Source organism: Heloderma suspectum, chromosome 10 (assembly GCF_057233095.1).
Source record: "Heloderma suspectum isolate Gila_16-S chromosome 10, 16-S_ref, whole genome shotgun sequence".
Classification (NCBI taxonomy): Eukaryota; Metazoa; Chordata; class Lepidosauria; order Squamata; family Helodermatidae; genus Heloderma; species Heloderma suspectum.
The window spans coordinates 2043071-2161050 of record NC_139467.1 but is presented as its reverse complement, the minus strand read 5'-3'; the positions used below and the strand labels follow the sequence as shown (position 1 = coordinate 2161050).

At 48.7% G+C, this 117980-nt stretch overlaps 3 protein-coding genes and 1 pseudogene across 4 annotated transcripts; 2 read left to right on the top strand and 2 right to left on the bottom strand.

Moving 5' to 3' along the window:
* Positions 1–9952: 9952 nt before the first annotated feature.
* On the top strand, positions 9953–29601 carry LOC146337424 (cytochrome P450 2F3-like; annotated as a pseudogene).
* Positions 29602–36305: 6704 nt separating this feature from the next.
* On the bottom strand, positions 36306–44958 carry LOC146337423 (cytochrome P450 2A13-like). The gene is made up of 6 exons (XM_084814441.1): positions 44885–44958; positions 39794–40025; positions 39056–39197; positions 38721–38908; positions 37864–38005; positions 36306–36887 (listed from the first exon to the last, which is right to left on the bottom strand). Exons 1-6 carry the CDS (start codon positions 44956–44958, stop codon positions 36706–36708), a joined length of 960 nt encoding a protein of 319 aa, XP_084670567.1. The 3' UTR covers positions 36306–36705.
* A 3817-nt stretch (positions 44959–48775) lies between these two features.
* On the bottom strand, positions 48776–62974 carry LOC146337422 (cytochrome P450 2G1-like). Its single transcript, XM_084814564.1, has 9 exons — positions 62795–62974; positions 60787–60949; positions 59501–59650; positions 58561–58721; positions 57600–57776; positions 57375–57516; positions 56652–56839; positions 52013–52154; positions 48776–51529 (listed from the first exon to the last, which is right to left on the bottom strand). The coding sequence occupies exons 1-9, from the start codon at positions 62972–62974 to the stop codon at positions 51342–51344; spliced, it is 1491 nt and encodes a 496-aa protein (XP_084670690.1). The 3' UTR covers positions 48776–51341.
* Positions 62975–80373: 17399 nt separating this feature from the next.
* Positions 80374–116453, top strand: LOC146337421 (cytochrome P450 2F3-like). 2 transcript variants are annotated; one of them, XR_014784962.1, is made up of 10 exons: positions 80374–80616; positions 101124–101286; positions 101961–102110; positions 103206–103366; positions 104782–104958; positions 105699–105840; positions 106505–106692; positions 109075–109216; positions 110729–111329; positions 112001–116453. XR_014784962.1 is itself a non-coding variant. In XM_084814559.1 (9 exons), exons 1-9 carry the CDS (start codon positions 80416–80418, stop codon positions 110908–110910), a joined length of 1506 nt encoding a protein of 501 aa, XP_084670685.1. In that variant the 5' UTR covers positions 80374–80415; the 3' UTR covers positions 110911–116453. The 2 variants fall into 2 exon arrangements, 1 of the variants encoding a protein (XP_084670685.1); XM_084814559.1 differs by having other exon boundaries at positions 110729–116453.
* The last annotated feature ends 1527 nt before the right edge of the window (positions 116454–117980 follow it).

Here is a 117980-nt window from a genome sequence, read left to right as displayed (position 1 = left end):
CACCTCGCCTCGCCCGGCCGCGAACTCAAAAGTTTTTGTTGTTTTTTTTAAACGCCCCCGTGATAGGCTACGTGATGATTAACATAGCCTATCACGGCTAGATCTGCAAAGTCAGCTGTGATAGGCTACATTAATCGTCACGTAGCCTATCACGGGTGACTTAAAAAAAAAAAAAGCGTACGCAAATGGCAGCCCCCATAGGGGGCCGCCATTCGCGTTCCTTATTTGGTCGCTGTAGTCTACGTAAATCTTTACATAGACTACAGCGACCAAATAAGGAACGGGAATGGCGGCTCCCTATGGGGGCCGCTATTATCTGTACGCGCTTTTTTTTTTTTTAAGTCACCCGTGATAGGCTATGTGACGATTTACGTAGCCTATCACGGCTGACTTTGCAAATCTAGCCGTGATAGGCTATGTTAATTGACACGTAGCCTATCACGGGGGCGTTTTTTTTTCTTTTATTAGAATGGCGGTGGCGGCAGCCGGTCAAAAGACCGGCTGCCGCTCCCGCCCAGACGAACACCCACCAAACCGCCGGCCGGACCCGCCGCCGGGAGGGACATTCACCAAAGGTAAGTCCCGTCCCGGGGGGGGTGTGGGGGGCGGGGGGGGCGGAGAATTTCTCCCCGAAACTTGTTCGGGGGGCCAAACACGTTGGCGCTCGGCCCCCCGAAGTTTCGGGGAGAAATTCTCCGCCATCCCTAGTATATAGACATCAAAGACCATGTGTTTCATAGTCTGGCTGTCTTCCTACATATGTCTGAAGACTGTTATTGGATGCTATCAGAGCTGTTCTCTCCATTGCGGTGCATGAGCCTTTGTCCATTGTTACCCCCAACTTTACATCTCCCTTCCCTGTAGGATTCAGTTTAAAGCCCTCCTGATGAAGTTCTTCATGCTGTGGCCAAACACATTCTTCCCATCCTTTGTGAGGTACAACCCGTCCCTTGCCAACAGCCCATCTTCCAGGTAGTATAGCCCGTGGTTCCAGAATCCAAATCTCTCTCGTCGGCACCACCTTCGTAGCCAGTCGTTCACGCGGAGTATTTTTCATTCCCTTTCTATCCCTCTTCTGACTACTGGAAGGATGGATGAGAAAACTACCTGGGCCCCAAAGTTCTTGCGTTTCCTTCCCAGAGCTTCAAAGTCTGACGTGATTTCTTCGTAGGTCCGCTTGGCGGTATCATTTGTTCCCACATGGCTCAGAAGAAAGGGATACCTGTCAGTGGGCTTTATGAGTGCAGGCAACCTTTCAGTCACGTCTCTAATCTGTGAAATCTCTAATTTCAAAAGACCTTTATGTGTGTGGATGAGTTTGTGTGTCTGAGTGGATGATGTTTGTGGTTTTCAATTGAAATTACAGTTTTCAATCTGCAATTGAGTTCCAGATGGATTCAGAACCGTTGAAATGTCCTTAACAGCCTCAAATGTTTTCCCCTTTTGCAGACCTATAAGCTATCAGATAAGGGTAAGATTATTCTCTTCTGCATTTCTCCCAACTGACAAGAACATTGTGTTTTTCATATTCACATGTATCTGATATCTTTACTTTGCTCAGATTTCATGTCAGGTCTACGACTGAACGACTGAACAACAACAACAACAACAATTTTTACATTGTTCAATAAAGTTTGCCAAATCTCTTCCAAGTGTTTGTACCCTATGTCAGCATTTTATATGAATCTAAAACAGAACTTAGGATGAAGTGAAAAGCTCCTAAATTACTGGAAGATAGATGCTTGGGCAAGGTAACAAAAAGGGTGAACTGTCCATCTTTCCTCACCTTTTGCTCACAGCACTCCCATGCAACACAACAGCAGAAGCACAGTGGTATTTTAAATATCTCAGATCCGGGTTGTATTCAGTGACACTGGCTTGTGCCCCAAACATCTCCCACTGGCGTCCCTCAAACACAGCTATTATTTGGAGGTTGGAGAACCCCATAAAACAAAGGTAAGGGGATGGACAGAAGTTTGCAAGATGGGGGCTTGGAACTAATGTGGGTGCATCTCTCTCTGTGTATCCAAAACGACAAGTGTCCTGTGGCAGAAACGTGCCTCTTTGGCAAGTTCACTTCAGTGGGGCTTGTGACAATAGAGGAACCAGAAACAATATTTGGTGGGTACAGAGGGAGCAAAGTGCATGGTGGTGGCGTTGGGGAAATTGCTGGCAAATAGAATGGGCTCCACTAAGCGCCATGCAAATGACTGGAGTTTGGTCCTGACAGTAGGGATGTATGGATTGTGTACAATCCTTTCCGTCTGCATTTCATGGATTGTGAGGCACCTTTCATCCTGTTGTCTGCTCGCTGATAGAATCAGATTTTTTTTTATTTTCTGAATTTGCAGAAATTCACACTTGCGCAAATGTGCAAATCCCCCCCCCGCAATCTGCATTTTTGGCTGTCCCCTTGCCCCTGGCTTCTTCTATTACTAAATTTGTGCAGAATTCAGGGAAGTTAGAAAAAAGGTGCGTACGTCCATGGAATCCACTGGTTGAATTAATAAAAAACCAAACTCATTTGATTTTCTTGCGAATTTTGCTGACAGTCTTACCTGACAATGCAGCTATTTTTATGACATGTAATTTCCTGTGGGGGGAAAACAGGCACAAATTGAGAAAAGGGTAGGGCTCTTTGAACAATTTCCTCTGAAAGATGCAAACATGGCAATCACACTCTCTATTGGGGGGGGGGAACCCTCTTATTTTATCTTAACCTCTCTAATCTGTTCTCTTTTGCTCCTGACAGTATTTGTGATAGTCAGGCTAGGATGAATGCTGTTTGGGTGAATGGCCTTTTGGGGCTGATAATGTAAACCCTGATGCTTGAGTCTCCACCAAATGTGTCCTATAGCTGAGTCTCCCTCCTGGCAAAGGGTCAAAAGGCCAGAAACTCATTGGACTAGAAATGAGCACCTAATGAAAGGAGAGACTCAAAAACCAATGTGGAACATGCCATAAGCTCCCTCCACTCACCCATTATAAAGCCAGCTGTGCCCTTGAAGGCCTCCCAGCAGCCCAGGGGGATCTCTGGGAAAGAAGGCAGAAGACGAGCACCTCCATGGATCTGCTCTCCGTGTCTCTGCTGCTGCTCCTCTGCGTTGGCGGCGTCCTCCTTGCCTTGGCATGGAGATGCAAAGAGAGCGGAGGCCTCCTCCTGCCCCCCGGGCCCACCCCCCTGCCCATCCTGGGGAATTTTCTCCAACTGGACCGAAAGGATATTGTCAAGTCCCTAAAGATGGTGAGTCTTGATTCCCCCCTTTGTCTTCGCTGGGGGCCAGAGAGACCGTGCAGGTGGACCAAGAGTCTCCTCTGTGATGACAAGGAGGAAGAAGGCTGAGCCAGCAAGACTCGGAGAGGTTGCTCAGCATAGTCGTCAGGAATCATAGAACAGTAGGGTTGGAAGGGGCCTATAAGACCATCGAGTCCAACCCCCTGCTCAATGCAGGAATCCAAGTCAGAGCATCCCTGCCAGGGAGACTTGTGGGCCAGGTGACTGGGTAAGGGTGCAAGAAGCCATCTCTGTAAGGACAGAAGAAGGTTAGCGGAGGCTGCTGGATCAGGCCAAAGGGGCCCATCTCATCCAGCATCCCCTTTGCCCCCACAGTGGCAAAACCAGATGCCTCCAGGAAGGCCACCAGCAGGGTGTGAAGGTAGCTGTCCTCCTCCAGTGACTCCAGGGGGAGGCAAGACGCCCTCCGGCCATGGAGGTTCCAGTGAGCCACACGGGTAGCTCCCGTCTCCGCCCTGCTCACATAAAAGGGGTGGGTGGGAAGGGTGTAGCATTAGCATCAAAGGGGGCATGTCAGTAGGGGGCTGAATTCCCTCCTATCTCTCCAGCCTTACCTCCTCGTGTGCCATCACTTCAGGCACATTCCCTCCAGCTTGGATGACCTCCTGTTGCGTTCTCCTCACCTGAGCATACCTGCACTCTAAGAGGTAGGGCCCTGGATGCCCAGATGAAGGAAGCAGACATTTGAGTGATAAATCTGGTTGCCCGTGTTTGGCCAGGGACTTTCCCTTTTGAGTCCCCCCGCCCCCGCCCATCAGTGGGTAATACAAATGTTCCACCTGCATGGACTTAAAGTAGTCAGCCTGTTGCAATGGATGCAGGGAGCCCCCAGCTCCACCCCAGGCAGGAGGCCAGAGTTTGTATACATTTTGGGGGGATTTAAAATTCAAACTGGAATATTCAAATTCAAAGCAGAGTTTTTGTATTTCCAAATTTTCAGTCCATGATTTTGATTTTTGGAAAGAAATCTAAAGAGCTGCTGATAAACCAATCAATGTTGACTTGCTATTCTGGACTTTATGTTTCTCCCCCAACACACTCCCAGGCTGTCCTAAATTCAACAGCATTAATAACTGGGAACAATTTTTGATAATATTTTCATGGGGGGGTGTCAAATTTGTGTAAGCAATTTCAGTTGGGAAACTGTTTGCGATTTCTGCTCCAGTCCTTACCTCCCAATGGCTGTTGAGGGAATGCTTCCTATGGGGTAGGGGGCACCTCTAAGGGGATCCGTGGCGTTTTCTGAAAACGTCAGGAGAGCCCTGAGGCGGGAACAGACCAAGGTCCATCTAGTCCAGCATTCTGTTCACACAGGGCCAACCAGCTCTCCATGGGAAACCCCCAGGAGTGCAACAGCCCCCCCCCCACTCGTGTTCCCCAGAAACTGGTGTACATAGACATGCTGCCTCTGATAAGGGAGGCAGCACAGAGCCATCAGGACTAGTAGCGGTGGCGGCACATAGCCAGCCTCACAGGCAGGCAGCAGAGGCGGAGCCAAGGCCATGCGACCCAGCGCTTCCTCAATGCGCCACATGATGGTGCAGCCTGGGAAGGCATGAGAGTCGGAAATGGCATTTTCCCCACCCTCTCACCAGCAAGCCTTTAAATGAATGAATGAAAATGTGCAACTCTCTCATTCCAGCAAGCCTCTAAAGTATTTTTGCCACCTTCTCTCCAACAAGCTTTTAAAAAAGATGTTTGCAACTCTCCATGCCAAGCCTTTTAAACGAATATTTGCCAGTGCCTCTCATCACCACGCCTTAAAAAAAAGTTTGCAACACTCTCTCGTCTCCAAGCCTTATTAATATCTTTGCAACTCTTTCACCAACAAGACTTTTAAAAACTATTTGCAGCACACTCTCTTTCCCACCGCCAAGCATTTTTAGGGCACAATCCTATGCATGTTCAGACGGAAAAAAGGTCATGCAACTCCCAGCATTCCCCCAGACAGCCATGCTGGGAGTTGTGGCATTTCATTTTTGTCTAAGTACACATAGGATTACACCCTTAAAGTGTATCTGCAATTCTCTCTCATCACCAAGCATCTAAGAAAATACGTTTTCAACTCTCTTTCCACTCTCATCCCAACCGTAACCTACAATTTATTTCCACTCACCAATCTTTAAAAATGCACAATCCGCATTTCCTGCAAAAGCCCGATCTTTCAGAACAGCAATAAACAAACTATGTGTGTGATGGGGGGAGGGGGGACACAACAGAGCAAGGCAAAGCGGGCACAATGCCCCACGCGGCAACGCAGCACATGCTCCTCCCTTAGAAATGGATGGAATCACACCTGCAGCCAGGGCGGAGGGACGGCCTCTCACTCATTCAAATCAAAAGTGAGCAGAAGGGTCACCTATCGCAGGACTGGGCTCACTCTGCCACGCCCACAGCCATTGCTGCTGGTTCTGGCCAGCTGCCAACTGGAAAGCGATTTGCTCGTGTGGCCCTCACCACCGCCCCTTCTCCTCCCCATCTCAAGTTGGATTCCATTGGCTACTGCTGGTGGTGAGGGGGCTTTTCCTGTCTTTTTTCTTTTATTCTTGCGGCTCTTTCGACTGGTCGCTGGACTGGCCACCCTTGCAAACACTTCCCCCGCGTCTTTACATGGGGAAAGGGTAGTTCCATGCGGGCGTGCTGTGCACACATGCGTAATACGCTTACTGAAGACACAGGTGCCCACACTAGTCCTTACCACCACAGAGCTGGCAGGAAACAACACCGTGGGATGGGAAGGGACATGCTGCCCACCAGTAAGAGATTGTAAATCTTTTTTCTTTCCACTTAGGAGGCAGGACACCACCACCCCTGCTCACTGCCTAGCACCGCCTCTGACTAGTAGCCTTTGAGGGCCTTCTCCTCCAGGAATTTGTCCAACCCCCTTTTAAAGCCATCCAAATTGGTGGCCATCACTGCATGTTGTGGTAGAAAATCCCATAGGGTGCCTATGCGCTGTGTGAAGAAGTGCTTCCTTCAATCTGTCCTGAATCTCCAATCAGCCTCATGGAATGACCCTTGATTTTAGTATTATAAGACAGGGAGAAAAACGTCTCCCTATCTACTTTCTCCGCACCATGCATAATTTTGTACACCTCTATCATGTCTCCCCTGATTTGCCTTTTTTCTAAGCTAAACGCTAAGAATGTTTAGCCATGTTATTGTTGTTGTTGTTCCGTCGTGTCCGACTCTTCGTGACCCCATGGGCCATAGCACGCCAGGCCTTCCTGTCCTGCGCTTTCTCCCGGAGCATGCTCAAGTCCATATTCATTGCATCGGTGATGCTAGCCATGTTATTACCTTTCCTCAAAGGGGAGTTGCTCCAGCCCAGTACAATATTCCCAGTTTATTTTCAATTCCTTTCCTTATTATGCTAATATGGAAATTGCCTTTTTCACAGCAGTTGAACACTAGGTCTACATTTTCATCCAGCTGTCCAGCACAACCCCCAAATCTCTGTCTTGGTCAACATATATGTGAAGGTGGGCATTTTTGCCCGAATTGAATCGCTTTATACTTGCGTAGGGCTGCGGTGGCTTAGTGGTTAAGACGCTGAACTGCAGACTGGAAGGTTGGCAGGACAGCAGTTCAAGACCCGAGTGCTGTGTGACGGAGTGAGCTCCCGTCTCCAGTCCCAGCTTCTGCCAACCTAGCAGTTCGAAAGCAAGAAATTGCAAGCAGATAAATAGGTACCGCCTCAGCGGGAAAGGTAACAGCATTCCGTGCACCTCGGTGTTCAGTCATGCCGGCCACATGACCACGGAAGCATCTCCAGACAGCACTGGCTCTTCGGCTTAGAAACGGGGATGAGCACCGCACCCCAGAGTCGGACACGACTGGTTGGGGACACCTTTACCTTTTATACTTGCTTACATTCAACAGCATTTCCCATTTTGATGCCCATTCTCCTAATTGGGAGATATCATTCTAGAGCTCTTTGCAATCCCTTTTTCTTTTACCTGAACTAACTTGGTGTCCTCGGCAAACTTGGCCATTTCACTGCTCAAAGCTAATTCCAGATAATTTATGAACAGGTTGAAAAGCACTGGTCCCAGGACAGATCCCTGTGGGACTCCACTGTTTACAGCCCTCTATTGGGATAATTTACCATTTATTCCTACTCTCTGTTCTTTAACCAGTTACTGATCCATAAAAGGACCTCTTCTCTTATTGCATGACTGCTATGTTTGCTTAGGAGACTTTGGTGAAGGACATTGTGAAAAGCCTTTTGGAAGTCCAAGTAAACAATGTCTACTGGCTCACCCCGTCTACATATTTACTGACACTCTCAAAGAACTCTAAAAGTTAGTGAGACAGTACAAAAGGTTAGTGAGGCAGTACTTCCTTGTGGAAGCCACGCTGATTCTTTTTCAGCAAAGCTTGTCCTTCTATATACTTACTAATTTTATTTTTAAAAATGGTTTCAACCAATTTACCTGCAACAGACATTAAGCTAACTGGCCTGTAATTTCCCAGATCCCTCCTGGATCCCTTTTTGAAAATTGGTGTTACATTGGCCATCTTCCAGTCCTCTGGTATAGAGGCTGATCTTAGGGACATATTGCATATTTTGGTTAGAAGATCAGCAATTTCAAATTTGAGTTCTTTGAGGATGGATACGATCTGGGCCCAGTGATTTATTTGCTTTCAGTTTGCCAATAAGGTTGGGAACGTCATCTTTTGTCACCAGAATCTGCCTCAGTTCCTCAGATTCCCTTCCTGAAAACATCAGTTCAAGCACAGTTATCTGTCCTATATCTTCTGCCATGAAGAGAGATGAAAAGAATTCTTTCCGCTTCTTCGCAGTCTCTCCATCTACCTGTACTGTCCATTTAGCTCCATTGTCATCCAGTGGTCCAACTGCCTCCCTAGCTGGTTTCCTGATTCTGATATATATTAAGAATTCTTTATTATTGGGCTTGATGTTGTTAGTGATATACTCCTCAAAATACCTTTTTTCATCCCTTATTGTCTGCTTGCATCTTCTTTGTGCAAGTTTGTGCTCCTTTCTGTTCTCTAAGCAGGGTCAGCCCTGGTTAGTACTTGGATGGGAGACCGCCTGGGAATCAGGCTTCCTGCATTGAGTAGGGGGTTGGACTCGATGGTCTTGTAGGCCCCTTCCAACCCTATGAGTCTATGTCCTCACTTGGGCCAGACCCCCATTTTCTGAAGGAATCTTCTTTTCTCTAATAGCTTCCTTGACACTGCTTGTTAACCATGCTGGTAACCTCCTGGGCTTGGTGCTATCTTTCCTTCTTCTTGTAGGGATTCTCACCAGGCTCCTATCATTGTGATTTTGTAGAATCCAATTTCTCCTTTCAAACCAGGCACTCCAACTCTCCCATCTTGGCTCAGAGACTTTGAGCATTAGCATAGGAACACCTATGCACAGTGTGTCTCCTGCTCCCCCCAGTGTCTCTGGCATGTGCATTTTCTGCTATGGCCCTCAGGTGATAGCATGTTACACCTTGTGCCCCTGGCCTATGCCCTCTCCCTTGTCCCCATGCAGGCAAGCAGAAACATTTTCATCTTCATCCCCTTGGGATGATTTAACCTGAACTGGATGCTTCCCCATTCCTGTCTGCTTTCCACCAGGGCTACATCCACATGGAGACGCCGTATGAGGTGATTCCATTTAAATCTGGATTGCCAACAAATTGAATTTGTTTCTTGTGTAACACGCGCAGCCAGTAAAGTGGGCTGGATCTACACTTACCACCTTTTTTCGCTTCCAATGAGGTTTCACCGCCTGCCTTTCACACTACGCAGTACCCACCTCGAATTGGAACCGGAATTTCCCACTTCCATGCTCCCGCTTTCAATACCCTGATATCCCGGTATTTCCCCTTAACGTGCTCTGATTTTCCGCCTTCGCTACCGTAGCCAGTCGTAGTCCCCTCCCCCACCTGTCCATATACGGCGGTGTTTGTATTTCCCTCCTGTCCAATCACAGCTCTTGACAGCCCCATGTCTTCTTCCGGCTACTGATCGTATAGCTTCCTCAGCAGCCCCCGTTTCCTCAGCAACAAGCAAAGGGCTGGACGTGCACGCACTTGTCTGATCTCGGAAGCTAAGTGGGGTCGGCCCCAGTCAGTAGTTGGATGGGCGACCGCCTGGGAATCAGGCTTCCTGCACTGAGCAGGGGGTTGTTCCATCCTTTCAAATGAGATTAAGTTTTACCCCCTCCTATCGCCCGGTCCGGATGTTTTTTTTAAAAGTCAAGGCATTATCCTCGCAGAATCGGGGCTTCTCCGCAATGTTCTTTTTTCTAATTCAGGCATGATCTTCGACGCTTCAAAGTTGTGAAGCTTCACAGCTTCGAATCTTGGAAGATCATGCCTGAATTAGAAAAAACAACATCGCAGGAAAACAGCAGGAAAACAGCACAGCGCTCGAGTGTGAACTGAGCTTGTGTATTTGATGAAGCACTGCAACGGGGAAAATGGGTGAGTGTGAATAATCACGTTTTAATGCGAGAGCATTTAACCTGACGGAGCACTGAATTCATTGCAATGGCGGGCGCAATGTAGATCAGCCCGTGGTGTATTCATTGGAGAAACTCTGCTTTCTCAGGGCAAACGGCACCAGCAACTGGGTTCGCTCGAGGCTGTGTGGATAGAGCCTCTCCATCAGGGCTGAAGGCCACCGACTGCGTAGATGCAGGGCAATGGACAGCAGAGGCTGGCTGCCCGCCCCGCCCCCCTCCTGCGCTCAGTGAAGTGCCACGGGAGAGAGCGGCTTGGGAGCAGGCATGCTTATCAAGCCCTGCCTTGCCCCCCCGGCTGCTGTTTCTTGGCGGCAGTAAGGGTGATTTGGGGGTGATCCCTTTTAAGAATCATTCGCGTCGTGCACATGTTCGCAACAGAGCCATTTCAAAGCAACAAGGCTGGCTGCCCACCCCTCCCACTCCCGCCATCAATGAATATTCAGATGAACAGACGAAGGGGATCTCCTGACCCCTCTGCTCCTGTACTCAGCAAAGTGCAGCTGAAGGCAAGGAGTTACTTCCATGCAGACGTGTTTAGCCCTCTGCTCTCCCCCCACCCCCATGCAACTTTCCCTTCTACCAATCAGTGCTGCTCCCACACCGAAGGTGATCCAGGTCACTCAGACGCCCAAACTGCGCTGAAGCTGCCACAGCCAGGAAATCCATCAGAAAACCAGTTTCCAAAAATCTGGACCTCAGAGCAAGAAAAAGCAGGCTTGCTATGCATGACACAATCGTCTTAGGGCTGCAGCAGAACCAGACTAAATGCCCCATGTAGGTCACGCCCAGGGTTCAGCTTAGAAGCTGCCCTGCACCTTTCTTATGTTAAGCACCAGCATTCTGGTTGCATTCTGGTCCACGTGGAGCTCGTCCCTCTTCTACAGGCTTGTCCCAAAATGTCCCCAGAGCCTAAAAAAATCATGTTCATCTCATCCATGCATTGTGACTTGTCAGCTTCGCCTGTCATGCTGGCCCTGCGTATGGAACAGATAGCATTACAGAGAATACCTTCGTGGTGATCCTGAATTTCAACCTCCTACCTAACAACCTAAATTTGGCTTCCAGGACCTCATGGCTACACTTCTCCACAGCATTGGTACTAACATGGACCACGACCACTGACTTCACCCCAGCACTGTCTAGACGGCCCGTGATATCCACAACCTTCGCACCAGGCAGGCAATTCACCACGCAGTCCACACGCCCATCACAAACCCGGCTTTCTATATGTCTAATGATCGAATCTCCCACTACCACAAGCCCCCCTGCCCCCAGAGGCACATTCTCAGCACGAGAGGGTTTTTGTTTGTCTCCCAAGGAATGGGTCCCTTCTCAGGGATCATTTCCCTCTTACTCCAGTGATGGCAGGCCTTCTCTGCAGCAGCACCCAGCATCTGGAAAACCCTCCCTTGTATTGTTCACGAGGCAGAAAATGCGGCATCTTTTAAACGCCTCCTGAAAACACACCTCTTCACCAGGTTTTCCCTGGGTGGTAAATTAATTATGTTGCTCCATTTTACTGCTGCTTGATTTTTTTACTGTAGTTGGAACTGTTTTAGCGCTGTTAATCCTGTGTTTCTATATTCTTTTTTTAATATTTTATTTTAATATTGTGAACCGCTGAGCAGTTTTATCATATTCAGTGGTATAGCAATGCCAACGCCTTGTCCACCAACCTTTCTGCCTATCTCAGCTTCTCCAGGTCGGGAGCCTTGGCTTCAAGGGAATGAGCTTGTTCCCTGGGAGACAGGAGCTCAGTCCATCGAGAGCCTGCGACTTCTGCTCAGCGGGCAGAGAGTGGTATGTGTGGCACTCAGGGCAATACCCTGGAGAGCCCCCCCCCCCTTGCTGGCTTGCCACTTTTAGAACTGTTTTGTTTATTGTTATTACTGGGTTTGTTATTATTGTTATTACTGCATTTGTTTATTGTTATTACTGCCTTTGTTATTACTTTTATAACTGTTTTGTTTATTGCTATTACTGGGTTTGTTTGCCTAAAAGGCAAACCTCGTTTTACCTCGATGCTCCGTCACGGGGGCTGAGATGCTTTGTCACCAGGCCTCCTCGCACTCGGTGAGCTCTCATGCTTTTGAATCAGTGGAGGATGAGCAATTGCAGAAGAAGACATCCAGCAGCAAAGAGCCTTCAGCAATGTGGGAGGGTGGAAGGTGGGGGCTCATCATGATGTGATTGTTGCTAGGACTGGGGTGGGTTGGTGGCATCTTGCCAAGCAGGTCTCTGGTTTGCTCAGTTAAATATTGGAGAATTTAGACCGTTTGTTGATGGAGGCTTTTTTTTAAAGGAGCATACTTAGAAAAACGTCTATTTCTGCTTCATTGACTACGCTAAAGCCTTTGATTGTGTGGATCACAACAAACTCTGGCAAATTCTGAAAGAGATGGGAGTCCCAGACCACCTTACCTGTCTCCTGAGAAACCTGTACGAGGGTCAAGAAACAACAGTAAGAACCAGACATGGAACAACTGATTGGTTCAAAATTGGGAAAGGAGTACAACAAGGCTGCATATTGTCGCCCTGCTTATTTAACTTATATGCAGAGTACATCATGAGAAACACCAGGTTGGATGAATCACAGGTCGGAATTAAGATTGCTGGGAGAATTATCAACAACCTCAGATACGCAGACGATACCACCCTAATGGCAGAAAGCGAAGAGGATCTCAAGAGCCTCTTGTTGAGGGTGAAAGAGGAGAGTGCAAAAGCTGGTTTGAAACTCAACATTAAAAAAACTAAGATCATGGCATCTGGCCCCATCACTTCCTGGCATATGGAAGGGGAAGAAATGGAAGCAGTGACAGATTTTACTTCCTTGGGCTCCAAGATCACCGCAGACGGTGACTGTAGCCATGAAATTAAAAGACGCTTGCTCCTTGGGAGGAAAGCTATGGCAAACCTAGACAGCATAGTCAGAAGCAGAGACATCACCTTGCCGACAAAGGTCCGCGTAATCAAAGCTATGGTTTTCCCAGTAGCAACGTATGGCTGTGAGAGCTGGACTATAAGGAAGGGTGAGCGCCGAAGAATTGATGCCTTCAAACTGTGATGCTGGAGAAGACTCTTACGAGTCCCCTGGACTGCAAGGAGGTCAAATCAGTCCATCCTAAAGAAATCAACCCTGAGTGCTCATTGGAAGGACAGATACTGAAGCTGAAGCTCCAATATTTTGGCCACCTAATGCGAAGAGAAAACTCCCTGGAAAAGACCCTGATGCTGGGAAAGAGTGAAGGCAAAAGGAGAAGGGGACGGCAGAGGATGAGATGGCTAGATAGCATCACCGATGCAAAGAATATGAACTTGAGCACACTCCGGGAGAGAGCGCAGGACAGGAAGGCCTGGCGTGCCATGGTCCATTGGGTCACGAAGAGTCGGACATGACTTAACTACTGAACAACAACTTAGTAAAATTGCATTTACATCTAACCAGTGGTTGTAAAGAACCTTATTTAACAAAGTTGTCTTTGTGATTACAATATAAAGGTTAGAAGAAATCTGTCTGGTAAATGGAGGTCTGGAAATGGGATGTGATTGTAGAAGACAATATATAACATAGCACGTGCATTTTCTGACTCCCCCACCCCCAGGATGAATATTGTACAGCAGCGGTAGGCAAACCTTTGGGCAGGGGGCACCTTGAGCCATTTGCCATGGGCAGCACCACACAACAGCTGCCATGGGGGGCATGGCTAGTCAGAAGGGCAAGTAACGTGCCCAAGGCACAGGTGGAGGCTGACATGAGTTTTACTGCATCTAACTGTACCCAGAATGGGATTCTACGCAGCTTCGTTGTTTTTTAAAAACCTCTCCCTCTTTCTCACGGGGCCCTTCAGTCACGTGCCCCATGCTTCCTCTGCCAAGGCTGACCTTTACCAATGGCGATCGCTGGAGGCAGCTTCGCAGGTTCTCTCTCAGCTTCTTGCAGGATTTCGGGATGGGGAAATGATCCATTGAGGAGCAAATCCAGGGGAAGGCCTGGTACTTGGTGCAGGAGCTCCGCAAAACACACGGTAGGCCCTGTCCCAGCTCTTTCTGATCTCAGGTAAAGACACCTGCCTCCGCCATGGACTCCAGCTGGCGAAGTTATGAGCCCTCCAGGTGCATAGTGGTTTCTCTCCCTCTCTATCTGTGGGATGACAGTTCAGCCCCATCGTCATTCTCAGCCATGCCATCTCCAAAGTTATCTGCTCCATTGTCTTTGGGGAACGGTCTGAGTATGGCGATCAGAAATTCCTCACACTGAACAACATGATAGCAAAACGACTCTTTGTTGCCCACTCGCCCCAGTCTATGGTGAGTACAGCAGGAAGATGCCTCCAATTTCTCTTCACTTTGTTGTATTTATTTATCTTAAAATATTTATTAACCACCATTCTAAAAGGGACTCTCTTTAACCATGCTGCAATTGCCAGAGCAATAGACCTGGCTGTGTCTTGCTTAGAACTTACTAGTACAGAAATTTCCAGTGGGATCTTCTAGCCTAGGTCGGAGCTTTCCAAACTTTTTATGTTGGTGACACACTTTTTAGACATGCATCATTTCGTGACATGGTAATTCAGTTTTACTAGCAAACTGGAGGTTAAACTAACCCGTTATAAGAGATACGGACACATACTTAAATTGTAATAACGAAATGTATGGGGATAGAACATATCTCATGAAAACCTTTCATTTATATTTTTAAAAATATATGATTTGTAAGATAATGACATACATTGTTGTCATTTATGAGTAACAGTATGTAAATATGTGCAAGAAAATGTGAAAAATAAACAAAATTAACTAAAGTATTTACAATACATATTAGGACACATAGGCCCAGGTAGGAGCTCAGTTGCAAAAACACATGAAGTAGAGAAGCAAAAGTCCAACAAAAATGGTGTAAATATATATGGCTATATTGCTGTAAATATTTGCAGTGCCTGTGTCCAGAGTCCAGTTCCAGCACTCTCCGGTGGTACACTGCCTGTGGGTGGTTAATCCACAATTACAGCAGTAAAAATAAAAATAAATGGCAGAAATCAAATCATAAGTGCCACGTGGTGGGTGGCTTGCTGCTTGCCACATTGGGCTTGGGAGGGTGGCCTCCCTTCAGCCAGCAGCAGGTGGGTTGACGGGGCAACAGCCTGCAGCTGCGCTCGCCCGGGTGCTTGGGAGCAGGCCGATTCCGAGGCTCCTGGCCTCCACTGAGCTCCGTTCCGACTGGCCAAGGTGGCGGACGTCCCGCTCGGTGCAGTCCCAGTCCCAGGCGGCGTTTCCACCCGCACGCTACTCTGGCCTGGTCACGCAGGAGCGCGGTGCAGAAGTCCGCAAAGGGCGCGCTCGAAATCTCGCAGGGCTGGTGGCCGCTGCCACTTCTCCGCGCCGGCGTCGGCCAAGCTCTGCTCCCAGGGCGGCGCCTCCCCACCCCTCCCCTCTCTTCGCCCCGCGCCTCTCCCTCGCCGCACTGCTCCAACACCGCCAATCACGAGCGCCCTACGTCAAGACGCCACATGATCCTAAAGCAGCTAATGTTAAAGCAGCTAAGCCTTAGCTGCTTTAACATTAGCTGCTTTAGGAAGTTCCGGGGGAGGGGCCAAGGGGAGCAAACGCGAGTAAGGGAGATTCGCAGTGCCCTTCCGCACAATTTTCTGCATTTCGCGCGACACACCTACACACTGCGACTGACACACTAATGTGTTGCGGCACACAGTTTGGAAAGCTCTGCTCTAGGTGGAGGAATTATAAACCCAGCCTCGACACCCCACCTGCCATAGCCTATGATTAGGCCATCATGACTGGATAGACTGGAGTGCTGGGCAGAAAACAACAGAATGGCATTTAATAGGGACAAATGCCAAGTTCTGCACCTAGGAAAAAGAAACCAAATGCACAGTTACAAGATGGGGGATACGTGGCTCAACCACACTACGAGCGAGAAGGATCTTGGAATTGTCGTCGATCACAAGCTGAATATGAGCCAACAATGTGATGTGGCTGCAAAAAAGGCAAATGCTATTTTGGGCTGCATTAATAGAAGCATCGCTTCCAAATCCCGGGAAGTACTAGTTCCCCTCTACTCAGCACTGGTTAGGCCTCATCTGGAGTACTGTGTCCAGTTCTGGGCACCACACTTTAAGAAGGATGCAGACAAGCTGGAGAGGGTTCAAAGGAGGGCAACAAAGATGATCAGGGGACTGGAAACAAAGCCCTATGAAGAGAGACTGAAAGAACTGGGCATGTTTAGCCTTGAGAAGAGAAGACTGAGGGGAGATATGATAGCACTCTTCAAGTACTTGAAAGGTTGTCACAGAGAAGAAGGCCAGGATCTCTTCTTGATCATCCCAGAGTGCAGGACACGGAATAATGGGCTCAAGTTACAGGAAGCCAGATTCCGGCTGAACATCAGGAAAAACTTCCTGAGTGTCAGAGCAATACGGCAATGGAACCAATTACCTGGGGAGGTGGTGGGCTCTCCCACACTGGAGGCCTTTAAGACGAGGCTGGACAGCCATTTGTCAGGGATGCTCTGACTTGGATTCCTGCATTGAGCAGGGGGTTGGACTCGATGGCCTTGTAGGCCCCTTCCAACCCTACTATTCTATGATTCTATGATTCTATGATTCTATGAGCTCTGCTGCAATCTGGCACAATGCCCCCCCCCCTCCGCTGCCTGCACTGTGCTTCATAGGATAGCTTGGGGTGATTGCGAGGAGGGAAAAGGCAACCCCACCTCATGCTGTTTCCTCTGGCTCTCATACCTACATGCAGAAAGTAAGGATTGGGGAGTTTTGACCCAGAGCCTCCAGCTGACCACCCCATGGTAAGTTGTTCTTGTGATCCACCCCAGAGAGCGAGTGACCAGGGGGAGCAAACAGGAGTTGGCCAGGGGAGTTGCAGTGGTTGAGGAGACAAAGGAGACAGAGGCTAAGAGGTAAGTGGGCTGCAGGAAGCCCAGGGCGCTGCCCTTTATCCTCCTGAGTGGCTGTGAGCTCACCAGGTGCTTCTGAGAGCTCCAACTGAACTGGGGGGGGGGGGTGGCCTGAGTACTGCCAGCAGCTGAGTGGGCAGGAAGCTTCAGTCTGTTTCCCGCCTCCCAGCTGAGCAGAGCAAAGCAGAGCAAAGCAGAGCAGAGCAAGCTCCTCCAGCTGGTCCAGGGACTACAGAAGCAAGCAAGCTCCCAGAGAGCGAGTGACCAGAGCGAGCGGACAGGGGGAGCAAACAGGAGTTGGCCAGGGGAGTTCGGCAGGGGAGGTCAAGGGGGAGACCCCTAACATTTTTTTTCTTTTATTTTTTAACTAACTTTTTTTTTCATTTATTTGTCTTGTAACACACACTTCCACACCAGTGGGACTCTGCTTTTAACCTCTACTGAGTAGAGGAGCAGGCACAGGCTAGTCTAGAACAATCCCAAAGCTAGACACAAAAAGGGGAAAGAGGCAATGGAAGGACAGGACTCTCCGGTGTTGGTGACCTGCAAGGTGTGTGCAATGTTTGTTTTCTTGCCTGGGAACAACATGGCCTACACCTGCAACAAGTGCAAGTTGATCACGCTGCTGGAAGAAAAAGTAAGTGGACTGGAGCGGCTACTGTCGACCCTCCGGGGAATAAGAGAACACGAAGCGTTCTTGGACAGAATGGGGGAACTACAGCAGCAAAGAGAAGACCAGAAGCTTGAAGAGCAACAGCAAGATGAGGCAGTGGGAAATGCTGAGGTGAAGAAAAATGGAGTACAGGATACTCCTTGGAAAAGGGTGACAGTTAGGAGAAGAAGAACTAGCTGCCACTCTGCACCAGTGGAAGCAGTGGAGCTGTGGAACCGATTCCAGGTACTTGCAGATGAGACTGGAGGACAGCCTGCAGAGGAAGAATCACAGGGGAACCTACATGAGAGTGAGCAAGAGGCTGAAGTTCAGTCTGTCAAGGGCCCCTTGGAGGCCTCTCTCAGTCTAATCCAGTAGCCAAGTCCAGACACAGACAAAGGGATTCTTTTCAAAGCTTTATTCCTCTTTTACAACTTAACAACTCTACTATTAGCAACCAGATATGAGCAGCAGAGTACCTATGCCCTAAGTTAGAACAGTTGGTCCCCGTTTGAAAGGGAATCACTGGCAGACCCTGAACTTAAGGGCTAGGGAGAGTCCCTCCCCTTTTCCCTTGGATCCTCTGGGCGCAACCGTTGTTTGTGCGCCAACCGGGCACTACGCCTCCATTCCGCGCCCTCCATTTGGCGCCATTCTCTGCGTCGGCGACGCGTGTCCATCAAGTCTGCTTCCTGCGCTCTATCATTCCCAGGACTGCTATCTAAGCTAGGAATGCCGGTGGGAGGAATCTCCGTCAGCTGTTGGCCCTGGGAAAGAGGAGCGCGCTCCTCTCCCAGGAGCGACTGCTCTTCCTCAGAATCAGAACTACTCTGGGATTCTATGGGCTCAGTGTCCACCCGGACACAGTCAAACAGAGGTGATGAAACACAGGCCTACAACAAGAAGAAGAGAAGAGTGATGGGACTACCAAGCTCATCTTCCTGTATTTCTGAGACTTGGTGGGATGACTTCCATGACTGGAATACAGCAATTGAAGGATATAACTTGTTCAAAAAGAACAGGAGGAACAGAAAGGGAGGTGGGGTTGCACTGTATGTGAAAAAGACATATCTCTGCACAGAAATACAGGAGGATGAGCTTGGTAGCCCCATCAAGAGCATCTGGATCAAAATAAATGGAGCAAAGAATAAAAGGAACCTGGTGGTCGGAGTCTACTACCGGCCACCCAACCAAGGAGAAGACGAGGATGAAACTTGTGAAAAGCAAATAGCCAATGTTTTAAGGAAGCATGATGTAGTAGTAATGGGGGACTTCAATTTCCCCGATATCTGTTGGGAGACAAATTCTGCAAAACGTGGCCCCTCCAGGAAATTCCTGACTTGTGTGGTGGGTAACTTCCTCCTACAGAAAGTAGGAGGTCCGTAAGTAGGAGAAGTAGGAGAAAGTAGGAGGTCCGAAATATGGACTGAGGTCCGTAACATTGTTCAGGAGGCAGCAACGAAATCCATCCCAAAGAAAAAGAAATGCAAGAAAGCAAAGTGGCTGTCTGATGAGGCTTTACAAGTAGCTGAGGAAAGAAGGGAAGCAAAAAGCAAGGGAGAAAGGGGAAGATATATCCAACTGAATGCAGAGTTCCAGAGAATAGCAAGGAGAGACAAGAAGGCCTTCTTAAATGAACAATGCAAAGAAATCGAGGAAAACAACAGAATGGGAAAGACTAGAGATCTCTTCAAGAAATTTGGAGATCTCAAGGGAATGTTTTGTGCAAAGACGGGCATGATAAAGGACAAAGAAGGCAGGGACCTAACAGAAGCAGATGAGATTAAGAAGAGGTGGAAAGAATACACAGAAGAACTATACAGGAAAGATCTGAATGTCCCTGATAGCCATTAGAGTGCGGTCACTGAACTTGAGCCGGACATCCTTGAGAGTGAAGTCAAGTGGGCCTTAGGAAGCATTACTAACAACAAAGGTAGTGGAGATGACAGTATTCCAGCTGAGCTATTTAAAATCCTAAAAGATGATGCTGTTAAAGTGCTGCAGTCAATATGCCAACAAGTTTGGAACACTCCACAGTGGCCGCAAGACTGGAAAAGGTCAGTTTACATTCCAATTCCAAAGAAGGGCAACGCCAAAGAGTGTTCTAACTACCGCACAATTGCGCTCATTTCACATGCCAGCAAGGTGATGCTCAAAATCCTACAAGCTAGGCTTCAGCAGTATGCGAACCGAGAACTACCGGAAGTACAAGCTGGGTTCCGAAGAGGCAGAGGAACTAGAGATCAAATCACCAACATTCGCTGGATCATGGAGAAAGCAAGAGAATTCCAGAAAAACGTCTATTTCTGCTTCATTGACTACGCTAAAGCCTTTGATTGTGTGGATCACAACAAACTGTGGCAAATTCTTAAAGTGATGGGAGTACCAGACCACCTTACCTGTCTCCTGAGAAACCTGTACGAGGGTCAAGAAGCAACAGTAAGAACCAGACATGGAACAACCGATTGGTTCAAAATTGGGAAAGGAGTACGACAAGGCTGCATATTGTCACCCTGCTTATTTAATTTATATGCAGAGTACATCATGAGAAACGCCGGGTTGGATGAATCACAGGTCGGAATTAAGATTGCTGGAAGAATTATCAACAACCTCAGATACGCAGACGAAACCACCCTAATGGCAGAAAGCGAAGAGGATCTCAAGAGCCTCTTGTTGAGGGTGAAAGAGGAGAGTGCAAAAGCTGGTTTGAAACTCAACATTCAAAAAATGAAGATCATGGCACCTGGCCCCATCACTTCCTGGCATATAGAAGGGGAAGAAATGGAAGCTGTGACAGATTTTATTTTCTTGGGCTCCAAGATCACCGCAGACGGTGACTGTAGCCATGAAATTAAAAGACGCTTGCTCCTTGGGAGGAAAGCTATGGCAAACCTAGACAGCCCAGAGAGCTTCGGCTATTGGGCGGTATAGAAATGAAATGAATAAATAAATAAATAAATAAATAAATAAACAAGACAGCATTGTAAGAAGCAGAGACATCACCTTGCCGACAAAGGTCCGTCTAATCAAAGCTATGCTTTTCCCAGTAGTAATGTATGGCTGTGAGAGCTGGACTTTAAGGAAGGCTGAACGCCGCAGAATTGATGCTTTTGAACTGTGGTGCTGGAGAAGGCTCTTATGATTCCCCTGGACTGCAAGGAGGTCAAATCAGTCCATCCTAAAGGAAATCAGCCCTGAGTGCTGATTGGAAGGACAGATAGTGAAGCTGAAGCTCAAATATTTTGGCCACCTAATGCGAAGAGAAAACTCTCTGGAAAAGACCCTGATGCTGGGAAAGACTGAAGACAAAAGGAGAAGGGGACGGCAGAGGATGAGATGGCTAGATAGCATCACCGATGCAATGAATATGAACTTGAGCATGCTCCGGGAGAGAGCGCAGGACAGGAAGGCCTGGCGTGCTATAGTCCAGGGGGTCACAAAGAGTCGGACATGACTGAACGACTGAACAACAACAACAGAAAGTAGAGGAAGGAACTACAGGATCGGCTATCCTTGACTTGACCCTAACCAACAGAGATGACTTATTGGATAAAGTAGCAGTTACAGGAACTCTGGGGGAAAGCGAACATGTTGCGCTTGAGTTCTTGGTTCTAAGGGAAGCAAAAGCTGAGTGTAGTCAGACGCGTACCCTGGATTTTAGGAAAGCTGATTTTAATAAACTCAGAACAATGATCAATAAGGTCCCATGGCAAGCGACGCGAACGAGAAAAGGAGTCCAAGATGGGTGGGAGCTTTTAAAAAAGGAAATTCTCAAGGCACAATCACAAACAATTCCAACAAGAAGAAAAGGTGGAAGACAACAGAAGAAGCCAATGTGGCTTCACAAAAAGCTTAGGGATGACCTGAAAACAAAAAAGGACACATATAGGAAGTGGAAAGAATGCCAAGCAACAAAGGAAGAGTACAGGCAGGTAGCACAGAATTGCAGGGATGGCGTCAGGAAGGCTAAAGCTGAGAACAAGCTGAGGTTAGCGAGGGATGCTAAAAGCAACAAAAAGGCTCCGTGCATAGTAAAAGGCAGAGGAAAGAAATGGTGGTTCAGCTATTAAATAAGGATGGCAAAACGATAACAGAGGACAAAGAAAAGGCAGAGGTGCTCATTTCCTACTTTGGCTCAGTCTTCTCCCAAAAGAGGGTCTATGAACCCCCTGGCAAAGGCGAAGTACAGGCTGAAGGGGCAGGATTGCAGCTTGAGATCGATAGGCATATGGTCAAGGAACACCTAATGACTTTGAATGAGTTCAAATCTCCAGGGCCAGATGAACTATTAATAAAGTAATAATTAGTAATAAAGTAATAAAGGAACTGGCAGAAGAACTCTCAGAACCGCTATCTATTCTCTTTGAGAAATCATGGAGGACGGGGGAAGTGCCAGATGACTGGAGGAGGGCTATGTTGTCCCTATCTTCAAAAAGGGTAAAAAGGAGGAACCTGGGAACTACAGACCGGTCAGCCTGCCAGCAATCCCTGGGAAAATGCTGGAGCAGATGATAAAGCAATCCATCTGGACGCACCTTAATGCAGTGATTACTCAAAGCCAACATGGATTTGTCAAAAACAAGTCCTGCCAGACAAATCTGATCTCATTTTTTGATCAAGTCACCTCCCTTGTGGACCGTGGGAATGCTGTAGACATCATATACCTCGACTTCAGCAAAGCTTTCGACAAAGTGCCCCATGATCTCCTGATGAGCAAACTAGCTCAAAGTGGGCGAGATGAAACAACGATCCGGTGGATCCACAGTTGGCTACAGAATCGGACTCAAAGAGTGCTTATCAGTGGGACCTTCTCAAACTGGGGAGAGGTAACGAGTGGGGTACCGCAGGGCTCAGTCCTGGGCCCAGTGCTCTTCAACATTTTTATGAATGACTTGGTGGAGGAGGTGCAGGGAATGCAGATCATATTTGCAGATGACACAAAATTGGGCGGGATAGCTAATACTTTGGAAGACAGAAACAAAATTCAAAGCGATCTGGATAGACTGGAGCGCTGAGCAGAAAACAACAGAATGACATTTCCTAGGGATAAATGCCAAGTTCTGCACCTAGGAAAAAGAAACCAAAGGCACAGTTATATGTGGCTCAACAACACTACAAGCAAGAAAGATCTTGGAATAGTTGTGGATCAGAAGCTGAATATGAGCCAACAATGTGATGTGGCTGCAAAAAAGGCAAATGCTCTTTTGGGCTGCATTCATAGAAGCATCGCTTCGAAATCCCGGGAAGTACTAGTTCCCCTCTTCTCAGCACTGGTTAGGCCTCATCTGGAGTACTGTGTCCAGTTCTGGGCACCACACTTTAAGAAGGATGCAGACAAACTGGAGAGGGTTCAGAGGAGGGCAACAAAGATGATCAGGGGACTGGAAACAAAGCCCTATGAAGAGAGACTGAAAGAACTGGGCATGGTTAGCCTTGAGAAGAGAAGACTGAGGGGAGATAGGATAGCGCTCTTCAAGTACTTGAAAGGTTGTCACAGAGAAGAAGGCCAGGATCTCTTCTTGATCATCCCAGAGTGCAGGACACGGAATCATGGGCTCAAGTGACAGGAAGCCAGATTCCGGCTGAACATCAGGAAAAACGTCCTGACTGTTAGAGCAGTACGACAATGGAACCAATGACCTGGGGAGGCGGTGGGCTCTCCCACACTGGAGGCGTTCAAGACGAGGCTGGACAGCCATCTGTCAGGGATGCTCTGACTTGGATTCCTGCATTGAGCAGGGGGTTGGACTCGATGGCCTTGTAGGCCCCTTCCAACCCTACTATTCTATGATTCTATGATTCTTTGATTCTATGATTCTGTGCAGAGATATGTCTTTTTCACATGCAGTGCAACCCCACCTCCCTTTCTGTTCCTCCTGTTCTTTTTGAACAAGTTATATCCTTCAATTGCGGTATTCCAGTCATGAGAGTCATCCCACCAAGTCTCAGTTATACATATCAAGTCATAATTTCCCTCTTGTTTTAAGAGTTCAAGTTCATTCTGTTTGGCTGAGTGGGGACTGGAACCCTGATCTCCCAAGCCCCAGTCCAACTCTGACTACTAGATCACACTGGCCCTCAATATATATGAAGTAATACAAGAAATTATGAATGGAGCCTCTGAGGGCCAGGGAACACGTGTCAAGTATTATACCTAAGAGGTCACAGGTTATGGCTTCCAGCCATGCCTGAGCTCAGCACCTCCCCTTTTGGGAGTTTGAGTTTACAGGATGTACGTGATAAGGATGGCCAGACATACTCACGTGATCCTGCTCTGCCATGCAAAACCACAGCTCTACAATATCTTCCCGGAGATCATGGAGACAATCCCTGGAGCACACCATGCGGGCAGCGAATGCTCTCAGGTGATTATCAGCTTCATTAGAGAGACGATCAAGATGCAGCGAGCCTCGCTGGATCCCTGCGCCCTGCAGAATTACATTGACCTTTTCTTAATGAAGATGGAGCAGGTAATGAGTGAGCTTTGTGTCCTCACCAACCACTAGAAAAATGTGAAGTCTACCTGTGTCTCTTCCATCTTGACTCTTGACAGGAAAAACATGATCCGGGTCTTGAATTTTGCATGGAGAATTTGGTCATGGCCACATTCAATTTATTCTTTGTTGGGACAGAGACTGTCAGCACCACCCTGAGATACAGATTCTTCATCTTGCTGAAGTGCCCGCAGATACAAGGGGAGGGGAGGAACCCACACAAGAAGCAGCAGCACCTTAAGAAAGTGAGGGGAAACTACTTTGACGTGGGTGTAAGATGTGGGTTAAATTCCTGCCATGTGGTTGCTATTTTGGCGTTGGTGGGTTTCAAATGAATAGTTCAAGAAGTGGAATATTCAAGTTATTCAAAAACTAAACTGCACATCCAAAATGTATCAGCTGGTTTGCTCCATCTCAGTCCACTAAACTCTGGTGAAGGGAGTGTCCAGAAGGAACTGGATGGTCTTATTCTGGTTTTGGGAAGATCCGTAATTACTGTCATCCCTTTCCCAAGAAAAGCTCCGTGAGGAAATCGATCGAGTGATTGGGCAAGATCAAATCCCAGTCCATGAGGACAGGTATAAAACGCCCTATACGGAGGCTGTGCTGCATGAGATCCAGCAATTTAGTGACATTGTACCCATGAACCTTCCACATGCAGTCATGCGAGACACCCGCTTCAGGGGATACGTCATCCCTAAGGTAAGATTCCCAAGACACATCCCAATGAGGATGGAGAGGTCAGGATCTGGTCTTTTCGACCTCAGTTGGTCTAGGCAAGAAACTCGGGTGGGAGTGGGAATTGAGCACATTTTATCCATCTTCAGAAGGTCCACCCAGGAGTTCCATGGAATGCAAGGGATTTCTGAACACTCTTGGGGATTTTCTGGTGGAGGGAGCTGGTGATCCAGCCAAGTCCCTAGTCTCACCATGAATGGTGAGATGTGATGGTCCATCAACTGGATCGCACCTAAGTGCCCCCTCCTGGACTGTAGAGCCTGTTCTGCTCCTTGGTATAGTAGGGAGCTGTGGACAAAGAAACAGGCCAGACATCAATTAGAGCACAAATGGTGTAAGACTCGAGGTGAAGATGACTGAACATGTTCTACAGCACATCATCGTGCCTACCATGTGGTAGCACAGGCAGAAACGAAGGCTTAGTTTGCTGCCTCCATTGCATCCACAGGTAAGCTGTTCAGTGGTACTGTTCCAAGTGGTCTGTGGGATGTTAGCATCTTCTCCAGTGATTATAAATCTGGACCGCTCAGGGACTCACTGTGAACTTTTTGGATCACACTTTGAGGACAAAATCACACATCTCCATGGTGAACTTGGCATTGTCGTTGGTGCAGCTCCAGTCTGACGCTACCAACTGCCTGATTTTGTTGTGTCGCTTTCAGTTCTTGCGGCTTGACAACACGGACAAGATGCTTGCAGCAGTGCAACCAGCCACGTGCCTTCTCGATCCTTGCCCCTCCTTGCTGATCAATGCTAGCCGAGGGAATACGACTGGCTGGATCCAGGGTATGGCAGGTGCTCCTCTATGGGAAGAGATGGCTCCTGCTGTCCTTAAGGAGGCAGTATTGTGACCACTCCTGAAGAAACCCGCCCTGGACCCAATGGCATTTGTCAACTACCACCCAGTTGCCAATATCCCTTTCTTTGGGAAGGTGCTTGAGAGAGTCATGGTGGGGCAATTGCAAGCACTCTGGGAGGATACTGATGATCTAGACACATTTCAATCTGGGTCTCAGCCTGCTCATGGGACTGAATCAGCCTTGTTTGCCCTGTTGAATGACCTTTATTGAGAGAGGGACAGGGGGAGTTTGATTCTGTTACGTCTGCTCCATCTCTCATCAGCTTTTGATACTGTCTAGTATCCCCTTGGATCTACTCTGTAGTTGAGCATTGGAGGCACTGTGTTACAGTACTCTTGGTCCTACCTGTAAGGTCAGTTTCGGAGAGTATCACTGGGTGACTGTTCCTCAGTCCCTTGGCAATTGAGCTACAGGGTTCCACAGGATACCATATTGCCCCTGATGCTATTTAACAACTATATGACTCCATATCATATGGGGATTTGGAGCTAAGTGCCATCAATATAATCAGTAAGACTGGCAAGACGGAGGCCCTGTGGGTGAGTGGTTGCCAAGTTCAGGGTATAGGCTAATTGCGTGTTCTGGATGGGGTAGCACTCTTTCCGAAAGATCAGAGTCATTATCTGGAGATGCTCCTGGATTCATCTTTGTCACTGGAGGCCTAAGTGGCCACCGCAGCTCGGAGTGCCTTCTACTGGCTTGACTGGCAGGCCAGCTACGGCCTCTCCTGGAAAGGGATAGCTGGGCCACAGTGGCACCGGTGGCAGTAACCTCAAGACTGGTTTGCTGCAACGCGCTCTTTGTGGGGCTGCCCTTCCGGCTGGCCCAGCTAGTGCAGAATGCAGCAGCCCGGTGTTGCCAGGAGCTGCCCCTCTTCAGAGTGGAGCTCCTTTGCTGAGGGAGCTGCACCGGCTACCTGTTTCCCACCGGCCAGGTTTAGGGTGGGCCACCAGTACATAAAGCGCTGAACAACCGGTGGGCTGGGAGACCTGGGAGGCCGCGTCCTCCCTCACCAGCCTGCCCAGTCACTGAGGCCGTCACGTGAGCTGCTCCCAGGGGGGACCTGCAGCCCGCATGGAGTCTCCCCGAGTCTGGCCCTTCGGGGTGCTGGCACCCTCTGTCTGGAACGGCCGGCCGGCCGAGGGCAGGCAGGCCAGTTGCTTCACTTTGGCACTGGCGGGAGACATTTTTATTTGAACAGGCCTCCCCTGATGAACCAGACGCAGCTGTATTGAGGCAAACTGATCTCAGAGGTTTTAATTCTGTATTTCAATTATCATTATTATTATACTTCCCACCTTTTATTGTTCACCACTCGGATATGTTATTGCATGGTGAGTGGAGAGGAGTGAACGAGCAATGTATATTATGCTGCCTCCATCGCGTCTGCAGAGTGCTGTCCCAGGAGGCTGTTCCAAGTGGTCCGGAGCCTGGTTGGTCCTGTGGCTCCAGAACCACTGGAGCATTCTAAGGCCTCCTGTGAGGCCTTGGCAAGGCACTTTGCAGATAAAATTGATCAGATTAGGTGTGTTACTCTGCACGCTGTGGATACAGTTAGTGAGCAAGAGGCGGCCTGTGGCAAACTGGTTTTGTGGGATCAGTTCCAGCTTCTTCCTCCGGATGAAGTGGACAAGGTGCTTTCATCTGTAAGGCCGACCACCTGCTTACTTGATCCTTGCCCATCTTGGCTCATTATGGGCTGCAGAGAGAGACTGGGTGAGGGGATCAAGGCGGTGGTGAACGCCTCCCTTGAGGAGGGAGTGATGCCATCAGCACTCAAGGAGGCAGTGATAAGACCGCTCTTAAAGAAGCCCTCCTTGGATCCTCAAGTTCTGAACAACTTTCGCCCAGTCTCAAATCTGCCATTTTTGGGCAAGGTGATTGAGCGGGTGGTGGCGGTGCAGTTGAAGGCACACTTGGAAGAAACTGATTATCTAGACCCATTTCAATCGGGCTTCAGGCCTGGGCATGGGACAGAAACGGCCTTGGTCGCCTTGGAGGATGATATGAGGAGGGCTCTGGATAGGGGTGAATGCTCTTTCCTTGTTCTCCTTGACCTCTCAGCGGCTTTTGATACTGTTGACCACGGTATCCTCCTGGACCCCCTGGAGGGGTTGGGCATTGGAGACACTGTATTGTGGTGGTTCCGGTCCTTCCTCTCCGGCAGGTACCAGAGGGTAGCACTGGGAGAGGAGGTTTCGGACCCGTGGCCACTTACTTGTGGGGTGACACAGGGTTCCATCCTCTCCCCGATGCTATTTAACACCTATGTGAAGCCGCTGGGGGCTATCATCAGGAGGTTTGGGGTGCAGTGTCATCAATATGCGGATGACACGCAGTTCTACCTCTCATTCAAATCTTCACCAAGGTTGGCCGTAGAATCCCTGTCCAAATGTCTGGAGATGGTGAGTGGCTGGATGGGGAGGAATAAGCTGAAGCTGAACCCTGACAAGACCGAGGTACTTTTGGTGGGAGACAAGAGGAGGCTAGGGGATGTTGACCTGGTGTTGAATGGGGTACGGCTACCCTTGAAAGACCAGGTCCGCAGCCTGGGGGTCATTTTGGACTCCCAGCTGTCCATGGAGGCTCAGGTGTCAGCTGTGAGCCGGACAGCGCTGTATCAACTCCATCTGATACGGCGGCTGCGCCCCTTCCTTCCCGACCATCTGCTCCCATCGGTAGTACATGCCCTGGTCTCCTCTCGTTTAGACTACTGTAATGCCCTCTACGTGGGGTTACCCTTGAAGACGGTTCGGAAGCTGCAGCTGGTACAGAACGCGGTGGCTCGCCTGATTAAAGGCAGCCGCCGGCGAGATCACATCACTCCAGTGCTGAAGGAGTTGCACTGGTTACCAGTTGTTTTCCGGGCCAAATTCAAGGTGTTGGTTTTGACCTTTAAAACCCTATATGGTTCCGGCCCAGCCTATCTTAAGGAGCACCTCCAGCAACACCAGACAGGCCGCTTAACAAGATCAGCCTCGGATGGCCTTCTCTCTGTCCCATCAGCCAGGACAGCTAGACTGGTGGGGATGAGGGAGAGGGCCTTTTCTGTGGTGGCCCCCACTCTGTGGAACTCCCTCCCTAGGGAACTCCGTCATGCCCCCTCTTTAATGAGCTTCTGTCGTGCATTAAAAACGTGGTTGTTCAGGCAGGCATTTGGGTTGGGTTAGGGTATTTTAGAAAATGTTTTTATTGTAGAATTTTATTGTTTTAAATTGTTTTATGGTATGTTGTACATCACCCAGAGTGGCTGGGTGACCAGCCAGATGGGCGATTAATAAATTTAATAATAAATAAATAAATAAATGTCTGAGAGTGCGCAGGTTCTCTGAACATCGTCTTGACGTTTCTTTCCCAGGGGACCTACATCTACCCTTTGCTCAGCGCCATGCACTCTCGATGCTCCTGCGCCGATGTTGATCTCTCCGTTCCTGCGTTTGGTCAACAGAAGACCAAACAGAAGAGATTTTACATGTGGATTTTGCTCCCTGCACAGGATTCCTGCCCGCCAGCCAGCTGTGCCCTGTTCCAGGGTACTCCATTGAATTTCCCCTCTCCGCCACCTCCAGTTTTCCAGGAATTCTCCCCTGGACTGTCAGTCACAAGCATGCTCGGTCCTCATTGGGCTGTTTTGGATGTCCTACCCCACACAATTTAGGATTTCTTTCTTCTTCTGCAGACCTTGGAGTTATCCTGAGTCCGCTGATACCTCCGTCTTATGCATGGGTGCTGCCATTTTGGCCAGAAAAGGGCCAGCATCTGGAGAATTGAAGTCAGTATGAGTAGATACGATTTCTTTTAAACATTTGATACCTCCCTTGATCAAAACTGATTCTAGCGTGGTTTACAAAGTTTAACAAATGCAGAAATGGATAAAACCACAGTAAAATGAACTAACAGAGAAAGAATGATAAAAAAAAAACTAAAACAAGATGGAACATAATTTTGTGTTTGGTTCTGTGAAATGTATGAGCAGAGGCGTTTGTTTAAAACACTGCTGGGTGATCAGGAAGGAAAGCCAAGAGGTCCACCTAGTTCACAGGACATGACAACCCACGGTGGGTTGTCACCCTTGTTTGTTTCAGGGTTGCTTGTCCTGATGTTCGGACCCAGTGCAGTTTCCTCAGTGTGGTTCATTAACCACACATAAGCCCTCCTGAGAACGCAGGGCTTGCTGGGTTGTTCAGGGTGGCTTGTTTTGCGGACAGCTTGCTGGGCTGCCCAAACCCGACAAAGCAGCGTGCACCTGGCTTATCTGGAAGGGCTAGAGATGCTTGGCAAGGGCGGCAGAAAACCGGACTACTCCTGGCAGTACCCTCCATCCCTCCTCCTCCAGCGCGACGCTTCATTTGACAGCACTGGCTTTATCCCCTCGCAAGCTGAGTTAGCACCAAGACCATCTGCGTGTATGCGTGATGGTCGTACCCCTGGCCAAGTGCATGCAGCCCCAATTTGGGACCAGGGCAATTCAGGAGCAGGGTTCAAGCTTTCCCTCCTCCTATTTTCATGTCAAAATTCCCCCGCAAGGGGAGTTAAAAGAAGAATAGAACATTTTTGTTTTTTTAAAACCACTGCCTGTCGGGGGGCGGGAATGGCAAGGAGCTGCCAAGGAGGCTTTTTTTTTTTAATGTTAAAGGAAGAAAATTAATAAAACCCTCAGCCACCCTGTCCTAAACATCAATGCAACACCACCGCCACCTCCCGATCTCCACTCCGAAGATCTGGCATACGTATGCCAATGCAGAGGCTTCGCAAGGCGAGAAAGGTGTGAGGCAGAACCTCATCATGGCAGGAGTGTAGAGGAGTTGTGCCACGAAGGGCCCTGAGATATGTGCTGGGAGTGGGCAGGAGGACGAAGAGGAAACAGGCCATGGCATGCTGGCCAGTGCCTGATCTCTAGGCAGCAGAGTGGCTTAGTGAGCAATTAACCAAGCCACCATGGTTTGTTTTCAGTGTGGCTTATTGTGAGGTGTGAACCAGCCCTGGTTAAGAAATTGCTGGAGGGACCTGGGGGGGGGGACTCTTGCTGGGAACAAAAGAAGCCCTGGTTTGCACGATCACAGTGTGGTTAACAAGCCACAGTGGCTTTTCACAGCCACACCTCCAACACAGACTGGTCACCTGCCAGCTAATTTGCATAAGTACCCCTGCCGGGCACAGCTTCTTGAGTTACCTGAACCCAGCAAGGAGGGCTTGTTGCAGTGGTTAAGAAATCACCCAGGACCTGCTGTGGGGTTGTGGGTTGGTATATTAACTGCCCCCACAAGCCACCCTCACCAGGTTCGGACAACACAAGAAGCCATGGTGGCAGTGGGCTTGGATCAGCAACCTGGCACCCATGGGTGCCACAACCCACCACGGCGCATTAGCCATGGTGGGCTGTGGTGATCATGCAAACCGGGGGGGGGGTGTCTTCACAACAACAGAATAAGAAGCGCATTGGGGTAGCAGCTGGATTTTCATGGAATTGGCTTTGGCCCATCAGGAACACATGAAGCATGAAAAGCCGAGTGTACCATACCTTTAAAATCCAGTTTTCGTGGGTCACACAGCACTTGAAGGAACCATACTTCTGGGTTTGGTGTAGAACTGAATGTCACCAACTGGCAGGGCTGCTCAACCAATGAGAGAAACTTGTTTCCTGGCCCATGTCCAGGCTCCCCTCTGCTACTACATTATTTTGAATGGAAAGTAACTAACTCACAATTCTCTAGAAACAACCCAGTTATCCAGTACAGCATCTGAAGGTTCCCCATGACAGCATCCCAAGCCCCCAATTTCGCCCCATTCCAGCAAACTGTCAAGGAGTTATAGCTTCCACCACCACCCTTTCTCCTTCTCTGGGCACTTTCTCCCTGCTTGCAATGACAGCCTCCAGTGATCCTGAGATCTTGCCAGATTGCCACTCCAATAAAGCTTTATGCATCAGAGAAGTGATTTTACACAACATCAGGGAAGTGATTTAACACAACACTGGGGAGGAGAAGTAACACAAACATCAGAGAAGTGCATAATCACTGAGGCTAATTACTCCCACTGGTGAAATAGGTGTGCAGGGCATTTCTGAAGGCTCAAAAGAGCACTCTCGGGCTTTGATGTGCTGGAAAGGCAGGTGAGTTACTTTAGTTACCTAAGTTATGGAGGGCAGGCCCAGCTGAAAGACACACCCCTAGGAATGCCCTGATCATACCTAATTTAAAGTGGAGGGATGGGCCCAGCAGCTGAACTGCAGGGGAGCTGAATTAAAGAAAAACAAGTCTAAAAGTACTCTGCAAAAATGCAGCTTCCCCACAGGTAAACTCTGGGGTGGCTGAAGAGTGGCAACGACATCATGTGTCCCTAATGACTTTAAGCCACAGCAACATCAGAGGAAACCTCCCATGTAGATGGGCTCCTGGTCAAATGGTGTTTTCTAAAAGAGGGTTTGAGAAAGACAAGCACGAATGGCAAGCGATGACAAACTTTTCATTCTAAGGATGAGAGGAACTATAGGCAGGAGTATTTTCTCCTATTCAGTTTTGGGCAGGACATTTTTTTTTACTACAGGCACGGTGGGAGAGAGGGGCACCGGCAAGGAGAAGGATTTTGTCTGGAAGGGAAAAAAGCAAAGCAGGGGCCAGGTGATCTGAATGGGATGTGGTCTGAACTAGCGCACCAGGGGAGGACAACAGTGAGCTAGATGGACCAAAGGCCTGACTCGGTTCAAGTCCCATGTAGATGTCTTTGTACACCATTATCCTGGATGTTATACCTGTTCTCATTTCCCTTCTACACCTACTTATCTATTAGGATAGTTTCACTGGCTGGCAGTGAGGAGAAACTGGGGAGAAACAGCACTTTGGCAAAAAAATCACGAATTTGACCCAGTGATTTGAGAAGAGACAATTTCCTGGAATGGCTCCCCTCCCAGACTTTGTTTCCCCAACTCATTTTGCTGATTTATAAGCACATTCCCTTGGGAGCAAGGTCCATTCACAATCCTTCTCTCTTTTTCTCCCTATTCAGGCATCTAGCTAAAGGCATGAGGGCATGACATGTGCAGGAGGGCAGGACACAGGCACTGCCCCCCCCCCGCAAGGCATCTGTGCCCTCCCACCCTCTTACATGCAGAGGTCTGATAGGGGATTCTACGTGCATTCGGCTGAACGCGCTTAGGGGTTCCTGGTCAGGGGGAGCTTCCACACATGTTCAGCTGAACTCGCTGGAAACATCCCTCCAGACCAGGGGTGGGGAACCTCATTCAGCCCGAGGGCCGAATTCCATTTTGGAGAAGCTCCTGAAGCTGCATTCCAGCCATGGGTGGGGCCAGAGGCAAAAGGGGCAGGGCCAAAAATGCCAGGATGTTGTAGAGGCATTTCAGCCTTTTGGAATGAAGGATGAAGTGCATAAAAGCCAGGAAACCACCAAATGATGCGCAGTTGGGGTGGGGAAGGGGAGCCAGGGGAAGGGGGGCATGGCCATTTGGAGAATCCCAGGGGGCCAGACTTGGCCCGTGGACCTGAGGTCCCCCACCCCTGCTCCAGACCTTTGTGCTGAACGTGCCAAGGTCGGGGTTGGATGGGGCGGAGGTGGCACATGAAGAGGTCTTGTGGGCAAGGCCGGCACATGGAGCCCCTGCCACACTTTGTGCCCTCGCGCACTTGGCTGAATACCTGGCTGCTCTGTAGCATGGATCAGTGAGGATCATGGTTCTGTCTACACCATTCCCCTTTGGACAGTGCTGCTGTGCAGATGTGAGTGATGAAGGAGACCCTGGTGGACAAGGGTGAAGAAGAATTTGGGTGGGCAGGAGAAGGAGGCCAGGTGCGACTGCATTTCCCAGGGCAATGGTCAGCCTTTAATTTAGGAAGGGGGATCTTCTTGACCAGCCTTCCCCAGCCTGGTGCCCTCCAGATGTCTTGGGCTACACTTCCCAGCATCCATCCAGTTGGGCTACAACTCCCAGCTAGCTGAAAGATGCTTTGAGCCATAGTGCAACACATCTGGAGGGCACCAGGTTGGGGAAGTCTGTTCTTGACGGTAGGAAATCGTCAGGTGCATTTGATATGGCACTTTTACCCGTGTGCAAAGTCCTGTGTTTCATGCAGTACAGCACAAACCCCATTCTACAATGGAAGAGAGAGGCTGTGGTGGATCTCACCTGCGTTAATGAACAAGGCTCAAGTCTCATGTTAATCAGGGTCCTGCCATTCTGGGTCCACGGGGCTCTCTTGGTTATGTTTCTGGGAAGACACTCCGCACTCCAAGTGTTGCCGAGTCCATCCTTGAGAACTATCTTGATGGCTTTGCTTCAATCAGCACTCGATGCCCCTCTCCCCTTGAGATTGGTTTTGTCACGCGGTTGTGGTGGATTGTTTTTCTCTTTTGCTCTTGAAAAACAATCCTCTAACCCCATTTAAAAACATATAAAAAGATGCACTCTTATTCAACCTAATTCTTTACAAGGCTTCTCAAATCAATCCATCTTGGACTGAAATCTTGAGGATCGTGGATCAGCAAACGGTCTGTGTGCTACCTGATGCTTCTACCTGTTGAACACGAGAGGTTTGCTGCTATTGAACCATCTGGATTCACAGGGAGGGAAAGGATGCATGATGGCACATGTGTGTGCACAGTCCCGTGGTCAGACACTCCCTCTCCATGCCAGTGGTGCAGAGGATGAAGGTGCATTGCCCTGTACAGACCTTGGCAGGAGACCCCCCACCGCTTCTACGTAGCTATGGGCCTTTTCTCACCAAGTGCTAATATCTCACAACCCAAAATGAGGTCAAACAAAACACTAGAACAAGAGAAAGAACTGATTAACTGTGGAGATTCAAAAGCCGGCTGCCCAGCCGGGGTCTGGTGCAATATTTAGCAAAGTGGAGGGCTTTGAGATGGAAGCTGATTTCCTAAGGTTTAGAGCAGACTTCCCCAACCTGGTGCCCACCAGATGTGTTAGACTACAACCCCACATCATCTCCAGCCCTCATAGCCAATAGCCATGTTGACTGAGGATGATGGGGGTAGTAATCCAACACATCCAGAGGGCACCAGGTTAGGAGCAAGTGGCCTTTAACCTCTCCAGATGAAGGGCTGTGGCTCAGTGGTGGGGCACTCATTTTACTTGCGGAGGGTCCCAGGCTCAAACTCTGGCAGCATCTCCACATAAGACTAGGAAGGAATTGTGCCTGAACCCCTGGAGAGCTGTTGCTGCCGGACAGTGTCGACAATGCTGGGCTAGATGGACCGGAGGTCTGACTCAGCCCAAGGAGGTTTCTGCACCAGCCTAAAATCCTGCATTTAAAACGGGGCTTCCCATTTCCGTTTTAAATGCAGGATCACAACTGATTCCCTTTACACGCGCTTCCTTCTCTGTCGATGGCCGTTCCCATAGCGTTATGTTTCCGTGAAGAGGCATTACGCACGCTCCAGGTTCAGCGATACTTGCTCCTGGGCTCCTCTGCTCTGCCGCCCCCCCCCCCGCCACCATGCACTGCTGCTCTTCCACTCTGCCGCTCTGTTTTGAACAGGCAGGCTGACAATGGCGAGGAGCCAAAATGGCGCAGGTGCGGGAAGGCTGATCACCTGTCAGACCTTCATCACCAGCGCTTCATTCACGCCAGGGGAGAAATACACAGGGAGGACATGGCGCTCCATTTGCGCATATCTGGAAAAATACCCAATTTTTTCCGCTTGAGGAAAACACGGGTTGGGTGGGAGGAAATAGTGGAATGATGACAGGACGACGATGACGTCATGTAATGGACCCGCACAGTTCAGTGAGTGAGCAACCGTGAATGCGCAATAAACGTGAAGTGTAGAGATCCCCTAAGGCTGCCACCTATATTCCTAACCCCAACCACTGCAACATGGGTGCAAGTTAATTTTTTATCTTGCATTTAGTGTTCACCCTTTTTGCCTCTTGTATTCTCCTTCTTCCCACTCTCTGTCTCTTTTCTCTCTCAGTCTGTCTTCCCCTTTTGCTCTCTCCAAAATGTGGCATTGATGCAACTGGTATGACCGACCTTAGATAAACTAAGCCAGCTGTGGCTCATATCCCACCAGCTGAGGGATGGTGGGACGACTCTGAGCAGTGAACTGCCAGAGAATGTAAAGAGGCATCAAGGTGATTCATGCATCTCTTGTACAATGTCTCATTTGGTCCTCAGAGTCTCAACTGGGCAAACAGCAAGATCATCTCCCAAATTACCTGATGAGAAGTCTTTTGTTTCTTTGTAACTTGTGTTGTGAGGTTCAAAAAACGTTGACTCAGATGTCAGGGATGTAGAAGAGAAAGATTCAGCAAAGTTTATGAACAATAAGAATATGCTAACTCCAAAATCCCCACGTTCAACAATAAATGGAAAAATAATTTGAATACAGCCAATCATGTTGCAGTCAGAATACCAAGAGAGGAATTCTTCTTTTGACAGTTGGCCAGACCACAAAAGGGAAAATTCCAACTCTTAGCTATGGACGGCTCACATTTCTATTGAATTAATGAGCTGCAAAAGTTCCACCTAAAAGCTGGTTCTTATAAAATCTATTTGAAAACCACAGAGTCTTACTAGTTGGACCCTGTGAGGCAGGAAACATAGCAATTCAGAGCACAACACATCTCCAGAAAGTACCAAATCTGCATATATTTCATTCCCTGAAATCCCAAACCTTTTCCCATAGTTCATCATAAACATTTGGAAATGTGCTTGAGGGTGCAGGGAGTCAAGCAAAGAAGGAGTTAAAGAGCAAAGGGTGCTGGGGGGAAACTACACAGAGTGCCTAAGGACAGGAGAGCTTGTGCATTCTAGATTTGGGGTGGGACGTGGGCTATGGAGCCCAGAAGCAACAAGGTCAAAGAGTTTGACAGTTAAAGAGTTTCTGTTAAATTTTATATGTACATTTTAATAAAGCAGAATATCTTTGGCTGCAGTCTCTAGTTGGAAATGAAAAGAATCCAAGTGGATTTTTTTAATCACAGGTCCATGAGAAGGATGCTCAGATTCCTGGCTAAGATTCTGCCCTGAAATACAAAGTGAATTTAATAATGTCCAGCATGTGATCATTCTTCTATGGGGTCCAGTCCAAAGGCACCTAAAATGGAAATACACTGTGTTGCTCCCCCAAGGAATTACGTGGGATGGGGGAGGCATTTAGCATTGGGAAAGAAAGCCAGGCCTCCTGCTGCCTTTTCCTTAAAAATCCATTAGACCCTTTTTTGTTCACTGGATGGCCGTTGTTGCTGATGGGTGGCATTCTTTTGGATGATTGCCCTTCAGCGCGGGATGACGTGGATTTCATACGAATGTGGGACAGAGACACAACCGATCAGCTTGGGGGTGATGTCAATTTCTTTGTGTGGGACAGGAGATTCGCAGCAGAAATTCTGAAGGATGCTGGTGAAGAAGAGGAAGAGCTCCATGCGAGCCAGCTGCTCCCCTAAACAAGCTCGTTTCCCTGTGGAAAGGGAAGAAGGGGAGTGAGGCAATCCCCTCTCTCTGTCTTCTGAATAGTGTTATCCCCTTTTAAAGCCATCTAAGTTGGTGGCCTTCACCATATCTCCTGGCCATGAATCCCATTCTTTTAACTATGCACTGTGTGAAGGACTTCCTTTGTCTTTCCTCAGTCACCTTTCCACTTCACTGAATGACCCACTGGGTTCTAGGATTATGAGAGAGGGAGAAAAACTGTTCTGTCTCCACTTTCTCCATTCCAGGCATAGTTCTAGAAACCTCTATCTTCCTTCTGCCCCCCCCCCCATAACTTTTTTTGTAAGCTAAACAGCCCCAAACGTTTCCATAGGGAAGCCTCTTAAGATACCCTGCCATATTGCTTGACGGGGTTGCATCTGGCAGCTATCAGGCCCTGCATGCACGTATAAGGCAGCCTTCTCCAACCTGGTACTCTTTTGGACTTATTTTTATTTATTCATTTACTCATGTATTACATTCCTATACCATCCTATAGCTGAAGCTGTCTGGGAGATTCACAACAATTAAAACCATTGTTGCTTTACTCTGATTGACTTCAACTCTCATGAGCCCCAGCCATCATGGACCTTAGTCAGAAATGCTGGGCATTGTAGCCCAAAATGTCTGGAAGGCCTAGGTTGGGAAGGTTTATATGAGGGCTCGGCTGAGTTTCGTTCTCTCCTGGGTCAACAACTGTCTGCCCTAGGCGTTCTCCCTGGTTCTCCGGAGAACAGGCCCGGCCTTGCAACCTGCACCCTGCTTCTGCTTTTGGATCACCCTCACTGACAGGCTGCCTGCTCAATGAGTTCAGGGCAGAAACAGGCAGACTGAATGGGTACCTCTGCCCTGCTGAATGAAGCATGGCAGAGGCATTGCTCTGGATCCTGCCCTTCCAGGTACAGTGATGTTGGACTGAATAGTTGGGACTACAAGTCAGCTCCTAGGTGGGGGTGGGGACTTACCTACAGAAAACGGCATGAAAGCATCATTCATCTTCAGTTGACCGTGTTCATCCAGAAAGTGTTGAGGGTCAAATACTTCAGGTCTTTCGAAATGCTTGGGGTCTTTTAGTACAGATCCCAGTAGAGGAAAGACCTCAGTCCCCTGAACAAAGATGGGGAAAGGAGGAAGAGAAGGTAAGAAGAGAATTGTTAAAAGAGCAGGCTTGAGAGGAGACTACCGTGCCAAAACCATCTCTGAGCTGTGCAGATATCAATGAATGGAGGAGGCCAATATTTAAAGCAGGGGCCCAGAACCCCTTTCAGCCTAAAGGCTGAACTCCACCTTGGAGGAGCTTTTGGGGGCCACATTACAGTGTTGGGCAGAGCTGGAGGCAAGAGAGGGTGGGGCAAAGGCAGAAGGAGCAGGTCCCCAAACACCAAAAACGCCAGAATCTTTTCGCTTCAAACTCTTCCGGCCAGCAACTAAGCCTCCAGAGAGGCATTTGAGCCTTTCAGAATGGGGAAGATATTTCACAAAAGCCAGGAAACCACTAAACCATTGATAGCTGGGGAAAGTGGGCAGAGCTGGGGGAAAGGGCATGGTCGTCGGGGACCCTGGAGGACTAGATTGGCTCAGGGGCCTGAACTTCTGCATGACTGCTTTAGAGGCAGCACCTCTAACTCCAGAGAGAGAATCCAGAGATGGCTCCACCTGAAGTCCAGCTTTCCTGCCAAGAATCCCCACTACGGCAAGGAGCCACCAGGGAAAAGGCAGGCCCAGGAGGCAGAGGCCCAGGGGGCTCAGAGAGGAGCTGGCCAGCCAGATCTGAAGTGGCCAGTGGGTCACTGAATGAGAAAAAGGGTCATATCAGCCACACCTTGGGGACTGTGTATCCCCGGAACTGGGCATCCCACATCACATGGTGGGCTACGATGACGGGGAGCAGGCACGTATATTGAAGGATCTCGCAGATCACGGCTTCGGTGTAGGGCATCTGACTGCAGTCCTTCATATTTGGGGAGTGACTTCTCCCAATCACAAGGTCAATTTCCTTCTGGACCCTTCCTGTTGAGAAACAGCAGGATATGAAGATGTCATTGGGCATGTTATATATGCACACTTGGAAGGTGCAAACATGGTGTGTCCCCCTCTCTTCTTTTTCCCTGCCAAGGAGCCTTTGCTTTCCACCCTTCTTTCCACCTCCACAGTCACCTGCAACCTCCGGGTATTTCAGCAGAATGGGGAGGCCGTAGCGCAAAGTGCTGGAGATGGTTTCCGTGCCAGTGAAGAAGACACCAACTGTGTTTATGACTAGAGTTTTTAGGAAGAACTGCAAGTCTGGTTTTCCATTTTCCTTCAGAGAAGAAAACATCAAGTGTTTCACAGATTATTTCTATCTGTGAGGCATCTCCTCTTCCCCCACAGCCATTGGCTGAGCTTCTGTGATGTCATGGCCATGAATATTGCCAAGGGGGAAGATGAGTCCTAGAATGTTGGAAATTAGGACAGTTACTCTGGCGGAAGTAGAAGAGAGTGGTTCTTGTGGGTGGGCAGAATACCTCACTCAGTGAACTGGGGAGGCCAGAGTGTGAAGGCCAAGGAGTCAAGCCGTTACAGGGAACATAGGAAGCAGCCTCATACCAGGTCACACCATATGTCCATCTTCTAAACCAGTTTTGTCTCCTCTGACTAGCACAGGACCCAGCTGCCTTTGCCACTTCTGACACCACACTGCAAGTTAGTCCCATTCTCCTGCATTCCCTTCTCCTGAGAATTACATCCTCCACTCATTCAGTCATCCATCTCATTTCTATCCTGCCCAATAGCCAAAGCTCTCTGGGCAGTTCACAAAAATTACAAGCCATACAACATTATAAAAATATAAAAACGTTAACATACAATTAAAAACCAACAACAGTTTAAAACAGCTAAAAAACAGTTGCCTCTAACATACTTCCCATACATTTTCACCAGGAAGCAGTCGATGAAATCCTGAGGCGAGTTGAGGTCCAGGGTCTCCTGGTTGGCTTGTGCCTTCCTCGTGACAAATTCTTCCAGCCCTGAGAGCTTCTTAAGAGCTTTCTGATGGGGGTCAGGCAGGTGCTGCATGATGCCTGAGAACATTTTGTAGATCTGTGTGTTTGGGGGGTGGGGATGAAGTGAGGAACAGAATGATTCTTGCCTATGAAACCATTGTTACTGTTGATACACAAAGTTGCACAGGTGGTTTTCCATGGCTAGAACCCTAGAATCCTAGCATCCTGTAAGTATATAGGCATATGGTTGCTTAATTTGGGATCCATTATTATGCTACTTCCATAATAGATTGTCAAAATAATTCAGAATTGTATAGCGCTGAGTGGAATGATGCAGAGGAATGGAGAAAGGAAGTGAAGGGACATGGATTACTCTCTTTCTCCCTGAAAGAACATGAGGTCTAGAAACATTTTTTAAGGCAATCCTGAGACTCTGAATGGGTTACAGAATTTTCCAAAAAACTGAATGTGGACATTTTAATATAGAGTTATACTAACAACAAAATCCTAGGGATGTACAAATTGTGCTCATACCGTTCCGCTTGACTTTCGCAGTTGGCGTCCTCTGTCCCGTCCCGCTGTCTGCAAACCCCCGAAATACTGTGTGTGTTTTTCCCGCCTCAAAAGTTACATAAATAAAATCACTGCAAACGTCGAAAAATTCTCTGCGCCCAACAGCCGCCCGTCCCGTTCCGCCATTCTGCGAAAGACTATTCATCGCAAATATTTACGTAGTTTCCATCGGCCGGAATTGACCCTATGTAACTTCCGCTGGGTCCGTCTAATCAAAGCTATGGTTTTCCCAGTAGTAATGTATGGCTGTGAGAGCTGGACTATAAGGAAGGCTGAGCGCCGAAGAATTGATGCTTTCGAACTGTGGTGCTGGAGAAGACTCTTACGAGTCCCCTGGACTGCAAGGAGGTCAAATCAGTCCATCCTAAAGGAAATCAACCCTGACTGCTCATTGGAAAGACAGATAATGAAGCTGAAGCTCCAATATTTTGGCCACGTAATGCGAAGAGAAAACTCCCTGGAAAAGACCCTGATGCTGGGAAAGACTGAAGGCAAAAGGAGAAGGGGACGGCAGAGGATGAGATGGCTAGATAGCATCACGGATGCAATGAATATGAACTTGAGCACACTCCGGGAGAGAGCGCAGGACAGGAAGGCCTGGCGTGCTATGGTCCATGGGGTCACGAAGAGTCGGACACGACTGAACGACTGAACAACAACAACAACAACAACAACTTCCGCTGCATTCTCCCTTGTTGGGATTGCTTACGTATTTCCTCCCTAGGGGGGAACCACCCCGTAGCTTCCACCACACTCTCGCCGTTGTTGGGATTGCCCTGGCCAGAACTTTCCCACTATTTCCGTAATTATTTACGTATTTTTTTTGTTGCTGCCCGAAATATTTCCCGCCCTCTGTGCGCTCCCCCACTGTCTTGTTTTCTCGGACAGGGACAGGGACTGTGATTTTATTAATTTCTGTGTATTTGTGCTTGATGATCCTCGCGTTTACTGGTCTTGTTAACCTAACCGCCTCACAATAAAAAAAAAAATGGGGCTGCAGCTCCGCTTCCGCAAAATCTGTCGTCAACTTCCTGCTAACTTCCTGAATGTCGTCTGCATTTGCGCTTGCGTCTGCGTGGTGATTTGTGGGTGGAGTTCTGTTGTGTGGTGGTGGTGGTGTGTTAGTGGTGGTGCTTAGTGGATTTCCTTGTATCAGTGTAGTTTGTGCATTGTGGTGGTTTTGTCTGGTCTGTGTGTGTGTGTGTGTAGTTGTGCATTGTGGTGTTTTTGTCCGGTTTGGTCTGTGTGTGTGTAGTTAAGTGGTGGTTGTGCGTGGCTGTCTTGGTGTGTGTGTGTTTGTGTGTAGTAGTAGTGTGGCTGCTCTAAAATGGCTGCACCAGTGCGTGGCAGGAGGTGGGACCATGAGGAGACCAAGGCCCTCCTCATCAACATTAAGAGCAGCGAGGCGGCGGCAGTGCTGTTTGGCAGCTGCTCCTGCCACAATGAACTTTATTGGGCCCGGATAAAGAGGAGGATGGAGCGAGCGGGCCACCATCGCACAATTGGACAATTGAGGTCCAAATGGAAGGCACTAAAGCTGTCCTTCATCAGAGAGGGGACTGCTGCTGCCAAGAGGAGGGCACCGCTGTCCAACCCCCCTGCCTACTACTGGCGCATCCACAGAGTGTGGGTCAAAGCAGGCCAGCCCCCATTTTCGCAGAGGTATATGCCTGGTAAGTTATAGTTATCCCATCCCATCATCAAGCTTAACTAAATATGAAGACAAGGATGTGTACCGAAAATGAAGCTATCTCTTTGTGGTCTCATGCGGAAACAAACAAATCCTGACATTTAGCCTGCAATCCTATGCTTGTTGAACTTGGACAGAAAAAGGTCCCATCATCTTCCGGCCACTTTGGCTGGTTGAAGGGATGCTGGGAACTGCATTGCTTTTTCCTGTACAACCACATGCATAGGATTATGCGGGCCTGGCTACAACTCATATTACACACTGACACACTGTCCATTTCCAGGGAAATGCTGCTGCTGCCGGTCTCTGCACAGTGCACACAGGGGGACTGGCACCAGCCCAGCAGCAACAGGACCAGCCTCTCGGTGTGTGCACGTCATCCTTCTTCATGTAGTGATTGCTGAATTTTTGCACCCCACCCACCCCACCTTTCTACCAAGACACTGGCACTCAAGTCAACTCATGAGCAAGTGTTCATCTGAGAGCTTGGAGATCTGGGTATAGTCCACTCAGCCATGGAAGCTCGCTGGGTGACTTTGGCCCAGTCAGAAAGCCCCAGCCTACCTCAGTGTTGTTGTTGTGAGCGTTAAATGGAGAGGAAGAGGTTAATGTGAGCTGCCTTGGGTTCCTTGCGCTAGGAAAAAAGGTGGCATTTATGCAATGCATCACTAGAATGAACATCACTAGAATGACTTGAATGGACCTTTGCACTTTGCAAAGTGGCTCTCATTCCCCGTCCTTTGGGTGAGCTTCTCCCCGGGAAAAGGCACAGCACAGGTTGGCAAAACGATAACAGATGACAAAGAAAAGGCAGAGGTGCTCAATTCCTACTTTGGCTCAGTCTTCTCCCAAAAGAGGGTCTATGACCCCCCTGGCAAAGGGGAAGTGCAGGCTGAAGGGGCAGGATTGCAGCTTGAGATCGATAGGCATATGGTCAAGGAACACCTAATGACTTTGAATGAGTTCAAATCTCCAGGGCCAGATGAACGCATCCTAGAGTAATAAACGAACTGGCAGAAGAACTCTCAGAACTGCTGTCATTTCTCCTTGAGAAATCATGGAGGACGGGGGAAGTGCCAGATGACTGGAGGAGGGCTAACGTTGTCCCTATCTTCAAAAAGGGTAAAAAGGAGGAACCTGGGAACTACAGACCAGTCAGTCTGACATCAATCCCTGGGAAAATTCTGGAGCAGATGATAAAGCAATCCATCTGGAAGCACCTTGACAACAATGCCGTGATTACTCGAAGCCAACATGGATTTGTCAAAAACAAGTCCTGCCAGACAAATCTGATCTCATTTTTTGATCAAGTAACCTCCCTTGTAGACGGTGGGAATGCTGTAGACATCGTATACCTCGACTTCAGCAAAGCTTTCGACAAAGTGCCCCATGATATCCTGATGAGCAAACTAGCTCAAAGTGGGCTAGATGAAGCAATGATCAGGTGGATCCACAGTTGGCTGCAGAATCGGACTCCAAGAGTGCTTCTCAATGGGACCTTCTCAAGCTGGGGAGAGGTAAGGAGTGGGGTACCGCAGGGCTCAGTCCTGGGCCCAGTGCTCTTCAACGTTTTTCTTAAGGACTTGGAGGGGGAGGTGCAGGGAATGCTGATCAAATCTGCAGATGACACCAAATTGGGAGGGATAGCGAATACTTTGGAAGACAGAAACAAAATTCAAAGTGATCTGGATAGACTGGAGCGCTGAGCAGAAAACAACAGAATGACATTTAATAGGGATAAATGCCAAGTTCCACACCTAGGATAAAGAAACCAAATGCACAGTTACAAGATGGGCAATACGTGGCTCAACCACAATACAAGCGAGAAGGATCTTGGAATTGTTGTGGATCACAAGCTGAATATGAGCCAACAATGTGATGTGGCTGCAAAAAGGCCAATGCTCTTTTGGGCTGCATTCATAGAAGCATAGCTTCCAAATCCTGGGAAGTACTAGTTCCCCTCTACTCAGCACCGCTTAGGCCTCATCTGGAGTACTGTGTCCAGTTCTGGGCACCACACTTTAAGAAGGATGCAGACAAACTGGAGAGGGTTCAGAGGAGGGCAACAAAGATGATCAGGGACTGGAAACAAAACCCTATGAAGAGAGACTGAAAGAACTGGGCATGTTTAGCCTTGAGAAGAGAAGACTGAGGGGAGATATGATAGCACTCTTCAAGTACTTGAATGGTTGTCACAGAGAAGAAGGCCAGGATCTCTTCTTGATCATCCCAGAGTGCAGGACACGGAATCATGGGCTCAAGTGACAGGAAGCCAGATTCCGGCTGAACATCAGGAAAAACTTCCTGACTGTAAGAGCAATACAACAATGGAACCAATTACCTGGGGAGGTGGTGGGCTCTCCCACACTGGAGGCCTTCAAGATGAGGCTGGACAGCCCTCTGTCAGGGATGCTCTGCCTTGGATTCCTGCATTGAGCAGGGGGTTGGACTCGATGGCCTTGTAGGCCCCTTCCAACCCTACTATTCTATGATTCTATGATTCTCCCCCAACCTGGGGTCCTCCAGTGTTGGACTACAACTCCCCTCATTCCCACCCTGTATTATGAATGATGGGAGCTGCAGTCCAACACATCCAGAGGGCACCAGGTTGGGGGAAGCTGGCACAGTTTTCTAAAAGCATCCAGAACCCACCTCCCCACTTTGATGTAGTGCCATCCATGACAGTAGCACTCAGCAGTACTTCTAAGAAATGCTGCCCCATCCCACAGTGTCCATATTCACTTCCTCTTTGCCAACATCTCTTCCTGCCCACCTTTCACCACAGGCCCTTCACCTAAGCCAGGAATGACCCTCATCTTGTGGCATCAGAGCACGCAAGATCAGTTCCCTGCCTGGATGCCACTTCTGTGTGGATCTTGACACATGAGCATGGAGCACATGCCCATTTTGTTGGGTGACGGTGTTGAGGAAACCCTCTGCCAGTCACAGCTTTCCAAGGCAGTAGAGACAAAAATGCATGCTTCTGACACGTGCTGTGCACAGCGCTTCCCTGATACGGATAAGAGCGTGGCAGTAACAGAGTTGTAGCAAGTTGTCCTTTGGAGGTGTGGGCAGCAGTGCTTATTTAACTTACATGCAGAGTACATCACGAGAAACGCTGGGTTAGATGAATCACAGGTCGGAATTAAGATTGCTGGGAGAATTATCAACAACCTCAGATACGCAGACGATACCACCCTAATGGCAGAAAGCGAAGAGGATCTAAAGAGCCTCTTGTTGAGGGTGAAAGTGGAGAGTGCAAAAGCTGGTTTGAAACTCAACATTCAAAAAACTAAGATCATGGCATCTGGCCCTATCACTTCCTGGCATATGGAAGGGGAAGAAATGGAAGCTGTGACAGATTTTACTTTCATAGAATCATAGAATAGTAGGGTTGGAAGGGGCCTACAAGGCCATCGAGTCCAACCCCCTGCTCAATGCAGGAATCCAAGTCAGAGCATCCCTGACAAATGGCTCTCCAGCCTCGTCTTGAAGGCCTCCAGTGTGGGAGAGCCCACCACCTCCCCAGGTAATCGGTTCCATTGTCGTATTGCTCTTACAGTCAGGAAGTTTTTCCTGATGTTCAGCTGGAATCTGGCTTCCTGTCATTTGAGCCCATGATTCCGTGTCCTGCACTCTGGGATGATCAAGAAGAGATCCTGGCCTTCTTCTCTGTGACAACCTTTCAAATACTTGAAGAGTGCTATCATATCTCCCCTCCTTTCTTGGGCCTCAAGATCACCGCAGACGGTGATCATATCTCCCCTCCTTTCTTGGGCTCCAAGATCACCGCAGACGGTGACTGTAGCCATGAAATTAAAAGACGCTTGCTCCTGGGGAGGAAAGCTATGGCAATCCTAGACAGCATAGTAAGAAGCAGAGACATCACCTTGCCGACAAAGGTCCGTCTAATCAAAGCTATGGTTTTCCCAGTAGTAATGTATGGCTGTGAGAGCTGGACTATAAGGAAGGCTGAGCGCCGAAGAATCGATGCTTTCGAACTGTGGTGCTGGAGAAGACTCTTACGAGTCCCCTGGACTGCAAGGAGGTCAGATCAGTCAGTCCTAAAGGAAATCAACCCTGACTGCTCATTGGAAGGACAGATGCTGAAGCTCCAATATTTTGGCCACCTAATGCGAAGAGAAAACTCCCTGGAAAAGACCCTGATGCTGGGAAAGACTGAAGGCAAAAGGAGAAGGGGACGGCAGAGGATGAGATGGCTAGATAGTACCACCAAAGCAATGAATATGGACTTGAGCACACTCTGGGAGAGAGCGCAGGACAGGAAGGCCTGGCGTGCTATGGTCCATGGGGTCACGAAGGGTCGGACACCACCGAACGACTGAACAACAACAATTTAATTTAAATCATGTCTCTTTCTCTCCAGTCTCTGATCTCCATGCTTGGACTTCTCCTGTACAAAACACAGGCCAAGGGCTGTAGCTCAGTATAAAAAGTTATAACTATGAAGGCACATTGCGACTGGCAATTTTATTTTCAAACCCTTTCCCTATGAACAAAAATAATCACGCACGCACGCGCACCCCCCCCCCAAGGCTCAACCATCTTCCAAACCTATCTTTGCCATCTTCCCTACCTTTGTGGGCTCAATGTGCCTTCCGCTCTCTCTTTCACTGCTGTTTCTTCTCCTTCTTCTCCGTTTCCTCCCTTTTTGAAACTGCCATGGGCACACTCGCCCCAGGCTGCAACTGATTGGTCAGGCTGCCTGGGGGTGGGGAGAGCTGACTCTTCCCTCTAAACCCACCCACCCACTGCATATTTTATTCCAGCCACCCACCAGCTGCCCTGCTGTGCTCAGCTGAAGCTTCCTTGTTCCCACCAGCTACTATTCTTCAGGTACATGGACACCTTCCCATGCAAGAATACCTAAGAGGTGCAGCATGAGGTGACCTCCACCTCTAATGGTGGACTGGGGCGAAGCGTGGTTCGTAAACAGACAAAGTTGACTAATCACAGGCACAATCCACCAGCTAGTTCTCCTGTGTGAGCCCTACTGAGATAACAGAATCATAGAATCATAGAATAGGGGGGTTGGAAGGGGCCTGCAAGACCATTGAGTCCAGCCCCCTGCTCAATGCAGGAATCCAAGTCAGAGCATCCCTGACAGATGGCTGTCCAGCCTCGTCTTGAAGGCCTCCAGTGTGGGAGAGCCCACTACCTCCCTGGGTAATTGGTTCCATTGTCGTATTGCTCTAACAGCCAGGAGATTTTTCCTGATGTTCAGCCGGAATCTGGCTTCCCGTAGCTTGAGCCCATTATTCTGTGTCCTGCACTCTGGGATGATCGAGATGACCAAGAGATGACCAGGAGAGCAAGGGTGGGATGCTGAACAGCGAGGGGCTGGCTGGCTGGCTGAGGGGACAGCTGACCCTTCCTCTTACAACCAACCAGCAGTTAGTTCCTGTCCTGGGTTGAATATGAGGACTGGATGAATATGAGGCTTGGGGGGGTTGTCCCTCACATGGGGGCAGAAATCTGCATCAGTACCAGAGCTTTCTCCATCTGGTTTCATCGCTGGATTAGACTGGGCTCCTTTACGCTGTTGTTTCTATCTCCTTATGTTCCATTCCTTACCTTTTCAAGGGGCGGCTACTTTTCTGTGAAAAGCCATTACATGCACCAGGGGCATCGCAGAATTCCCTCCCTGGTTCCTGCCCCCTTCCCTCCCTTTGCAGGGTACTGCTGGTATGGTTGTGATTGACATGCAGTGCGGGTGCAATGCGGATTGACAGCAACCTCTGCCAGACCACCTGCACCCCGCCCTGCAGGCACTGGCTTCCCAGCGAGCTGCTGGGACACTGGCCACTCTGTGTTGTGGAGCAAGCAGCCAAAGTTGGGGGCACGGGTGCCTGGCATTCAGGCAGGGCATGGTGGCAAGTGTACCGACATGCCCACTGCCCCGAGGTCACTGCTGTTGTCATCATGGCCACACACCCCAAAGACAAAACAACCGCCCACAGCGCCACACACACAACAGTTTCTTCATACTATGGGAGAAATACACAGGGAGCTCAAGGCACTCCTGTTGCACAGGCTGAAAAAATGCTGCATCTTTTCATTTGGGGAAACATGGGATAGGCAGGGGGAAATGGTGGGGAAATTACTGGAGGATTACAACATTGTGTGCTGGACCCACAAACTTCTGTGAGCGGCCAAGCATGAATGTGCGATGAATTGCAGGTGTATGTATGTATGTATTTATTGCATTTATATCCTGCCTTTTTTCCTCTTGCAAGGAACCCAAGGCAGCTTACCTGATCCTCCTCCTCTCCCTTTTATCTTCACAACAACAACCCTGTGAGGTAGGTTGGGCTGAGAGTCTGTGAATGGCCCAAAGTCACCCAGTGAGCTTCCATGGCTGAGTGGGGACTAGAACCCGGATCTCTGGGCTCCCAGTCCAACCCTCTAGGCACTATGCCACACCGGCTCTCAGGTGCAGTGTAGAGATGCCCTGGAACACTGTTGTCCTTTTCATTGCCCACTTCTCCGAACTTTGCAGTGCAGTTCACAGGTGAAAAGCTACATACATTCATGCGTGTACTGGGGAAAGCTGTGCTCTAAACTGCACATATTAGGGGAAATTGCATACAAAATACATGAGCAAGAGGAAGTGGCGTATGAAGGTACATTTGAATTTTCGTGTGTATGCTTTTGGACAGACGACCACCAATGTGGAAATTGGGCAGTACTGAGTCATGACTGAATACATGCACAACTGACACAAGCTGGAAATAGACTGATTAGCCCATCATCCCAGCTGATGCTCCCTTGTTACCAGCTGCCATTCTTGAGTTGATCAGGATCTTCACAATGGGCAAACCCAGCCTGGAAGCAGCTGATGGGGACTTAGGCCCGAGAATGGGGACGTGGCTTAAACTGGAGACTGGCTAGCTGAAGGCTAGTGACATCAGGGCTCTCCATCTAGTGGATCAGAGTCCACAGTTAGATTGTACCACAACAATGTAGGAGCACCAGGATTTGCCTGACCCTGAGTCAGAGACTTGGTCCCTTGGCCCAGTTTTGTCGACACAGACCGGCAGCAGTGGCTCTCCAGGGTTTCAGGCAGGACTCTTTCCCAGCCCTCCCTAGAGATGCTGCTGGGGATCAAACCGGGGACTTTCTGCTTGCAAAGCAGGGGCTCTGTCACTGAGCCACGGCCCTTTCGCAAAAGGTGGCAGTTGAGCACACCAAGGGCAACCATTGGCATTGTCTTCTCTTCTTTTTTATGAAGCAGACTTGTGCAGAGTCAGACCCTTGGTCCATCCAACCCAGTATTGTCTAATTCAGCCTCTCCCAAACTGGGGCCCTCCAGATGTGTTGGACTACAATTCCCATAATCCCCATCCATCAAGCAGGTGTACCAAGAGGCCAAAAATCGGTGCTTCTTCCGGTCCTATTTCTCTCCCTCTGCCAATCTGTGAACTGTCTGCCCATTTCCATGCCCCCTCCCCAGAGCCGACGGGTGCCCCATCCCTGCTGTAGGCTCCCCCAGACACGCTCACGTTCTGCTGAAACCGTCAAGTCATGCAAAAAATGCTGCATCTGACTCTGCATATTTTATTCCAGCCCCTAATTGTGGACCCCCTTGAGGGACTCGGTTTACAGCCCAAGGAGCAGCTGACAAGTGTGGCTACTCGGCACAACAGCACGGCAACAACAGCAGGCTGTGCTGAGCGCTTGTGCTCCCTTAGCCCTGCCTACCCACAAATCCTGGCACGGAAGCCCGGCTCACCCCCCCGACACACATGCCCCAGATGTTGCCCGCCTGCATTTGTCACTGCAGGCCCTGCATGAGAACATAAGACCGTAAGAACAGCTGTGCCAGATCAGAGCCAAGAGGCCCTCGAGCCCAGCATCCTGTTCCCGCAGTGGCCAACCAGATGCCCCACCGGGAAGCCCACAAGCAGGACGGAAGGGCAGCAGCACCCTCCGGCTCATGGTCCCCTGCAACTGGCATCCGGAGGCACACTGCCTCTGAGACTGCTGGAGTCCTGCGCAGCCATCCTGACGGTAGCTGCTGATGGGCTCTCAGGCAGGAGTTCTCTTAAACGGGCTGCTGGGGCTGTGGAGCGGGGACACAGCAGACGCGCGCCCCAGGACTGGAGGGCTTGCCTGCAGCCAGAGTAGCTGGAAGGGGCTTTTTCTCCCCCAAAGGTGGGAAAATGTGGGCACCCCCTTGCCAGAAGCAAGTAGCGCCTGTGAATATGTGGCGTCGCCTAATTTACTGTGTTTCAAAGTGTCGGGAGCACCCTTGCTGCCTTCTGAAATCCTCAAGTAGCCAGAATCAACATGCAGACGATAGGGCTCTTTTTCAAGGCTCTATTTCCATTCAGCTTAATGACGCTTACTGATGCTAATTGCCTGAGCCTAAGAGGGAAACTTAAGAGAGCTGCCTACCAGGGGGTTCTAGCCTTAGGGAATCAGTGGGTCTCCGTTTGGAGGGAAAGGGCGGGAAGCCTCTGAACTTAAGAGCTAGGATGAGAGAGTCCACCCCTTTCCCATGGGGCATCGGGGCACAGCTGTTGTCATCACACCAAGTGGGCTGAGCATCTCCTCTCAGCGCCCCCCATCTCCCGCTTGTCCCTGCGCCAGCGCCTCGCATCCAGAAGCTCCAGTTGTCCCTCCCTCTCCCTGCCGGGGTCACTGTCACTCTCAGGAATGTGAGTAGGGAGGGGCTGTCCCTCCGGCTGCGCCTCTGAACAGCATGCGGGTTCCTCTCCCATGGTTTCTATCTCTTCCTAAGAATCAGAACTGCTTTGGGGCTCTATGGGCTCCAATCCAACCCTGACATCAAGGACCCCGTCCTCCTTCTCGCATAAACCCCCCAACTGATGTACAGTGCAATCTGGTTAGTCAAATCTAACCAGAAGTGAGCCCCACTGAGCTCAGTGGCATTTACTCCCAGGTATGTGTGTATAGGATTGTGGCCTTCATGCACATGATAAACAAAGACTAAGTTTAAAGCCATGTAGGTGTCACCCGCCTTGCCACTCATGAGGGAGGCTAGGAAGTGTAGTCCTGAGCATTCAAGGCTAGACAGCTGAGGACCCTTGACAGAGTGACCTTCCCCCTGGGGTTTGGAGGAGGTGGGGGCAGAAGAAGAAAAGCAAAGGTGGTTAAACCAGTTCATGAGAGAGAATTGGGATTCTTTTGGTGACCAAACATAGACATGGAGAGATCAACATCGGCGTGGGAGCATCGAGAGCTGGTATGGCACAGGCAGCTTGCTGAAGCCTCTCACGGCTGGCACAAGGCTGATCTCACCCGGGGGCAGAGAGGAGGAGAGGGTGAAGTGCTGCAGGATGGTGGTGAAGAAGAGAAACAGCTCCATGCGGGCCATTCCCTCACCCAGGCATGTGCGCCTCCCTGCCAAAACAGAGACAGTGCCTGTAGAGCCCGGGGAAAGCAGAGCAACAGGGGGAACAGTGGATCGACTGACTGATTGAGGGGGGACTGACTGACTTGCGCAGTCCGCAGCCTCGGTAAATCTTCTTGCCATCCAACCTGTTTGTTAAGCTCTGCCCCCTCTAATCTGGGGCTGGGATAAGAGTGCGACATGTAAGTGGGATCCAACTGAGCGGAGGGACAGTTGGAGTCATCAGTCAAGGTTGGATGAAGCATGAGGATTCAGGCTTGCCAAGTGGCCAGGAAAAATGCCCACGTTGACCTGCTCTTGTGCCGGCTAAGGTCCGGTCACTGGTTAATGCCTACAGGTCATGCTGCTGTGAAAGGCACAGGTACAGGGGCAGCTCAGTGAGTTGGCAACAGAGCCCTTCTCCCACCCCACCCATGGCAGCTGTAGTCCCCCACCCTCCCCCACCCTCACCCTCCCCCACCCCCAAGACACACCTGCTGAGAAGGGCATGAAGGCATCCACCTTCTTAAAGCGGCCCTGGCTGTCCAGGAATCTGCCAGGGTCAAACTCCTCCGGGTTGGAGTGCTGCTCCGGGTCGTAGTGCACAGTGCTGAGCAAAGGGTAGACGTAGGTCCCCTGGGAAAGGGCCAGGGACCAGAGGGTGGCAATGGGTGGGAGGGATGGGAGAAAGAAGAAAAAGTGGTAGTTACAGCTGTGCAAAGGGTGGAGAATCCACTGGTGAAGCTTTATCCACCACGGCATCATCATGCCAAGAAAAGCTGCCCCAGCTGGATTTCTGCCTGTTGGGCCACAGGGACCCAGTCCTGGATCCACGTGACAGTATAGTGTCAGGTTCTACTTCGATCCATTTTTTCATTATTTCACATATCTACTTCTACGTCATTTCAGTTTTTGGAGCACGAGGATGTGGACAAGACAACTGCATCTGTTCAGCCCGCCACATGCTCTCTCGACCCGTTGCCCCTTATTGCTTATTCGAGCTAGCCACAGGGGGCTGACCTGGGGGGTGTTTCCATGATAACGGAAAGAGAAGCAAATGGAGGAGTACCAGAATTTTTAAAAAGGAATCAGCTTTGCTGCGCTTCGGTCCATGCAGGGCTCCACGAGCGAGTGCTCCGGACCAGTAAAAATTGCTTCACAGAACATACTTCCTGGTGGGGGTGGGGGTTGGAGTGAACGTCATCTGACCGGTGGGGCTGCTCAACCAATAAGAGAGGCTTCCCCTCTCCCCCCCCCCCGTTTGTCCTTTCCCTTGAAAGTCCAGATGCACCTGCATTTCAGGAGCAAGCCTCATTGAGCGCAGCAGGAGTTACTTCTGAGTAGACAAACATGTGCTTGTGCTAGGAAAGATGGGGGGGGACACAGGGATGGGGAACCAGCCCCCTTCCTAACCCGATGCTGTGCAGGATCTCTATGACAAAGGTGTGAAGTAGTTACTTCCTAAGGCAACAAACCAAACAACAGAGAATCAGAACCTCAAAATCGCGCTTTAGAGCATTTAGGGACTTTGTGCTTCAAACTGTGCCATCTCAATGGAGGGGGATCTCTGTAAGTTCTGATGTGGGCATTCAGGGGACAAGCTCATTGTCCACAATGGGAGTTACTTCTGAGTAGACACTAATTGGTTTGTGCAGGGACGGGAAACACAGGAAACACCCCTTGACTGGGGTCACGGTGAAAGGCACCCCCCTGGGCAGGGCTAGCAGACCAGAGCTAAATGCGGGGGTTGGGGCACACAGCAACTATACCAGGGAGAACCCCACCGAAGGAAAAGATTTCGACTTCAAGCAGTCTCAGTAAATCCAGTTTTTCCGTGATAAGCTCTGGGGCAGCTGCTGGATGGCCATGACGTCAACAATCCCTAATGACCTCCACACACTGCCGGCATGGAGTAAATCACTTGTGGAGGTGCCCCCCCCCCCAGATGGAGTGGTGAGTGCATCACTGCATGATGGGGTGGTCCCTACTGCCTTGAAGGAGGAGTGGTGTGACAACTCCCCCCAAACCCCTCCCTTGATCCAGAGATCTGTGCTAACTAAAGTCCGGTCACAAACACCCTGTTCTTGAGTAAGGTGCTCGAGAGAGTGGTGGCATCTCAGCTGCAGGTGCTCTTAGATGAAACGGATTATCTGGATCCATTCCAGTCTGGATTCAGGCCTGATTTGGGGACAGAATTGGCCTCGGTCGCCCCGATGGATGACCTCCTTTGGGAGAGGGACAGGGGAGTGAGACCCTGTTACTTCTTCCTGATCTCTCAGCGGCTTTTGATACTGTTGACCACGGTATTGTCCTGGGCTGCCTCCATGAGTTGGGAGTTGGAGGCACTGTTTTCCACAGTGGTTCGACTCGTACTTGTGGGGTCAGTTCCAGAGAATAGCACTGGCACCTCAGCCCCCTGGCAGCTGAACTGTGGGGTGCCACAGGGCACCATCCTGTCCCCAATGTTATTCAATACCTATATGAAGCTGTTGGGAGCGGTCATCAGGAGATTTGGGGCGAGGTGTCACCAGTACACTGATGACACCCAGCTCTGTTTCTCTGTGACCTCTGAATCGGGAGAGGCCGTGCGCATTCTGAACCGGTGCCTGGATGCCATTATGGCTTGGATGAGGGCTAATAAACTGAAGCTGAATCCCGGGAAGACAGAGCCCCTATGGGCTGGCAGTCCCCAGGTCCAGGAATTGGTGTGTTTGCCTGTTCTGGATGGGGTTGCGCTCCCTCGGAAGGAGCAGGTCAGTAGTTTGGGGGTGCTCCTGGATCCATCTTTGTCACTGGAGGTCCAGGTGGCCCGGAGCACCCATTACCAACTCTGGCTGGTACGCCAACTTCACCTGTTCCTGGATAGGGACCGCCTAGCGTGGCCACGGTGATCCATGCACTGGTAACCTCATAATTAGACTACTGCAATGCGCTCTATGTGGGGCGACCCACGTGTGTGGTTCAGAAGCTGCAGCTAGTGCAGAATACAGCCGCCAGGGTGCTCACTGGGACACCCAGCTCTGCTCTTCTGTGTTAAAAGAGCTGCACTGGCTGCCTATTAGCTACCGAGCCACGTACACGGTCGTGTTGTTGTCATATGAAGCCCTAAGCAACTTGGGACCAGGATACCTAGCAGACCGCCCTCCCTTGTACATACCCAGGCGACATCTAAGATCGTCAGAGGAGGTCCTGCTGGTCATTCCGAAACGAATGGAATGTCGCCATGAAGAACCCCAACAGCAGACCTTCTCTGTAGCAGCACCCGCCCCCTGGAAAACCCTCCCTCGTGCAGTTCGAGAGGCAGAAAAACTTGGAAACATCTCCTGAATATCCACCTTTTCATTCAGGCTTTCTCTGGGCCATAACTGCTGCTAGGTTTTACTTTGGTTCAACATAGTGCTTTTAAGCTTCTAAAAGTTTTATATTATGTTTTATCATGTTGTATTTTATGGTTTTAATTATGAACTGCTCAGAGAGCCTTGGCTATTGGGCAGTATAAAAATGTAATAAAATAAATAAATAAAACTGGCATAAATATGCCCAAACCAGGCTATCGCTAGTCCACAAGCCTCTCCCCTATCAGCTACTGGTTGAGCTACTGTGCTGTCACCAAATGTTCATGAATCTTCTGAGTGCTGAGGGGGAGGGGGGCAGTGGTGATGGGGAGGGGTCCTATGCTGCTGTGAGGGAAGGGAACGGTCAGAGGAAACTCTCACACAGAGCCTGGGGGGAGAAGGAGTTGTGTGGTGGAGGAGAGTGGGGCTGGGTGGGGGCAGTATTTGCAGGAGCAGAAAGGGCTGAGGGAAAACCTCACCTAGGACCACAGCCAGGAGGGCTTGCTGAGGGCTGTGGAGAGATGAGGAGAACTAAATTTCACTTATGGGTTATAATATGCCCCCTCTTCTGATGTTGCAAGAGACGTTGAGCATGGTTTGCCATGCACAAGAGACATAAAAATAAACCCATGGTGTTGACGATATGGCTCTAATATAACTGGCCAAAAATTTGGGTGCAGGTCTGTAGCACAAACAATGCGCAAACATTTCTGTAGCATTGTTAATGTACAGCTTGCATTAGAAGACTGATTTGGCGTATCTTTGCAAAAAAAAATTTGATGTAAGATACCCATTTTACCCCCTTCATGGATCACTGCCTTGTTGTGGCAAAGGGGCTTGAACTCAGTGAAGCCATAAGCTATGCTGTGCAGGGCCACCCAAGACGGACAGGTCATGGCGGAGAGTTCTGACAAAATGTGGTCCACTGGAGAAGGAAATGGCAACCCACTCCAGTATTCTTGCCAAGAAAACCCCATGGAACGTATCACAAGGCTAAAAGACATGACGCCGGAACATGAGCCCCTCAGGTCGGAAGGTGTCCGATATACTACTGGGGAAGAGCAGAGGGTATTTCCAAGTAGTGCCAGAAAGAGTGAAGCGGCTGGGCCAAAGCCGAAAGGACACTCAGCTGTGGATGTGTCTGGTGGTGAAAGGAAAGTCCGATGCTGTAAAGAACAATATTGTTTAGAAACCTGGAACGTAAGATCAATGAATCAAGGTAAGCTGGAGGTGGTCAAATATGAGATGGCAAGATTGAACATCGACATCAAAGTAAATACTTACATAGCCTATCACGGCTAACGCAGGGACACCATTTGCATCCCTGCGGAGGCCGTGATAGGCAACGTAAATATTTACGTAGCCTATCATGGCAAAAAAAGGGAACGCAAATGGCTGCTGCTGTAGCTGCCACCGTTTGCATTCCCTTTTTTTGCTGTGATAGGCTACATAAATATTTACGTAGCCTATTATGGTGAAAGATGGGCGCAAATGGCGTAGCGGCCGCCATTTGCGCCCCTGTTTTTTTGCCATGATAGGCTACGTAAATATTTACATAGCCTATCACGGCCTAAAAACAGGAATGCATTCACGGCGCCTGTGAATTCACCTGGCCGGCGGCTCCACAGAGTTGCTGTGGAGTGGAGCCGGCCAGATTAGGATTTCGGGGGGAGGTGCAGAGCGCCTCCCCCCCACCGCGAATCACCCCATCGAAAAGGTAAGTGACTTTCGTACATCCCTAAAAAGGACTGGATGCTGATCTCTCCATTCTCAGTGGGATGCACATTGGGAATCTTACCTTAGGGATGACATATCCCCTGAAGCGGGTGTCTCGCGTTACAGCATGTGGAATGTTCATGGGTATAATGTCGCTGAATCGCTGGATCTCATGCAGCACAGCCTCCATATAGGGCATTTTATTCCTGTCCTTACTGGCTGGGATTCGATCTTGCCCAATCACTCGATCGATTTCCTGGTGGAGTTTTTCTTGGGGAAGGGATAACAGTGATTACACATCTTCCCAGAATCAGCATAAGACAGTTCAGTTCCCTCCTGATGCCTTTTCACCAGAGTTTAGTGGACAGCGATGGAGCAATCGAGCTGATGCATTTTGGATTTGCAGTTTAATTTTTGAAAAAAATCTGGAAACATTTCTTCTTTAAACCCACCAAGGGGAAAATAGCAACCACATGACAGTACATGAGGAGCTGAAAGACTCATACCACATGCTTGTCCCGAGGTTATGACATTTCTTCCCCATTTTGCAACTTCAGTGTTGCTTCTACACTCAAAGGGCCACCGGGGGGGGGGGGCACCAGCTATCGTCAAATATCTCAAGAACCTTCTGTATTTGCATACTGGAAGCCCCTTTATGAAAAATACACATGGAAAGTGGGGAAATCCCCGAGATCTCTACTGCTGCTCTCCATCATCAAACAGGTCTGCACCTGTGGGAGCTCAAATGTCCTTCCACTGGAGCTGCTGTGGCATTTCTTGCAGTGGTTTCTCCTTCTCCCCTTACCTTGTATCTGCGGATACTTCAGCAAAATGAGGAATCCATATCTCAGGGTGGTGCTGATTGTCTCTGTCCCAGCAAAGAATAAATTAAATGTGGCCATGACCAAATTTTCCATGCAAAATTCAGAATCCGAATTGTATTTTTCCTGCCAAGAGACAAGATGAAGGTGACACAGGTTGGCTTCACCTTTTTCTAGTCATTGGCGTGGACACAAGGTTCATTCATTACCTGCTCCATCTTCACTAAGAAGCAATCAATGTAATTCTGTGGGGCACAGGGATCTAGTGAGGCCTGCTGCAACTTTATCCTTTCCATGATGAAGCTGATAATTGCCTGGGAGCATTTGCTGCCTGCATGGTGTGCTCCAGGGATCTTCTCCATGATCTCCGGGAAGATATTGTACAGCTGTGTTTTTGTGGGGTAGGGGATGAGAGTGGGGACAGTGAGATCATGTCAGTACCTTCAGCTTTCCTTATCATGTGCATCTTGTAAATTCAAATTCCCAAAAGGCATGACCCTTGACCTCCAAAGTAGTATACTTTTTTGCACATGCACACTGGCACTCAGGCTCCATTCGTAAATTCTTGCATTACTTCATATATCCCAGGAATGGCCTGATGAACTCAAAACAGCTTGTGGTGCTGACTGAGCCCTGTAAACCCCACAGCCAAGAATGCAACTCAGATGGAGTTTGGAGGCCAGATTCAACCAGCTCTGGACTGGATCGCAGGGACTACTTAGCAGAAGAATGTCAGTTGGTGGGCCAAATCCTGTGCCTTGGTCAACAAGCCTCTTTCCCCCTCCCTCCATCATGCTGTGCTGTTGTGCTTGAGCAGGGAGGGAGACAGGAGCATGCAAGCAATACTGAGGGGAAACCCATCTTCTTCCCTCCCCTTCACCCCAAGCTACTTTGGAAGCACTATGTGTGGGGAGGGGAGAGGCTGTGCCAGGCTGAAATGAAGAAAATGGTGGACTAATCAAGTGCCCTGGGAGCAATCCTGGCCTCTCCTGCCCCCCCCCCCCCGAATAGCCTACCAGCAAAAGCGGTTGTGGACTATCAAGGATTTCACATAGGAAATGCTATGACCACGAGCAGAGCAGAAGAGAGCCGAGTCTGTTGCTTAGTTAGCAGCTGTGGTGGCACGGTTACAGAGGAGAGAAATCGGGGGCATTTTCCTCCTGCCCTCACCGCAGACTGGGGTGAGTTGCTAACGCGGAACCGCTCTGTGATCAGCTTGTTCAGTCTGAGGAATTCCCTGTCATCGTATTCAAACCGCTTCCCAAACACAATGGAGCAGATGATGTTGGAGACCGCACGACTGAGAATGAAGGTTGGGTCAAAGGGTGCTCCTAGCAGGGGGAGAGAGAGAGAGAGAGAGAGAGAGAGAGGGAGAGGGGGGAGCGGGGAGAGAGGGACCAGAAGAATCCCACACCAGAGGCTTCTATTCCAGTTTCAACCCCATTCATGAGCCATTTCTTATGGGCTCGCCTTTTCCCACTCATGGCTGTTTAGGGGTTCTTCAGACAATGACGTGATCCTCTAGTTTTGCTTCTGTGTCTATAAGCACTTTCAGTGAGTTTTAGAGCAGTGTGGTATTTAATTGTAAAGCCAAGAGAAACTCCGTTTTTTACTTGCGTATTTGCACTATTTCGCTATACCACAGTGCCTCCTAGAGCTTTTCTACACAAGGCATTTATTGTGTGCTCGTCATTCCCTACTCATGGTTGTTATTGGGTTCTTTAGATGACATCCTGATCCTCCAGTTTTGCTTCTGTTTGTAAACAACTAGGTTTTTTTTAGCATAGGGAAAATGGGGTACTATTTCAGATGGAAGCACCCTTTATGTTCTTTCTTTGGGCAATTCCAGGATCTTTCCCTTGTGTGCCAGACCATGCTTCTGTTCTACACTCTTCGCCCAAAGGAAATAAGGGGAAAACAAGCTGAACTCACTCAGTGGTGACTGAGGAGTTCACTTCGGTTTGCCTCTTCCCAGTTTTGAATGTTAACCTGTTCGTCTTGTAGCTCCTTTTGCTCGAGGCTCAGGGTAAATTGAGCAATGGTGGCAAACATGAGTCAGGGTGTCACAGGCCAGCCATGGGGCAGGTAGGCAATCTCCACAAAGGCCTACCTTCACTTTTGCGGAGCTGCTGCACCAGGCACCGGGCCTCCCCCTGGATTCGCTCCTCAATGGATCGTTTCCCCATCCCGAAATTCCGCAAGGTGCTGAGAGAGAACCTGCGAAGCTGCCGCCACCGATCACCATTGGCAAACACAACCCCTGTCAAAAAAAGACAGGAGAACTTCTCAGCGAGCCTCATGCAAAAGAGGGAAAGAATCAGAAAGTGTGTGTGTGTGTGTGTGTGTGTGTGTGAGAGAGAGAGAGAGAGAGAGTGTTCCTGTGCATATTATTTCTTCAATATTCATCATTCTAAAACCTCCGAAGACCTGTTTTTGAGAGACATCAGAGTGGACATCTCTTCCCATTTCCAGACCTTCAGTTTATAGGAGCTTTTTCACAAAACACTCTTCAACACCATGCCCTTGAGCATTTCACAGGGAACAGGGGGCCGGCTCATCACACCCCTGTGCTCACACCAGGAGCCCCTTGGCAAGTCCCCACCACCACTGCCACTGCCACCGCCATGGCGATACCGTGCTGGGGGCTCCTTCTCTGCCAGGCTGCAGGGCACATCCATTTATGTGGCAATAGCCTGTCCTCCGCTGATGTAAACACTAGGAGGGGGATCGCTCCTTCAGTTAAAGATATACAAGGGAAGCATAATTCATTTTTCATTTATTTAGTTATGTAGTTATTTATTACATCTATATCCCGAGTTTTTCCCTCTTGCAAGGAATCCAAGGCGGCTCACATGGGCTTCCTCTTCTACATTTTATCCGCACATCAGCAGCCCTGTGAGGTGGGTTAGGCTGAGGGCCACTGGCTGGCCCAAAGTCGTCAATGAGCTTCATGGCCAAGAGGGGACTAGAACCTGCATCTCCCGAGTCCCAAGTACATCACGCACGCCACTACGCCACACTGGCTCTCTGCATATAATGTGTCATCAACCTCTTTCTTGCCCCCAGCCAGGTGGGTTTCTTTCTAGAGAGTCGAAGGCCATTGGAAAGAGGGATCTTTGCTTGTGATCTGCATGTGTAGTGTGGTGATTGTGATGTGTATTGTTTCTGAAAACTGTTGACCAGAGCTTAGTGGGAAGAGCATGTAAGAGAAAGCCGTGTGTTCACTTCACCTTGGGAAGTGAAGCCTCAGCCAAATAAATTCCAGCGCTCTTCAACCGAAGCTGGGGGGGAGGGCTGCATATGGAAGGCAGAGGCCTTGGGGGATGCCCTCTCCCTCCCAGCGCATGAGAGTTGAGCCAAGCCCAGCCCCTTCTCCCCCAGGGAGGGACCCCTCACCGTGTTCATGGAAATCCTTGGAGAAGGCCGGAATCTGCCCCCGGCCACTGAATTCCTCCGCCTGGTCCACCAGGGCCTCCTTCACCACCTTGTAGCTGCACAAGACCACGACCCGTCGCAGCCCCAGGTACACAGTGAACACCGGGCCATACGCCTCCTGCATCTGCCGAGAGAAAGCCACGGATCCCCTTAGAGGTGCCCCCTGCCCCGTAGGAAGCATGTCCCTAAGTGTCCATTTGGGGGTGTGGGGGAGAGGAGCAGAGTGGACAGTATTATATTATATTATATTATATTATATTATATTATATTAATTATTTAATTTATTTTATTAATATCCTGTCTTTCCACCCAAAAAAATGGTGCTCAAGGTGGCTAACAAAAATAAAGCGAAGATTAAAACTAAAATTTAAAAGAATTGTAAAATAAATAAATTAAAGGCACAAGAAAAAATAACAAGAAAAGAAATAAACTGCAAATAAAGTTTCCCAACTTAAATTGTTTACACAAATTTGAAAACAAGACAACCAACCACGTGATTCCAGTTTGAAGTTTTCTCCCCCCCAGTAGACACAGAATTCTCCCTCTGCTCTAAAAGCACCCCCTCCCGCAGGGCCCCTGCATCCATCGGCTGACTGCAGTAAGTCCATTTTGTATTACCCAGTGACTGGGGGCGGGGGGGGCTCAAAAGGGAAACTCCCTGGCCAAACACGGGCAACCAGATTTATCATTCAAATGTCTGCTTCCTTCATCTGGACATCCAGGGCCCTACCTCTTACAGCGCAGGTGAGCCCAGGTGAGGGGAACGCAACAGGAGGTCATCCAAGCTGGGGGGAATGTGCCTGAAGTGATGGCACACGAGGAGGTAAGGCTGGAGAAAGGAGGGGATTCAGCCCCCTACTGACATCCCCCCTTTGATGCTAATGCTACACCTTTCCCACCCACCCCCTTTATGTGAGCAGGGCGGAGACGGGAGCAACCCATGTGGCTCACTGGAACCTCCGTGGTCGGAGGGCGTCTTGCCTCCCCCTGGAGTCACTGGAGGAGGACAGCTACCTTCACACCCTGCTGGTGGCCTTCCTGGAGGCATCTGGTTTTGCCACTGTGGGGGCAAAGGGGATGCTGGATGAGATGGGCCCCTTTGGCCTGATCCAGCAGCCTCCACTAACCTTCTTCTGGCCTTACAGAGATGGCTTCTTGCACCCTTCCCCAGTCACCTGGCCCACAAGTCTCTTCTTCCTCACGACTGCACTGAGCAACCTCTCCAAGTCTTGCTGGCTCAGCTTTCTTCCTCCTCGTCATCACAGAGGAGAGACTCTGTGTTAGGGATGTTGGAGAATTTCGCCATGGATTCCAGGGAGGCCGAATGCCACCTCATTCAGCCCCCCGGAATCCATGGCGGAATGAAGCCACCTGCCCCACCACCCTGCGAAATGGGCCCGGAACGGAGCCTACCTTTGTCAGCCGTTCTGTTGCTCCTCGAATGGCGGCCGCATTTGCGGCCGCCATTTGCCTCCTTTCGAATGGCCGTGATAGGCTACATAAGTCTTTACGTAGCCTATCACAGCCTCCACAGGGACACCATTTGCGTCCCTGCGGAGGCCGTGATAGGCTACGTAAATATATATGTACCCCATCACGGCAATAGGCAGGAATGCAAATGGCGGCCGCCGTAGCCGCTGCCATTTGCGCCCCTGTCTTTTGCCATGATAGGCTATGTAAATATATACGTAGCCTATTGCGGCAAAAGACAGGGACGCAAATGGCAGCAGCTACGGTGGCCGCCATTTGCGTCCCTGTGCAGCCCAGCGGATGGATGTCCGGCTGCAGGTGGCCTCGGCCGGCGGCTCCACAGAGTCAGCCAGGGAGGATTCCGGGGGGAGGGGCGGAGCGCCTCCCCCTCACCGCGGATTGCCCGGCGTGGAGCCAGGTAAGAGTTTCATACATCCCTACTCCACCTGCACGGTATCTCTGGCCCCCAGCAAAGACAAAGGGGGGAATCAAGACTCACCTTCATTAGGGACTTGACAATATCCTTTCGGTCCAGTTGGAGAAAATTCCCCAGGATGGGCAGGGGGGTGGGCCCAGGGGGCAGGAGGAGGCGTCCACCCTCTTTGCGCCTCCATGCCAAGGCGAGGAGGATGCCGCCGACGCATAGGAGCAGCAGCAGAGACACGGAGAGCGGATCCATGGAGGTGCTCGTCTTCTGCCTTCTTTCCCAGAGATCCCCCTGTGCTGCTGGGAGGCCTTCAAGGGCACAGCTGGCTTTATAAAGTGTGAGCAGTGGGAGCTCACGGCACGTTTTACATTGGTTAAACGGCACCTTCTTCCTTCATGTGCCGATTTCTGGCTGCTCCTCTGACCCTTTTCCAAGCCAAGAAGGAGGCTCAACTGCAGGATGCATTTTCAAGGGGAAAGTTGATTCACTAATTACTACACAAAGTTAATCCAAACCCAATTGTTGCAAATGCTGCCAAAGACAAGAGAAAAGAGATTAAAGAGGCTCACTAAGATTAAAAAGCAGCTTTTTTAAAAAAAGGGAATTGTGGTATATATGCTCTTCAAAAGGGTACACGGCACCATACTGTGACAGGAAGCTGTCACAGTATGTTGCACTGCACACTCAGCCCCTAAGAGGAGTCCTTCTGTTCAGTACCTAGAACAGAAGGCTCAGGCTTCTCCAGGGGTCAGTCATGAGAAGTGAAAGTGGAAAAGACATCATATTTTTTTATTTCCCATCCTCCTGAAACATGCCCTGCCAGCCCCAAACCTAAGCATGTAAGTGCTGTATAGCAGCGGAGGGGATGGTTCTGGAGAGTGGGAAAGGGAAAAGGTGTCCTTCTTTCCTTCCTCATCAAACATCTCTATATGGTGGAGAGAACAGAGTCTTTTACCCTCTTGGATTGCATCCCCCCACAACCTTAATCTCCCCCAAGATGTTGTTGTTGTTCAGTCGTTCAGTCGTGTCCGACTCTTCGTGACCCCATGGACCATAGCACGCCAGGCCTTCCTGTCCTGCGCTCTCTCCCGGAGCGTGCTCAAGTCCATATTCATTGCATTGGTGATGCTATCTAGCCATCTCATCCTCTGCCGTCCCCTTCTCCTTTTGCCCTCAGTCTTTCCCAGCATCAGGGTCTTTTCCAGGGAGTTTTCTCTTCGCATTAGGTGGCCAAAATATTTGAGCTTCAGCTTCAGTATCTGTCCTTCCAATGAGCACTCAGGGTTGATTTCCTTTAGGATGGACTGATTTGACCTCCTTGCAGTCCAGGGGACTCGTAAGAGTCTTCTCCAGCACCACAGTTCGAAAGCATCAATTCTTCGGCGCTCAGCCTTCCTTATAGTCCAGCTCTCACAGCCATACATTACTACTGGGAAAACCATAGCTTTGATTAGACGGACCTTTGTCGGCAAGGTGATGTCTCTGCTTCTTACTATGCTGTCTAGGTTTGCCATAGCTTTCCTCCCCAGGAGCAAGCGTCTTTTAATTTCATGGCTACAGTCACCGTCTGTGGTGATCTTGGAGCCCAAGAAAATAAAATCTGTCACTGCTTCCATTTCTTCTCCTTCCATATGCTAGGAAGTGATGGGGCCAGATGCCATGATCTTCGTTTTTTTAATGTTGAGTTTCAAACCGGCTTTTGCACTCTCCTCTTTCACCCTCAACAAGAGGCTCTTTAGATCCTCTTCACTTTCTGCCATTAGGGTGGTATCATCTGCGTATCTGAGGTTGTTGATAATTCTCCCGGCAATCTTAATTCTGACCTGTGATTCATCCAACCTGGCGTTTCTCATGATGTACTCTGCATATAAGTTAAATAAGCAGGGCGACAATATGCAGCCTTGTCGTACTCCTTTCCCAATTTTGAACCAATCGGTTGTTCCATGTGTGGTTCTTACTGTTGCTTCTTGACCCTCGTACAGGTTTCTCAGGAGACAGGTAAGGTGGTCTGGTACTCCCATCTCTTGAAGAATTTGCCACAGTTTGTTGTGATCCACACAATCAAAGGCTTTAGTGTAGTCAATGAAGCAGAAATAGACGTTTTTCTGGAATTCTCTTGCTTTCTCCATGATCCAGCGAAAGTTGGCGATTTGATCTCTAGTTCCTCTGCCTCTTCAAAACCCAGCTTGTACTTCCGGTAGTTCTCGGTTCGCATACTGCTGAAGCCTAGCTTGTAGGATTTTGAGCATCACCTTGCTGGCATGTGAAATGAGCGCAATTGTGCGGTAGTTTGAACACTCTTTGGCGTTGCCCTTGTTTGGAATTGGAATGTAAACTGACCTTTTCCAGTCTTGTGGCCACTGTTGAGTGTTCCAAATGTGTTGGCATATTGAGCGCAGTACTTCAACAGCATCATTTTTTAGGATTTTAAATAGCTCAGCTGGAATACTGTCATCTCCGCTAGCTTTGTTGTTACTAATGCTTCCTAAGGCCCACTTGACTTCACTCTCAAGGATGTCCGGCTCAAGTTCAGTGACCGCACTATCATGGCTATCAGGGACATTCAGATCTGTCCTGTATAGTTCTTCAGTGTATTCTTTCCACCTCTTCTTAATCTCATCTGCTTCTGTTAGGTCCCTGCCTTCTTTGTCCTTATCATGCCCGTCGTTGCACAAAACGTTCCCTTAAGATCTCCGATTTTCTTGAAGAGATCTCTAGTCTTTCCCATTCTGTTGTTTTCCTCGATTTCTTTGCATTGTTCATTTAAGAAGGCCTTCTTGTCTCTCCTTGCTATTCTCTGGAACTCTGCATTCAGTTGAGTATATCTTCCCCTTTCTCCCTTGCTTTTCGCTTCCCTTCTTTCCTCAGCTAATTGTAAAGCCTCATCAGACTACCACTTTGCTTTCTTGCATTTGTTTTTCTTTGGGATGGATTGAGTTGCTGCCTCCTGAACAATGTTACGGACCTCCGTCCATAGTTCCTCAGGCACTCTGTCTATCAGGTCTAATCCCTGAAATCTATTCCTCACCTCCACTGTATATTCATAAGGGATATGATTTAGGTCATACTTGAACGGTTTAGTGGTTTTCCCTACAGTCTTCCATTTAAGCTGAAATTTTGCAACAAGAAGCTCATGATCTGAGCCACAGTCAGCTCCAGGTCTTGTTTTGACTGACTGTATGGAGCTTCTCCATCTTTGGCTGCAAAGTACATAATCAATCTGATTTCGATATTGACCATCTGGTGATGTCCATGTGTAGAGTCGCCTCTTGTGCTGTTGGAAAAGAGTGTTTGCTATGATCAGCGTGTTCTCTTGGCAAAACTCTATTAGCTTTTGTCCTGCTTCATTTTGTACACCAAGGCCATGCCTGCCTGTTATCCCGGTGATTTCTTGACTTCCTACTTTAGCATTCCAATCCCCTATGATGAAGAGGACATCTTTTTTTGGTGTTAGTTCTAGAAGGTGTTGTAGGTCTTCAACCGATCAACCTCAGCTTCTTCGGCATCAGTGGTTGGGGCATAGACTTGAATTACTGTGATGTTGAATGGTTTGCCTTGGATTCGTACTGAGATCATTCTATCGTTTTTGAGATTGTACCCCAGCACGGCTTTTCCCACCCTTTTGTTGACTATGAGTGCTACTCCATTGCTTCTAAGGGATTCTTGCCCACAGTAGTAGATATGATGGTCACCTGAATTAAATTCGCCCATTCCTGTCCATTTTAGTTCGCTGATTCCCAAGATGTCGATGTTCAGTCTTGCCATCTCATGTTTGACCACCTCCAGCTTACCTTTATTCATTGACTTTACATTCCAGGTTCCTAAACAATATTGTTCTTTACGGCATCGGATTTTCTTTTCACCACCAGACACATCCACAGCTGAGTGTCCTTTCGGCTTTGGCGCAGCCGCTTCACTCTTTCTGGCGCTACTTGGAAATTCCCTCTGCTCTTCCCCAGTAGTATATCGGACACCTTCCGACCTGAGGGGCTCATCTTCCGGCATCATATCTTTTAGCCTTGTGATACGTTCCATGGGGTTTTCTTGGCAAGAATATTGGAGTGGGTTGCCATTATTAAGGGCTTAATCAAGTCAAGTTCCTCTCTCTCTTCCCGCCCACGAGTTACCCTACCCCCTAACATGCATTTAATGTACATGTTTTTGTTTGTTTGTTTTTAAGATACAAATAGCGGTTCATGGGGAGGCGGCTTGATACTTATCCAGATTGATCAAGGAGGGGAACCATAACCCTGTCCTCCCCTGCAGTGGTCCTGACAAAAATTGCCCCTTAAAATCTATTTGCACTGGCAGGAAAGCCCACATTGGCCCCAACTGGAGGGCTTTCCCCAGAAGTAAACTCCAAAAATCATGGCTGTTTTGGCTGAATCATGATGGCTGGGGGTCAGATTAAGGACTTGGAGGAAGCCAGCAGGATAGGAAGGAGAGTACTGAGAGATCAGATTCCTTAGCTTGCCAAGGAATGGAGGGTTTTTTGTAAAGCCTCTTAGGCCATCTGTGACGTCTTTTGTGACTCATTTGTAGATGTTAAGGATCCAGGTGGATATACTTGGTTGACTTTGGACAAACTTTGCCTGCAGCAGAACCTAGCTGGACTGCAACCTGCTACCAAGGTGCTTGCGAAAGCAGAGTCACAAGGGTGCTCTCCGTGTGCAAAGTCATGGCTCCATGGACACACTTGGGAGTCTGCCAGGTCCCCCTCAAGGTGACATGCTGTGCAAAGAAGCTCTGTGGAGCAAAGAAGCTCCAGTGGGGTCAGGGAAGGAGAGGGTGGAAACCAAGGCTCCAGGCCAGCTCCATTCACAGTACGGGAGGAGGACAGAGTGCAAGGATCAAATCCACCACCAACAGGGGGTGGCGGTGGGGGTGGGGGGGCTTGGCCACTACTCCTATTTGCCTGCTTTTGACAACCCAAATCAGGGAAATTTGAAAGTCTTCCTGTAAGCGGGAGTCCCCCCCCCCCGCCACTTGTCCCCCTGCCTTGGAACATGATATAATTAACATCCCCACCCCCCACCTGATGGATTAGTATTCATTGAAACCACGTTCCTAAATGTATAAGAGCAAATGTATGCCAAAAATGTTGATCAGGCTGATCTACCCACTAGATTCAGATGCAGCCGTCTCCTCCTAGGTTACTGGAAAATAAGCCAAAGTCTTTCTTGAAGATTCACAATGCAATCCTGTACTCCACTCCCGCCACCTGAAAGGAGGCCGTTGGCAGCCCCCTCATGCCTGCAGATGCCTTCGTAGAGCAAGCTACCTGGCAGCAGGACCTGCTATCAGCACTTGTGCATGGCATGATTTGGAACAAGTCCAGCTCCCTCTGTCTACTCTGAACTTCCAGAAATCTTGCTACCTGTTGTGATGTGGCCAGCCTTTCAAGTAGAGAGGTGGGAAGTTGTGGAATGGGAAATAACCGGCCATGATTTAGACTCTGCCTTTGATTTAGAACCTTTAAGATTCACTCCAGGAAAGCTGAGAAAGCTACTGTAAATATTTTAATATTTGTATGCATTCTGATCATGTTCCCAAAAATATGAGAAATCAGCATGTTGGAGAGCTATGCCGGAGCTACATTGCAACCACTGTGATGTGGATGCAATTCCTCCAGCATAGGACCTGGGGGGGGGGGCGGTTCAGAGTCCTACTTCCCCACAGCGGAGGGGAGGTGGGACTTTGTCAGACCCTGACCCCCCTCAGACCTCCATCCCACCTCAGCAATGGCGTGATGTTTCAAGCTGAGCTGAAAGTCCTCTGTGGCGAAATGTTGGCTGAACGTTTGGTTGAGTCATCCAAATTGCCCTCTCAGCATTCCTTATGTTGTCACTGTTTGTTTTGTAGCAGTATGCTGGGGGGGGGGGGGTCTTCTGGCTGTGCTCTTCTTGACAGCCATCACCCTCTTTCTCCCCAGTTCTCCTAAAACATGCTACATCATCACAGCCTCCATTTTCCCCACAGTTTCCCTGAGAATGACACAATGTGACGACAATGTGGCATTGTTTGGAGGAGAATTGTAGGGAGAACTACAAGGAGTTTTGACTGCAGCAAGGCCCCCATTTGGCCACATTTCTTTAAGACAACAACTCCAAACACATTTGTTCACCTGGGCTTTTGAAACTGTCAGGGCAGCAGCTCAGCTGGACTTTCAAAGACCACGCCAACACAGTCTGCACTCGCAAAAGCTTTATTCAAGACGGAGTATTGACATTGAGATGGGTCCCTCCTCTACAACTGAGTGACCCCAAGTGGAGCTTTCAGCTTCTTAATATAGGCAGTGGTAAATAACTTTTGCCAAACTACATTCTTCCGTGCTCCTCCCACCTGTATCTGCTATTCATCATTATGGTTTCTCATAGAGAGCAATAATGTGTAACACTTCTCCACTTGAAGCCCAGATGTAAATTCATAAAGGTCACGATGACAGACAGGAAAATGCTAGTTTGGCCACAGGCTCTATAGGAAACTTACAGAAACCCACAAACTACATCTTGTTATTTTTCACCTTTTCTCCAAGCAAAAGCCTTTCAATAAGTATTCTGCCTTGCATTCTTACCCTAATCTTATTATGGCCACTAACTTAAAATGGAGTCTCTTTGGCCAAAACTGAATGTCCATTACAGCCACAACAAAATGTAGCTTGGCCCTGGGCCCTTGCTACTTTAAGGTTGTGTTTGTTGTGTTTTTTAGTTTAGTTTTATGGTTGGTGCTTTGAATTATGTAGAATTGATGTATTTGTATTATCTTGTGTACTACCCTGGGCTCCCTTGGGAGGAAGGGCAGCATATAAATGACAAAATATATAATACCAGTCCTTGAAAATCACTGAAACTGCTCCTCCAATGTCATTGGTTGTGAATGGGGAGTACAACTAAGTGGGCACTTCGTATCATCCCTAGATGTTACGCCAGGCAAAGAGGGGGTGTAAGTTAAAACAATCCTGTCGAAGAGCCAAAATCTCTGCTCCACCCACTTCCTCCCACTGCCTACAGAGCCATGAGAAGAGGGGATCAACTAAGGGCCCATCTACATGGGAAGTTTTCTCCGATGCTGCTGCGGCTTAAAGTCGTTAGGGATACATGATGTTGCTGCCACTCTGTAGGCACCCTGGAGTTTACCTGTGGGGAAGAAGTCCTCTTCTGGATCAGTAACTGGTTAAAGAACCGAAAGCTGAGAGTAGGACTAAATGGTACATTCTCCCAATGGAGGGAAGTAAATAGTAGGGTCCCACAGGAATCTCTATTGGGACCAATGCTTTTCAACCTGTTCATAAATGATCTGGAATTTGGAGTGAGCAGTGAAGTGGCCAGGTTTGCAAATGACACCAAATTATTTAGGGTGGTTAAACCAAAAAGGGATTGTGAAGAGCTCCAAAAGGATATCTCCAAACTGGGAGAATGGGCATCTAAATGGCAAATGCGGTTCAATGTAAGCAAGTGTAAAGTGATGCATGTTGGGGCAAAAAATCCCATCTTCAAGTATAGCCTGTAGTGGTGACTGACCAGGACAGAGATCTTGGGGTTGTGGTGGACAGCTCAATGAAGACATCAACCCAGTGTGCAGCTGCTGTAAAAAAGACAAACTCCATGTTAGGCATAATTAGAAAAGGGATGGAGAATAAAACTGCCAACATCATACTGCCTCTTTACAAATCTGTGGTGTAACCACACCTGGAATACTGTCTACCATTCTGGTCACCACACCTAAAAAAAGATGCTGTAGAGCTAGAAAAAGTGCAGAAAGGGGCAGCTAAAATGATCAAGGGGCTGGAGCATCTCCTGTATGAGGGAAGGTCACAACAGCTGGGATTGTTTAGTTTGGAAAAAAGGAGATGTACAAAATTACGCATGGTGTGGAGAATGTGGATAGGGAGACTTTTTTCTCCCTCTCTCAAAATACCAGAACCCACTGGGGTCATCCTATGAAGCTGATAGGTGGAAGATTCAGGACAGATAAAAGGAAGGACTTCTTCAGACAGCACATAGTTAAACTATGGAATTCGCTACCACAGGAAGTAGTGATGGCCACCAATTTGGATGGCTTTAAAAGGGGGTTAGGCAAATTCCTGGAGGAGAAGGCTACAATGGCTACTAGTCCTGATGCCACCAATTTGGAAAGCTTTACAATGTCTACCAGATCACTCCAATGCATATGTTTATTGAAACTCTCAAAGAACTCTAACTAGTGAGATAGGACATACCTTTGTGGAAGCCATGTTCTTCTTCAGCGGTGTTTGTCCTTCTATATGCCTGTTCTTTTTACCTTAAATAATACTTTTCCACCAATTTACCTGAAACAGGTGCTAAGCTAACCAACTTGTAAGCTAATCATCATGGGACATCCACAAACCTACTTTTCCTACATTGCCAAGTTTCAGATCAATCCATTGAACCATTTTCTCAATACATTGGCCATTCTCCAGTCCTCTGGTACAGAGACTGATCTTAGGGAGATGTTACATGTTTTTGTTAGAAGATCAGCAGTTTCACATTTGAATTCTTTAAGAATACCATCTGGGCAATCTCCTTCTCCTTCTTTCATCCTCGTTTAACTCCATTGTCATCCAACGATCCAACCGCCTCCCTAGCTAGTTTCCTGCTTCTGATACGTTTAGATATCTTTTTTCTTGTTGGCCTGGATGTTGGTAGCAGTATGCTTCTCAAAATGCTTTTTGATATCTCTTATTGTCAGCTTACGTTTCGTTCATGCAAGTTTGTGCTCCCTGTTGTTCTCCTCATTTGGAAGAGAGCAAGGCTTCCATTTTCTGATGAAAGGCTGAGTTCCCGCTTACTGCTGCAGGAGGGGATGTCGGAGAATTTCTCCACGAATCTCCAGGAGGCCGAATGCCAACGCATTCGGCCCGCCCGAAATTGGTGGGGAAATTCTCCGCCCCCCCCCCCCCCCCGGGATGGGACTTACCTCGTGCGAATGTCCCTCTCGGCGGCGGGTCCTGGCGGCGTTGCGGCAGCGTTGCGGCGGCATTGTGGCGGCGGCGGCCGGTCTTCTGACCGGCTGCCGCCGCCGCCATTTCCCAGTAAAAAAAAAAAAAAAAAGTGATAGGCTACGTAATGTTTTACGTAGCTTATCACAGCTAGATTTTCAAAGTCAGCCATGATAGGCTACGTAAATCGTTACGTAGCCTATCACGGGTGACTTTGAAAGAAAAAAAAAGTGCGTACGCAAATGGCGGCGCCCATGGGTGCCGCCATTTGCGTTCCTTATTTGGGCACGGGAAGTCTACGTAAAGATTTACATAGACTACCTGTGCCCAAATAAGGAACACAAATGGCGGCGCCCATGGGTGCCGCCATTTGTGTACGCGCTTTTTTTTTTTCAAAGTCACCAGTGATAGGCTACGTAACGATTTACGTAGCCTATCATGGCTGACTTTGAAAATCTAGCTGTGATAGGCTACGTAAATCGTTACGTAGCCTATCAGTTGTTTTTTTTTACATAATTTTTTTCTTTCGCGGCCGGAGAGGCGAGGCGCTCCCTCCCGGCCAGAATTTCGGCGGGGAGGGATGGGGCGCCTCCCCCCCGCCAAGAATTTCGGGGGGAGAACCGGAGCGCCTCCCCCCCACCGAAAACAGCTGCGGGACCAGGTAAGGGACTTCCGTCCATCCTTAAAAGTTCAATATACAGTGAGCTTTCCGTTTACTCCCAGTCCACCCCAATGGTTTTAGCCTGCTGGGTTTCAGCTTTGACAGCCACTGGTTCATGGGCCAGACTCAGAAAGGTCTGAGGGAACACCTGGCACTCTCCCATGCTTGCTGACCCCACGAATAAGAAATGACCTGAGGGTGACTTGCTCGGAGTTTAGCTGCCTACCCCAAGGAGGTGCTGAAGGTCTCAAAAGCTGCACAGGCTACTGAGTGGCCCATTTGCATGCCCAAGGGTTTCACTCCTTTGGGACTTTGGCTCACATTCCTTCAGGACTGGGGCAGCTACAACTGGGGCCCCAGTGGGGCATGCCAGAGGCCCAGGCCCAGCTAACTGGAGGGTAGGAATCACTGGCCTTGGCATTACACATTCACCCGCTCCTGGCCTCTCGTCTTTAAGTACCTCTGTTCTAGCTGCAGGGCTGGAAAGCACATGTGGTGTGTGTGGATGTACAGGCAGAGCATCAAACACGGGGCTCAGCAACGTGCTCCATGAATGGATGGGATGGATCTGCAGCAGGCGGGAAGAGTCACGCAGCCGTGCAGGGGCGGTACGCTCCGGAGTGAGCTGAAGCCGTTGGTGAGGAGGCATGTGGCAGCTAGAGATGTTACGAGCACTTTTGCCTCGCAGCCTGGACACTTGGACCTAAACAAACTCACAGTCCGCACAATGTCACTGTCCACGCAAAGCTCCACTGCAACTCCCTCCAGGGTGTGGGGTGAGCAAGTGTTTGACGGCAGTAGCAATGGCTGGAGGGCGCCGTGTGCACATCAAGACGTTATCAGCCTTTCCCAGAAACACTGCTTGTGCAACAGGGTATTGCCGTTTCTGAAGCAATCCCCTGCTCCGTGGGGAATCGACCCTTTGCCCACGTGGGCCCAGCCTCAGCCCATTGCTTCCTCCTGCTGCTCATCCAGGTCCCAGGACTATGTGCCACAGCCAGTGGAGGACGGTGGCTCCGATGTCAATGGGTGTCAGTCAGAGCCAGGCAGAAGCTCCACACCTCGGATAGCTCCTTTGGAGTTCTGACTGGTTCTGACTAAAACCCAGAGAATCCATGACATCGGAGCCACCAGCCTCCACTGGTCACAGCTGCTGACCATTGCTTGTTACTCTCCCTGTGTCCCCCCTTGTCTTCTCCACAGGCTGCTCTCCAACAGGTGAAGAGCACAACACAGCCTTCCCCATGGCCAATTCTGTGCAGACCACCAAAGAGGCCTGCTGCATGACCAGGAAGAGTAGACTAGAGTGCATCCAGCTGTTCCTCCATGGGGTTCCATGCCACCCTACGTGCTCCAGACTGGATTCTGCACCCTTGCACACTCCATGACAAGCAGCCATGCAACAGGTGAAGGCATCCCTAGCATGAAGGTGGAGCCGGCAGGAACGCCACAGCTGCTCCTCTGCTGTCTGTCAAGCAACCGCCCAACACACAGGAACACTGCCGGCATGATGGGTTGGCAGGTGTCTTTCTCACTCCACCCTGTTCAGGAAGGACATGACTTTGCCATGACATGAGTTGTCTCTTTGTTGCTGGGGGTTCTGGACAGATCTCTGCCCTGCAGCCTGCTTCACTCATGCCTAAGCTGTCCTGAGGATGAGAACTGGGCAGGGGGCTTGTTACTACAAGGACAGGGATCTCCCTCTGCTCCAGACCCTCTCAAGGAGGAAAGGAGCCTTTTGCCGGGCTGGGGAAAGGAAGGGCCAAGCCACGCAACAAGGGGGACCACAACCAGCCTTGCATGGGAGCAGCCACCATTTGCCAGGCTGGGGAGCAGGAGAAGTAAGTTTGAGACCTGCTATGGACCCTGGAAGGGTGCAGCCCCACTCGCTCTGTGCATTCCTCGTGTCACAGGCAAAGAGAGGGAGCTGCCTGGACTTTAACCCACCCTGCAGACTCCATAGCGTAGCTCCCCACCCACTCGGCCAGAGCAATGGTCAGGGGATGACTCATCCTGGGGCTTTGGTCACCCGCCAGCCTGAAGAAGGCCCCGTCATTTCTGCCAGCTCAGGTTTCTCATGCAGAAAGTCTCAGGTTTGAATCCAGGCTGTGGTCTCCTGCTGGCACACCTGAGAGAATGGTACCTGAGCCAGTCAGGGAGATTTCTGCATGGGCTCATAGCCTGGTCCTGGCCTGGTCCACCTACTCCTTTTGATTCACCCCTTCCCTGGCAACCCATGTGATCATTCCCCACCACTAGTACTTGCTTTTTGCCCCTCGGTTCACAAAGGAAAGGGATGTTTTGCAGAGGTGCTTTGCTTTGCTCCAGCAGCTCAGCCCTTCTTGGATAGCAGCCCTTTGACTTCTCAAAATTACCAGAAGAGGGGTGATTAGCCCCATCCCTGATGGTGTTTTGCCCGGCAGTGGAAACATTCTGATTCTTCCTGGCTTTTAATGGCTTTTAATGATGAAGGCTTTGACACTGATTTTAAGGTTTCAGTTTTAAAATGTGTTATTTCATGTTTGGTTTGATTCTGTTAACCATTTTAGAAGCCCTCGTTAGGGCTGAAAATAGTATATGCTTTTGTAAATAAAGCTGACTGGATCAAAGATGAAGTTAAGAAAAACATCAATTTCCAGAGCAAGAATAAGCAAAGGTTCCTCTGAAATGTGCACGTTGTTTCCTGCTCAAAACCGTATCAGCCACTTGTTGGTGGAAGTGAAGTCTTCTGGTTTGACACATGGAGATACACACAGAGACCCATATTTTTCAAGACAATTTCTCTAGTTCCTGCGGTCCTCTAAAATTTTGAGAAGGTTTTGCTGTCCCACCTAGAGAATCATCTCGTTTGTGCCTCCGAAGCCATTCATGGTAACTGGTGCTATAAGAACCATCAGTAAACTGTGTCTCTGTGTGTTAAGTGTAGGAAGAGGGCATAGAATCATAGAATCATAGAATAGTAGGGTTGGAAGGGGCCTACAAGGCCATCGAGTCCAACCCCCTGCTCAATGCAGGAATCCAAGTCAGAGCATCCCTGACAGATGGCTGTCCAGCCTCGTCTTGAACGCCTCCAGTGTGGGAGAGCCCACCACCTCCCCAGGTAATTGTACAGCAAAAAACCTTTGTAATGTACAGCGAAGAACCTTTGTATCTACCACATGCCCCAACTTTTTAAAGGCCTCATGCACTTTCCTGGTGTTTGAGTTTTTGGCATCACAGGTCAAAGATCCACATGGCTACACATTTTTGTTCCTCTGTCAAAATATTTATATTTTTAATGTCTGGAAATTATCACTGCTAAAAGGTAACATACCCTCAAAAGCATACCCAAAGATACTTTTTGCCTCTGGCTGTTGGTTGTTTGATGCAGCTAAAATTGGTGGATCTCAAAATGTGTCTTTTGGTGCATCTTTTTAAATGTGTGGCAAATGTGACTGAAAGAGCAGGTGATGTGCACCATAATGCATTCAGATGAAAGCTCCACGAACCATGCTGCTTCATTTTACTTTTTACATGATGGATGTGGTAGATAATTTTGTGGCATTTTGTTTAACCAAATGAGTTGTTAGAAACCATTTCATGCTGGCAGGAGTATACCCTTCCAGACAACCCTGACAAACAACATGTGCCTCGTGCCAACAAGAACTGTGCGATCACAGTCTGTGCTGAAATTATAGAAATCATAAAAGCTATTTATTTACTTACTTACTTATTTACTTACTTACTTACTTACTTACTTACTTATTAAATTTCTTAATTGCCCCTCTGGCCGGTCACCCGGCCACTCTGGGTGATGTACCATAGTACAACAGTTTAAAACAATAAAACACCACATTAAAACATTGTATTTCTATAAGTGCCCTAACCCACCCCAAATGCCTGCCTGAGCTATGAATGCTTGAACTCGGAGGAGGAATACATATTTCCCCCAGGTCCAAAATGTAATACTTTGAGTACTCAGCTGGACTACAAGTAAACAATGCTACCAGGGCAAACATTGCACGGAGGGACCATAGTTCAGTGGGATCACAGTTCAAGAGAGGGGCTGTAGCTTATTGGTAGAGCCCCTGCTTTGCATGCAGAAGGTCCTAGGTTAAATCCCCAGCATCTCCAGGTAGGGCAGGAAAATCTCCTGCCTGAAATCCAGGAGAGCTGCTGCTGCAGGGCCTGCAAGGCTATCGAATCCAACCCCCTGCTCTGCAGGGATCCAAGTCAGAGCATCCCTGACAGATGGCTGTCCAGCCTCGCCTTGAATGCCTCCGGTGTGGGACAGCCCACCACCTCCCCAGGTCATGGGTGCCATTGTCATATTGCTCTAACAGTCAGGACGTTTTTCCTGATGTTCAGCCAGAATCTGGCTTCCTGTCACTTCAGCCCATTATTCTGTGTCCTGCACTCCGGGATGATCGAGAAGAGATCCTGGCCTTCCTCTCTGTGACAACCGTTCAAGTACTTGAAGAGCGCTATCCTATCTCCCCTCAGTCTTCTCTTCTCAAGGCTAAACATGCCCAGTTCTTTCAGTCTCTCCTCATAGGGCTTTGTTTCCCGTCCCGTGATCATCTTTGTTGCCCTCCTCTGAACCCTCCCCAGCTTGTCTGCATCCTTAAAATGTGGTGCCCAGAACTGGACACAGTACTCCAGATGAGGCCTAACCAGTGCTGAGTAGAGGGGAACTAGTACTTCCCGGGATTTGGAAGTTATGCTTCTATTAATGCAGCCCAAAAGGGCATTGGCCTTTTTTGCAGCCACATCACATTGTTGGCTCATCTTCAGCTTGTGATCCACAACAATTCCAAGATCCTTCTCGCTTGTAGTGTTGTTGAGCCACATATCCTCCATCAGTTACAAGATTTTCTTTTTCCTAGGTGCAGAACTTGGCATTTATCCCTAGGAAATGTCATTCTGTTGTTTTCTGCTCAGCGCTCCAGTCTATCCAGATCGCTTTGAATTTTGTTTCTGTCTTCCAAAGTATTAGCTATCCCGCCCAATTTTGTGTCATCTGCAAATATGATCTGCATTCCCTGCACCTCCTCCTCCAAGTCATTCATAAAAATGTTGAAGAGCACTTGGCCCAGGACTGAGCCCTGCGGTACCCCGCTCGTTACCTCTCCCCAGTTTGAGAAGGTCCCACTGATAAGCACTCTTTGAGTCCGATTCTGTAGCCAACTGTGGATCCACCGGATCGTTGTTTCATCTCGCCCACTTTGAGCTAGTTTGCTCATCAGGAGATCATGGGGCACTTTGTCGAAAGCTTTGCTGAAGTCGAGGTATATGATGTCTACAGCATTCCCACGGTCCACAAGGGAGGTGACTTGATCAAAAAATGAGATCAGATTTGTCTGGCAGGACTTGTTTTTGACAAATCCATGTTGGCTTTGAGTAATCACTGCATTAAGGTGCGTCCAGATGGATTGCTTTATCATCTGCTCCAGCATTTTCCCAGGGATTGCTGGCAGGCTGACCGGTCTGTAGTTCCCAGGTTCCTCCTTTTTACCCTTTTTGAAGATAGGGACAACATTAGCCCTCCTCCAGTCATCTGGCACTTCCCCCGTCCTCCATGATTTCTCAAAGAGAATAGACAGCGGTTCTGAGAGTTCTTCTGCCAGTTCCTTTATTACTCCAGGATGCAGTTCATCTGGCCCTGGAGATTTGAACTCATTCAAAGTAATGAGGTGTTCCTTGACCATATGCCTGTCGATCTCAAGCTGCAATCCTGCCCCTTCAGCCTGCACTTCGCCTTTGCCAGGGTGAAGTACAGGCTGGTACTTTAATGGTGGCAATTTGCACAAATTGCCACCATTAAAAAACCCCCGGAAACTGCATATTGGATCATCCTGCAACAGATCAAGTCTACTCCAGCAGGGAGAAACAGGACAAAATCCACCACAGCCAAACGGGTAATATCTGTTGAGATTTCACCCCCCCCAAACGGGATTCTCACACATCCCCAGCATGAGGCAGCGTCCTATGTCCCTACATGCACTACAGATATTTGTTCTTGTTTCCATTCTTGCTGCCATCCACCTGTGACTGTCAGCAGAGTCGATCCTGCTTAAGCATTTTGTGGTTGCACGTCAAGCCTGAAGACGAAGAGCCTTTGCACTGCATTTAATCAGCACAGGGGCGTGTGTCTGCTCTCTGCGGTTTGCTTCGGGGTACTGGGAACAACGCCCCCAGCTGACAGTCTCCCTTTTCGGTGCAGCCCTGCATTTAGGGAGCGCTCTCTGCAAGGAAGCTCCTCTGGTGCAGCCCCTCTGGCACAGACGCTGTCGTCTTTCCAGTGCCAGGCAAAGACATGCTTATTGTCCCAGGCATCTGGACATCAGTTATGGCCCAATTGCTGTGGGGAGCAGGATGCTGGCCTGGAGGAAGCCCTATTTTTCTGATCCAGCCACAGGGCTATTCTTATGCATCTGTCATCATTCTCCCGCCGCCGCCGCCGCCCCCCCCCCCGCCCATGTTAATATTGCTGGAGGGGATCAGGCCATGGGTCACTTAACCTGGACTTGAAGGGTTCATGATGTCAGGGTGGGAACTGAGCCCATAGAGCCCCAGAGCAGTTCTGATTCTGAGGAGGAACAGCAATCCGTGGGAGAGGAGCTCGCTCATCTCTCACAAGCACAGCAGCTGGCAGAGATTCCTCCTGCCAGCATTCCTGGGATAGATAGTGACCCTGGCAGCGAGAGAGTGCTGGAGGGGGGCTTGCTGGATGCTTGGCACCGACGCAGGGAGCAGCAACAGATGGAGGGCGTGGAAAGGAGGTGTTGCGCTCGTCTGACGCTCAAACAACGGTCGCGTCCCAAGGACCCAAGGGAAAGAGGGAGGATCTCTCCATAGTCCATTAGTTCAGAGTCTTCCCATGGTTCTCCCTCAAATGGGGACCAACTGCCTTACCTGGAGCTTAGGCTACTCTGTGATCTTTCCCCAGTGCAGTTCCTTGCTTAGTCACTAGTGATTAGTATCTGTAAGAGTCATAAAGTAATAAAGGAATAAAGCCTTGGAAAAATTCCTCGTCGTCTGAGTCCTGAGTTGGCTATTGGAGTGGACTGCAAGAGGCAGCTAGGGCGCTCCTGACACATATGTACCTGAGTTGGGTGGGAGGGGATCTCCGGGAGGCCCTTCTGCCTTTTCCTTGTCTCCTCCCTCTACTCTCCTGTCTTCTTCCTTCTTCATCCTGCAAGGGATGCTGGCCATGGGGCTGACCTCAGCCAACTTACCTCGAGATGTAAGCCTGTTATATCTCAAGGAAGGTCTGTTCATAACCCACCACTCAAGTGTGTTTTGTCTACATCAGTGGCTACTGACAGCGGGCTGATTCAGACATCATATATGAGAGCTACAGCAATATTTTAGGGGCCGGAGTCATAATCTGCCTCCTGCAAGAAGAAGGCTCCACCCAATTTTGGGGGGGGCACTCCCCCACACACACCACAGCTCACCCCATTCAGCAGTGTCTTCTGGTTCTCTGTGTAGCATTTTCCAGGGCCAGAAGGGGCTGGTGTGGGAAGGAAGAGACTGGGAAATCCACTTCTCCTAGTGCAGTTGATCTAGTGGAAATCTGGATCCAGGCCTGGATATTTTGCTCGCCAGAACTACGCCTGGTCTCTTGGACTCTACTGATTTATCTGCTATGGTAGCTTAATGAAATATAGGACATAATAGTTATTGTCAAGAACTGTGTCAGGACTACAGTTGTGTATCCAGGGGTCATCATCCTACATTGCAGAATAACGCATGCAAAAAATACCAGGTCCTGTTCTGGAGAAGCTTAAAGCCTCCATTACATGTGGAACAAATGTCACTGATGCCTTTTTTTAAAAAATGCAGCAGGTTTCTCCCACCAAGGGCAGAAATGGCCTGTTTTAATTCCATGTGTTTGATGCAAACGAGCTGGTAGCTGCCAGCGACTGCACCCGAGGTTGACGAACGACAGTTCAGGACACACGTTGTTTGCCGAGGGGGTGGTGCAAGGAAGCTAGCAGCTGATTTCCATGCTGAGCTCTCTCCCTTTCTCTCTCTTCCGTTCACAGCAGAATAGCAAGCAGCTAGACTCTGGTAACATCTGCAAAAAGGATGGAGAACTCAGCCACCCCCAGGATGGACTTCAGTGGGGCCTTCAGCATTCTTCTGGCCATGGCCATCTCCTGCTTCCTCTTCCTCCGCTTCTCCTCCAAAAGGAAGTTCAGCAGCCTGCCGCCGGGCCCCCCCCCACTCCCTTTCGTTGGCAACATGCTCCAGGTGGACGTGAAGGACCTGATCAAGTCCCTGAGAGAAGTAAGTCAATGGCAACCATGTCAGCTTCGGCGGGCGGGGGGGCCTCTTTACTGGTGCAGAATGGGTGGCGTTTTCTGTCTGGGATGGCTGGGAGGTGTGGGGCTGAACTAACCATCCGCTTGGGGCAGGTGTGTGCCCATGTGCATGTTAATTTAAACCTTATTAAAGTAGAAAATATAAGAATATACTAAGCTAAATATTATAGTAATTACTTGTTTGTTCAGAAAAAGATAATTTTTTAAACCACAGAAATTACTTGTTGAACATTTTTATCCACCTTTATTCCAGAACAAAATAGAAGGTTGCTCTCTGGCTTGTTAGTCAAAAGCCATCTAGGTTGGTGGCCATTTCCATGGCTTGTGGTAGTGAATTCTATAGTTCAACTATGTGCTGTGTGAAGAAGGCCCAGGTTACCCCAGATAAGCCCTGCCCAGGGGGTTGGGGTCAGTGGACTAACCATTCGAATTTGGGGCAAGGGCTGCAGCTCAGTGGTAGAGGACAGGTTTTGCATGCAGGAAGTTTCAGGTTCAATGCCTGACATCTCCGCTTAAGCTGGGCATCTTCAGGTAGCTATGGTAGGAAAGACCCTTCTCCCATCTGAAACCCTGGAGAGCTGCTGCCAGTCAGTGTAGGCAATATTGAGCTAGATTAGACCAGTATAAGGCAGCTTCTTCTGTTCCTAACATTCCAACATCCAATAATATGGGTTTAAATCTTTTGTATATGTGTGCTGTTTAGTTTCAGCCAACAGCTGAAACGTTTAATTAGATTATATGAGTCAGGATGTCTGCTCAGGAAGCCAAGGATTTGCAGGAGGTCCAACTGAAGGTCAGAGGAAAGAAAAGAAGTTTGTAAGAGGTTCAACTGAAGGTCAGAGGAATTTAGGTTGCAAAAGTGAACAAGAAACTGATTGGTTTGGGGTGGGGGATAACTAATTTTAAGGTATAAAAGGTAGGAACAGTGGGTAGCAGAGAGAAGCGGAAAAGCAGAGAGACAGAGAGAAGGAAAGAATCCCAGAGCCCTAAAGAAAAGCAAGAGTCAGATCTGCTGGAATTGAAGTGCTGGACCTATGATGGTAAGGTATTGCTTGGATAATGAGCCTGGATAAAATATGGACATAGCCTAGTAATCTGGATATGCACATCCCTGGTTGTTTTATTACCCTCTTGCTCATATGTTTGTGAGTGTGTGTTGTGTGCATATCCATTCAGTTTAGAGATGCTGGAGAAATCCGCTGCGGACTCCAATGAGGCCGGATTCCCAAGAATCCAACCTGCAGTGTCTGCACAGAACCGACTCCCCTTACCTGTGCGTCCTCCAGATTTTGTGTGGGGTGGCTCTCTGGCTTTATAAAGGGTGAGATAGGTTAATGGTAGCTGCCATTAGCCATTGTGGGAAAATTATGGCTGTAAATGACATATTTTACGCCATTTGCAGCCATAAAGCACTTCTTTTTAATGACTGATATGTTACTTAAATTGCTACACATTCATATATGTGTATTCCAAAAATTTATTCCTTATTTGTTGTTGTTGTTGTTGTTGTTTTTAATTTATTTAAACACAAACATTACATAGGAAATCAAATTACAGTCAACTGGGATCACAGGAGTTTCAATATATTAATAACCTTATATTTATCCACAGAAGTTCTTCAGGGGTTTAAGATTCAGTTGTAATTATGGAAATATATCTCTCCATATCTGTCCATGACATGATGGTCCCCAATTTCTTTTTCCAAGAATCCTTCCTTCCTTCCTCCTTTTAACCAGTTCGTATATCTTTCCCTGCCTGCTTCTCTCTCTCTCTCTCTGACCAATCTTCCTCCTGTTCTCCCTCCTTCCTTCCCTCTTTTCACCTGCTTTGCAAATATATTTGCCTGTGTCCCTCCTATCCCCACTCTCGCTTTGCAACAATCCTTCCTTCCTTCCTTCCTTCCTTCCTTCCTTCCTTCCTTCCTTCCTTTAAAAAATTTTTTTTGCTTACTAAGAACAAAAACAATTTTTGTTGTTTATTCAGTCAGTCGCTTCCGACTCTTCGTGACTTCATGGACCAGTCCACGCCAGAGCTTCCTGTCAGCTATCGCCACCCCCAGCTCCCCCAGGGTCGAGCCCATCACCTCCAGAATATCATCCATCCACCTTGCCCTTGGTCGGCCCCTCTTCCTTTTGCCTTTCACTTTCCCTAGCATCACCATCTTCTCCAGGGTGTCCTGTCTTCTCATGATGTGGCCAAAGGACTTCAGTTTTGCCATTAATGTCATGCCCTCAAGTGAGCAGTCTGGCTTGATTTCCTGGAGGATGGACTGGTTTGATCTTCTTGCAGTCCAAGGCACTCTCAGAATTTTCCTCCAGCACCAAGTTCAAAAGCATCTATCTTCCTTCGCTCAGCCTTCCTTATGGTCCAGCTCTCGCAGCCATAGGTTACTACGGGGAATACCATTGCTTTCACTATGCGGACCTTTGTTGTCAGTGTGATGTCTCTGCTCTTCACTATTTTATCAAGATTTGTCATTGCTGTCCTCCCAAGAAGTAAATGTCTTCTGATTTCCTGGCTGCAGTCAGCGTCTGCAGTAATCTTTGCGCCTAGAAAGACAAACTCTGTCACTGCCTCCATGTTTTCTCCCTCTGTTTGCCAGTTATCAATCAAGCTGGTTGCCATAATCTTGGTTTTTTTGAGGTTTAACTGCAAGCCAGCTTTTGCACTTTCTTCTTTCACCTTCGTCATGAGGTTCCTCAGCTCCTCCTCGCTTTCAGCCATCAAAGTGGTATCATCTGCATATCTGAGATTGTTAATGTTTCTCCCAGAGATTTTAACTCCAGCCTTGGCTTCATCAAGCCCAGCACGTCACATGATGTGTTCTGCATATAGGTTGAATAGGTAGGGTGAGAGTATACAACCCTGCCATACTCCTTTCCCAATCTTAAACCAGTGCGTTGTTCCGTGGTCTGTTCTTACCGTTGCTACTTGGTCGTTATACAGATTCCTCAGGAGGCAGACAAGATGACTTGGTATCCCCATGCCACCAAGAACTTGCCACAATTTGTTATGATCCACACAGTCGAAGGCTTTAGAATAGTCAATAAAACAGAAATAGATGTTTTTCTGAAACTCCCTGGCTTTCTCCATTATCCAGCGGATATTGGCAATTTGGTCTCTAGTTCCTCTGCCTTTTTGAAAACCAGCTTGTACATCTGGCAATTCTCGTTCCATGAATTGCTGGAGTCTACCTTGCAAGATCTTGAGCATTACCTTACTGGCATGTGAAATAAGTGCCGCTGTTCGATAGTTTGAACATTCTTTGGTGCTTCCCTTTTTTGGTATGGGGATATAGGTTGATTTTTCTAATCTGGTGGCCATTCTTGTGTTTTCCAAATTTGCTGGCATATGGCATGCATCACCTTGACAGCATCATTTTGCAAGATTTTAAACAGTTCAGCTGGGATACCGTCATCTCCTGCTGCCTTGTTATTAGCAATGCTTCTTAAGGCCCATTCAACCTCACTCTTCTAGCTAACTGACCACACCGTCAAATCTATCCCCGATATTATTATCCTTCCTATACAGATCTTCCGTATATTTTTGCCACCTTTTCTTGATCTCTTCTGCTTCTGTTAGGTCCTTGCCATCTTTGTTTTTGATCATACCCATTTTTGCCTGGAATTTACCTCCGACGTTTCTAATTTTCTGGAAGAGGTCTCTTGTCCTTCCTATTCTATTATCTTCTTCCGCTTCCGCGCATTGCTTGTTTAAAAATAACTCCTTATCTCTTCTGGCTAACCTCTGGAATTTTGCATTGAATTGGGCATATCTCCCCCTATCACTGTTGCCTTTTGCTTTCCTTCTTTCTTGGGCTGCTTCCAGTGTCTCAGCAGACAGCCATCTTGCCTTCTTGGTTTTCTTTTTCTTTGGGACATTTTTTGTTGCCGCCTCCTGAACAATGTTGCGAACTTCTGTCCATAGTTCTTCTGGGACCCTATCTACTAAATCTAGTCCCTTAAATCTATTCTTCACCTCCACTGCATATTCATGAGGAATATTAGTGAGCTCATATCTAACTGATCTGTGGGTCTTCCCTATTCTCTTTAGTATGATTCTAAATTGTGCAATAAGAAGTTCGTGATCTGAACTACAATCAGCTCCAGGTCTTGTTTTTACCGACTGCATGGATGTTCACCACCTTTGGCTACAAAGGATGTAGTCAATGTGATTTCGGTGTCGACTGTCTGGTGAAGTCCATGTATAAAGTCATCTCTTAGGTTGTTGGAAGAGAGTGTTTGTTATGCACAGTGAGTTGTCTTGGCAAAATTCTATCCGCCTATGTCCCGCTTCATTTTGTTCTCCCAGACCATGCTTGCCTGTAATTCCAGGTGTCGTTTGACTACCCACCTTAGCATTCTAGTCTCCTGTAATGAAAATAACATCTTTGTTTGGCATACTATCCAGTAGGTGCTGCAGATCCTCATAGAACTGATCTACTTCTGCTTCTTCAGCATCTGTGGTTGGGGCGTATATTTGGATCACTGTGATGTTAAATGGCTTACCCTGAATTCAAATTGAGATCATTCTGTCATTTTTTGGATTGTATCCAAGCACTGCTTTAGCCACTTTATTATTAATTATGAAGGCTACTCCATTTCTTCTGTGGTCCTCTTGTCCACAGTAGTAGATCTGGTGGTCATTTGATGTGAAGTGGCCCATTCCAGTCCATTTCAATTCACTGACACCCAAAACAATACAAAATGAAAAAAAAAACAATAACCCACCCCCACACCCCACAACAACCTGCTAGGAAAATTTTGTTAAACCCAATCAGCAAGGTGAGTCCTTAAGCATAAACACATATTATCCTCGATGAAAATTAATACATAATATATAAATTTAATTAACTTATTTCTTCAACTTCACCAAAGTGTTTCAAATGTGCTGGGTGCTTTAGTCGTCATTGTGGATATATTTATAATGTATATGTATAATAAAAGGTCGGCAGTCTACATGAAATGATTCCTTCTTTTTTACGCCCTTTATAATTCTCAGTTTTTGCTATGAGTTTTTCTGAAAGGGCAATTTCCCATGTTATGTTATAACAACTTGCGATAGTTAAGCCCTTTGCGTCTTTCCGTTTCCTGGCTATTAGCAATCTTTCTGCAGCTAACAAAAAACCTACCAAATTTTTATTCAATACATTTTGATTTTCCCAATGGTACAGATTGAGTAAAACCAACTCAGGTGTTTTGGAAATCTCTTTTCCCAAAATAAGTGATATTTCATTAAATATCCTCTCCCAAAATTTTGCAGCTTTCTCACAATCCTGTCAGAAGTTCTTCGATGAGGACACCGACCCACCTCCGGGTACATAAGCTTGTTATTTGCCCATATGTGTGATTCACAGAGACCACGAGGAAGAAAGTCAGGTTGCTTACCTGTAACTGGAGTTCTTCGAGGGGTCATCCATGCATTCACACAACCCACCCACCATCGCCGCTTCCGTGTCAAGATCATCTTGGTTTTGGTCCCTGAGTTCCCCCGTGTTAAGGGGCCATAATTGGCGGTCTCCTTGGAACTGAGAGATTGAGCAGGAACCCCGCTGGAATATGCACAGTGGGATGGTGGGGGAGGGGTTCCCACCAATCCTCAGCTATAGAAGTTTCCCGAATCGAAGCTCCACACAGGCACAGAGTCCATATGTATGAATGCACAGATGACCACTCAAAGAACTCCAGTTACAGATAAGCAACCTGACTATCTACATTCCATTCCATTTCCCATACTCTTTTAAAATTTATTTTAGATCCCATATCAATCTCAATTAACATTTTATATAATTGTGAAACCACACCTATTTCCTCTCCTGAAATACTCTGCATTAATTTTTCAAAATTGGTTAGTTCCCTACATCCTTGCCATTTTATATTTTCTCCCCTAATAAAGGAACTAAGCTGATACCACATCATCCAAGTTATCCTGCTATTTTGTACATTATTCCTCCAATAATCCCAGGAGAGAGGTTGTCTGTTTACATAATAATCTTGCAATTTCCTTAGATTTACCTCTTATAAAATTTCTTTAATTTTAATCTATAATTGGAATGACAATCTGGGTGTCTGCTGATGAGGAGAAGAGAAGAAATCCCAGGAATCAATTTTTTCTTCCAAAATGTCCATACTTTCTAAACTGGTTTTAATATCGAATGAGGAATTTGCATGCTCTGTTTTATCAGTTTTGTTTTTTAAATATGGTATAGTATAAAAATTCTCCTTTTTAGCAAAGATTGCTCTATTCTTACCCATTGTTTTGCTTTTTCTTTCCTAACTGCCAGTATTGAGAGCAAATGGTGGATCTGGAATGCTTCATAATAAAGCTTTAGACATGGGATCCCCCAACCTCCCTCTCTAATAAGTCTATACCGAAAAGTCTTAATTATTTGGTGGTTTCTTCTTCTTAATTTTTTTTTTTTTAAACCCTCCAATTTTTGTTGCCAAATTTTGAACCATTGTGGCGGGATTTCAATGGGAAGTACATAAAATAAATATATACATTTCAGCAGTACCAGAATTTTTATTAAAGAAATTCTACGTGAAAGTGAGAATGGTAGTTTACTCCAATTATTCAGATCTTTCTTAACTTTTTTCCATAATTTGCCATAATTATAACAAAACAATTTGGAAAAATTTCTTGTAACTTGAACACCTAAATACCTAAATGAACGTTGCACTAAGGGAATTCCTAACTTTTTAGATATATATAGATGATCATTAGGTTTTAGATTTAAACGGAGAAGGTCTGATTTGTCAGAGCTGACCCTCAGTCCAGATAAAACTGTTGTAACTCATCTTGTAATTCACCTGATGAAGTTGTTGGGTCTGTTAACATTAAAATCATGTTGTCTGCATATAGGCTAATAAGCTGTTTTTGTCCCTGTAGTTTTATTCCTTTTATCTGTGCATTATTTCTTAATCTATCAGCCCAAAATTCTATTACCATAACAAAAAGTAATGCTGAGAGCGGACATCCCTGCTTTGTTCCGTATGCAATCCAAAAAGGTTGTGATTCAAAGTTATTAAACTCAATGGTAGCCACGGAGGGGACATAAATCAATTTTAATATTTTTTTCAATTTTTGTATTGTGCATTTTAACGAAATGAAACAAACAGAAAACATAACAAAAACAAAATAAAATAAAAATACAACAATATATTCTAAAATCCTCAGTATCAAATATTAGAATATTCAAGAAAGGAAAAAAAGGGGGGGGGAATGGGAAAGACTAGAGATCTTTTCAAGAAAATCGGAGATCTCAAGGGAACATTTTGTGCAAAGACGGGCATGATAAAGGACAAAGAAGGCAGGGACCTAACAGAAGCAGATGAGATTAAGAAGAGGTGGAAAGAATACACAGAAGAACTATACAGGAAAGATCTGACTGTCCCTGATAGCCATGAGAGTGCGGTCACTGAACTTGAGCCGGACATCCTAGAGAGTGAAGTCAAGTGGGCCTTAGGAAGCATTAGTAACAACAAAGCTAGCGGAGATGACAGTATTCCAGCTGAGCTATTTAAGATCCTAAAAGACGATGCTGTTAAAGTGCTGCACTCAATATGCCAACACATTTGGAACACTCCACAGTGGCCACAAGACTGGAAAAGGTCAGTTTACATTCCAATTCCAAAGAAGGGCAACGCCAAAGAGTCTTCAAACTACCGCACAATTGCGCTCATTTCACATGCCAGCAAGGTGATGCTCAAAATCCTACAAGCTAGGCTTCAGCAGTATGCGAACCGAGAACTACTGGAAGTACAAGCTGGGTTTCGAAGAGGCAGAGGAACTAGAGATCAAATCGCCAACTTTCGCTGGATCATGGAGAAAGCAAGAGAATTCCAGAAAAACGTCTATTTCTGCTTCACTACGCTAAAGCCTTTGATTGTGTGGATCACAACAAACTGTGGCAAATTCTTCAAGAGATGGGGGTACCAGACCACCTTACCTGTCTCCTGAGAAACCTGTACGAGGGTCAGAAGCAACAGTAAGAACCACACATGGAACAACCGATTGGTTCAAAATTGGGAAAGGAGTACGACAAGGCTGCATATTGTCGCCCTGCTTATTTAACTTATATGCAGAGTACATCATGAGAAATGCCGGGTTGGATGAATCACAGGTTGGAATTAAGATTGCCGGGAGAATTATCAACATCCTCAGATACGCAGACGATACCACCCTAATGGCAGAAAGCGAAGAGGATCTCAAGAGCCTCTTGTTGAGGGTGAAAGTGGAGAGTGCAAAAGCTGGTTTGAAACTCAACATTAAAAAACTCATGGCATCTGGCCCCATCACTTCCTGGCATATAGAAGGGGAAGAAATGGAAGCTGTGACAGATTTTATTTTCTTGGGCTCCAAGATCACCGCAGACGGTGACTGTAGCCATGAAATTAAAAGACGCTTGCTCCTTGGGAGGAAAGCTATGGCAAACCTAGACAGCATAGTGAGAAGCAGAGACATCACCTTGCCGACAAAGGTCCGCGTAATCAAAGCTATGGTTTTCCCAGTAGCAACGTATGGCTGTGAGAGCTGGACTACAAGGAAGGCTGAGCGCCGAAGAATTGATGCTTTCGAACTGTGGTGCTGGAGAAGACTCTTACGAGTCCCCTGGACTGCAAGGAGGTCAAATCAGTCCATCCTAAAGGAAATCAACCCTGAGTGCTCATTGGAAGGACAGATACTGAAGCTGAAGCTCAAATATTTTGGCCACCTAATGCGAAGAGAAAACTCCCTGGAAAAGACCCTGATGCTGGGAAAGACTGAGGGCAAAAGGAGAAGGGGACGGCAGAGGATGAGATGGCTAGATAGCATCACTGGTGCAATGAATATGGACTTGAGCACGCTCCGGGAGAGAGTGCAGGACAGGAAGGCCTGGCGTGCCATGGTCCATGGGGTCACGAAGAGTTGGACACGACTGAACGACTGAACAACAACAAACTTCAGTAAAAGCGGACCAGACATTGACATATAAGTCCATTTGCAAATTACACCTATATACCACTCTTTCAAATGTTGCTACTGTTGTTAAGTCTTCAGTCCATTGCATTATAAACGGTGACCTTTTATCCTTCCAGTATCATAGTATCAGTCTTATAGCAACCAAAAGGGCACAAAAAATCCATTTACTTGACCATGTGTTACATTCCAAGAAGCAGGTAAATAATTTAAAAGAACATTTACGTCAGTAAATATTAAAGAGCTTTCCAATACAAAATTTATCCATATAATAACTTCCTCCCAAAAGGAGGCAACCACTGGGCATTTCCAAAACATATGGATAAGAGAAGCAGTGACTGTATTACACCTCCAACAATTAGCCGAATTTGACAAACCTTTATTAAAAAGATGTTGTGGCGTCCGATAGACCCGAAACAAAAGTTTTTGCTGAATAAGGCGTAACCGAAGATTCTTTGAAATGTCCCATGCAGACGCCAAGACGGCAGTCCATTGATTAAACAAAATAGGACGATCCAATTCCCTGTTCCATTCCTGCTGTAAACCACTTGTGTCATATTTATTCATTGATAATAAATGTTTATAAACATGAATCATGGGTCGATATGTCTGATGAGCTTCAATAAGTATTTCCAATAGCGAAGGAGACTTCGAAGCAGTAAAAACTGCTGGACTAAATCTAGATACCAAGAAACGTTTCAATTGCAAGTACTGCCATTCCATTGTAGCAAGCAAATCAAATTGATCTCGCAAAGTTGAAAATAACAAAAATTCATCATCAACCCCCGCTAACTGATCCAGAGTAATCTGTCCAGGTCTGCCATAAGAACATTTTCTTGCCAATACTCACATCTGGATTGCCCCATAAAGTCAATTTAGCATGGCAAAATGGGTAAAACTGCAATTAACATGACATTATATGCCAAACTTCTCTAACTGCCAAAATTGTGGGAGGAGCTCGGTCTGCCTTAATATGCCAAGAGCCTAATGCCATCCATTTGGAGAGAGGCTCCAGACAAGAAGATTCCAACACTGACAAGGTGGAAAATCTAATCTGAGTGGAAAAGACCAAGCAGAGGTCATCAAATAGGCCTGATGGTACATAGCTAGATCCGGAAAACCATACCCGCCTTCATTAATTGGAAGTTGCATACTTTTAAAAGATATTCTTGGTGGAAAGGAACCCCAAAAGAATTTACAAAACAAAGCATTACGTTCTTGGAAATATTTGCCAGGTATAAATATAGGGATCTCACGTATAACATAAATAATTTGAAGTATGGTATTCATCTTAACTGTATTCACCTTACCCCATAAACTCAACTTTAAAGATGCCCATCTATCTATATCTCATGAAATATCAGTAATCAACTTATTTAAATGTAACCTAGTCATTTGAGATATGTCCCTAGGGATAATTATTCCCAAGTAAGTAATGAACTCTGGGCACTGTCGAAATTGCCAGCTGGCTAATAAACTAGATAGTTATTTTATATAGATAATTATTAGATAGATAATACCCTATCTCCAATCAGCATTATTTCTGACTTTGACCAATTAATTGAATAGCTGGACAATTCACCAAAGGTATTAATCAATTTCATCAAGGCTGGAACCCATGACTGGAGTCTCGAGATAAACAACAATTTTATCAGTTTTAATATATGCTGAAAATGAGGGTCAAATTTGTACATTGTTGCTGCATGAAATAAAAATTTAAAATTTACACTATCAAAGGCTTTGTATAGATCAAGTGCTGTGACTGCTAAAGGGGAATACATTTTTTTACTGTATTCTATTATACTAAATCATCTTCTTATAGGATCAGCTATATACCAATGTGGTAGGAAGCCATACTGATGAATCACCTTACCTAAAATTTTCTTTTGTCTATTAGCCCAAATGGAAGCAAAAGTTTTATAGTCTACATCTAAGTAAGTATAAATCTTTATTGTTTAGAACCAAAGGCCATCACAATTTCAAGTTAAAATAACAATTAAAATACATGACCAGAAAAAAAGAAAACATTGATAAAATACATTACAGTAAGAATACAAAGGAGGAGAATTAAAATATTTATAATAAAACAAGAAAGTGACACCCCCCCCCCCCCAGACAGTACCATAGGCACAAGCCTTCCCCTAAGATTGGCTGGCAAGAGCAGTCAAATGCCTTGCCCTCACCTTCCCGGCAGCACAAGCAAATTTGACAACCTGTAATCATCATTACCTGCCAGCAAAGAGCAAACCTGTTCCATAGGGGATCTATTTTCCAAAGAATTAAGAGTATACTGGAGGAATTTGGCTCTTGGGGACTCATAGAGGGAGCAACAGGGGAGATAGTGATCAATATCCTCAACCTCACCGGACTCGCATATACAAAGTTGTAGATGGAATATGACTTTTAAAAATCTTCCATCCAGGAAGGCAGAGGGTGTGCTCTGTACTCACAGGGCTGTAAATGATTTTCTTAGGGGAGCAACAGGAGCAGAGTGAAGTAGCACTCCAAGCCATATGCTGTTTTATACAGGGGATACCGGCTCGAGAACGACATATTGGAGATGGAATGTAGATCTCGACATTGTGCATATAGGGAAATCCTTTCCTTGTAGAGCTGTTTTACTCTGTCAGTGTTAGAAGAGGGCAAAACATCTGTACTAATCCCATAGTTATATAAAATGTGTCTTACAGATTTTACCCAAGATCTTGGTGTTTGCAGTTGTTCTAAAAGACACTTTTTAGGTAAGCGGGAGTCATGTATGCATGACACCTTCAGCTGGTACAGAGAAAGTGCAGCATGCCCCTGTGCTTCAATAGAATCATAGAATAGTAGGGTTGGAAGGGGCCTACAAGGCCATCGAGTCCAACCCCCTGCTCAGTGCAGGAATCCAAGTCAGAGCATCGCTGACAGGTGGCTGTCCAGCCTTGTCTTGAATGGCCTTGTAGACCCCTTCCAACCCTACTATTCTTTGATTCTATGAATGCCTCCAATGTGCGAGAGCCCACCGCCTCCCTAGGGAATCAGTTCCATTGTCGTATTGCTCTTACAGTCAGGACATATTTCCTGATGTTCGGTTGGAATCTGGCTTCCTGTCACTTGAGACCATTATTCCGTGTCCTGTACTCTGAGATGATCGAGAAGAGATCCTGGCCTTCCTCTCTGTGACAACCTTTCAAGGACTTGAAGAGCGCTATCCTATCTCCCCTCAGTCTTCTCTTCTAAAGGCTAAACATGCCCAGTTCTTTCAGTCTCTCTTCATAGGGCTTTGTTTCCAGTCCTCTGATCATCTTTGTTGCCCTCCTCTGAACCCTCTCCAGCTTGTCTGCATCCTTCTTCAAGTGTGGTGCCCAGAACTGGACACAGTCCTCCAGATGAGGCCTAACCAGTGCTGAGTAGAGGGGAACTAGTACTTCCCGGGATTTGGAGGCTATGCTTCTATTAATGCAGCCCCAAATAGCATTGGCCTTTTTTGCAGCCACATCACATTGTTGGCTCATATTCAGCTTGTGATCCACAACAATTCCAAGATCCTTCTCACTTGTAGTGTTGTTGAGCCACGTATCCCCCATCTTGTAACTGTGCATTTGGTTTCTTTTTCCTAGGTGCAGAACTTGGCATTTATCCCTATTAAATGTCATTCTGTTGTTTTCTGCCCAGTGCTCCAGTCTATCCAGATCACTTTGAATTTTGTTTCTGTCTTCCAAAGTATTCGCTATCCCGCCCAATTTTGTGTCATCTGCAAATTTGATCAGCATTCCCTGCACCTCCCCCTCCAAGTCATTAAGAAAAATGTTGAAGAGCACTGGGCCCAGGACTGAGCCCTGCGGTACCCCACTCGTTACCTCTCCCTAGTTTGAGTAGGTCCCATTGATAAGCACTCTTTGAGTCCGATTCTGTAGCCAACTGTGGATCCACCAGATCATTGTTTCATCTAGCCCACTTTGAGCTATTTTGCTCATCAGGAGATCATGGGGCACTTTGTCGAAAGCTTTGCTGAAGTCGAGGTATATGATGTCTACAGCTTTCCCATGGTCCACAAGGGAGGTTACTTGATCAAAAAATGAGATCAGATTCGTCTGGCAGGACGTGTTTTTGACAAATCCATGTTGGCTTTGAGTAATCACTGCATTGTTGTCAAGGTGCTTCCAGATGGATTGCTTTATCATCTGCTCCAGAATTTTCCCAGGGATTGATGTCAGACTGACTGGTCTGTAGTTCCCAGGCTCCTCCTTTTTACCCTTTTTGAAGATGGGGACAACATTAGCCCTCCTCCAGTCATCTGGCACTTCCCCCGTCCTCCATGATTTCTCAAAGAGAAGAGACAGCGGTTCTGAGAGTTCTTCTGCCAGTTCCTTTATTACTCTAGGATGCAGTTCATCTGGCCCTGGAGATTTGAACTCATTCAAAGTCATTAGGTGTTCCTTGACCATATGCCTATCGATCTCAAACTGCAATCCTGCCCCTTCAGCCTGCACTTCACCTTTGCCAGGGGGGTCATAGACCCTCTTTTGGGAGAAGACTGAGCCAAAGTAGGGATTGAGCACCTCTGCCTTTTCTTTGTCATCTGTTATCATTTTGCCATCCTTATTTAATAGCTGAACCACCATTTCTTTCCTCTGCCTTTTACTATGCACGGAGCTGAAGAAAGCCTTTTTGTTGCTTTTAGCATCCCTCGCTAACCTCAGCTTGTTCTCAGCTTTAGCCTTCCTGACGCCATCCCTGCAATTCTGTGCTATCTGCCTGTACTCTTCCTTTGTTACTTGGCCTTCTTTCCACTTCCTATATGTGTCCTTTTTTGTTTTCAGGTCATCCCTAAGCTTTTTGTGAAGCCACATTGGCTTCTTCTGTTGTCTTCCACCTTTTCTTCTTGTTGGAATTGTTTGTAATTGTGCCCTGAGAATTTCCTTTTTTAAAAGCTCCCACCCATCTTGGACTCCTTTTCTCGTTAGCGTCGCTTGCCATGGGACCTTACTGATCATTGTTCTGAGTTTATTAAAATCAGCTCTCCTAAAATCCAGGGTACGCGTTTGACTACACTCGGCTTTTGCTTCCCTTAGAACCAAGAACTCAAGTATAATATAGTCGCTTTCCCCCAGAGTTCCTGTAACTGCTACTTTATCCACTAAGTCATCTCTGTTGGTTAGGATCAATCAAGGATAGCCATTCCTCTAGTTCCTTCCTCTACTTTCTGTAGGAGGAAGTTATCCGCCACACAAGTCAGGAATTTCCTGGAGGGGCCATGTTTTGCAGAATGTGTCTCCCAACAAATATCGGGGAAATTGAAGTCCCCCATTACTACTACATCATGCTTCCTTAAAACATTGGCTATTTGCTTTTCAAAAGTTTAATCCTCATCTTCTCCTTGATTGGGTGGCCGGTGGTACACTCCAACCACCAAGTTCCTTTTATTCTTTGTTCCATTTATTTTGATCCAGATGCTCTCAATGGGGCTACCAAGCTCGTCCTCCTGTATTTCTGTGCAACCCCACCTCCCTTTCTGTTCCTCCTGTTCTTTTTGAACAAGTTATATCCTTCAATTGCTGTATTCCAGTCATGAGAGTCATCCCACCAAGTCTCAGTTATACCTTTGTTCAGTCGTTCAGTCGTGTCCGACTCTTCGTGACCCCATGGACCATAGCACGCCCGGCCTTCCTGTCCTGCACTCTCTCCTGGAGCGTGCTCAAGTCCATATCCATTGCATCGGTGATACTATCTAGCCATCTCATCTTCTGTCGTCCCCTTCTCCTTTTGCCTTCAGTCTTTCCCAGCATCTGGGTCTTTTCCAGAGAGTTTTCTCTTTGCATTAGGTGGCCAAAATATTTGAGCTTCAGCTTCGGTATCTGTCCTTCCAATGAGCACTCAGGGTTGATTTCCTTTAGGATGGACTGCTTTGACCTCCTTGCAGTCCAGGGGATTCGTAAGAGTCTTCTCCAGCACCACAGTTCGAAAGCATCAATTCTTCAGCGCTTACCCTTCCTTATAGTCCAGCTCTCACAGCCATACATTACTACTGGGAAAACCATAGCTTTGATTAGATGGACCTTTGTCAGCAAGGTGATGTCTCTGCTTCTTACTATGCTGTCTAGGTTTGCCAAAGCTTTCCTCCCAAGGAGCAAGCGTCTTTTAATTTAATGGCTACAGTCACCGTCTGTGGTGATCTTGGAGCCCAAGAAAGTAAAATCTGTCACTGCTTCCATTTCTTCCCCTTCCATATGCCAGGAAGTGATGGGGCCAGATGCCATGATCTTCGTTTTTTTAATGTTGAGTTTCAAACCAGCTTTTGCACTCTCCTCTTTCACCCTCAACAAGAGGCTGTTGAGATCCTCTTCGCTTTCTGCCATTAGGGTGGTATCGTCTGCATATCGGAGGTTGTTGATAATTCTCCCAGCAATCTTAATTCCGACCTGTGATTCATCCAGCCCGGCGTTTTTCATGATGTACTCTGCATATAAGTTAAATAAGCAGGGCGACAGTATGCAGCCTTGTCGTACTCCTTTCCCAATTTTGAACCACTCGGTTGTTCCATGTCTGGTTCTTACTGTTGCTTCTTGACCCTCGTACAGGTTTCTCAGGAGACAGGTAAGGTGGTCTGGTACTCCCATCACTTTAAGAATTTGCCACAGTTTGTTGTGATCCACACAATCAAAGGCTTTAGCGTAGTCAATGAAGCAGAAATAGACGTTTTTCTGGAATTCTCTTGCTTTCTCCATGATCCAGCGAACGTTTGCGATTTGATCTCTAGTTCCTCTGCCTCTTCGAAACCCAGCTTGTACTTCCAGTAGTTCTTGGTTCGCATACTGCTGAAGCCTAGCTTGTAGGATTTGGAGCATCACCTTGCTGGCATGTGAAATGAGCGCAATTGTGCGGTAGTTTGAACACTCTTTGGCGTTGCCCTCCTTTGGAATTGGAATGTAAACTGACCTTTTCCAGTCTTGCGGCCATTGTTGAGTGTTCCAAATTTGTTGGCATATTGAATGCAGCACTTTAACAGCATCATCTTTTAGGATTTTAAATAGCTCAGCTGGAATACTGTCATCTCCGCTAGCTTTGTTGTTACTAATGCTTCCTAAGGCCCACTTGACTTCACTCTCTAGGATGTCCGGCTCAAGTTCAGTGACCGCACTCTCATGGCTATCAGGGACATTCAGATCTTTCCTGTATAGTTCTTCTGTGTATTCTGTCCACCTCTTCTTAATCTCATCTGCTTCTGTTAGGTCCCTGCCTTCTTTGTCCTTTATCATGCCTGTCTTTGCACAAAACGTTCCCTTGAGATCTCCAATTTTCTTGAAGAGATCTCTAGTCTTTCCCATTCTGTTGTTTTCCTCGATTTCTTTGCATTGCTCATTTAAGAAGGCCTTCTTGTCTCTCCTTGCTATTCTCTGGAACTCTGCATTCAGTTGGATATATCTTCCCCTTTCTCCCTTGCTTTTCTCTTCCCTTCTTTCTTCAGCTACTTGTAAAGCCTCCTCAGACAGCCACTTTGCTTTCTTGCATTTGTTTTTCTTTGGGATGGATTTAGTTGCTGCCTCCTGAACAACGTTACGGACCTCCGTCCATAGTTCCTCAGGCACTCTGTCTATCAGGTCTAATCCCTTAAATCTACTCCTCACCTCCACTGTATATTCATAAGGGATATGATTTAGGTCGTACCTGAATGGTTTAGTGGTTTTCCCTACATTCTTCAATTTAAGCTGAAATTTTGCAACAAGAAGCTCATGATCTGAGCCACAGTCAGCTCCAGGTCTTGTTTTTACTGACTGTATAGAGCTTCTCCATAATTTCCCTCCTGTGTTAAGAGTTCAAGTTTGTTCTGTTTGTTTCCCATACTCTGGGCATTAGTATATAGACATCGAAGACCATGTGCTTCATAGTCTGGCTTTCTTCCTACATGTGTCTGAAGACTGTTATTGGGCGCTATCAGAGCAGCTCTCTCTGTTGCAGTGCATGCGCTTACGTCCATTGTTACCCCCAACATTACATCTCCCTTCCCCGTAGGATTCAGTTTAAAGCCCTCCTGATGAAGTTCTTCATGCTGTGGCCAAACACATTCTTCCCCTCCTTTGTGAAGTGCAACCCGTCCCTTGCCAACAGCCCATCTTCCAGGAATTATAGCCTGTGGTCCTAGAATCCAAATCTCTCTCGTTGGCACCACCTTCGTAGCCAGTCGTTCACCCGGAGTATTTTTCGTTCCCTTTCTATCCCTCTTCTAACTACTGGAAGGATGGATGAGAAAACTATCTGGGCCCCAAAGTTGTTGAGTTTCCTTCCCAAAGCTTCAAAGTCTGACGTGATCTCTTTGTAGCTCCACTTGGCGGTATCATTTGTTCCCACATGGCTGAGAAGACAGGGATACCTGTCAGTGGGCTTTATGAGTGCAGGCAACCTTTCAGTCACGTCTCTAATCCGTCCTCCCGGGAAATTACATACCTGGCGAGTCCACGGGTCTTCGCGACATACTTGGGTCTCGATCCCACGCAGCAAGGCATCTCCCACTACTACCACTCTTCTCTTCTTGTAGGCCTGGGTTTCATCGCCTCTGTTAGACTGACCTTTAGCCTCTTGCTCAATCTCATGCAGGTTCCCCTGTGAATCTTCCTCTGCAGGCTGTCCTCCAGTCTCATCCGCAAGTACCTGGAATCGGTTCCACAGCTCCACTGCTTCCACTGGTGCAGAGTGGCGTCTAGTTCTTCTTCTCCTGTCACCCTTTTCCAAGGAGTATCCTCTACTCCATTTTTCTTCACCTCAGCATTTCCCACTGCCTCATCTTGCTGTTGCTCTTCAGGCTTCTGGTCTTCCGTTTGCTGCTGTAGTTCCCCCATTCTGTCCAAGAACTCTTCGTGTTCTCTTATTCCCCGGAGGGTCGACAGTCGCCGCCCCAGTCCGCTTACTTTTTCTTCCAGCAGCGTGATCAACTTGCACTTGTTGCAGGTGTAGGCCATGTTGTTCTCAGGCAAGAAAACAAACATTGCACACACCATGCAGGTCACCACCACTGGAGAGTCTTGTCCTTCCATAGCCTCTTTTCCCTTTTTGTGTCTAGCTTTGTGATAGTTCTAGACTAGCCTGTGCCTGTTCCTCTGCTCAGTAGAGGTTAAAAGCAGAGTCCCACTGGTGTGGAAGTGTGTGTTACAAGACAAATAAATGAAAAAAAGTTAGTTAAAAAAAAATTAAACATGAAAACATGAAAAAAATAAAAATAAAACAAATGTTAGGGGCCTCCCCCTTGACCTCCCCTGCCGAATTCCCCTGGCCGACTCCTGTTTGCTCCCCCTGTCTGCTCGCTCTGGTCGCTCGCTCTCTGGGAGCTTGCTTGCTTCTGTAGTCCCTGGACCAGCTGGAGCAGCTTGCTCGGCTCTGCTCTGCTCAGCTCAGCTGGGAGGCGGGAAACAGACTGAGGCTTCCCGCCCACTCAGCTGCTGGGAGTACTCAGGCCACACACCCCCAATTCAGTTGGAGCTCTCAGGAGCACCTGGTGAGCTCACGGCCACTCAGAAGGATAAAGGGCAGCCCCCTGGGCTTCCTGCAGCCCACTTACCTCTCAGCCTCTGTCTCCTTTGTCTCTTCTGCCACTGCAACTCCCCTGGCCAACTCCTGTTTGCTCCCCCTGTTCGCTTGCTCTGGTCGCTCACTCTCTGGGAGCTTGCTTGCTTCTGTAGTCCCTGGATCAGCTCAGCCATGGTAGTTAACAAACTGTAGTAGCATTCTGCCAAAAATTTATTTGTTAAGTCCATTTCTTCAGTGATGAAATCTATCTGGTTCTTAAAGTGAGTGATAGGGTTTAAACCCTCAGTAGGATCCATTCCCACTTTAAGCTCACTCTTCACCAATGGAGGAATTTCCACTGTTAGGATAGGGGAAGATTCAAGAGTAAACACAGAGGTCCTATGGTTCCCTCCCAGCCACGCAGGAGGGGCTCTTTTGTGCTTGTAGCATGTGCGATGTTGGCTTGGGCAATTTCTTTTGCAAGATCAATTTCCCCTTTCCTATCCTGTGTGGTAGAATCGTTACAAGGGATGTAATTTACAGACCAATCCAAGATATTAGGGCAGACAGATGAGGTGGAATGAGAACAGGGAGACTTACTGCCGTCTTTCTCTTTTAAAGCAAAAAAGGGCGGAATGGTTGTTATTTGTTTCCTTTTTGGAGTGGGGAAGGTCAGGCACGGGGGGGGGAAGAAGATCCCCAAGGCCTTACACCCTTGTCTCATGAGAACCATACTTGATAATTAAAATTAATTTAATTAAAATAAGTAAAAATTAAGACAAAGCAAAAAATTCACAATGAAATAAATTAAAATAATTTGAGCTAGGCCAGCAAGCACATTAAAATAAAATACAACCTTAGTTGCCAGCACTGTGGGGTTCACCAGGTCATTTCATTCAAAAGTTTCAACCCCGCAAGCACACAAACACTGACGCATAAGCGCAAACACTCTAACTTAAATGGACACGGACAATATTCAAAGAAAACCATTGCAGAGGAAATGGAGCAGGTAAAAGTTGTCAGCAGATGTTAATTCAGGACTCAAGGGCCAGATCCTGCCAGAAGCTCTGGTTTGCCACAGGGAGGAGACCACGGGCAAGGGTCCTTAATCCATAGGCAGGCCACAAGTGACTTCCCAATAATTCTGTGCAGCAGGAGATCACACGAAGAAAAACGCGGGCAGTGGCCCAGGCCAAGGCATGGAGCAGGGACGACAGGGAAGGACGAGGAGGCCAGTCAGAAAGCGAACTCTCCTTAGCCAATAAACCCAGACTGTCCTAATTCCACAACAATTCCAAAGCGAGTCCGAGCCTCTCCTTGGCAAAGTCCTGCAAAATCTCGATGGCTGGTAGGGGTAGCAAAAAAGACTGCAGTTCCCATCCATTGGACTTAATTCCAATGCCAGGTGCTAATTTCATGCACCTTCTGCTAAGCTTTACAGGTGTCTTATCTTCTTTTATTTTTTATTTAACATTCCACACACCCCAGCCCAGATGCTGCGGCTCCTAGGACGAAGCAGACTTGTATCTATGTTTTCACTGCTCAAAGAGCTAAACATTCATCACCCAAGGATTGCACATAAACTCCAACATAAACGGCAATAAGTTTATGGGAATTTCTGAGCTACAAAAAGGATAAAATACTGCAAATACTGCAGATAGGGAGGTACGCCAAAACAAGCTACTACTCCGTCACCATCTTGGATATCGCTTCTCAGCCTTTTAGCTAAGGTCAAATATAGTACATTAAGAAGATATATAGGTCAGTAAGAATCTGGCTTCTCTGGGTCTTTATTAGGGTTTAATAACAAAACAATATTTTATGCCATTTGCAGCCATAAAGCACTTCTACCTAAATTGCGGCCTTAAATGCCTGTGATACTGGTCTGTGGTGCTCATATTACAGTTTTGGCTTCTTTTAATCTCAACTTGCCCTGAAAGGAAACTCTGAAGTCAAACACACACACACCCCAAAATCCCAACTGAAACCGTATATCCTATCACACTTTCCCACTTCCTTTCATCTTCCCAGCTCAGCAAGACATATGGCCCGATGTATACCTTCTACCTGGGCTCCCGGCCCTGTGTGGTCCTCTCTGGCTACCAGGTGCTCAAAGAGGCTTTGATCGACAGGGCAGAAGAGTTCAGTGGCCGAGGTGACTTCCCTGCTGTCCAGATGTGGAGCAAAGGAAATGGTAAGACCTGAGGTGATGGGGCGACAGGAGCCATTTTCTGAAAGGAAGAGGTTCCGGAGCTCAAGCTTGCCTGGGGGAAGACATGCCATCTGGCCTGAAAGCTCTTGTCCCAGATGTGTCAGTGACACTGACAATGGTGGTTGCTCAGTCAGTTGTGAGGGAAAGGCACGCTGTACATGTTCGAAGGAACTCTACTGTATTGTGTCCTCATATGTTCTCAGGGATGAACTTTGGCATTGAAAAGAGGCTTAGTTGTTGAGACCTAAGTCAACGCGAGCCCTGTGATCAGGGCCAGGGAGACCTGTTTGAGTCTCTCCATCACCCACCAGCAACGGGGATCATCAGGTCTCTGAATATTGGGGGGTTCTCAACTCATCCTGGCTTAATTCAGGCTATGGGGCTGCACAGGAGGGGCAGGGGGCTTAGCCACATGAGTGCATGTACCGTTCTAGGGCTGCGCAAATTAAGCTGTGCGCAGGCTGTTTGCTGAGCGCACAGTACCCCTGCACGTCAGCCAGCCCCTGCTCAGCTGGAGGACTCTGAGCATGTGCAAAGCCCTGCCACCAGCCGAGGCTCTTGGCCTCTGGGGGACACGTGTGGTTCCAGGCTTCTTGCCAGGCCACGGTGTCACTGGCCGCAGGCTCATCCCTGGCCTCCCTTGGCTCTTCCCTCAGGGATCGTGTACGGCACTGGGGAGCGCTGGAAGCAGCTGCGCAGGTTCGCCATCACCACGTTCAAGAACTTTGGAATGGGGAAGCGATCCATGGAGGAGAGGATCAAAGAGGAGGCCCAGTTCCTGGTGGCTGAGTTCCGCAAAACCCAGGGTTGGTTGTGTTGCACTTGGGGGGGGGGGGTCATCCCACTGGTTTCCCTACGAGATCTCAGGCTGTTGCCTCTTCATTCCCCCATGGCACCATTCCCCAATGAACGGGAGCAACTTGGGCGTTCTGTGGATGTTGCAGGATCTACTCTCTTAGTTGCCTTTGTTTTGCTCCACTGTCTGTACTCCTGTACCTTTAGCAGCAGCCTGCCATGCCAACATCATTTAGCAGAAGCTGCTTTTCCCATCGTTTCAGACCAAGAGCTTTTCTACACAAGGCTGTTAATCTGTTGTGTCTACTTTCAGTTTCCTCACAGAACTGAGATGCAAGCGCTACACAGAGAGTGTTTCCTTTCCTGCTTTTCTGCTATATAACCTCTAGGTATCCCTGTGGGATAGCAGAATCGTGCAAATGCACAAGTGAGAAAATGGTTTCTTTTGTTTTCACAATTAAATGCAGCATTTTCCCTGCTCTAAAAAAAGCTCACAGAAAGTGCTCTTTAGACACAGAAGTGAAACTGGAGGGTCATGGCATCATCGAAAGAACCTATAAACAACTGTGAATAAGAAATGAAGAGTGCCCAATAAATGCCTTGTGTAGAAAAGCCAAAATAAACATTCCACTCACTAAATTCCAGGCTTCTGTTAAAAGTTACAGGCACAAGAGCAAGGCTACTAAAAAAATAAAAATAAAAAAGATGACAACTCAGTCTCCTGATGAGCACTATACTAGATTTAAAGTACATTCAAATCTGATTTATGTAGTCCAGTTGACAAACATTGTGAGCGCATGTTTATTATATTCTGGAACAATATAGCGCACGACACATCCAACCATTCACACTACTGAAAGCAATCTAAGCATGCTCTGTGAAGGATGCAAAGACGTTTTGTCATGTGGACTGTGGCAAATATAAACCTCACTCCGTGAAATAATACCTTAGGGAAAAAATGTTAAATTCAAATGACAATTTCTGTGTGGCCTTAGATGAAGGCTGTCCTATTTTAAGAGAGAAGGTTGGTTACTGAGGCTGTCCCGCGAAGGTATCTATGAAAGGCATTTCTGAAACATCTCTACTTCAGACCTGCTTATTCACAGGCAAACCCCTTGACCCCACCTTCTTCCTGAGCTGCGCTGGGTCCAACATAATCTGCACTCTCGTTTTTGGAGACCGCTTTGAATACACAGACAAGAAATTCCTCATGTTGCTCGACCTCATCAACAGCAACTGGAAGCTCATGAGCTCCACCTGGGGACAAGTGAGTCCAGGCCTTGGGGAGGGAGGAAACTGGGGGGCAGAGATTCTGTTGTCCCCAGCACACGGGCACAACAGCTTTCTCCTGCTGTTTCTCCCCAGTAAATGGTCCTCAGAGGTTCCTTGCCTCTTAACACAGAGTCCATACAGCCACACAGACCTAACCTCCAAGAACCACAGCAGAAACATAACAATTGCAATCCACTAAAACTAAAAGAGCATAAAAACAACACAGCAACCATGTCAGCAAACAAACAAAACCAGCAGTAGAACAATAAACAGTAAAACAGCACAATAAAGCATTATCCATTAAAGGTTGGGGAAAACAAAATTGTTTATAGCTTGCATCTAAAATCTAACAGGGTAGGAGCCAGCCACATGCTCCTATTCCACTTGTAGGGTGCCACAACGGAGAAGGCCCTGTCTCCTGCAGCCACCCTCCCAAAGGCAGAGGTCCCAGAACAAGGCCCCTGATGATCACTGATGACCTCAGCACATGGACAGGATCACATGGAAGCCAGGGACCCTTCCGCTATCCTCGCCCCAAGCCACCTAAGGCTTCATGGGCCAAGAAGACCAGCATTTTTAATTGAATCAAGAAACAAACCAGAAGCCAGTGCAGATATTTTAATACTGACAAGTTATGTTCCCAGTACCCTGTGCTAGCCAATAATCCGGCTGCCTTATTTTGGAACCGTTGAGGCGTTTGGGTAGTCTTCAAGGGCAGCCACACGTAGAACACATTGCAGTAATCAAGTCTGAATGACAGCAGGGCATGGATAACTGGGGCCAGGCTATCTCTATCCAGGAGGGGTATGCCACAGCCAGCATGCCAGCCCGAATTTCGGAAAGGCACTGTGCCAGGGGTGCTGCCTGGGCTTCCGTCCTAAAGCCAAATTTCACAGTGTCCCTAAGCTGCAAACTTGTTCTTTGAGAGGGAGGGGGAACCTTGTCCATCCCCACCTTTTTGAGCAGAAAGCTGCAAGGGAAAGAAGCACGATCTCCATAACTCCCCCCGCCTTTCTGGTTCAGATGGATGTGCAACAGACAACTACAATTTGCAAAGGGGAAGAAGATCCACGTGTATGTGCCAATGGCCATAATTCAATGGAACCTCCATGTGCAGAGGCAGTGTATCTCTCAATACCAGATGCCGAGAGGGAGGGCTAGCAGCAGGGGTCTCTTGCCTTCATGCTGTGCTCGTGGGCTTCCCAGAAGTGTCTGGCTCGCCACTGGCCACTTCTGGGCGAGGTGGGCCCACTCTGGTCTGATCCAGCAGCCAGGCCCTTGAGATGTTCTCAGGATGGCTGGATATGCATCCATTTCCCCATCAGAAATGGCTGTGTGAATGCACTGGGGGGGAGGCATTATAAACTGGGGCTCTGTGACTGCTGCATCTTCTTCTCCACTCCGTTCCAGCTGCTCTTCACCTTCCCGAAGATCATGAGGCACATCCCCGGGCCTCACCGGCAGATTTACAGAAACTACCTGAAGCTGGCAGAGTTTGTGGGTGAGCGGCTGGAGACAAACAGGCAGACACTGGACCCCAACTCCCCGCGGGATTTCATTGACTGCTTCCTCATCAAAGTTGAGCAGGTATCCTCAGAGCTCAGGGCAGCAGCCGGCACTCCTTCACACTTCCCCTCTCTGCAGGGAACCCCAGGAATTGTAGTGCTGGGGGGGAGGGCTGTCCCTCAGCACCATCTCCAGACTACAGTTCCCAGGATTCTTTGGGGGAAGCCACGATGGTTAAGCTGGTGCAAAACTGGTGCAGGTTTGTGATGTAGGTATGCCTTTGCTGCACCCAGACTGCCCCAGCAGCATTCAGACTGCTTAGGATAGCAGTGGGAACAATGACAGACCAAACAGCCAAAGATGCCGGCACAGTGTAGCTTGAAGCTCTTCCTGCCAGCCCCTAAAGCCTTCGCAGAGGCATCTCAGCCTTTTAGGTTGGGGGGGAACTGTGCAGAAGCTGGGCAACCCCCTCGCGACTGGTGGCTGGGGAAAGGGGGAGGGGCATCCTGGGGGCTTTCAGGGTGCTGCATGGGCTCCTGGACCTGGGGTGCTGCACCCCAGTGCAGAGTGAGACCCAAAAGGTGCAGCCCCGGTCCCCGTGTAACGTCAAAGCCCCCACCGTTCTGTTGCGTGGAGGGCTGCACCGCAGATGGGAAGCATTGGATTCAGACCTCTGTCCAGTCCGGGCGAGAGGCAAGCCTCTCCGCCTCTGCTCCCCATCTGGGGAATGCACGCATTCACGACGTCTTTCAAGGATTTGTGGTGAGGGCGAAGGAACTTGAGCTGCAAAGAATTGCCAGCTTCTCTCATCCCCCTTGCAGGAGAAGAGCAACCCCTACACACACTTCAGCGAGGACACCATGTCCAAGACCACAGTGAACCTCTTCTTTGCTGGGACGGAGACTGTCAGCTCAACCATGAGATACGGGCTCTTGATCCTCATGAGGCACCCGGAGGTGGAAGGTACGCTACCAAGAGTGGAATGGAGGGAAGGCGGGTGGGATTTCTTCTGTTCAAGCTGCCCCCTCGCTGCGAGGCCGAGGATGCGGGGATGGAAAGACGTACAAGGCCGGACAGTCAAGGGGATGTGGGAACAGAAAAGCCCCCTATGGGGCCATGGGACAGAGCATATCAGGTGCTTTGGATGGAGAACCTGGTCAAATTTCACAACCAGGGTCAACATAAGAACATGAGAAGAGCCCCGAGGCTGGATCAGACCAAGGCAGAGCAAAGTCCAGCATTCTGTTGCATGCAGTGGCAGCCAGATGCCTCTGGGAAAGCCACAGCCAGGGCATGAAGGCAACTGCTGGCTGCCAGCACCTAGTCCTATCGGATGTTACTCTGCTGAACTCCATTGGCAAAAATGCCAGCGCAGTTTGGGATTGTGCAGCAGCTACAGCTGTGCACAGAGGGTATCCTGGACGCAGGGGAAGACTTAAGGGCACTTCAGCTCACTGAAACCAGTGGGTGTCTCGTCCCAGCCCCACCTCACACGCAGGAAGCCATCAGGGCTGGTGCTGCCTGCCTGTCATTGACTCCTTGCAAGCCACCGCCACCCATCCATCTCCCTGGCAATCCAATATCTGTGGAGAACATCAGGACTCTCCCAGCTTCTTCCTCATTGCAGAGAAACTCCACGAGGAGATCGACCAAGTCATCGGGGTGAACCGCAGCCCTTGCATGGAAGACCGGAGCCGGATGCCCTACACGGATGCCGTCATCCACGAGATCCAACGCTATGCCGACATTGTGCCCATGGGAGTGCCCCACACTGTCACGCGGGACATTGAATTCCGTGGATACAGCCTGCCCAAGGTTTGGGAAACTGACAAACATTCTGTGGGGACAGTCTTTTTTACCTGTTGTAGGATTCCCAGCACCAGCACACAGCATCCAACCTCAATTCCCCATTGACTGTTTTCTAAAACGAGAGATATTTTTAATTAATTAATTAATTAATTAATTAATTTCTTAGTCGCTCATCTGGCCGGTCACCCGTACAACAATACAACGATCAAAAACAGTAAAATTAAGCATTAAAACATGTTCTAAAAATACCCTTTGTTGTTCAGTCGATAAGTCGTGTCCGACTCTTCGTGACCCCATGGACCATAGCACGCCAGGCCTTCCTGTCCTCCGCTCTCTCCCAGAGTGTGCTCAAGTTCATAACCCACCCCAAATGCCTGCCTGAACAACCAAGTTTTCAATGCGTGGCAGAAGCTCATTAAAGAGGGGGCAGGGCAGAGTTCTCTAGGGAGGGAGTTCCACAGAGCAGGGGCCACCACAGAGAAGGCCCTCTGCCTCGTCCTCACCAGCCTAGCTGTCCTGGCTGATGGGACAGAGAGAAGGCCATCCGAGGCTGATCTTGTTAAGTGGCCTGTCTGGTGCTGCTGGGGGCGCTCCTTGAGATAGGCTGGGCCAGAACCATATAGGGTTTTAAAGGTCAAAGCCAACACCTTGAATTTGGTCCAGAAAACAGCTGGTAACCAGGGCAACTCCTTCAGCACCAGAGTGATGTGATCATGCCAGCAGCTGCCTTTAATCAAGCGAGCTGCTGTGTTCTGCACCAGCTGCAGCTTCTGAACCATCTTCAAGGGTAACCCCATGTAGAGCGCATTACAGTAGTCTAGATGAGAGGAGACCAGGGCATGTACTACTGATGGGAGCAGATGGTCGGGAAGGAAGGGGCGCAGCCGCTGTATCAGATGGAGTTGGTACAGCGCTGCCTGGCTCGCATCTGACACCTGAGCTTCCATGGACAGCTAGGAGTCTAAAATGACCCCTAGGCTGCGGACCTGGTCTTTCAAGGGTAGCCGTACCCCCTTCAACACCAGGTCAACCTCCCCCAACCTCCCCTTGTCTCCCACCAAAAGTACCTTGGTCTTGTCAGGGTTCAGCTTCAGCTTATTCCTCCCCATCCAGCCACACACTGTCTCCCGACATTTGGATAGGGATTCTATGGCCAACCTTTAGAAGTGAGGATTTAAACGAGAGATAGAGCTGCGTGTCATCCGCATATTGATGACACCACACCCCAAACCTCCTGATGATAGCCCCCAGCGGCTGCACATAGATGTTAACTAGCATCGGGGAGAGGATGGAACCCTGTGGCACCCCACAAGTGAGCGGCCACAAGTCCGAAACCTCCTCTCCCAGTGCTACCCTCTGGAACCTGCCAGAGAGGAAGGACCGGAACCACTGTAATACAATGTCTCCAATGCCCAGCCCCTCCAGGCGGTCCAGGAGGATACCGTGGTCAACGGTATCAAAAACCACTGGGAGATCGAGGAGAACAAGGAAGGACCATTTGCCCCTATCCAAAGCCCTCCTCATATCTTCCACCAAGGCGACCAAGGCCGTTTCTGTCCCATGCCCAGGCCAGAAGCCCGACTGAAATGGATCTAGATAATCGGCTTCTTCCAAGTGTGCCCTCAACTGCATCGCCACCACCCGCTCAATCACCTTGCCCCAAAATGGGAGATTCAAGACTGGGCAAAAGTTGTTCAGAACTTGGGGATCCAAGGAAGGCTTCTTTAAGAGGGGTCCTATCACTGCCTCCTTGAGGGCAGATGGCATCACTCCCTCCTCAAGGGAGGCGTTCACCACCGCCCTGATCCCCTCACCCAGCCTCTCTCTGCAGCTCATAATGAGCCAAGGTGGGCAAGGATCAAGTAAGCAGGTGGTCGGCCGTACCGATGAAAGCACCTTGTCCACTTCATCAGGAGGAAGAAGCTGGAACCGATCCCACAAAACCGGTTTGCCACAGGCTGCCTCTCGTTCGCTAACTGTATCCATGGCACACGGAATAACACTCCTGATCTGATCAATTTTATCCGCAAAGTGCCTTGCCAAGGCCTCACAGGAGGCCTTAGAATACTCCAGCGGTTCCGGAGCAACTGGACCGACCAGGCTCCGGACCACTTAGAACAGCCTCCGGGGACAGCATATCGGGATTCAGTCCTGCCAGGGAGCCATGGCCTCTCTTCCCTCCCACCAAGCCTAGATGGGCGAGAGCTGGCTGTGGATACTCTGAGTGGCCTTGAGAACAGGTGACAGAACTACGGTCCTGACAGCCTTGCCTCCACCTGAGGCCTGTTCCCCCTTAACCAGCATGTGTCCAATACAGGCTCCGCCATGGTTCTTTTAATCCATACCTTCCTCCTCTTCTCTGTTGTGCTTCTCTCCCTCCATGCCCAGGATCTCAACATCATCCCCCTCCTCTGCACATCTCAGTCTGACCCCACGCAGTTCAAGAACCCAAACTCCTTTGACCCAACCCATTTCCTGGATGAGAGCGGGCGCTTCAAGAAGAATGACGCCTTCATGGCTTTCTCTGCAGGTAACGCGCAGAAGAGGGATCAGCCGCCCCATTGACATCCCCTTCTCCAAGGCCTCCTTTTCTGTAAAGGGAGAGGTGTGTGTGTGGGGGCGGGGTTAAGAGTGTCTGAGGATGATGAAGATGAGGAGGAGGAGGAGGAGGCCTCTTCCATCCTTTGCCCCTGTATAGCGCAGCACTCCTTTTGTTCTTGGTGGTGAGAGGTTCTGGGATGCAAGCCTGCCTCCAGAGAATTATGCCCTCGCCAGTCCTTCATCCTAGAGGATGGGGAGGTGAGGACACGGTGTGAGATGCGTCCTGCACGTGCTCAGAGGCACATGTTCCTCCACAGGCCTGCTGTAGCAAGGCGGCTTGAAACTAATAATTGCAATCAAGGTGCCTGGCTGCTCAGGCAGGGCACGCCTCCTGCCCGCCTTCCCAGCCCCCAGCCTGGGCCCGCAGCGAATTCCCCACGGGGAACTGTGACCAACATGCTCGCTCCAAGAACAGAGATGCTGCCCACACACAGCGGGAAATCTGCCTGCCACTCTCAATTGCGGGTGACATGAAAGGGGAGAGCGAGCAAACAAGAAATAACGGAGCGGCAAGGCAGGATACGGATAAGGAACTCAGTGACGCAGCTGGGTAATTTAAGGCGCTAGCCTTACTGGTCTTTGGTGAGGGATCCTTTAGATGGCCATCTGTATTGCCTCCCTCACGTCAAAAGGTGCTAGGCCAGCCCTGCTCCTTCCTTTGGGAGCTCCTGCTCATTCTGAGCAGTGGGGCCCCGGATGTCTGGCTGCCCCAAAGTCCCACCTAAAGGGTACCGCTGCAGGAGCGCAGTCAGCGCGGAAAGAAATGATTGCAGACAGGAGCTGGTTCCACCTTCCCTCCCCTAACCCTGATGGGCAATTGGGTCGCATCCTGCTTCCACACATTTTTGCCTTGGATCCTGGCAAGTAAAAGGTCTAGAGGCTTCCCTTTTGCACGGACAGCTGGAGCTTCAGGAGGAGCAAGGGTGGCCGTCCCCACGAGGTCCCGGCCACCGCAGGCCCCCGTGCTGCCGAGCTTTTCCACACGAGGCTCTGACTCTGCTGCATCTATGTTTGGCTTCACAGCAGGATTGGGATCAGAGCACTAGACACGGAGCGTTTCTTTCCTGCATTTCCACCACATAACCACTAGGTGGCACTGTGGTGTAACAGAATACACGAGTAAATCGTGTTCTTTTTGCACTTTCACAATCAATTGCTGCGTTTTCCCCTGCTCTAAAAAAAGCTCACAGGAACTGCTCTTTAGACACAGAAGCAAAACTGGAGGGGCATGATGTCATCTAAAGGACCTGTAAACAGCCGCAAGTAGGGAATGATGAGTGCACAACAAATGCCTCTTGTGGAAAAGCTCTCCATGCCTGAACGTGCCTCCAGTGATGCAGGAGCAGCTCTGGGGACTGTGCTGGCCCTCCCCCTGTGCTTCTCCCCAGCTTGCTGTGCAGAGACTGGAGGCCTTTCTGTTCTTCTCCCCGCTCCCTTGCAGGCAAGCGAGTGTGCTTGGGTGAAGGCCTGGCGATCATGGAACTCTTCATCTTCCTCACCACCATTTTGCAGAACTTCAAGCTGAAGACCCTGATGGACCCCAAGGACATTGACATCACCCCGGAGTCGACTGGGCTGGGGAGCATCCCCCGCCCCTATCAGTTCTGCCTCCTGCCCCGATAAAGCACCCCGGATGGTCCAGCTTGCTTGACCCCCAGCCCACGGATCCCCGGGAGCCTGAGATAAGAGGCTGCTCCTCCCAGGCCTGAATTGTTCATCCTTGTCAAGCTTAGCAATTCACGCTGTGCCCCTCAGCTCCCTCTGGCCACCTCTCTGTGTTGCGGTGATCCGTGCTCCACAGGAGTGCCAGCACTCTTACTTGACGCTGACCCTGGGCTGGGCTTCCTGCTCTCCAACAGCAGGCTCCTGGGTGGCTCTCTGGTGTGTTCAGCATTCGGGCCAAGAACCCCCCTGATCCATCCAGCCACCTTCCTGCTTCCCTCCTTGACCTCCTTTTCTCCTCCTCCGTCACCTCCGAAAGGACTCGCGCGCTCGGGGCTCTTGCTGCCCCCCTCTTGCTCCCTCTTCGAACCCCCTGCTCGGCCTCTCCGCCCTGCCCCCGCCCTTGGCATCCCACCCTAGAATGGCCTGCCTGTGAAGTCGCCCTCAGACCTGCCCATGGCCCGGCTGAGCCCACCCTGTCCCTCAGCCCTTCTCCCTTGTCACTCCCCTAGCTGTGACCTCCCCCCCCCCAGCTCTGCCACCCTCGCCAGAGGGCCTCTTGCTCCACCGCTCTCCCTTGCTGCCCCCGTGCGTGGATCTCTCTCCCTGGACATGCACTGGATGCTGCCACTACCCCTCCGCCTGCCTTCGATTCCCCCCTCAGCAGCCACGGCCTCCGCGTGGTTCTTGCCTCGTTCCCATCAGCCTCACTCCAGGCTGTAACCAGGTTTGGTGTGCACATGAAGGCATCTGGCTGCATTCTTCTTCTCCCTCCCTGTCTGCCCTCCCTCTGTTATCCTCTCCATGGCTGGTTTTACATTGTGAACTGTCGGGGGGGAGGGGGGCAAGTAGGGACCTGACTCTTTTTGCCTGCAAAACTCTGTAAGGTGCCATGGACGGGGCTGGAGCTGTCTAAATCATTACGGGAGCAATAGTATGGGCTGCACACTCGCTGATCTGCGGTCCCCGTGCTTGGAGCCATCCGGGCAGCCACTGCAGGGCAGGAGGAGTGACAGAGGTGATCCCCCTTCCCCGTCCTCCTGCCCTGCAGATGTTGCTCGATGGGCTTTTGAGCCCGTCTGGTGAGGGTGCTTTGGAGGGGGAGGGAAGGAGGCTGAAGAGGCTCAGGGTAACTTGCATCCTGGCCTCTCTGGTCTCCTCCTCCCCTGCCCACCGGAAAGCCCCTTTCCTCCTCCTCTGAGGTTGCTTCCCCGACCTTGGAGGGCAGCAGCTGTCAAGGGCTCCTTGGAGGCCTCTCTCAGTCTAATCCAGTAGCCAAGTCCAGACACAGACAAATGGATTCTTTTCAAAGCTTTATTCCTCTTTTACAACTTAACAACGCTACCGTTTGCAACTAGATCTGAGCAGCAGAGTACGTATGCCCTACGTTGGAACAGCTGGTCCCCGTTTGAAAGGGAATTACTGGCAGACCCCTGAACTTAAGGACTAGGGAGAGTCCCTCCCCTTTTCCCTTGGATCCTCTGGGCACAGCCATAGTTTGCGTGCCAACCGGGCACTACGCCTCCTTTCTGCGCCCTCCATTTGGCGCCGCCCTCTGTGTCGGCGTCGCGCGTCCATCAAGTCTGCTTCCTGCGCTCTGTCACTCCCAGGACTGCTATCTAAGCTAGGAATGCTGGTGGGAGGAATCTCTGTCAGCTGTTGGCCCTGGGAAAGAGGAGTGTGCTCCTCTCCCAGGAGCGACTCCTCTTCCTCAGAATCAGAACTACTCTGGGATTCTATGGGCTCAGTGTCCACCCTGACAGCAGGCTGCGAGGGGTCAGGGAAGGGGCTTGGGTCTCTGACTCCCCCTTCCGAGGCCTGGGCATTGTCTCTGACCTTTGGAGGGGTTGTCCAAACCATCCTATGGGCCCCAGGACACTCGCCCAGAGACCCTAGGACTGCTCCTTAAATCATTGTTCATGCAGAACATCTCAGGTGGTTTCAGCTTGGCCTGGGTGCCTTAAAGCAGGGTGGGCAGACCTCTGGCTGGCAGGATCAACTTCTTTTTTGCCAGGGTCTCAAGACCCATCCCCCACAGCCAGTCATAAAATAGCCGTTCAGGGTGGAGCCAATTACAGGGTGGAAGCTTCATCCCATCAATTGATACACAATTCACAACAGATCAGAGATTCTAACAGCAAACACTAAAAATAAATACAGAAAGACCTGGGGAGAGTGATGACATATTTTTTAGCCCTGGAAAAGAAAAAAAGAATGAAAGAAAATTCTGAACTTGAAGAAGCAAATAAAGTTCATGATGAGGTAGATGCGGAGCCCTCGCGCCAATTTTTTTCTGCAAATTTGCATTATTTTCAGGTCCACATATATCGCACCCAAAACAATGCACTTTCGCTTTCTTACCACAAATACTGTAGCTTAGAAAATCTGCACAACTTTCACACTTGCTCCCAACTTTAACTTTCTCTTGCCCCTTATCTTTGCTATCCCTATCTTTACTGGAATTCTTACATCAAAACAAACTCCTTGAGTGCAGGCTGACTGAGGGAGGCATCCTGCATGTAGGGATGTGCAAACCCACCCCTGTCCAGGTTCTCCGGGCACCTGCTCAGCCCCTTGCCCCCGCTCGCTGGTCCCCAGACCATACTTGAGCCCCTCCCACACTTGCAAGCAGCCCACATTCACCCTGGTGGCCTCTTCAAGCTCCACAGTTGCCATTTTTTGAAAAATAAAATGGCGATTGCAAAAATGCACATATTTGCATATGAACGAAAATGTGCATATTTGTGTATGAAAAATTCCCTAAAGGCTGTAAAGCGCTATCTCAAAGTCGCGATTCTCCATTGTTTGGTTTATTGCCATTTGGAAGTAACCAATTCACATCTTTGACCCTGAGCTGCATCAGGTTAGAAAGGGGGCCTGTGTTTTCCATCTCTGTCTTTCCCAGCACAAACTCAGAAATAACTCCCATTGTGGTCAATGAGACTTGTTCCTGAAATGTGCACTCCAAAAGTTACCGTGATTCCTATGCATCAAAATAACGTGTTTTGGAACCTTAATGTTGAAGCTGTGTGCCTTTGATGTTTGCTTCCTTGATTTTTGGAAGTAATTAATTTGCAGCTTCAATCCTTTGCAGCATCAGGAGCTTCAGTGGAAAGGAGAAAAGGAATTAGAAAGGGGGCTGGTTGGAGCCAGGGTGCCTCAAGTATTCAGAGGGTTAACTCTCCTAAAGGCTGTGAAGTGCTATGTTGAACCTGCTTTCTCAGCTGTAAGGGAGTAACAAATGCGAAGCTTCGATTGTTCGCATCAGGAGCTTCAGGGGAGAAAGAAGGCTGCACCTGTGGTTCTTTAATGTTTGCTTTGAAGTAATTAATGTGACGCTTCAGCGCTTCGCTCGTTCGCAGTTTTGTCAGCTGTAAGGAAGGACGGGAAGCCTCTCACGTTGGAGGGGGGCAGAAGCCTCTCACATTGGTTGATCAGCCCCTGACAGACTGATGATGTTCATTCCAATCCTCCCACCCACCTGGAAGTATGTTCCTGTGAAGGGACTTAGAATGGTGTAGTGCACTTGTTCAAGGAACCCTGCGCAGACCAAAGCTGGCTCCTTGAAAAATTTGGGTAAGCCACCATTGGCTTCTCCTTTTGTTGTTGTGGAGACACCCCCCAGGACTTGTACAACCTCTCCTGATTCAGATGTCACAGGGAGACAGAGCTGCGTGTCTTCACCATACTGATGGCACCTGGCTCCAAGTCCCCTAATGACCGCTCCCAATGGCTTTATACAGATGTTAAACAACAGTGGGGTCAGGATGGTACCCCACGGAACCCCATAGCTCAATTGCCAAGGGGCTGAGGAATGGTCACCCAATGTTGCTTTCTGAAATTGACTCACAGGCGAGACCTGAACCACTGTAACACAGTGCCTCCAATGCCCATCCCATGGAGTCGATCAAGGAGGATACCATGGTCAATGTTATCCAAAGCCGCTGAGAGGTCAAGCGGAATTAACAGGGTTGCGCTCCCTCTCTCACTGAAGGTCGTCCATCAGGGTGACCAAGGCTGATTCAGCCCAGTAATCAGATCGAAACCCACACTGGAATGGGTCTAGATAATCAGTATCATTCAAGAGCACCTGCAGTTGTCCAGTACCTTCCCAAAGAAAGGGGTATTGTAACTGGGTGGTAGCTGACAAATGCCATTGGGCCCAGAGAGGGTTTCTTCAGGAGCGGTCGCACTACTGCCTCCATAAGGACAGCAGGAACCACCGCTTCCCACAGAGAAGCACTCACCACATGCTGGACCCACCAGGTCATACGCCCTCCGCTAGTTTTTATTAGTCAGGAGGGGCAAGGATTGAGAGGGCACATGGTCAGTCGCATCGGGCAGCATCAAATTCGCTGTGGAGACCAGTGATTTTGTCCTCAAAGTGTGATGCAAAAAGGTCACAATGGGTCCTTGAGGGGACCAGGGCCCCATTCGTTGGGAAGAGTGCTATCAGACCACCTGAAAGAGCTCTGCTGGATGGCTACTTGAGGACACAATGGAGGCAGCAAAATAAGCCTTCTTTGCTGCCTGCACTAACACACAATAGGCACAATTATGTGCTCTGGAGTCTGTGCTCTGTCATCTTCACTTCAAGTCTTGTGCCATTTGGTCATCTTCACTTTTGGTCATGTGCCATTTGCGCTTTAGCCAACATCCGCCCTGTTTCATTGACTGCAGCTCCCTAGTATACCAGGGAGCAGAGGGGGCTCCACACTGTGGGAGCGGGCGCTCAGGTGCCATCAGGCCAATGGCCCTCCACTTCTCACTGTTCCACAACGAGACTAGGGCCTTGGCTGGATCACCAGCTCTCTCCATGGGAAAATCCCGAAGTGCTTTCAGAAATCAGCCGGACTCCATCGGTCCCCTGTGGCAGACCATCCAAATGGGTCCCTCAGCTAGGGATGGCGCTGGTGGAACCAGCTCCAGACAATGGCGTTACTTGGAAACCCCCCCCCCAATTTTCAGATTACTCATCCCACAGCTTGGAGCAAAAACCGAATCAAGGGTGTGCCCTGCTTCATGTGTTGGGCTGGTGACAAACTGAGACACCCCTAGGGTTATCATGGACCCATGAAGTCCTGAGCCAGAACCCCAGAGACAACCTCACAATGGAAGTTGAAGTCACCCAGAACCACTGTCCTGGGTTCCTCCAACACCACACTTGGGTCCATCTCCACCAGTTCAGTCACGGAGGATGCTGGGCAGCAAAACCACTAAGTGATGGGAGCAATACTCCTTCCTTACCTACCGTAGTTAGTGAAAGGTCATCTGAGCAATGCATACCTACTAGGCAAGTGCGGAGACCTTGCCATGAAAGGGTACCTCCATGTTGGTTGGAAGACTGTGATAGCTAAGGGGGGAGGAATGCTATGTATCCGGGGGGGGGGGGGGAGGTACTGTGGCTTAGTTATTGTTTTGAACTTTGGCAGCTCCTGTAGAGTTGGGTGGAGCTTCTGCTAAGTTGTCACTTCTGTGTGTGATAAAGAACAGTTGTGTTTGAGGCCTGCTGATTCTTGCAGTCATTTCCTCTACCTATCCAACACCCCCCCCCCATTTGGGGGAGGGTCACACATGGACTTCGCACTGCGGGGTTCAACAGAACTGCAGCACAGATGAATTCAAAATTCAGTTTCTTTGGGGCCCTCCCCCCAAACAAAAGGCCTGCTTAATTCAGGGAGCTGAGCAGCCTGCGGGAGGCAGGGGGGAGACCAAGCTGGGTGCCTCATCTAGAAAAGCTCATAGAGGGAAGGGATGGATGCTGGGCAGCAGGGCGGGTGGGACACCAGCAGCGTCCCCAACATGTCTCTGTGGCCCAGCATCAAGCGCGACCCCGCCCAGCTCACCCGCCACGTCTCAGTAAAACACAGCAGATCGGCCTTCTCATCCTTGCTCAGGTCGTGGATGAGCGCGGTCTTATTGCGGGCCAACCTGGCGTCACACAGCGGCACTGCGGCACAGGAGGGCTCAGTGGATGAGCTACTAGGTACATGACAGCGGGGGAATCGTGTACAAACATCTGGGACCCTTTCTGCTCTGATGCCCCGACCCCCTCCTCCTGCCATATCTCCTGCCCCAAATCACTGGGATAGAGGCACCATCTCCATGGTCCCCTGTATTTTCTAAGCACATCCTTACCACACCAGAACATACACATTACATTTACTTCCCGCCTTTTTTCCTCCCTAAGGAACCCAAGGCGGCGTACATAATCCTCCTCTCCATTTTATCCTCACAACATCCCTGTGAGGTAAGGAGGGCTGAGAGTGTGTGACTGGCCCAAAGTCACCCAGTGAGCTTCCGTGGCCGGATCTCCCAACTCCCAGTGCAATGCTCTAACCACTACACCACACTGGATTTGTCTTGAATAAACACTCATGGAGTCAGGCCTCATGTACACTGAATGGAGCAGGGAGAAATCCCACCCGCCCCCAAATGTGGAGGAAGTTCTGGCAGAGGAGGTGGAAGGGAAGCGAGGACGGGGGTGTGTCTCCTCGCACCCAGGGTGGGAGAGGGGAAATCAAGGCAGGCACAGTGGTGGCTCTGCTGCTGCATCCATCGGGCTCCCCTTTCCCGCTGCCCTGCACTGCACAGGCTCCAGCAGGGCATGACATGGGGCGATTTCACGGGGACTGACGATGGGCCGCAGGGGGAGGCCCAACACAGCCCTCGCAGGCAACTGGGAGACGCCCTGTGGGTCGTGTTCAACGTTCTGCCCACCCTCGCCTTAAGGGCTTCTGCCTCTGCTAGCTTTGGGCCAAGCTCTATGCAAGACCTTGGGGTGTACACAGCACAGCCTGCTGCAGCCTGGAGCTCTCCGGTGTATGTTGGGCTACCACTCCCATCATGCCCAGCCAGCATTGTCGTTGTTGTCATAAAAGTACCATCTGCAGCGCAGCCATTTCCAGAAAGAACAATAAAAGCAGATAAGGAACAAACAAACCATGGCTCAGGACACTAAAAATGCGCATTTTTAAAGGCCAGAGGAAATGAAAGAGTCTGCACTTGGTGCTGAAATGACCACAAAGAAG

Bases quoted from the DNA above. Each gene is read 5' to 3' on its own strand.
- LOC146337421 (XM_084814559.1), top strand. From the start codon at position 80,416: ATGGAGAACTCAGCCACCCCCAGGATGGACTTCAGTGGGGCCTTCAGC. The intron at 101,287-101,960 runs GTAAGACCTGAG...CTCTTCCCTCAG, and splicing joins GATGTGGAGCAAAGGAAATG to GGATCGTGTACGGCACTGGG. The intron at 103,367-104,781 runs GTGAGTCCAGGC...ACTCCGTTCCAG, and splicing joins TGAGCTCCACCTGGGGACAA to CTGCTCTTCACCTTCCCGAA.
- LOC146337423 (XM_084814441.1), bottom strand. From the start codon at position 44,958: ATGAGGGTCATTCCTGGCTTAGGTGAAGGGCCTGTGGTGAAAGGTGGG. The intron at 40,026-44,884 runs GTGAATATGGAC...ATGGTTTCATAG, and splicing joins GAGATGTTGGCAAAGAGGAA to GCAAGAATCATTCTGTTCCT. The intron at 39,198-39,793 runs GTTAGAGGCAAC...TCTTCTCTGAAG, and splicing joins TGAAAATGTATGGGAAGTAT to GAAAATGGAAAACCAGACTT.
- LOC146337422 (XM_084814564.1), bottom strand. From the start codon at position 62,974: ATGGATCCGCTCTCCGTGTCTCTGCTGCTGCTCCTATGCGTCGGCGGC. The intron at 57,777-58,560 runs GTGAGGGCAGGA...ACAAAAACACAG, and splicing joins GCAACTCACCCCAGTCTGCG to CTGTACAATATCTTCCCGGA. The intron at 57,517-57,599 runs GTAATGAATGAA...GTCTCTTGGCAG, and splicing joins TCTTAGTGAAGATGGAGCAG to GAAAAATACAATTCGGATTC.